Source organism: Schistosoma haematobium, chromosome 4 (genome assembly GCF_000699445.3).
Source record: "Schistosoma haematobium chromosome 4, whole genome shotgun sequence".
Taxonomy (NCBI): Eukaryota; Metazoa; Platyhelminthes; class Trematoda; order Strigeidida; family Schistosomatidae; genus Schistosoma; species Schistosoma haematobium.
This window is the reverse complement of record NC_067199.1, coordinates 22,570,577-22,714,755: the sequence shown is the minus strand read 5'-3', so window position 1 is coordinate 22,714,755 and position 144,179 is coordinate 22,570,577. Positions and strand designations below refer to the sequence as shown.

Here is a 144,179-nt window from a genome sequence, read left to right as displayed (position 1 = left end):
AATATCATGTACTGTTAGATAATGAAATGTAAGGAAAAAAACCTAATCAACAATATGTTTTAAAAGTTCAAACAAATAGGACAGATAAAAATGTTCGGTTGTTTTATTTGTTTTTTTCTTAAAATGAAACATTAATAATTATAAGACTTTTTCATATGTAATTCTTTCATTGAAGTAAAAGAAATAATAAAATAAGGTTTCGGAATAAGATCATCAAAGACATAAATGAGTTCAATGACAGACTACATCTATATATATGTCAGGGCATGCATTAAATTAAGCCATGAATAAACATTTTGGAAGATATATACTGAACAGAAAGAATGATTAAAAATGACTTATGTTCAATGGAAAACTTCTATGAAAAGGAAAAAAATAAACGAACAAACAAACAAGAATATTAGTTAAGATGAAGTATAGGGCAAAATATTTAATGAAAATTAATTTATTCTTTATTTCATAAATAAAAATAAATAGAATAATTATTTGTGTTAAATACTGTGGAAACAAAAATATTTAAATAAACAATTATTTTAGTGATCACACCAGATGGTATGAAATTGTTTTTTTTTTAAATAAAAAAATGGGGGAGGGGGAGCGCGAAATTTAGTTTCCAGTGTGTTGATTTAGATAAGATAATTATAAATGTTCATATGATGTATTTATTCTTAACCTTTAAACAGTGATGATTATTATTATTATTTAATGCCAAACAAATAGATTTGTTTATTTTTCATAAACATTAAATAGGACACAACTCATATTTTGAATAGATTTATAAAGAACATAAATATTTGAGTAATCAAATCATAATTATCAAGAACTTATCAAATATTACATCTTTACGTCGAAAAACTTATGAAGAAATAACTCATAGTGTAGATGATTAGTGTCCGAACAACACTAAATAGTCAACCAATTTATTATTAGAACAATAGTATTATCAGAATATTTATTCCTAACTGGACAATTTAGAGAGTAAATAATAAAATTTCCCAATGTATTCTCATACAATCGTATGAATTCCTAAACACGTTGTTTATTGAACTCACTATTATTGTAGTGAACGAGAGCAACAATTGGAATAATCAAATGTATTTAAGCACAAAATTACAGAATTTCTTAGTAAAATTTGAGAATAATACAGTAAATAATTTATTTGTAAAATGTCAATTAATTGTCTCAAACTTGACTGTTCCTTCGTTTCTCTGCCAATTATTCTCTCCGTTCTTGTTCTCTTCTTTTCGATCTTCTTAATTTTATGCCGCCAGACATTGCATTTTCGATTCATGATACATAATAGTTAGATCATTCGATATCAGTAGCACACACCATATTATAATATTTGACTTACTTTAGATGAGATGTTTTCTAAAACATTTCTTAATGATTATATCGGTAGATCTGTTCATTCAGATTTTACTTAAAGAGTCCAAGAGAAGAAAAGAAACAAAACAAAGTTTTAAGTAATTTTTTAAATTAAGCTGAAAAATTCGTGTTTGAATCTAAATTATACTTAGATTTTGATGTTTAAAGTCTGATTTCCAATGTTTATTTGAGAAACAAATGACATTAGTCTATGAACGAGGACAGTGGTTCAGTTATACAGTAATGACTAAAATGATTTATCTGGTCACAGCATTTTGGTAAGGTTCTTTTAGTCAGGATGTGGTTGCGATGCACATGCCTAACTTTCTTCTATTCGGGCTTGAGACTGACAGTAATTCTAGAAAGGCTCCAGGCAGGATGTTGATAATACTGTCTTTAAATTCGAATACGATTTTGAACAGATAGTCACAACTATGAAACCTTAAATAGCAGATATGAAAAGCGATACACGTAACAATAAACGACATGTTGTAAGTCACATTGAGAACGTTTTCTTTATTTGGGCATATTTAAACCTGGGAAATCATGTGAAAAACAAGTCACTTAAATCTTATTGGTGGTTTTTTTAGGTGTTCACAGGCTAGTAACTTTTAGAAATTTACATTTCTTATATAATCCGCGTATGTGTGTGTTTTTTTAAACTTTTTTTTGTTAGATAAAACTCATTTACTTGTCATTATTTTATTTGGCAGACAAGCAACCATCTATATAGGATCATTCACTTAACCTTCACCACAGATTTGTAGCAGTAAATAAATCCTCAAAGTAAATAGCTTTATAAGTCTTCGATATTGATGCTGACTTCATTATTTCTACTGGACACACTCTAAGTAAATGCATTCGGTCACGCATCTGCACCTTGCTGACGGGTGCCAAGTAGCACGAAACCCGGGTTTAGGGTTTCCTGACGACTACCTCCAACCACCATCTAATCTCAACTGTTACATATGTATATATTCACCAACATACATTTGACTAATATGAATTACCTTGAAACTTTAACAATCATTAATTGTTCAAATATATAACTTAATTAATTATAAAGATATTTTAAATTATTCACAATTAATATAAGCTATTCATCTTTCAAATTATTATCTAATACAAATCAAACTATATTTAATATACAATAAAATAATGAATTAAATCATCAATAATTAATTAAATGAACATATTAATAATTCATATAATTTTATGTTTATATAATAAAGAAAAGAAACTATAGGGATTGTATCAAAATAGTTATATATAAGATTGAAGGCAATTATGATACATTGAAGAAAAAAGAGGAAAAGAAAAGAAATAAATGAAACCTTCTTTGTGATGAAAAAGTAATAAAAGCCTATGTAGGCTTAATTATTGATATTGATAATTATTAGAAAACAACAACAAAATGAATCAAAGAAGTGAATAATAATAATAATAATAATAGAAACAATAACAATAATAATTGTGAAACTCAAAATTTATGAAAATAAAGATAATAAGAAGTAAAATATTGAATCATATCAAATATACTGAAATAAGATAAAGTATTATAATATGTAAAATATAAATTTGAGATAGAATTCAAATTAAAATTTTAGTGGCCCGTGGATCTGACTCCAATTAGATCGTATGAATGTTTGTTATCTCCTATCCTTGTATATAATCATCGAATTGAATCGCGTTAATTAATAACGGAGTTAAATAAGTCAAATAACGAGAATGGACTTTTCAATATATATATTTTGTATATAAAGTGAATGGAATAGAACGAAGTAAAACGACGCGCAGTGGAGATGGCGGGTAAGCCAACACCTATTTAACCAAGCCCTAATCAATATTTATAGTTACACAAAAGTAAGTTACAGCACATGTGGTGAGTAATGGGATAAGAAATGTACACACACCTACGCGCTCATATAAAATAATCAAGACTGATAAGCGAATAATTAACAAGGTCAGAATGAGACTTAAGTAGGATGAATAGATTGAGCTGACCGAAAGCTAGAACAAGATATTATGGGCTTAACATAATAACAGACACTCCAAAATTAGCAGTATAGGAATTTGTGGAAGGATTGTGGTCTAGCTAAGATTGATTCATGAATTCAGTTGTGAAAATTTGAATGAATTTTTAGTTATAGGTTATATTTTATGAGACGTTGATTTTCATTATTTTTGTTTAATTATTATGTATGAAGTTTGAATGATTGAAATTGATGAAAAGGAACTTTTTCTCCAGTGATGAATGTTTTAAGACAAAGTTTTCAACCAAATCTCAACCTAAATTACATCTTTTTTTTAAAAATTTTCTTAGAATTTCAACGTGTATGGTTGCAGTAAAATAGTTCATATAAACGAAACAAATGAATTTCAATGGTCGAATAAGGTCACAGGATAAACAGACATCATTCTCCGTTGCGAAACATTTGATTGAGACTGGTCATAAAGTTGACATCAAGCCAGCATTTCTAGTGTTATACAAAAACCTTCAAGGACATATACTAAGGTTTATTGAAGCCTTGGATATATGCGTTCAAAAACAATTTGTCCTTAGATTTAACCTACCCTGGTAACTCGGATTTCTTATCCACAGTGGTAATCACATTGTTTCTCTGTATTTTAATATTAATTTTCTTCTTTATTACGGCTTACCTTTAATCTGTCTAGTTGACCTTTTTTCATATAAAATGTTCTTAATAAGTATATGTATGATCAGATTGTTCAAAATGTATTACGTAAATATATCACATAATTCTGATAAACTTCATCTTCTCATTGTATTATCGAAATTCATAAAACGAAGTCGTGAATTTTGCTATTTTTTCATGAACTATAGAATGTGTTTATATCAATAAGGAATTAAAAATACATGAAATCTATTTACTTTACGCAATAATAAACCATTTGATTTATTTTCAAGGTATTTTTGTAGTGATCAGTTTATGAAAGAATATTTTGGTAATGTAGTTGGTAACATGTAATCCTCTTATATGTGAAAGAGATCTACACATTGAATCATTTTCAAAATGTTTGATAAACTGTTCAAATTATATCGAATAAGTGAGGTTGAAAAAATACCAGATGTTCTTTTATAAATCCAAAGAATTATGAAAATATCTATTAGGGAAATCAAACTGATTTCTTTTAAATAGGCTTTTGATTATATTCGCATGTTAATTCATAATTAACTTGTGTTAGTTCCTGGTCAGAATGTTTTTTTTAGTAAAGTAATTTAATCTACAAATTTTATTCAAAATCTGGATCTAATACCTGTTATTTGATACCATTTAATAAGCAATAAAGCAATTCTACATAGATTTATGCTTTCTAGGCTCTTGATTATAAACTGTTCCTCATTCCTAAAGTGTATGAATCATTTACCTAATTGGACGTAATTTAAATCATACCGCTTTTCATCAACTTCGATAACATCAATCAAAATGCCTTTCCTGGATGATAAACACACTAGTATGCATCGTAAATGAACATTATAAAAATGAAAGTATATCAGTTCATTTGTTTATCTTTATTAAAGTAATTTTCATAATTATCCCACAATTCAACCATAAATCAAATCAATTACCTTTAAGTTGATTACTTACCAACCAATGAGTAAAAAAACATTTCATACTTTAAATATAAATCTTCCATCAACATGGTTGATAAGTACCTATTTTATTCTTTACATTTTCAACACTAATGATGTAATACTAAAAGATTAATAAATACTTTTTTCCCTTTAAATAACCTACAATTTGCAATTTTTATTTATTTTTAAATAATGGTAAACATATTTGATTCTAGTGAAATGATTCTATTTTTCACTAATATTTATCATAGTTAATATCAACAATTCATTTACTCTATCAATATATATATATAAGTAGTATTGTCCTAAGGCAATTCATCATATTAAGTGAATTAGTAAGGTTGGAACCAACTTAAGAATACATAATAAATGAAAATTAATGTGTTATTATAACTTTTACCAATTTAATAATAATAGTGATAATAGTAGTAATAGTAACGATAATAATAATAATACAAAACTTAATAATGATTTATATGCATACACATTTTATTGGCCTTTGAGAATATTAATTATGAAGATTACAGTAATATTAATAGATATAATCCATTGGAGTTGTTCATAAGAAGTAAAATAAGTGAGTTTATTCTTTCTATAGATTGAAATAGATTAGTTTATTGAGAAAAGACATTTTAAAATGTATTCATTTTTATTCATTCAAATAGAGATGAGATTACTTCAGTGAAAAATATGGTATAATAAGAAAATAACTACTATAAGTAGCAAAAAAAAATGTATATTATAGATCAGATTGAATTCCTTTCTTCACATTATTCAAAGATTGTTGTTGTACTTCTTTTTAAAAAGCTGTTTACGTTTTACAATCTAGTGATTACAATTCACTTGATGTTTCTTTACTTGTATCTTCACATTGTTGTTTAACACTGCAATTGATTAGTCTCTTGTTGGCATATGTACATCCTATACGAATCTTTACTTAAAAAGTTTGTGATTTGAAGCTAAATTGAGGCAATTTGCACAGGATGCACACATACCAACAAGAGACTGATCAATTGCAGTCCTAAATAACAATAGGAAAATACAAGTAATTTAACTATTGAATTCATGAGTCAGCTGAAACTAGACTTGGAAGCACTTGAAAGCCGTTTCATCCCAGTACGAGACTCCTCGGCAGTGCGCATCCACGATCTCGCCCTGCGAGATTGAAACCCAAGACCTATCAGTCTTGAACGCGAACGCTTAACCTCTAGACCACTGAGCTGGTATCCAATGGTGTTAATGTCTAACTTCAACCAATCCGAAACGGCCCTCCAGTGCTTCCAGGTTTTCCATGGTGATATAGCTTCGATTGACTCATGAATTTAACAGTTAAATTACTATATTATCCACAAAACCTCTCGCTGATTATAGATACAAGTAAAACAACACCAAGTGAATTAAAACTTCATCCAATCGCACAAGCAAGTGACTATCAGAACTCAGTGGCTAAATGAATAACGCGATTGCGTTTGGAGCAAACGGTACTGAGATTGAGTTCCAGAGTGAACATCAACTTTGGGATTCAGGTACATCCGGTTGAGGAGTGCTAAATAGGACGAAACGCGCGTACCGGATTCTATTACAGGCCACTTTCTATCTTTATCTGGTGATTTGTTGTTTTTAAGGGAATATTTAGAAAAATATATACATACACTTTTATCAGCGTCTATACTTTAGTGTAATGTATTGGTAGGTAATCGTAATATAAACATAAGTGCAAACTTGAATTGCTTCTAAACGTTTTTGAGTTAGTTTACATCATAAGCACACGTCAATTAGAGAAATATTGTGAATCAGAATGTACTATTTTTTCAATTTTTCAACATTACGTAGCAGCCCGTCTACACAGTATGAAAGATAAGGCTTAAATCTAGTGGTTAGTTAGATGATTTAAATTAATTTGTTCAGATCAATATTTAAAGCACTTAACAAGTGATTAACAGAGCTATCTTCATTTGATTTGAGTAAAAATGTACTGACTTACTAACCACTTTGTTGGTTAGGCCTTTCTTGTGGAAATTAATTTTCAAGTTAATAGGTGGAAAGCTGTTATATAAGCGTGCGATGATTACTGAGCTATACCATAAATTCAACAAATCTTGTAAGTTTGTGAGATTGAACTAGGACTAAGCACTTTAATGTAACTGTGTTTTGCAAGCAACTTGTGGGTGGGATAACATGAGAGATAATTTGAACAGCACAAAATAAAAACCCGGTCACTCTACATGTGGTTTGGGATTGTCAGGGTTTCTCTGAATGAAATTATCGTTTCCAAAAAAATTATTTCATTGAATATAAAAGTTTATTTATTCATGGACTGCAGAATTTACAAGGGTAAAAATAATGAAGAGACGAATACAAGCTCAATACAATTACAATATTTCCAGGCATATAAGAAAATATATACAGCTTATGTATGGAAACTTACGTCACATTAGGCTAGTAATACAAACAATATAAAATAATCGTTAATAAGAAAATTTCAATGAAACGATTACGTATACGTTTATTATTCTGATTTATAGTCACATGTAACATTTGACAGAATGTCGAATGGTATTTAGATATTATTAGGATGTAAAGACCAATTTCGTTGCCTTAATGTTCAACAATTTTTTCTTTAAATCTAACAAACGAGATATGTATTTTTGTAGCCTATTAGTATTAATTATAAAGTGACTTTATACACCATTTCATTAAATTATATTAAAAAAATGAGGCCATTATAACTAATTACGTCAGTCCTAGACAGTTTTCCATATGATTTCAATTTTTCCAAATGTAAATATATTAGAATCTTGAAACTTGAGATATCTGAATGTCCTGATTTTGTTATCTGGTTAGATCATCATTATGCACTATTAAGTATTTCCAAGCTAGAACAAAACATTTGTTCAATGCTTTCTTGTTTTAAATGATTCTTTTACTAGAATTACACCATGATATAAAACTATATATTCAAAGTCCATTTAACCTCATTTCACCATATCCCCTTTTTTCATGAAAAATAACTATTGAATAAAACTCATTTACATAATTTTGCATACTTTATCACTTTTTAATATCTCTCAGAGTAGTGTTATTATATTTCTATAGATGTGGCAATGTTTTTCATCATTTTCGACAATTATAATTAATAAAGTTGAAGCGAACGGTACTGGGTTCGAGTCCTAGAGTGAACATCAACTCTCAGATGGAGGTGCACCTAGCTGACCAGTCCTGGATTCCACTACTAACCACTATCCATCTTTGCTTATAATGCATGTGACTTAATGTAATATCGATGCAATATGCACAATATGCACATGTGCCAATAAGAGACTGATCAATTGCATTTCTAAATATCAATAGAAAGATTCAAGTAAAACAATACCCAATGAATAAAGAAGATTGCTGTTATTGATAGTAATAAAATTCCCAGATTTCTAATTTTTACTGATGAATCAACCATTAAAAAATATTCTGCAATGGAAACAATAATTCATCATATTCTTTTCTATATCACAAAAAAGAAACAACCTAACACAACCAATTAAAATTGTATTACATATGAATAACAATTTCTGTTATATAAGTAAATCATTTAATTAATAACAGTTTATTGATTTTATATATCACACAAAAGATGGTAAATTGAATGAGAATATTATAGATGAACTACAAAGTTCCATCTTCATACATACTTTATTTCTTATTTTACAACGTATTATTCTCTTGAGATATTAAATCATTCCTTGTTTTATTTTATAAAAACTGAACTTGATCAATTTTCAATAACAACAATACATAGTAACAATTGGAAAAAAAATGTTTTTTTTCTTGTTTTAAAGAGGATACAAACAAACAAACAAACAAACTACAAGAAAAAAACAAACGCCACAATATGGTTAATTCAAAATGTTTACCAAGAAAATTTTAAATGAGCACCACTTTTAGTTTTAATAATTAGATATTTCATTTTAGTATATATATACATTGAGATATGCGTGTTTCATATAATTAACTATTGAAAGTTAGCTGTGAAATAGTTCATTTACAATTATGTTGAATAATCAATATAGTTGATATTGAATAACTAGAATTCGTTTTCAAGTTATATACATTGATAAAGAATCTTACAACATGCAATACTTATTATGATTAATTCAAATCTACATACATTTATTACATTGGATTATTTTGTAAATAAAGTAATATATGTTAAATGTTAGATGTAGAATGATGGATCAAAGAAATATCAAACATTTTCGTTCAAAATATTTGATTTAAAATATGATCTTATATAACAAGAAATCATTGGAATATTGATTGAGATCATGGACCGATTGATGTTAGACCACCTTTGGAAACCTGGGAGCACTGGATGGACGTTTCGTCCTATTGTGGGACTCCTCGGAGTTCCAGTGAGAAGCCGTGATTAGTGGAGCTAATCCATATCGGGTAGAGACAGATATCTACCTCAGTTCAATGGAAGATAGTTGCGCGATTTCGTGGATTGGTTGATGTTAGACACTATCACCATTGGATGCCCGCTCAGTGGTCCAGTAGGTAAAGCGTTCGTGCGCGAGACCGAAGGCCCTGGGTTCGAATCCTGTGAGCGGGATCGTGTGTGCGCACTGCTAAGGAGTCCCAAAATAGGACGAAACGACCGTCTAGTGCTTCCAGGTTTCCAAAAGTGGTCTAACATCAATCAGTTCATGATCTCAATCAAAAACTTAATGATCTCCACAACCCCTATACTAGTAATTGGAATATTGATTGTTTTGTTTATATAAACATAAATATTACAATAAGCAAAATAAGTTGATATAGAAACAAAAATACAAAGTATTAAAAAGAATTGAGAACAAAATGCTTAATAGATTATCTTCTATTCAGAGAACTCATTTATTCTTAGTGCATATCTTGAACTAACCTTCTCTTATTATGAAATTAGATATGACTTACTGTTTTTAAGTATTTTGTAATTAGATATTAAATGTCATTTTTATCTATTTAAATAACTAGTGTAAAATTCCAACTCTCCTGGACACTGATATTCAAAAACATTTGTAGATAATTAAGCTAATTTACACTTTATCGTTGTTGAGAACCTATTAATTTATTTTTTAAAAATGGTGAAGATATAAAGTAAAGGTTGCTACAATCCTTTGAATGATGGTTGATAAAGTGTAAAAAATCATAATTTGTTATTTAAAATAAAATTTTATTAAAACTAGGGTATCCAATTATTCGAGAGTGTTCTTCTTTTAGCTCTTAGGAAATAAAGAATTTTTTAATCGATCATATAAGTTATTAAAATATTTGTTTGTTGTGTATACCATTAGTTTAAAGTTTGTTATATTTACTTTCATACTGATTTGTTAAGCAAACTATTTACCTAAAAGAGATTATTTATACTAATGATATTTATAAATTCAACTCGTCAGTAAACAGTATTGTTACATGACATCAAATGATACAAACTACTAGAGTTTCAGGTTTCTGTGAAAATTTTTATATTTGAGATGTTAAGCAGTTATCTTTCAAGACTAACCTTTTTAATAACATTAGATATCAAAATATTTCATAACAAAACAATAGGGAAAAATAATTGAATATTAAGATCCATTTATAGTGAATCGAAATGGGATAGTCAGTGAAAAACGAACTTTTCGATTGAGATCATTAATTGATTGGTGTTAGACCACCACTAAAAACCTAGAGGCACTGGACGGTGGCTTCGTCCTGTTGTAGGACTCTTAAACAGTGCGTACCCTTGATCCCGCTCGCGATATTCGAACCCAGGACCTATCAGTCTCGCGCGCGAACGTTTAACATCTAGACCACTGAGCCGGTGCCCCGAGAGCGGGATCGTGGATGCGCACTGCTGAGGAGTCTTACAACAAGACGAAACGTCTATTCATTGCTTCCACATCTTCAATGGTGGTCTAACATCAAACACTTCATGATCTCAATCAAAAACTTAGTAACCTCCACAACCCAATACTGAGAAATGTTTTGGTCGAAAGAAGCGATTGGTTATACTTTACACCATACAAATTCATCGAATTAGTATTTTGAATATTATCAAAAATAAATTACCTTTTTCAAAAAAAATATTAATCAAAAATGATTACCTATCATGTTTTGCAGGTGAGTATATAAAATTTGATCAACCAATGTAATCACTAAATTGTGTAGTAAAAAACAGTATATGAGTTGTGACCGTCAAGATAATACATCTTTCAAATAAATTTGATTAGAAGAATCTTCAAATCCCACACAACAGTTTTCATTTATTCTTTACAACTAAATATTTAAGTTTTGTAGTGGGCCTAAGTTGTTTTAGTAACCTGATGAACAAAACTCTGTTATTAACATTCTAATGTAGGTTTACCCGTATAGGCAAGTAACAAATTGGTTCTTTATGTGTTTTACTCAAGTAATTTCAAAAATACTGCCTTAACTGTTTGAAATAGGAAGACAAAATAAAATATGTATTCTATGGAATATAAACTTTGGGAATGATGGTTGATTTATATATATGATAATGAATGTAGCGTTTTCTTACATAACATTAAACCACTAAAAGTAGTGTTCATCTACGCAAAATCTAGCTGAAGGATAATCCGAAAGCAAATAAATCAAAATAATTTGTTAAATGTTGTCCTCCACATGGTAGTAAGGATAAAGTGGACAAAGATATTACAAGTAACAAAAGTTTCTATGAACTATGTATGTGTGTAAATAGGTCTTCTTGTACAAAACGGTTTCATTACATACGGTTTACATTAAGAGTTACATCCCTTTGCAGTACTATATTTAATACATATTCACAGTAGATAGAAATAACTTCTATTATATGCTAAAGACAAGAATATAATCAAAGAAAAAAGATATTTTTATTCAGTTCATAAATATAGTGTTGTTAAAAATCTTACCGATTTGTTAAAACATTCAATTACTTACGCTCATCACCCCTCGTGGAGGAGCATAAGCCGCCCAACAGTATTCTCCATCAAACTCTATCCTGGACAATCATTTCCAGTTACGATTCATCCTTATGATGTCTGCTTCCGATTCTCGAAGCAGTCTACTCTTTGGTCTTTCTCTTCACCATTTAGCGCTTGCCTCATGATACAGTTTGGTGAGTTCTGTAATTTATGTTCTATTCATTTTCATAATCTTTTCCTAATTTTCTCTTCAGATGGAATCTGGTTTGTTCTCCCCCACAGTAGGGTCTTGCTGATGATATCCAGTGAACGGACATTGAATATCTTGCATATACCTATGTAGTTGATGTAAAACAAACTCCACTTATAGCATTTGTACTCTACCAAAATGTGTATAACTCTGTGAATTATCTTAAGTGCGAATTGTTGAAATACTTACTTCGAAAAAACATTGACAATTGAGTTACACACAATCTATATCAACAGAAATAAGCATTTATTATGCCTTGATTTACAATTATATCGTTTCCAAAAAAACGTTTTCCTACCAATTCTAAGGAGTTTGAGGACCATAAAACAAATTATGATTTACAAAATTTTCAACTAACAGTCGTCTTTAAGTTTCGCATAAAAAAGCAAACATTTATTCTCTTGTTCGTGACTGAATTGACAGTAAAACAGTTCTGTCACATGCTCCATGTTAAAGTTAACGTTTTATGGATGGAAGTAAAACGAGTAAGCTTGGCTTCAAGCTTAAAATTTGCATTCGGCATTTTAAAAAATGATATTCTTATGGTTCTGTTGTAATACTCGTAATAACAATAAAACTTCATCTAATGTAAACTTTAACTGATACAATCAATTTAATCATTGAATTTTTTTACTTGAAGTGTGCTGTTACAAAACAGCATACCTTTACGAAATCAGTTTTTTTTAGGGCTACCAATAGTTTGTTTTGTCTACTAACCTTACATGAATAACATCCAGTTAGCAGTGGATAAATTTAAATGGGATTCCGGAAATGTCTAATTTTTTCAATAATATACGTAATTTCTAATAAATGTAGACCTAGTAGTTTGAAAATGTGAATACATATAGAAATTTGTTTAAAGTAAGTTTTGCAATTTCTTACAACTCTGTATTGAGACATCAAAACAATCAGTTCTCGGTAAATTTTTGATGTGGTTATCTAATGTTATCTACAATGATATTCAAGATTATACGAGCAAATAGCAACGAAATAATTTGTCTTTTAATACTATAAACATTATGAATAATACCAGTGATGCACAAACATTCATATCTAAACTGTCTAATGTAAATAAATGGACATACATTTACACTGAAATTTTAGTAGACAATATTTGTAGCTTTGTATATAATGAAATAAGTTTTATGTAAAAGTTAATCATGGAAATATTTCTGTTTAAAATGTAAGACATTATTAATATTATTATTATAAATGTAATCCCCTGTAAAATTTAGGTAAATTAGGACTAATGTTTAAAATACACATTAAATGAAATCCATAGTTATTGAAGAAACTAGTCGATTTTACACAAACATAATTGTGAACTTTTATATCTGGTAAACTTAATAACATATTTAGTTTGACTAGTTCATGATCCAACTTTTAAAGTTTTCATTTTAATAAGGCTTAAGACTATTCAAACTACTGTTACTTGAATGTAAATAAAGTCAAATTCTGAGTAATGTATTTCCTGCTTGAAAATAAAAATCACACCGTTTTGATGTACTATGAATAAAGATATTTGAAACTATAATTGAAATAATAATTTTACAAACTTAGAACGGTTTTAGAAAATTTAACGAATCAACAGGTTCAAATCTTCATATTCAAAATTACAAATTGATCTTAACTAGACTGTCAGTGAAAACCAGGAAGCACTGATCAGGTGTTTCATTCTAATGTGGTATATCACAGCAGTACGCATTCATGACCGCACCGTAAAGGGGTAGAACACAATACCATCGGTTCAGTGGGGGAGAGGAAACAATTGACCACTAGGCCATTGAGCTGTTTGCTTCCAAAAATTTATTTTTAGCTACTGATGAATTATAACTTTTAATATTCTGTTATAGCCCAAAGCCGCCAATCAGTAGCAGCAAATTATCGATCGAACCAAGGACGCGTAAAACACGTGCGAGCAGCCTAGAGCCCTGTTTGGTCCTGATTTCCGCCTAGCCCAGCCAGTTAAGTCCAGAACACCAGTCTCAACCTCTGCAATATGAATCATTATATTTCAAACATACTGAGCTTATATACCAATCAAACAGACCACAACGTACCGATAAAATATGAAACAACATTTGCACAAGAATTAGCCAGATGTGGCTGTGAATGAGGGAGGTAGTAATTAATATACCGGGTATAACTCGAGAATGGTAAAACGTATAATAATGATTCACAGGTCAAAATAAAGCTTATAATAAGAAGAACATGAATATACATGAATAGTTTAATTATTTAACAATTGTACGATAAAATATACGTTTATATGTGATATACGTTTAGTTTGGTTCCATAAAAGGATCCCAAAGTTACCATTCATTATGTTTATCGGGACGTAACATATTCTCAAATAGTTATCTTCTAATATGATTCAATAGTTTAATAGAGAGTTCATTGACAAAAGTTTGCTGTTGAAGAATAGTTCACTTGAATCAATTTATAATTCCTAAAATTATCCTAATAACATTATAATCAATATGAATTTAGGCCGTAAATTATTGAACTTTTTTTTTTAACTTTCTTGATATAATAAGAAGAAAACTCATGTTTTATTGATTGAACTGTTTATCATTCCAAGTTATTTGAAGTGAAATAATATTAATAATAATAGTTTTATTCTCAAGAGCAATAATGAGAACAGTACAAATAACATTCATTTTTAAGTAACATATCAATTAGATTGTTTTAATTACCTCTCTATTTTTTTCATCAGTTTGTTTATTTGTTTAAAACTCAATTGAGGAATGAAAAAAAGAAACAAACAAAACAAACATAAATAAACACACAAGAAGAAAAAGGAATAACTAAATTAAAAGAAAATATATAACAAAACAAAACAAAAAAACAACAACAAAAAAAGACAATGTAACTATTACAGGAAATGACTGAAAAAAAACATTGAAGATAATCACTAAGTCTCTCTTTTTTATATAAAATATAATGCAAAGAAGATTAAATTAACTTTACATTTTCAAATATTAGAAATACATTAACATGTAAAAATGAAAACTAACATTGATTCATTGTAACATTTCACATTTGATATACTTTAGAAAAGTTATCATTAAACCCATTATCAATTAATTGAATAATTCATTGATGTGATAAAACATCCAATTTGTACTTTCTATTCATTTTGACAAACATTTTTCAATATAGTTTTATATGTGAAAAGACATAGTAGAATTTATTTATGACTAAAATGATAGTAATACTTGAGATCATGAGTCAATTCAAGTTGGACCACCAAGGAAAAATTTGGAAGCATTGGACGGCCGTTTCGTCCTACTGTGAGGCTCCTCAAAATATAAAAGTCATGAATACATTGAATGGATTATCATTCTATGACAAATATAAGCTATTTTATACATTATTCGTTATGACCAATCTATAATATATCAGAATAATAATAAGAACATAAGTAAAAATACTTCCAAACTAATAATTTACATTTTGTATTTTGTTTCAATAGCATATATTTCACAATATGCCTCAGGAATATCTTGTTACTCTTGCCAACATCATATATATATAATTGTATATGTATTTCGTATTTTACTTTATCTAGGAAATACTGAGTAGTACAGTTCATATAAATTCACTTTATATATAACGTAATCCTCGATTTAAAAAGTTTGCTTTTTCATTGACAGGGATTTTATGAAGAACTACTTACAACTAACTAGGATCGAAAAGATAAATCGTTCATCTTTATGACTTCATGGGAACGTTCATCTGCCATCTGTACAGCATTGATTTCGAGCTAGTTTATATTTGTCAGGTTTATCATCTTTTCATATTCTTAATAACTCAGCGATAATACTTTATTAATCTGGCGTTTTGTAACACAGTTTGAACGTCAAGAAGAACAGTAATATTCTTATGACTTACTAACGAGCTCCAAATAGAAAATAATGTAGACTGAGGACTTCTTTTTAGAGTAAGCCATGCTCGATATAAAGTGTTATCATGTTTCATACACAACATTGTTTAACTCAGTCATAGATTACATTTTTTATGTTTTGACGATTATACTACAGTGATTACAGATTTTTAACTTTAGAGTTTAATAATAGAGCCCTGGAAAATAACTGGTGCAAAAATATTCATTACCGATAGTCTCAAACCATATCTTATATACTAACCATATTTTATGTACTAAACAAATCGACTAAACTACTTGGTAGAGTACTTAGTGATATCTGTTAACTGTTATTTTTTAAGAAAACATTTCGTATTATAATAGTCAGCATGTTATTGTGTAACGCATATAAAACTGTTTTTAAATATGTGAAGCAAAATTTAGAAAATTCTAAAGAAATAGTAACCCTTCCCATTTGTTTTATAATCATAAAATAAGTTTTCCAAACATGATTATTTAGAAATGTTGATTAGATACTTCAAGTCAATAAATCAATCGGTGGTTACAGTCAGTATCATGATAGAAATTCACTAATGCGATCATATGAGTTTATTCACATTTAAAACAGATAATTTCTGATAAGTAACTTGGTGCCATTCAAATTGACATTTCAACTTAAATATTACATGGATCAATTTTAGGTAGATTGTAAGGGTTATATATGTAAATAAAACAAACAATAAACAGAGTGGACAATCTTAGCTTTATTGAAGAAGTAAAGATAATTCATCGAAGACAACTTAATTTTCGATAATATCATCTCCCCAAGCCAAACTATCTATAGCACGTCTCCAATGACATATTTGGTTTATTTTGTAATTAAATGCTTACGACATGTTCATTCAAAAGAACTGGTTTATTTGTGATAGATAACGACTTATGAAGGTAATTTTAAATTGCATTGATAAACTTGTATGTTAAAGAAGGTTCTTTAAGACGTTATGAATTGTTTTTTATTTGCATGTAAATTAACCAGCAACTGTTGAAGCGGTGCGATGAAATTCTTTAAAAAAATGAATAACCAACTCAAAATCGTTGAGTGCATAATTATAAGATGTCCATTTTAATATTTGAAAGTTAACAAAAAGACAGCATACAAAATAGAAGTTCTAACCATTTATAAAAATGTAAACAGTTTTTTAAACCTTTTTTTAATAGTGGAACGTAATGTCATTTCAATAAGTTTATATGTAATCAAAACATTATTCAACTTGGTATATCAATTTTAAATGGTAATAATATATGTAAAATAAAGAAAATTATTTAAATGTAATACTATATTTTAAGAGTTAAACAAATAATCATTTTCAAAACGGGGTTTTGTGAAGATTATAGTAGTCTTTATAGTTGAATTCATGAGTCGACTAAAGCTAGAACACCATGAAAAATCTGTTGTGAGGTAGTGACTCACTGAAAACTATGGTGGGCGGTGGTGAGATTTCGTGAGCTGACTGAGGTTAGACATTAACACTGTTGGATTCGGGCTCTGTGATCTAGAGGTTAGGCATTCGCGCGTGGGACCGATGGTCCTGAGTCCGACGCCCACTAGCGGGATCGTCAATGAGCATTGCTGAAGAGTCTCACACTATATATATATATATATATATATATATATATATATATATATATAACTGGAAGGATTTAAACTAATATCTAGTAGATGTTGCCATTAGAATAGATATTTTTCATAAATAAATTGTATTTTTTTTGTTTTACTTGAAATTTTAAAAAAACCTTCATAGTTTCATGTAATTTTAGCGAATAACAGTATAATTTCATCAAAAAGCATTTAGTGATTATCACTGACGTTGTTACCATGAATTGTTCAGTTTGCTTAGTCAGGTATCTTTTTAAAAAGTGTTCACATGAAAAATATTTATTCCAGTGAAAATCCAATTTTTGAAGGGTTTGTATTTTACTGTAGCTAAACTTTAAGAATGTAAGTAATCATCTTCTATGAGAATATGTACATCCAAAGCGGATCGTCTCTATAATTTCGTATGGTCACAAATGTCTATGAAAATTATTTATCCAACTCTCCATATTCAATAATTCAGCAGATAAAACATTGAAATTTCAAATGAAAGGAATTAGTTTTATATCTCGATATGTATACTAACACTAGAATCTAGATATATTTAGATAAAATGTTCCAAATATGATAATGTACTTATTCAGCATTTCATTCCTTGGCACTATCCAATTATTTAGAAGAAACCAAGTTATCAAATTTTATTAAATTAAACAGGATATTTATTCATTGAAGTGTTATTAAGTTCATTATATTTCACTTCATCACGAACAAATGTGACATTCTAATGATAAATTCGTATCAAAAGTAAATTATATGTTTTATCTATTAATTTTTAGGTCAATGACTTTGAGTTCTAAATTAATAGCTACACTTTATAATAGGAAAAAAAAGACACAACAACCACATTCTACTCAGAAATAAGTTTTTTTTTAAAAAAAAACTGTTTTACTTCATTCTGATAACTAATTACATTCACAAAATCAATACTGACAAGTTTTTTTTTTGGTTAACGATTACCCATTATCAATAGTCAGTTTTCATTGAGTTTAGTAAAGTTCATGGTTTGATTATTTGTCAGCTATGATAAAGCCGTTGATATCAACTATTTATGTTTATATATATTTTAACATATCCTGTAAGTAACCATATTTCAAATGAAATCATTTTAAAACATAAAACATTTTTTATTTGGCTTTTGATCATTTGAATGCATTTTGTTTCCACTTGTGTTGAATAATAAATATTATAGTATTAAATTAATATAATCACTGAGCGGTAGACGGAATCAACTCACAGTAGTTAGCTGAGTTAGAAGTCTATGAATATGATGTAACCAATATGAATTAGGAAAATGAAAACGGTACTGGAGATTAACATAAATGACTGTCGTTGCTCTTCTACATGAATAGAACTAATCCGTGTTGGGTAGAGACAGTTATCTGCCTCAATACAATGGAAGATGGTCACGCAATTTCGTGGATTGGTTGAGATTAGACATTAACACTGTAGCGGTAAATAAATCCCCAAAATAAATAGCCCTGTAAGTTTTCGACATTGGATGCTGACCATATGTTTTAGTGGACTCATTTAGCTGAAGGCGCTCGGTCAGGCATCCGCACCAGATAACGTGTGGTAACACCGTGCTCAACATCAACCGCAATCGCTAGCCAGATTAGATCAGAGAATTCCGATATTTTGGTTATCGCCAAATACACTCTTCCGATCTCCTCGACTCTGTCTTTTGATTTCTCTCGGTGGGTACAAATCATATTAGAAGGTGTTACTGGTAGAAGCGTTGTCAAACACTGAATACCTGTGTCATTCTTCATTGGTGAGACCGACGTGAACTGGTACACCTAATTGCAACTGTGAGTCTGTTCCTTTTTGGGATCTTTTTTATATATCATTGCCTTATTTTTTTCTTTTTTTAAACATTGTGATTTTTTTTGGATATATATATATTTTTCCCCTCGTTCATTATCGTACTTCATACTTCATCATGACTGAACAGACACCCAAAGTACTCAAGCTTAAGACTTTGTCCCCGCCTTCGTTTCAACTGATGCCTTTCTGGCCCGACAACATCGAAGCCTGGTTTTGCTACGCAGAAGCCGACTTTTCCGAGCACGGCGTGATCAACACACGTGCACAATTCCTCGCAGTAGTCAAGGCACTACCGCGCGAATTCAACAGGTACGTAACACCTAGTGTGTTCACTAGTGATGTTTCCGAAACTTACGAAATCTTAAAACGCTCGATTCTTAAACGAGGAGACCTAACCGATCGACAAAGGTTAGATCAACTCTTCAATAACATCGACCTGCAACACGGTTCTGCGACGGACATGTTGCAAAGAATGAGAGAAGTGATAGGCCTAAGAACTTTCGACGAAGGTCTTTTCAAACAACTTTTCTTATCTAAACTTCCTCAACAGGTGCAAGCTGTTCTGGTCTCGTTTCAGAACAACGCCTTAGAAGAGCTAGCTGCATCTGCCGACCGTATTTTAGAAATAACGAAATCGTCTACTACAGAGGTATTTTCAGTCAAAGAAAAGCCTCACACGACTCAGAATGACATAACCGAGTTATGTCATACACTCACACGTTATCTTAATCTTCGTAACGACCGTAATCGCTCACACAGCCCACGTAGAAGCATTTCACGTAAGCGATCTGTCTCTAGACCACGAGAGACGGATAATCCCGACTGGTGCTGGTATCATAACCAGTATGGAAAGTTTTCCAGAAATTGCAGAAAACCCTGCAATTTTCCCAACACGAAACCGAGTGACTCGAAAAACAACTCGGGAAACTTCCAAGCCGGCACGCGTTAACGGCAACCGTAGCCGGCAAACATAGCCGTCTGTTATACGTCACAGATGTGACAACGAGAGTTCGCTACCTCGTTGACACTGGCGCAGAAGTTAGCGTTCTCCCAGCGAATTCCAACGACCGGCTTCGGGAATCGGCTCTAAACTTACAAGCGGCAAACGGAAAACCTATCGCTACGTATGGCAAAACGTACGTTTACCTTAATGTGGGTTTACGCAAACCCATCCACTGGATCTTCGTTGTTGCAGATGTATCTATGCCAATCATTGGTATGGATCTTCTACAACACCATAATCTGATCATCGACACGCGCAAACGGAGGCTAGTAGACGGAAACGCTAATTTATCCGTTTGCGTAACTTCTTTTTCTGGTTGCAGATTATCCCCAGTCACAATTAAGCATAGGATAGACCCACTCTATCAGCCACTACTCGATAAGTACCCTGGGATACAACAAACTCAACCGAAACTACCGTGTGTAACCAGCAACCTTACACATCACATCACGACTACAGGACCACCTGTATTCTCTAAAGCACGACGACTAGCTCCTGAAAAGCTAAGGTTGGCGAAAAACGAATTCGATCACATGATAGACTTAGGAATCATACGACCGTCAAGTAGCCCATATGCATCTCCGTTGCACATGGTCCCTAAAAAGGACAGCAACGATTGGCGTCCAACTGGTGACTATCGGCGATTGAACGCGAAAACCATTCCCGATCGTTACCCGTTGCCTCACATTCACGATTTGACAGCTACCTTGAAAGGTACAACTGTCTTTTCGAAAATCGACTTGGTTAAAGCGTATAACCAAATCCCTATGGCTATTGACGACATACCGAAAACAGCTATCATAACTTCCTTCGGACTCTATGAATTTTTGCGAATGCCTTTCGGTCTAAGAAATGCTGCTCAAACATTCCAAAGATTCATAGACGACGTTTTTCGAGGTCTCAACTTCGTACATGTGTATGTTGATGACTGCCTAATCGCAAGTCCGGACAGAGAATCACATCTCAAGCATCTGGATCTTGTTTTCGAACGATTACAAAAACATAGCATTACTGTAAACGTTCAGAAATGCCAAATCGGGACCGACTCGTTAGACTTCCTAGGACACACTATAGATGCTCAAGGCATTCGACCTCTTAGGACCAAAGTGGCGGCCATTCTGGATTACCCAGAACCGACCAACGTCAAGCAGTTACGAACGTTTAACAGCCTGGTAAGTTTCTATAGACGCTTCATACCGAAATGCGTATTACTTATGAAACCTCTTACCGACCAACTTCGTGGAAATGCGAAATCCATTAATTTGGACGACACCGCACGAAAAGCATTCTCCACAGTTAAGGAACTGATCGCTAAAGCAACAATGCTCACACATCAGGACACCGAAGCACCCATTAGTATCGCAGTAGACGCATCCGACTGGGCGATCGGAGGAGTCTTACAACAATGGGTTAACAACTCCTGGCAACCCTTGGTATTTTTCTCTAGAAGGTTGCTAGACACCGAATCGAGGTACAGCACATTCGGTAGGGAACTCCTACCTATGTATTGTGCTGTACGGCATTTCCAACACTATATCGAAGGCCGTGAATTCACTCTTTTCACGGACCATAAAGCGCTTACTTTCTCGTTAAGCTCTCCTTCTGACAAGTACTCACCACGTGAGTCTCGACAACTGGACTACATTTCGCAGTTTACTTCAGATATTTCACATATTTCTGGAGCAAATAATGTAGTTGCAGACGCCTTATCTCGCATAACTTCCTTGAACAGTTTCCAAGGAATCGACCTTCTTAAACTCGCCGAGCTTCAAAAAGAAGACAGCGATCTTCAGCACGAGTTATCGTCTACAACCCTTAAACTACACATCAAACAGATGGGAACAGGTAAGGAAACCTTACTTTGTGACACATCTACAGGTAGGGATTGCCCAATCGTGCCGAAACATTATCGACGCAATGTCTTCAACACATTGCACAAGCATTCTCATCCAGGTGTTCGTGCAACCATCAAACTTATAGCAGAACAGTTTTGCTGGCCTGGTATGAATAAAGACGTGAGGGAGTGGACACGCTCCTGTGTAAGCTGCCAAAAATCTAAGGTCATCAGACACAATAAATGTCCCTTAGACTCGTTTAAAACTCCCGATGCTCGTTTCGACCATGTTCATCTGGATTTGGTAGGACCTTTACCAGATTCAAATGGATACTCTTATCTTTTAACCTGCGTAGACCGTTTCACTCGATGGCCAGAAGCAGTACCTATCAAGGACATCACTGCTGAAACAGTGGCCCGCACCTTCGTCGAACGATGGGTAGCAAACTTCGGCTGTCCTTCAACCATCACTACAGACCGCGGACGTCAGTTTGAATCTGAACTTTTCCGTCGTCTGACCACACTTTTAGGAACCACTCGCTTCCGAACGACCGCCTACCACCCACAAGCAAACGGGTTGGTAGAACGTTTTCACCGACAACTAAAAGCTTCACTATCAGCTGCAAACGTTTCACAGTGGACCGAAGCTCTTCCACTCGTCTCACTAGGTATCCGCAATGCAGTGAAAGCTGACATCGGATACACTGCGGCTCAACTCCTTTTTGGAAAGACACTTCGACTTCCAGGAGAATTCGTGGATCCTTCGTCCTCTTCAATGAACATGGATCCAACCTCCTACACGAACAGGCTTACAAACGCAGTGCGTTCAGTTACACCTGCTTCCACTCGACCACAATCAACCGGTGTTTTCGTTCAACCTGACTTACGATATAGTACACACGTTTTCATTCGTCGAGACTCGCATCGACGACCGTTCGAATCAGCATACGAAGGACCTTTCAAAGTTCTTCAACGCGAACCGAAGTACTATCTAATCGATAAGAACGGAACCAACGATAGCATCAGCATCGATCGCATCATAGCAGTGTATTTAGAAGGAAATCCTATCTACGTCGATTTTCCTTCGGTACAATCGAATGACACGACTCCACTCATAATTCCTCAACCGACAACCAACACTAGCGATGGTACTCCGAATGTATCTGAAAATAAACTTAAAACGACGCGTTCTGGAAGAAGAGTTAGATTTCCAGAACATTTAAACGACTATTGCACGTAAGGCACTACTAGACATTTAATATTATCTCGATCTTTCTTTTTACGATATATAATATATTTAAAAAAAAAATTTTAATATGCTTATATATTTTTACTTTTATTTCAGAAAAAACAAAAAAAACAAAAATTTTTTTTAAACGAAATTACGTGTAAATCAGTTTATATTCCAATTTTTTGTCGCCGACATTGTGTTTTTACGCACATACAAGTGTATTTCGACATGCACTTACATTTTCTTTTTTCTTTTCCAGGCCGGCTGGAAAAGAACGATGACGTTTATGAGGAACTGAAATTTTCATTGTACATATTTTTTTTACTATGTTGTGCCTCGGTCCTATATAGTAAGGAAAGACGACCAGACGCTGCTAATCCTAGCAAGCTATCAGAAGAGTGTTTACCAACGACAAACTCGTTGGGTTTAAACTTCTGGCTGGCCACGTCTTAGGGTCATCACTAACCCACTAGGGGGAGTGATCGGTAGCGGTAAATAAATCCCCAAAATAAATAGCCCTGTAAGTTTTCGACATTGGATGCTGACCATATGTTTTAGTGGACTCATTTAGCTGAAGGCGCTCGGTCAGGCATCCGCACCAGATAACGTGTGGTAACACCGTGCTCAACATCAACCGCAATCGCTAGCCAGATTAGATCAGAGAATTCCGATATTTTGGTTATCGCCAAATACACTCTTCCGATCTCCTCGACTCTGTCTTTTGATTTCTCTCGGTGGGTACAAATCATATTAGAAGGTGTTACTGGTAGAAGCGTTGTCAAACACTGAATACCTGTGTCATTCTTCAACACCATCAGTGGTCCCGTAGGTTCGAATGCCGCGAGCAGAACCGTGGATGCGCACTGCTGAGGAGTCCCACAATATGAAGAAACGGCTGTTCAGTGCTTCCAGGTTTTCACTGTTGGTTTAAAATCAATCGGTTCATGATCTCAATCAAGTTACACTTGAGTTGACTCTACTGTCTTAATATATATATTATATATAATATTAATCCATTATAAACTGACCAATGAAGTAAATAATGAACTGATTTTTTTTCGTTTTATGCATAAAACCCATTCAACAGATGTTTCCATCACATATGAAACGACAGACGTTTGAAAGTCATTTAAAACTAACAAAGTACTGGTCAAGCTGTTTTATCCACATTTATCATGTGATAAACTTTTCTGCCATAGTATACTTTGCTTTCTACGAAACCCTTAAAATAAACTATAATATTCTGTGCTCATTAATAGCTATCTTCAAGATATCACCTGTACCAATGGCATGTAGAATTGACCTTCCAATAATGATGCATTTGTCTTCCAAAGTGATGAAACTTGGATTGTGCCACAAGCTTTGAATTTGATCGTTTGAATTTTTTAGAGCTCAGTTAAGAAGCCTCAAAGTACAATGAAATAACCATTCACTGATTTCTAGTTTCCAACATTTTTTCAGCCTATATCATTTCATAACGAAAATTACTGCCAACGTACACAAGTCTTTGAAATACCATTTCATTAAATGCTCATTCTTTTCTAAGTTAGTTTACGAATTGTTATAGACTGAGATACCAGTAACCATCATGAAGAACTGAACGATTGTTTTATTCCCGTTTGAGACCCCTCAACAGTGTGCAATCACCAATGGGGTTGGATGAACATCACGTGATCAGTTGAGCTGGTTGTAATGCCTAATACTATGTCAAACTCACATGGGTTATTCTAGCTCCCAGACAGACCGATTTATTCATCCTGTTCATGTCACATTTTGACCATGTTAATCATTAGTCTATTAACCTTGACTGCTTTTATATTAGAGTATATGTGTGCATTGCTTATCCTACTCATCCCATGTCTGTAACTTATTTTTCTCTGAGTATAAATACCGAGTCACATTTAATGAAATAGAGTTGGCTCATACACTTTCTACGCATCGCTCTGTTTTTCATTTTTCCAACGGCATCCTCTGGTTTTCTATGTTTCTGTTCGCTTCGCTCTCTCTACTTCATTTCTTTGGTTGTCTGTCCGAATCAACGAGTATGTGAAATATACGCATTCAAAACTCATTCTCGTATATGGCTGATTTTATTCTGTTATTTTCTAATATGAATTAATTTGATAACTATGCACGAGGGTAGCTGGAATGTGTATTTCGATAACATCATCGTCCGATCTAATTGGAGTCAAATCAAATTGCTACTAAGATGTCCAGTCGTAAATGAATTACCTTTAGTGCAGTCAGTTGAATTCTAGTGGTTTTTTTCCTTAGGACTAGTCGTTGGTACTCACTGGTTTACAGTGTCTCACTAATTGACACCAATGCATAGTAAACGTTAAATTGAACTCAAATTTGTTTCTACAAACCTCTCGGCTAAATTATGTAACCTCCTGTCAATTTCACTATTTCAAGCCTTAATTGAATGTGAACTGTAGAAAGTAAGATATTTTTTATTCTACAGCCAAAGCATAAATCATTGTTCACTTTCTATGTATTTATTTTTTATGAAGAAAAAGGCAGTAAACAAACACTACAAATTGACCTTGAAATGTCACATTAAGACAAACAAGCAAGAAGCATTACAAGAAACAACAAAATATAAGATGGTCAAGTGAATAAATATCATTAGGAAAAAAAAACCACCGATCGATTTAGTAGGCATGATTTATTTGTCATTCTAGCTATCTTGTACTGATGACATTTACTGAATAAACAGTGTTCATGGGTGCGTAGGTGTTTATACATCTATGTAGGTACTTGTATATGTTGATTACTTAAGAAAAGGGAATAAAAACTTTTACTTAATGAATGACTATTTTTATACTTGCCTTTCTCTTCTGTTTCATTGAATAATGTCTTTACGAACGTTGATTATATTCATATTTAATTCCCTTGATAGTTTTGAATAGGGAAAGTTTAAAAAAGATTTATACTACATTTTATATGATTTTTTAACTCAATAACCATCAAATGTTTTTTAAGAATTTTGAAGTTTTATTTAAACACTATGTATTCTAAAGGAAATAAAACAGACGAAATAATATTAAATAACTAATGGTTTAAGCTCGAGTTCAGAGAATAATATTCACCGAAATAGTAAAATATGTTTATATCAAACCTTTGTATACGTAATTGTTAACAAATAAGGTGGGATTATTTTGGTTCGTTTATTAAAATTACTAAAAGATAGCTAATTTCTGATAAGGATTGAGTAGAACAATTGTTAATCCTTGATGTTTCAGAATAGTCATTAGGAATTTGTCCATCTAGATCATTGTCACTTTACGACAATAGTCTTTATTAATGTTTGTGAGGTTCACTCATACTTCTATGGACCACAGAAAGTGTTACATCACAAAAATGGTGTTCGTAATGTGGGATAAATGGAACATAACAAGCAGTGAGATCCACTAGGCACGTTTCGTTTTGTTTAAGACTTGTCAGCTAGATGTTTGTAATACTTTTACGAGAAGAAAAAAGTTTCTTCACTGTTTTTCTTGACAATGTTTTTATAACGTTACTGTTTATTCGTTATTAACCAAAAAATTATCTGTAAAGTTATCATTAACAGATGTAACCACTAAGACAGATCAGCTTTCAGAAATTCTGATCATAAGTGTATATACGTTCTGATTTAAACTCGTTAACTACAATATCAATATTCAAACAACTCAGTAGTCAACGATTACAATAATGTAAAATAGTCAACAAATACAATTAAATGAGATCTTCAATTTTTTTTTCGCATCATTAATTTTTAAACGATTATTTAATTTGATTCATTCAGTCTTCTCTTTTTTATTTATAATGTCATACCTCAATTGTAAATCTTACCCTCTATTATCGTGACGTTCTAAATTATACAAACAATCATTTAATGAATAAAATAACAACATCCTGTTCACCTTGATTAGTGATTGTTTTCGTAAGCATAATGACCTGAATTTTCTTATATTATTCTTTGTGAAGTAAACTAATATTATAATATATATGTTTATACTAGTTAAACATTTGGCGAATTTCTTTATTCATTGTTTAAATGTTCATTTTACCATCTCCAGTATTCGAAATGAAAATCATTAAAATAACCTTCACATAAGTTGGATTTTAATGAAACTTAAGCGAAACATACTGTCTATCTGAAGTTTGTGCTGATGATGTCGTTCAGAAGAAGGATGAAAGCTCCACGACCAAATCATCCAGCTCAGAGAACAAAACTCCACCAACAACATACTGTAATTTTAAATAAGAACTTTCGTCTAAATTTGAACGCATAGTTTGGGCGCCGAGTTAATGTGAGACATTAAAGAGGAAGAATGTATTTGTAAAATCTCAGCGAAAGAATTTAAAGTAAATCCAACGTTTCGCCTGGCAATCTGGTCTAAGCTTTTTCAAGGAAAATATAATCAAACAACAAAATTGCCAGGCGAAACGTTGGATTTACTTCAAATTCTTTCGCTGAGATTTTACAATTACATTATTCCTCTTTAATACTGTAATTTTATTTTGTTTGTTTGGTTACAAAATTTTAATTTAATACGAAAGATTAATAACATCTCACTTATTAATATTGTCAAAGTGAGACTGATCACTAATTTCAATATCATAACTTATTGATAATATCATAAAACAAAAATAATACAACCAACATTTCAGTAATTATGTTTTATATGAAATAACAAATAAAGATCTACACATATAAGCGAACAATTATTTTCAATTAGATCGTCATCAGGCTTTACTCTAATATACATGAATATTTATACGAAAATGTTAAACCAATCAAGGCAATATGGGTCAATAATCACAATGAAATAGAATAGGTCACCACACATAATATGTAAAAATACAAGTTGATAGTAGGAAGATAGGTGTACTGATAGTAGTAAGAATAATAAAATACGATAAAAAAAGTTATATCAATAGTTAAACATTGGAAATAGAAAGTGAAACGTGGGTAAATAGAATTAGAATAGTCAACACAAAATATTACAACCATTACGTAATAAGAAGTGAGTAAATAATTAGATAGTGAAGAATACAAACGAAAAGAGGCGGAACATTACAAACAAATACTGGATGTCAAAATAAGGCTAATGATAACAAAAATAGAATAAAATAAATAAATAATAATAATTAGAACAAAATCGTTAGTTAAGTTATAACTGGCCATGGAAGGGATAGGGAAGTTACGAATTTCTTCTGTACACATAAATTGGGGTTTAACATTTTCGTATAAATATTCCTGTATATAAGAGTAAGGCATGATGACGATCTAATTGAAAACAATTGTTCGCTTATATGTGTTGTTCTAATTTTCACAATGGGAATCTTTAATATTCTAAAATAATGATCTGAAGTTTGATTCATTAACATTCTATTAATTTCTTATTTTTATTCTAATTTGGACCAAATAGATGAGAAATGTCATATGATTTTGAAAAAAAAACGAAAAGTCATTAGTAGTATAAATACTGAAATTAGATATATTCATTATAAAATCTGAGGGTTTCACCAAGTTTAATTAAATCTTTATTATAAATGGAAGCTGAAATTAGTTCGTTTAGCCTATATTATCAACATGTACTTTTGTTGTGGTTCTTCTTTTGTTTTGTTTTTTTAAAATAAAGCAGTTAGAGATTTGTTATCTCTGTTTTTTTCTTCTTTCGTGTAGGTTATTGAATTTATACCAAGGGGATTAATTTAAGTAGAAATTTTGATATATTTGAAAAGCATTGAACCTACTAGTTAATGTGATTTTTAGTTACCTCAAATTAACCTGATTAACTTATATATTTAAATACGTCTGTTTAGAAACTGTCAATAACAGTGAATGGAATCATTTTATAAAGAATTCAAATACAGTTATAAATATAAGTCAATAGATATAAATGAACTTCTCCAACATGACAAGTGATATTTTCCATTTGAAGTAATAAATGTTTTTTGGGATAGAAGAGAAAAGTCATTTCTTTTTTCTTTTGTTTCAAGCAGGTATAACTTTTTCTTATCTATGATTAGGGAACTTGATTATGTTTAAGGTGACTTTTTATGAAAAAGAATATCTTACTCGTAATCCACTAAGTCAAAACATACTTGATGTAGCTCGATAATTCTTCAAGGTCAAAAAATCTTACATACAATCTGTTAGACAGATAAAAGTTATCTTTAAATGTGAACGTCTGTATTTTCAAAGCATGTTAAGTATGAACACTATAATTTTTGTAAAGAAATGAATGGATCAAACGTTTGATACGAATCAAGTCAATCTTTCATTCGAATTTTTGTCATGATGATAACTATTTTAGGCCAGTGTTTAAAAACCTGAATTTATTAACTATCTCTGAACCTTCATATAACGAATAATGACAATAATATCTATTTACTATCTAACTCAAAGTTTTGTCTATTTTCCAATAAATAAATACGTGGCTTAACTATAAAGTTTAGTGTATAAACACTGAATTACTACGATAGTTCAGGAAATTCAATCTAATGAGCAGTTATCAATTGTGTAAATAGTTTTGTTTTGTATCACAATCTGTCCTTATGTTACCAATTGTACTTCTAACGTTTTATGTAAAATTAAAACTACTATTTGAAATGTTAGCAAAGCAGGAAAAAAATGTATTTATTACTAACTGTATTCTGAATACCAAGTGCAGTGTTTTAAGTGTCTAGACGATTTGTGAAAGCCAGAGTCAATTTCACATGAAATCAAGTATCCCAATAAGAATAAGAAAGGGATATACTGACTAATAACTAATATTATTGTATAGCGTGGAAAAAATTTCCCAGTAACATAACTGAAAAAGAAGAATTCATTAGGTATACACAAGAATAGCATCTTCATGGCAATTTTACTCTTTAAAAGAAGTGTATTTAATACTAACCCATATCAATATAAGTGAATACTACAAATTGTGATATATTTGTCTACCAAAACTCTTCTAAAGGTACATAGTCAATAGTACTCTTTGAATTATAAATATCAGGGTCTAGTTTGAATCTTGTAGAAATAATATTTATAAATTGTGTTATGTATATATTTTAATGACTTAGTCAAACAGATACATTCAGAATTTCAGTCACTGGATAGAGAAAGTCTATTATTAGTTATATCCCTACAAAGTTACATCACTCATGAAAGTCAATGGCTAATTTGTTTCACGTTGAAAGTCGTTAGTATTACCCTACTAAAATAAAGTTGTTGTTCAGTGTTCTCTGAAGTTTACTAAATTATTAAGTTATTACCTATTAGTATTAATTATGAATCAAAATTGAACATATTCTAAACCAATAATCCAAATTGAAAACTAAGAGAACATTGTTTTTTTCTCATGACCTTTTCTATTCTAATAATCAATATATATTTGCAAAGAAAAGTCAGTCAGTGGATGATTAATTCAAGTGTCTATTAACATTATTTAATCAATGCAAATTTATTTAGTGTCCCTAAAAGTAATCGAAAGTAGTAATAATAATAATTATAGTACAAAATTTCAAGAAATAAGAATGGTAATTATTGACCAATGGGTGTTTGGTTATAGAAAATAAATTACTCTCATCAATATTTGTTAACAATTAAACCGGGTTAACTGATTAATCTCCAATATTTATCAACTTTTGCTAAATGGTATCGTAAAAGAAATATTTTGACTTTATAAGAAACAAGGTAAAATGTAATAGTAGTTTTATTAATTTGATTATTTTTAAAATAAATCACTGACCATTATGTTACTAACCAAATACTTGAATGATAATCATTATTATTTTTTCTAGTCCCTGGTTCTGATCAAAATCAGTGTGACCACTAACCTGACTGATTAAGCATTATGATCAATTTTATTTGGTGTTTCGTTGTACATCTAAAATTTAATATGAATTGTTGTCAGGTAATTAATGATTTGAAAAGAATTAACTACCACCTAGTAACTGTACGCAAACATCTTCGAAATTTTGTTTGTTTTTAAACAGTAACCAAATTTGATATATATATATATATATATATATATATATATATATATAGAGAGAGAGAGAGAGAGAGAGAGGTAACCACATGTCACCAGGAAGTTCTGGATAGGTATCGTTCTAGTATTAAGCTATTCACCAACACACATTTGTGAACCCATCTCGGATTGAACTCAGGACACGCAGGTCTCATATAGAGTGCTTAGCTTTAAGATTACTTGGTCACTGTATATAGGCACAGGGTTTAATGGAGATCGTTGAAGTTTATGGTTTACATCAATGCTAACTGATAAGACGTCTCATACTAGAAAGAAACAGTTACTCAGTGGTTTCTGATTAACAAAAGTTGTCTAAGTTCAGCCGATGATGTAAACTGTGGAATTTATTTTAATTACCACTAGCTCTTATGATATTCAGGACTGTGTAAGGATTGTAAACAATAATGACCAACGTCTAAGTTTATAATTGGGGAAATCTCCGAATGTGAGTTGATCTATCAACTGACTGTCACCTGGTTAAAATTCAACTAACCAACGCTTCCATCACAATAAGAAACGATCTCCACTGAAAATTAAAAAGATATTCAGATCTACTCTGTTTAGTACTGCAATTAGTAAGAGGTTGAAGTTAACCCATTGTAATCGACACATTTAGTAGAATCCTTTACTATAAAAGTGTGAAGTCTTGTATCTGACCCATAGCAATACCTTGTGAACTAATTATTATTAGCTTTATCCAATATTATACTTTTGGTACAACATAGAATCCTAATCACAAAGTAATGGCGCTATGACAACAACAGTTGTTATAATGCTCTTTGACATTTCAGGTTTATTGAGATCGTTGTAAAGTGTAGATATCGCGTTATTCATATATATTTTTATTGTATAATATTGTATATTACATAAGCTGCGTTGATAACTCAAGTAACTTTTCTTAAGATATAACAGGCCTTTTAGAAGTTTATATGGTTATTCGCTTATGACTGTTATTGATATGCAAACGTGTATAGATTACCAGTTCTCGATAGTTCTACAAAAATCCGTGTTCATATTTTGAGTATATTCAACCATCCTGACTCTAGACATCAGTCAACTTATAGAGTCCACAACGAAAATAATAAGGAGGAGGATTCTATCCATGTGTATAATTATATTTGGAAGCAAACTACATGAAATACGATTCTGAACAACCAGTTATTCAGTCAGTCGTTTACAACGTAGGATCATGCACATATATGCATCGGTCGAAGTTGTCACACCTCATTAGCACAACAAGATGAACATCAAATTTATAGAAGTAGTTACTTCAATGGTAGTAGTGTATATAAAAAAGATTGCATATAAAAATATGACAGAGAAGAATTTGTTCGTAGAAAGAAAGGTACAAAGTAATTTTAATCTGAAGGTGTAAGGGAGGACAAAGAGTGTATAGACCTGCGCCATTGTGATGGATTATGAGTCATGTCACCCAGAGTCTCCAACCGTTGGTTAGGATCGTCACGCAGACCCCAACCAAGTAGTCTGCATCTACCCCATATCGAATACAATACTTTTATGATTTTCAGACATTTCTGGCTTCATTTGTTTTATTGGTATTGATTGAGACTGTCTAATAAGAGTAAGAAGTAACTTTGAACTAAATACTTTTTACGTAGATGATGTCACATTTATAATAAAAATTCTACAAATACATTTGTATACATCTCAAAACTTTTAAAATTATGACGAAAATTATTTTTGTTGCCATAAAGCAGAAATAACATTGTTAAACGTATCATATCCTTAATTCTGTCTGTGCAAATTGCGTATGACAAACAAATCAACACTATTTCTAAATCCTAACATTTGACCTATAATCTAGGAACAAACTTTGACCTGATGGCACCATATATTATGGACAAATTACTCAAGTAACACGTATTCGATTTTTTGTACAATATTTACCTATCATTATGGCAACAGAGAAGTCTCACATTATAGTTGATATCTAACCCTGTCTATAAACATTGTAGGGACTCGTTATAATCTATTTAGTTTTTTAATGTATTAGAGAAGACAACAAATCTGCATGGATTACGACGAACTTATTTGTCAGTTTTTCTTGAGTTACAGGTAGGATAACTTGTAAAAGACGTTAATAGATTTACCAACTGTGTACAATCTGTATATATTTGCAATATTAATTTCTTTTCCATGAATCATTCACATCCAGGTGTTGTATTCTGATTGGCTAAGATTTATATGAAATTTTATCACTGTTGTCTTAAGCCCTTTCCTATATTACACTTTCCCCAATTATTTCATCATATTTTGGACAATTTACTACTAGCCAGAAAAAAAGCGCTAACTTTTGTTTCAAATTTACATGGTAGATATGTCATTCGATTGTATTCAAAGTGTAAATACAATTGTCAAGTTTAAAAATAATTTAATCGGGTTTTTTTAGAATTAATGTTAGTGTGAGAGCTTGAACATTCAGTTCATGATCTTTTTTTACTGAACACTATGAATCGTTAAATTTTTAATTATTAACAAGTGAATACAACTACTTATAAAGAAGGAACGAATTGAGCGAAGGAATTTCTTTTCAGTTAGTTTTTCATCATGGCTCTACACTAATATATATACGTTTTACAATAATAATATAATACTCATCGAGTAGATATGTTACGTAATAATTACATAATGACATTTAAATTAACATTGATTAATTGGAAGAAAGAGAATTATTAATATTCAAAGTGATCAAGAAGTTGCTACGTTGCGTAATGTAAGAAACAAAGAAGGAACAGAATTTTAACGGATGGTCAATAGGATGGTAGTTACGTAAGAATCAAGAGATGAATGTTGAGAATTTATTAAGTTCAAAAGCAACAGAAACAAAATTACAAAAGTTAAAAAAACCCAAGTGGAAGAAGTATGAAAAATAGTTCTTTTGAAGGGAATCTTAAACTGATGGCCAGGGGAGAGAAAGTGGTTGTACGAATCTCTTTTGAATGCAAAGGTCAGGTTTATGAACATGGATTGCGATGGCTTCCGCAATGTGCAAGAGGCGCACTTGTAAACCATGTGGCAAATTAGATGGGATATTGTAGATAACCTTAAAAGCTTTATTCAATTCGACTTGATGACCTGTGTCAACCAAGTGAGAGAGAATAGAACTTTTAATCACTTTTACCTGTCTTTTATTTAACCACGACGGATGATGTTCAGTAATGCGATGACGGACTTGCCGAATTGTACGCCCAATATAACTGGCTCCACAGGAGCAGCTGAAACGATAGATACACATAGATTGTTTTGCTATCTCTCTACTAGTATCCGAACATACATTATTCATTTGTTTTTGTTCTAAAATAAAATATTCAAAATATAAACAAACTGAATTCTCTCCAGTTTTGATCATTATTTCCATTCGACTTCTTAAATAATAATAATGATAAGTAGCTCATCAAAACCAATTTGACTAGACTACATCTTAATCATTTTTAACAATAACAGGTCAAACTTATAATCAGTTTTCCATTAACTAAGTATATTTCTTTAAATGTATCTTAAAATTACTTACCATTGGTCAAATTAATAACAATAAAGCATAGTTGATAAAGTACGATCGACTGATTTCCATATTCTTAAAAATTTTTGCAATTTCATTTGTATTATATAATGAAGAGAATTAAATTTACTGTTATTTATGCCATAACTTTATTTTGCTTATTACATAGATTATATACTACTTAACCTGGTTATTTTACAAGTTTTCTAAAAAGATCTTTTGTTTACTTGGTATTAAGACAATATCGAGGCATACGCACAGTATGCACATATGCCAACAAGAGACTAATCAATTACTGTCCTAAATAACAATGGGAAGATACAAGCCAAACAATACCAAGTGAATTTAAATTCACCCCATTGCACAAGCAAATGGCTATCAGGACTCAGTAGCTGAATGGATAACACGATGGCGTTTGAAGCGAATAGTGCTGGGTTCGAGTCCCAGAGTGGACATCAACTCATGTCAATTTGTTTATTGTAAGCTGAATAACACGATTCTTTCCTTTTTCTTAAAATTTTAAACTAAAATATGTTGAAATAAAGTACAACAGTCATATTGATCAGTTGAACTAGTTTACTTTTGATCTAAGAATTGAGTTGATTGGTGTTTTACTATATTCATAATTAGTAAACAATATTCAGAATTATTGTTTCGTTTAAAAGTAATTGATTAATGTATACTAATGATATTATTAGTGGATTTATTTAGAGAAAATTTGCAAAAATCTTTAATACTGATAAACTTTTATTAGTAATGTGATCGAATTGTATATATTTCTTTTAATAGAAGCATATAGAATGAAAGAATGAACTTAGTTCTTAAACTTAATAACTAATTTAGAATAACTATGATTAGAAATGCATTAAAAATAAACTCATCTCCCATCAGCATTCAAGATATATATATATACCACTAAGTTGATAAACACTGATGTTTTCTTTGCAGAATGTATGGTGGAAGAATCCAAGTAGATGTTTCTTTGTTTACTCTGAATGTATTATTTTCAACGTAGTTGAAGATAATGTAATTTATGAAAAATGAACTCTTGTTATGAGGCTCTATAAACATGTAAATGTGTGACAGATTCGTTTCACATTGCATGGTTATATATATATATATATATATATATATATATATATATATATATATATAGAGAGAGAGAGAGAGAGAGAGAGAGAGATATTTTTTAAAATGAAAAGTACTTACACCATAACCATCCTTAGGATTGGTTCCTGATTTTTTAGTAATATAGAAAAGGTTGACAGAGTTCAACAATACCAAAGTGAGCTAGATATCATTGATGTCATGAGATGATTGTGCTCTATCCTAGATTGTGTGTCAGCCATCTGATTCCAGCTGATTGATTTTATTATGGTGAGCCAACCGTGAGACATAAAGGTTTTGATTTCATTTCTATCTGGAAGTTTTAGTGTATTATTCAGAAGAGTCTCAGACTGAAAAAGTTTTTTAACACAAAATATTTTTGGATATTATTTTATAATGAATTCACAAAGACTCGAGAACTGGATGCTCATTTTTGTCCTGGTTTGAGAATCTTCTTATCATTAGTATTTTGTTGAAACCCACTTTACAGGTTTAATAATATCAATATTTAAGTGTATCGTTGTTTCAAACCGAAAAACCGTGTATAAGTTTGTACATTCGACGGTTTGCCAAGTCTAATGTCTTTGTTATTGTACTCAAATACAAACCAGCTAACCACTGTAAATGACTTTGATTCAGATCACTAATCGATTGATGTTAGACCACCTTTGAAATCCTGGGAGCACTGGACTTCGGCTTAGTGGTCTAAAGGTCAAGCATTCGCGCGCGAGACCGAAGGAAACGGGTTCGCACTGCTGAGGAGACCCGTATCAGGACGAAACGGACTTCCAGTGCTTCCAGATTTTCAATGGTGTTCTAACATCGATTGATTCATGATCTCAATCAAAAACTTAGCAGTCTCCACAACCCCACACTATAGATGTCTAGGATCCAATTGGATTATTTTCTTCTGTTTAAGTCACAATATCAGTCTTCGTTTATAGCTCATACATAACAGAATCCAGAGTATTTCAAGGTTTGTATTAATGGAAAAACAAATGTTTGAGTTCCTCATTTCGAGTAAACTATAAGTGCGCTTTAGTCATTTTCAAATTCTAGCGATTAATAATGCTAAAAAGTACTGATTTTATGTGTTTTTGCATAATTTCCAGACCCTGTATGCATAAAACTCGCGTGACCACTAGTAACTAACTTTGAAATCTAACTCCTGGAGTTCCGATGAGAACTCAACCACATCGGCTGTGAGACAAGTATCCAGCTCAGACAGATAATCGTGAGAGGCTTAGAATTGGTTGAACCTAGACAAGTATACTCTCGCTTGCTAAGTCACTGATCTATACGTGTTACGTATGCCCAACCACCGACTACCCCAACGTGCGATGTTTTCTGGTGTAGGATTAGGTTCGAAGAAAGCTAGGGGCGGCCAGACCAAAACATGGCACAAGTCCATGAAGTCACTGACAAGTGGACTGAGCCATGTTGATAGGTGTAGACTACCTGGTTGGGAACCGCGCGATGATAGCAACCGATGGTTAGAGACCCTTAATGACATGGCTCAAAATCGTTTGCAATGGCGCAGGTGCATACACTCTTTGTGTTCTCCCAAATTCTAATCTTCTGAATTCTTCATGTCCCTTTCTTTTTTCTCTTTACAAATTTATTTCACTGGATTACACTCCTTGAATAACATCTTCAAACCCTAATCTTTTCGATTACTGTTTATACTCTTACTACCTCTGCCACTACGGGATTTGAATCGACCATTGTAACTGTGTGCTAATGTGATATGGCAACTCGAACTGGTGTGCGTACGTACAAAGTTCTACTTTATTATTGACTGACTGATTGACACTGGTCTATACGTTGTGTTTACACGCGAGACTGTAGTGGACTGGTTCAACCCCTGCCCAGTTCATTGGTCTACACTGCTGAGGAGTTTCATACTACAACGAAACAGCTGTGCAGTGCTTCCAGGTTTTTAACGGTTATCTAACTAAGGTCAGTCAGTGATGTGATTATAAGAATTTAACGATCTTTACTAACCTCCATTACCAATATTAAGCAGCGAATAAATTTGTATAACTTATCTAACAATATGAAACACGATGATAAATGTTGTACTGAAAAATCACAAGACATAATATCCAACCACTGATCGTAAATTCATTACAGATTTCACTATAAAACAAACGTAAAAGTTTTCTTGAGAAGAATGATAATAATAAATTCTTGTGGAGTACTACTATCAAGATTTAGTATGATAATTTCAAATAAAATTGAATATTGAGTGGAATGTTCATAGTAATGAAATAATATCATACTTATAATAGAGTAATAAATAAAAAAGAGTTGCTGAAGTTAATTATTCTTTAAAGGGGTGACTGGTCACAAGTTATAAATAGTCAAAAAATCGATGTTCTACAGATTGATTCATTATAAATGTATTATGATTTCTATATATAAAAGTATTGGAATGAATCTAAGTAACTATTCAAATACAAATATAGTAATCGTGAACTTCATAAAATGGGTGTTTACATATAGCTTTAGATAAATTAATATTTTTTTAATGTTTATACATATATACTGATTAATTTACTTCATTGTTCAGGTTACCACAGAAACTCTATGACAACAGCTCGTGTTTTAATTAGGAAAGAAAGAAACGAAGACAGAGGGAAAAGAACAAGATACTATTACAATTTTTCATAATGTTTACTGAAGGTCATTCAATAATAACTAGATTCGTTTATGAAAAAAAAGATACTTATCTTTATATGTAGTTATGTATGATTAAATTGCAATCTGAAAGTTAAATAACACAAAAAATGGAAGAATGAATAGAGTGATTAGCATATGAAATTTTAAAAGTTGGTGTTTTTTTATGATTGTTGATTATTTAAATGTCAAAGAAAGAAGGAAATAAACAAGTTCGTTACGGAAATTACAAATAAATGATATCCATGTAAATAATGTAAATTATTAGTACAAGTTGGTAAATAGCTGAATCTGATTTCCTTTTATGATAAGTTGAAAAAAATGAAAGATGTTTTTCAATTCATTTTTCTTCAGCTTAGAATTAATAAATATTATTAACTAGTTAGTGTATTGCAGATGTGAAAGCGCGGATCGGTAAAGCAAGAGCAGCATATTTACGACTGAAGGACATCTGGAACTCAAACCGGCTGTCAACCAACACCAAGGTCAGGATTTTCAATACAAATGTCAAGACAGTTCTACTGTATGGGGTGGAAACCTGGAGAACTACGAAAGCCATCATCCACAAGATACAGGTGTTTATTAACAGTTGTCTACGTAAAATACTTCGGAGCCGTTGACCGGACACTATTAGCAACAACCTACTGTGAGAAAGAACAAACCAGATCCCAGCGGAGGAAGAAATTAGGAAGAAGCACTGGAAGTGGATAGGACACACATTGAGGAAAGTACCCGACTGTGTCACATGGCAAGCCCTCATATGGAATCCTCAAGGCCGAAGGAGGAGAGGAAGACCAAAGAACACATTACGCTGGGAAATGGAGATAGACATGAGAAAAATGAACAAGAATTGAATGGAACTAGAAAAGAAGGCCCAGGACAGAGTGGGTTGGAGAATGCTTTTCGGCGGCCTATGCTCCATTAGGAGTAACAGGTGTAAGTACGTAAGTAAGTTAGTGTATTACGGTTTAATCCAAACTTTAGGTTGTACAAATAGTTTCAAATGAGTAGTCAGTGTATATTGTGTTATAATGACAGGTTGTTCATAGCGGTCATTTGAAATAAATCTGGAATATAAAAATCAGAAGTAGGTTCTAAGTGAATCCGTGTTCAATCATACGACATTGAGCTGAAGTTTCTTACAAAAATAATAAATTTTGTTTCAGGTAGTTGTTGCATCATCTAATTTTATTCTGTTTATAATTTGCTAAAAATAAAAACTATAGAAGTAATGAGAAATCAGCTTAATAAGACAATACAGATTTATGTACATTACATGACGTGAAATGTTTTGTCACAATGCTGGTGATTCCACTCAGCTGTCCCATTCTATTAAGGTAGATCGTGGTGTTCAAAAGTGCAACTTATTGAATGAAAGCTTAGTGCTTAAATTATTAAACCATTGTTAGATGTCCTGATGAACGGCCTATGCTCCTTCACGAGGAGTAACAGGCGTAAGTAAGTAATTGTTAGATGTCAATCAACACATAACAAACAGTCTGTCGGTAAAATGACAGTTAGTTCATCGGAAACCAACAATCGTTTTACGTAAATAAACATATTATTCGGCTTTCAAATGTAAACGAAAATAATTTTTCTTCAAATGACTGATCGTTTGCCGATTCGGAAGTTTTTTTGTCAAAAATCTTTTCATACAGTTTCTCATAAACGTTGAGGTACTTAATTGATTACCACTCGACAGTGTCTGAAATTTGGATGAAACTGATATTTTCCATGATATTCAAACCCATATTATCCTGTATCATAATCACAGCCATTGCCAGTGACCCATTATATTTGTGAATGGTTGTTTGTTATTATACCGTAGCGATAAGCAACGAACATGGTCAAAGCTTAACATCGCTGGATAGTCAGTAAATTACAGATGAATTTTTCTTCTACTATACATGAAAAAAATAATTTCTAATCACGTTAAGCTTTCGTTATGTAGTCTGTGTATACGTAAATTTGTGCTTCATCATTAACAAACGGATCGTATTAATGTTATCCTTTGATATTATGGTATGTTAAGATCACTTAGTCAGTTTGTGTTCACAGATGCTTTCTTGAATACCACTTATTAATTAACGTAAACTAAAGGATTTTCTAATGGTTTACATTGAAAATTTATCAAACTACTTGACTAAACTTCTAGTTCATAGTATAATGAGAAACAAACATGTGCCCCTACTAGGACACAACATTTTATTCTTTAAATACATATTTATACATAATTATCAACGGACACTGTCTGTATTAATCAAAACCAAACAACATATATGCTTAAAATAATTCATAAGGTATTGAACAATTGTATAATGCTTTCAAGATATTCTGTACTAAAATTAAAAGAAGGTAAAATACAATATCGTTGTATTCTTTTTTATCCATTTCAATAACAATGTAGATAAAATAAGTGACGATGTATGTAATTAAACGTTTTGTTGTGCTCTATTTCATGACTAAGAAATTGTTTCTCAAAAAGACTTTACAGGGTATAAATAAAAGATTTTCAGATGAATTTCCGTTGAAATAAAAAGAATCATATAAAATATCAGTTATGTCTTGAGGATGATACAAGGAGACAAATATAACAATTATTAATTTACTGAAATTTGATTGGCAAAAAAGTGAGAGCAATCTCAAGTAGTAAATAACTTTAAGTATCATTACCAAAATGTACTGGAGATTATTTATGTGAATCGAAAACCATCAATAAAGGTTTATATTTAGGGTTTAAATTAAATAACTAGTCAGTTACTAATGATCAGTGTCATTTTCATATCAACTACATACAAATAGTCACTTTACCTGTTGACTTCGAATTATGAATTTTTATAAGTAGACGATTTTATCATGTAATAAATAATGGCAGATGACCTAGCCTTCCTATCGCATACACACGAACAAATGCAGATAAAGGCAACCAGTGTAGCAGCAGTCTCTGCATCAGTAGGCCTCAACATAAACATGGGGAACACCAAGGTCATCAAATACAACACGGAGAACTGCAATCCAATCCCTCTTGATAGCGAAACTCTGGAAGATGTAGAATCCTTCATATACCTGGGAAGCATCATCGACGAACAAGGAGGTTCAGATGCAGATGTAAAGGCGAGGATTAGTAAAGCAAGGGCTGCATTCCTACAATTGAAGAACATATGGAACTCAAAACAACTTTCAACCAATTTCAAAGTGAGAATCTTCAATACGAACGTCAAGACAGTTCTACTGTATGGAGCTGAAACTTAAAGAAATACCACAACCACCATCAAGAAGGTAAAAGTATTTATAAATAGCTGTCTTCGCAAGATACTCAACATCTATTGGCCGGATACCATCAGCAACAGCCTTCTGTGGGAGAGAACGAACCAGCTTCCAGCTGAAGAAATTAGGAAAAGACGATGGAAATGGATAGGACATACATTACGCAAACCATCAAACTGCATCACGTGACAAGTGCTAACTCGGAATCCTGAAGTGAAGCAGAAAAGAGGAAGGCCAAAGAACACATTACGTCGGGAAATAGCAGATATGGAAAGGATTGCCCAGGACAGGGTTGGGTGGAGAATGCTGGTGAGCGGCCTATGCCCCTTCACGAGGAGTAACAGGCCTAAGTAAGTAATTACACAAATACATATTGATAGATTGACTTCAATAGTTACAGAATGTTCGATACTTGTATCACGTAATATCAGTTAATTTTTCTATAAGAAAAACGGTTCGTTGGTTAGTAAAAACTTATGCAATATTTATTTATTGATAAATAAATCCGGATTCAGTAACTAAATGGATAATGCAACAGCATTCGGAAAGGTACTGAGTTCGAGTCACGGAGTGGATATAAACTCTCGAATCTAGGTACATCTAGACGACGAGTCCCAAATAGAACAAAACGCGCATCCTGGATTACACTGCCAGCCATCATCCATCTCTGTTTATAAATAACTATTAGCTTACATTGTTACTAATAATTATTGGTCACGGTTGTAAAGTAATTTCCGAAATAATTAAATGAATGAACAAACAACTATTTTTATCATTATTTACTGAATAACTTTTTTGACATATAAAAACTACGAAAGTAATCCGATTGTAAATTCTTCAGCAAAAACTAATGGAATCCAGTTCTTTTGTTCATTAATTGTTTTTTGTAGCCCTTCAATTCGACAATTAGATCGTACAAATATGCAATGAACATAAATCACCAACTTCTCTCCGTATACTATCTACACTAAGCCCGTTTGTGTGACAGGAGTAACAAGAGGTCAAATACGAGTTCCGTTGTAAGAATTTATTTCAAGTATTCGTTTATCCAGACAGACATTCAAAATATGAAGCGGAAAAGCGGGGTGGAAGAGAGTGAGCCAACTCGATTTGTTCAAGCGTGACTCAATATTTAGTCAAAAATAGGTTACAGACACGTGATGAGTAGGGTAAGCAGTGCACACACATACGCCTATATAAAAACAGTCAAGTTTAATAGGCAAATGGCTAACAATGTCAAAATGTGACGTGATAGAATGAATAAATCGGTCTGTCTGGGAGCTTGAATAAACCATATGGGCTCAACGTAGGTACCAGATATTATAGTTTTGAAAGGCTTAGAAACGTGAAATACATGGGGGCTTAAGTGCTGTTAGAAGTTAAAGGCGGCCAAGCCAAAACGTGACACCAGTCCTTTAAGTCACTAACTTCTAGAGTGAGACATGTTGGTAGGTGCAGACTACTTGGTTGGGGTCTGAGCGACGATCCTAACCAACGGTTGGAGACTCTGGGTGACATGACTCATAATCCATCACAATGGCGCAGGTCTATACACTCTTTGTCCTCCCTTACACCTTCAGATTAAAATTACTTTGTACCTTTCTTTCTACGAACAAATTCTTCTCTGTCATATTTTTATATGCAATCTTTTTTATATACACTACTACCATTGAAGTAACTACTTCTATAAATTTGATGTTCATCTTGTTGTGCTAATGAGGTGTGACAACTTCGACCGATGCATATATGTGCGTGATCCTATGTTGTAGACGACTGACCGATATGGGCGATATTAAATAACGATGAAGCTAGTGTGCCGTTATGAACTTTCGCATCTATGATCAACGAGATCTTTTGAATGTTTTCAGAAATAGGGACGAAAATTCATCTGACTGTCATGAATTCGCTGTCTTTTTAATTAAATGGGAAATACAAAGTACTGAGACATAACTGATCCAGTCTTTAATATAGTAGATTATTGTAGACTGTTTTAATCCATCAAGGAATAAACAATTCATAGTTCGAATTCGTAATACAATCGTAATTTATGGCTGAAAATCTCAAACGGGATAAACAAATATCGATAAGAATGGTAATCCGTCTGTTTATTTCACGCTACATGATGTTCTTATTCATAGAAGCTATGCTACCGAATTTTGGGTAGCCAGGTTAGTATAATAGTTGTCATATAACCTAGCACAGTAAAATTGTACATAGATAATGAGTTTGTGAAATGATATTGTTTTGATCAATATAATGACCAAAAAGTCGATTGAATAAACATAAAACCATAAGAATAACTGATTATTTAATTAACAAAACAAAAAATATCCACATTTGACAAATATACAAATGAGTTAAGACGGAAATAAAACATATTTAAAACAAAACAGAATAGAATAAAATAACGGTTTTCTTGGATACATCGATAAAAAGCCAGACTATACGAATAATCACAAGAACAACACCAATAAATAATTCAATCATGCTAGTTTAGATTTCCCTTTATCACTGTTAGAACTTGTAACATCAGAAGTAGACTTTGACTGGAAATTATCATCAGTCATTTCACTAAATTCATTGATACGTGATTTGTCTACCGGATAAAGCCTGAAGAGAAACAACAAGTAATTTAGAATGAAAAAATAAATGGTTATATCTAGCAAAAAGTGAATATTTTACCAATAATTTAATAAAATATGGTATTATGTTTATTTTCCTCTTATATTCGACTATTGTTTGTGCAAAAAATTCAATAAAATCACCAATGACTTTACATATCTCACATGACCTTAGATCATTAGAATTAAGAATATCATTTATTACACTTAATATTACAACACTGATCAATGAACGAGATTAATCTGATAAGAGTCTGCTCTAGGGTTATCCACTGAATCTGAAATACTGAAAAGCAGAACTTAGAAAGGGTGCTTTAATACTGATAGGTTGTAACTTGAGGTACTAAACTACTGTTATGAAGGATTGGTTAAGAGAATAAGTGAAATGGTAGATACATGAAGATATAAATACCAATCAAATACTTAGTTAGAGAAGAGAGTTATTCAAATGCAATATACAAATTCACCTCCATTTTTATTGACAAATTAAAATCTTATCTCCCACAATACCTAGTTAATATTGAGTTTCATTATTCGTATTATATATAAAAGATTTTGCTTGTCAAATAACTATCGAATAGAAAAATACCCCAAGAAATCCTAATATGAAACAAGACCCATCACGTCGAATTAAAAACAAATAAATATAAAGCATATTAAACTGACATACCATCGTTGATATAAATAGATTACAAATATTAAATCATCACGTAAACAAGCAATACGATGTGATGTAGGCATTACGATTATGAATGCGAAAAAGTCATCAATAAAAGTATTGAATGCCTGGAAAAAAGTAAAACCATAGAAAATAAAAACTGATAAATTCCGTTTTTAAGAGAAAATTGATGAAAACTAATAAAAATAATAATAATAGTAATAAAAATTTAAAAATTATAGGACATATGAATTAAAAGTATATTCAATCTGAAATCGATTTCAGTTAGAGAACCAGTGAAAACCAGAGAGTACTTGGATAACTGTTTCATTTAAGCTTTATGAATTTGACATCATTTTCTACATTTTATTTCACAAGGTAAGTGAGGGACAACAATGGTTTTAAAAAGCTCACTGAAAGATGACAAGTTTTGTAGGACGTAGCCAATTGATTTTATTTATTTATTGGATTTACTTTCAACACACACTTATGAGAAGATTGGTGATGTTGTTTGAGTACGAAAACCGATTGGAATTGATTGTACGACAAATAAAGTTATATGCTTAAGAAAAATTTTGAAAAAGCAGGAATGATGCTTTTCAATCCTGTGAAAACTGCTACTTTGGAAATTATAGGATCTTTTAAGTTATTAATAATACTTACTTTGTAAGTCATTGCTTTCCATGGTAAATGTGCTACAGATTTTAATCGATAGTTGAGGAAAAGTTGAGGTGTCATTAATAGTAATCCAAAAGCGTAGACACCTACAAAAGGATAATAACGTTTTATTGATAAACAGATGAGAATACTAAATTGTCGACAAAACACCGGAAATAATAATAATGCGCAGAAAATATGATGAAGTGACGCACTACTACGTCAAGTAACTAATTGATTAGAATATGATAATTTCAAATCTGGGACGTGATCGACCTAAAGTGCACTAAATAAACATATCATGAAGTGAATAAAACTGACTTTCACGCTTAAAATTAAACCTTTAAATATGGAGAATTTACAACACAAGTAATATCAGCTTACAGCCTCTGAAGTGTTGATGCCACACTTAACGTAAAAAGTGGGGAGATACTGATTAACTTTACTGCCGTTGTCGGCAGCTTGTTCATGCCTTATTGTGCTAGGATGCCTACATAAAGTCAGAAGTGATTAATAGTGGGAACGACCTCATTTCCTTAGCTCTGGATACCTGATGAATTATGGCTTGAATGTGAAAATATACAGTAAGACCGACCTATTGTTTCAACTTCTATATTGTATGTTCGATAACCGATGAATACAGATCAACATAATCAAACAGGAATTTTAAAAAAAGCCTAAATGTTGATTCTTTGGATCACAAATGCACTCATCTTCATAAATGACTTGTCTAATGTACATTACAACTATTCGAATGTTTACTACCTAATGAGTCTGAAGAATGGCTTGAAAAAAGCAGAATGTTTCGCTCTAATCTCCAGTTCAATAGATTACGGATCTAAAGGATTAATATACATATCTCGAAATCAAAATTAGTTGAAATCTTGTCCAAAAAACAGTAAAATATACTTTCAGGAGTAAGTAAGTAAAATCTCTCCTGACTATGTTTTTCTAAAACGCATTTTCACGCATAAGTTTTATTTTCTTCATTAAACATAACCTTTCTACAATCTCTTTACTATTGCAATTACTATCAAAGAGCCATATACATCAATGAGTTTACAGTTCAGGAAAAATGATAGTATTAGTGATGATAACAGAAGTCGAAGAAATCTCTAGAAATAATCATCTGAATATTTATTAACTCATCACTAATGATAACTTTAAAAAATGGTTACTAAAATCAAGCATAGTACTAAAATACTAAGTTATAAATTTTGATTCAGTGGGCAAAATGAAACTTACCATTAACCATAGTCTCTAAACACCAAGAATACCAGCTAAAAAGAAACGTGTTAAAAGTATAAACGAATATAAGGTTAGCATTCAAAGAAATAAACCATGGAAAAGGTATCAAAAAACGTAAAAAATATTATTTCAACAATATCCACAGATAACTAGATCAAAAGAAACAAATGGATAGGTATTATAACAAATATTTAATATCAGAAGGGGTTTGTGCAGATTTTTAAAAATTTTCACAGATTGAAAATATTTACTAATTACTAAAACCCTATCCATACCGTTTAATGAGAATATAACAAAAAAAGAGATCAACAGTAATTATCAAATTACCTACCTTCGATGTGGTAAATAAAATAAGGAATAAACCGAACCACCAATACAAAGAGGAATCATAATATACATCAGCCAACGCATAAATTGTGCATCTAATTGATCGGTTGCTTCTTCCTCCTTTGATCGTTTACCCCATCGGACACCATGATAAAAACTAATAGAAAATTTAGTCATTCGACCTAACTTCCACAATTCTATCAAAGTAGATATTCCCATTGGAACAGAAACTAGTAGGCTACTTTTCTCTTCCCATAAATGTAGAAATATAATTAAGGAACTGACGAATCTCCACACAACTTCATTTCACCATATGAAAAAACAAAGATAGAGAAATTGTGAACTAAATAGTAGAGAGACAGAAGTTGAATTAAAAAACGTTTTACACTCCATGGTATAGCCAATGGTGACTAAGTGGTCAAAACAGTCAACATTTAATTATTAAGTCGCAGATCCGAACCCCGCTACACCGAATTGAGTTTGAGTTGGATAATAAAGTTGGTATCATTAGCTCTCAGAAAAATTATTGGAATACTTAGACACATAATTAGTGAGTGAGTCCTATCAGTTCACTGTAGCATGGCTCAAACGAACTGTGTCAATGAGCATCATGTTAAATTACGATGGGTGATGTACTCAAAAATAAATCTAGAAAATGAGAATACATTCTGACTACCTTTAATCCGTTAAAAGAACACAAAACATAAACCAAGCGATATAAACGGTTAATCCCATTCAGTAACCAATAGCAGGTTAGTCTTCTGAAAGCCATATATCAGGTTCGAATCCCGCTGGTATTACTCCACCGTAAAAGTCTAAGTAGATGGAGTAAGGTTTGGACCCTTAAACCAATAGTTGAGATTAGAGCCCCTTTAAGAACTAACGCCTCATTCCAAACGAGTAATAGGATAGAAATCAGATAGCACTTATAAGCTGATAATCTACGGATTCCTCTTTCCAACACTACTACCATAGTAATTTGGTGGAGGATAATAATGCTGATATAGTTTCTACTATATTATCGGAAATAATCATACCCTAAGGTAGGAATGCATTAAATGTAGCACATTTTACTTAATTTCCATTTCACCAGTAAGTAGATTTTAGCAATCACGTGCCATGTGCAAAACATATAAAAATAATAAAATTAAAGTGTACTTAGTTCCTGCTGTACCAAAAGGATAAACCCACTAGAAATCTAAATTTATTTGTTATACTACCTCCTACTTGATACTATTTTCTCATATAAATACTACTGCGGTATGTTATCCAGTGTCTCAGAATAAAAAACCATGATCCCTTCGCCTTATTTGTTAATCAAGAATTAATTCACCTTCATATAGACGCGAATCAATTGTCAATGAATAGCGTGACGTTAAATTGTTTTCATAAATTGAGAAAAATCTGGAAGTTGATGTAAATGTATTCTAAAACAGCCTTACAACTTCAACTATAAACCGTTCTTATTATTTCTAGGTAAAAAGGCGAAGGAACTAACAAAATATGTGACAAAAAATACCTGTAGGATCAAAAATATTCTACAGTCTAAATGTAAAATAAGCAACTGGAAAGTTGAAAAAATCAGTCAAAATGTTTTCAGGGGATGAAATTTTACTTAAATTCTTGAGATACTTAAAATAATTAACAGGACATACATATTCTTACTTACTAGTTCGTAAAGAAATTCCAACTGAATTATCTGACCGACGCCAAAACGAAATATCATTTTTAAACGCCAGAAAACTGAACAACAGCTAGAATCATTTAAGGAATACAAAAATTCATTTGAAGGAGCATTTAGTTCACGATTCAAATTATGAAAAGTACACGATAAAAGTGAGATAAAGCAATCTATCATCTCCCACTAGAAGCTCTCGTTTGTTAATCCCATAATCGATTAGAAAGACAAATGACACTGAAACGTCATAATACTGGTAAATAATATTTAGTGGAAAAGACACAGAAAAACCTCGCTTAAAAGTATATAATTCTTTATAAAAGTTTTATAAAAAACGGTAACACTGAATTCTTTGAAAACCTGGAAACTGATAAGAATTAATATGGTTTGCAGATTTATACTACTTCTAAAAAATAAGTAACAAAATAAGAACTTTTTGAATAAACACGAACGAGGATTTACATACTCAACAATAGCATGAGATAAAAACTGATGAAAGAAGAAAGTCAATAGATAAATAGGATATGCGTATAAATGCAGAAATGAAAAAAAGAATAGTGTTTACAGAACAGATCTTCACTGGTAAATTTCGATCAAACTAAAGATCACCCTAGGAATAACACACCTTATTCCACGAACTTATGAACCCAAAAAAGTCAGATGGAGGAATTACCTCTATAAGCATACCTAAAACGAACTAAAAGAATAGAGAAAACAAGCATCACTAACGAATACTAATCGATTTAAACGAGTGATATGACTCCAGTAGTAGTATTCTACTGAACGGTATTAAACAGGTTTGTACATCTTAGTATGCTTTTCAATAACAAATGCCCCATGACCTATATACCAACGGATCCGAGTAAACTTGAATGTAAGCAAGCGAAGGGTAAACGTTTGATCGACAGATCAACGTTCAGGTCTGAACATTGATCATTTTCATCGAGTTCGCAGTTACTAACCTTTAGCCATGCACCCACTGATTAAAGGTAATATTTTAGACATTCAAATAATCCAAGTGATCCGATTGTTTTTGTCATGAGATTCTTATCCTTTTGTATGTATCGAGGCAACTTTCTGAATGAAATTGAGTCCAGCTAACAAACTACTTTATATATCAGTTAATCTAATTGACAAGTGTGGACCACTGACCTTATAAAAAGGCAGAGTTGACTTAGAGCCTGCTATTCTACTTAACCTTGTGAAAATCACACAAAACCGCTTAGATAAATGTTAGGTATCGACGTTCCACTGTCTGGTTGTGGATAATAGCTGACTGGAGCGTAATTGTGAACACACAGATAAGAAGAGAGGCGGTAATAGAATCAATTCGCTCAAATATTAGAAGCTGATGCTATTTTTAAAACAACCTGCTTCGGTTTGGGCGCCCGGGCAATATCACAGCCCTTACACATATCAAATGAGATTTGTGTGGCGCATATGTATTTGGTGCCTCCTTGTACCAATGCCCATGTGTTAAAATAAATAATAATAAATATTTTCAAAACAATGACTTAATTAATTACCGAAATATTATCGTCGAAACAATAAAGCCATTGTTTTAATAAAATGATAATTATAAGTATAGTGAAATCTATGGGAGCCTAACAATCTACACTTTCTAGAGGCTAGTAACTACAATGAACTGAAAGTAGACGAACGAGCTGAACCACTCCTCTATGTGATTAAAACGAACATCATAATAATAAACAATAATCTGCGAGCAACCTAATTTATTAGATTGATTTCAAGAAATACTTTTAGGTTGTATGAATCAGTAGAAGAAAAATGCCAAGAGTAACTGAAGTCACTTGCATTTTAACACCTAACTACGTTACCTAGACCTAAGTTATTCCAAAAATGACTTAGTTTAAATTTTGTGAACAGTCTATATTTCTGTAGGAGTATGAGAATATGGAAACCAACACTTAGATCATAGTTTTGTAAATTATTTAACTATAAATAGTGTGCGATTTTATGATTTTGCTTTCATAACGCTACCAAGTAAAAGAGATTATGCGAACTGAACTTACATGGAAAACAGAAACAAATAATGTGGTCAGCAGAAGGTATAAATTGGTGTCGAGAAAAAAACCACGTATCTCGTCAATCTCCTTTGATTTTATACCTATGAAAATGACAAAGCATTACTTACATTGATGGACATTATTAAAGATATTGGAAGTTTCACATGAGTTATTAAGAATACATCTGAAAACTATCTTACATGTACAGATCGATGGAAAACTGAAAACACTTAAGAAAAACTACGACGTCAGTTCCATTTAGATGCAAAATAATAGTACCAATCATATGACTTTATAAAACATTATATCAGAGCTAACTCGACTGTTTGTCCTTCAATAAAGGGATGTAGAATGAAGGAGACCAAAAGGGCTACTTAATAGTACGATAATGCCAAAAATATATTAGCTAGACACAATAAATCAAGAGAGACCCAAAACGGTGACGTATTAACTCAAGGTGAATGAAAATGTTAACTACATTTTGAAATTCTCGTAACACAACTTGAAAATCTAAATTTGCAAATTCGAATTGTATGCCATTCGACAGTCTAGTACATATTTGTTTTTATAATCTTCTACCATCAGTGTAATGAGTGATGATACTTCCTTTTGCTTTCTTTATAAGTGATGTTTCTGTATTCTTGCAATGAATCGTTTGATTTTTAACTCATTCAGACTTTGTTTCTTTTATTGGAGGATCAGTATATTTTCACATCAGATGAGCGAAACCAGTGTGTTGGTTAAAGCCTCTACACTATCCCTTCATTGTGTTTTTCATTTTAAGAAGATCAGCAACAGAACTGCGGACGTTCCACAGTACAATTTAGAAAAACGAATGGTTGCAGTTTTTGTCTTTTGTTGTTTTCAGATTCAATTGTTTTTAAAATAATTTGTTAAATCTTTGGTTTCTCTTTTTTCAACGGAGAATATTGACTATTAAACTATTATATCCTGTTGCATGTAACCGACAAAAAAGTAACTCTAACAAATGACGGATCTCCAAAACAAAATTACCAACTGACTTATAACGTCGTTGAAAGTTTGGTGATCGGTGTAGTTTCCGCGATATATTATGGCTTAGATGGAACAGGTAACTTGGTTGTTCAGCATTTGGATATACTTGTCGAAATGTTGATAAGGCTGAATATTCTCAATCGGTTATGACAAATGACAAACATAAAGCCAGGCGCAGTTCGTTCAGTTTGTTAAACGTGAGCAAACTTGTACTTTTGTCGCTCATTAGAATATAAAATAATGGAATAGTCGTATTAAATTTCATGGTAAGGAGTATGCACACCTAAGTATACAAGGGTGGTGGTCTTGTATGTTATATCGGGAATACCAGTGAAAAAACTTCACCAACCATTTCAGATTCTGAACTGCAGGAAATGTTAAGAATTTGTCTTTTATCCTGTTTGTCATGTACAAGGAAATTAGCTCTTCCCACAGCCGTCTTACATTCAAACGGTATTTAGTGTACAAACTTGGATTTAGCAAAGACGACTGATGGTGGTTGTTTCACTTAAGCTGGGAATTCAGCTGACACTAAATACGACAAACCGGCAAGTGCCATAGCTACGACTTGATGAGTCGACTGTGTTAATGAAGCTACTCAGCCTTATATTTCACTGGCTACTCTTCTAGCACATGCTTTGTCTTTATCTAGAGCAAAACTATATTCCATCGGCTACTTCGTAGTAACATCAAGGTAATCTGGGTTTGCCCGTACGATATTTCATACCCTTCAAAATCTTTTTATAGTGAAGCAACCTCTCTTTTCTGAAACTGTGACCATCCATTTCCAAGAAGCTGTAATCATTGTTACTTTTTACACCGTCTAACTACACTATGGTGGGGTATGAAAAATTTAACCCTGTATCCTTAAATATGTTTTGCATCACTTCGGAAATCGATGTGGGACTTTTTGATGCTTGGTTTTACCTCACGATATTTGGCTAAATAATATAATAATGGTATTGTCATTAAATTATTAAATCTATCCTTATTGATATACGCCATTCCTCATTCCTCTTACTAGAACAAACCACTTGATTAAGCCAGACTATTTGTTGAGTAAGTCTGGTCTCCATTAGTAGTTTCATACAAAGTAGTGACCTTGACCGAAAGATATGATAATACCTGTGATGATATATGATTTATAACCCAATTTAACTACAATAACTTAGTTATTATCAACCATGTAATTTAACAGTAACTATCACCGACAATAATAAGCTTCTAAATTCTTATCAGCCCATCTATTGCCGTCCTGTGGAAAAATTAGTTATAGCACCTTTCCCATGTCGTCCTTCCGCCGAACCTAACACCTTGTTATGTGAATTTAGCCTCATGAAGCAAACAAATTAAGAGGTGCCATCATAAGTCCTCATTAAACACCAAGTATTGTTCATCTTTTGTGGTACGGGACGGGTAAGACTGTTTGCTGAATGTTAATCAGTGTTTTAAACATGCATCAATATTTGTCCAAAAACTAAGTTAGGTAAGTAGTTCATGATAAACATAATATTTATTAACTGACGTTTATCCTATCAAATAGTATTCTTGATAATATCCTTATTTGTACCAAAATAATATATCACAGACGATCCACTGTTGTTTGGACAAATTATATAGCATTAAGTTCTCTGTAAATTAGACAAGACTGTGTGCAGAGTGAATCAATTTTTGAAGTCCGATTAGGTTATTAGCCTAAATTTTAAGCCTTTTCAGATGTGTTTTGGAGAGATTTAATAGCGTTATTTATGAGTAATAAACTGAAACTAACAAACGAACGAGTAAAACGTGACTGAATGCTTCTCACGTAATTTATTCGATGTTAAAGGAGACCACTTGAGCATACGGGAGTCAACTAGAGTATTTCTGCTTCCATGGTTCTGACATCATTGAGGTACGTGATATCTTCAAGTTATAATTTTGGAAATTTAGGAGAATTGTAAACGACAAGTTGATATCAGTTCTGAAGGTGACTGAATGCAACAGATAACTTTCATTTTTCAAAACACTAGTCTAATTTCTCTTAGCTTTGAGCCTACGCCTCTTTGGACAAGAACTGACGAAACGACACACTTTCGATTGGGAAGTAATGTATTTGGGATATGCAACTAAATTTTAAGAATTATGAAACAACCTACCATAAGAGAGTAACTGATCAGCCACTGCCTCCAACATACACCGCAAACGCAAATGTCCAATCGAAAGTGGCTCAATGGATAGGACCATTTCTAATCGACGATTTTCAGGTGGTTGGTTGACTTCTAACCAATCACTTGAGGCTTGAAAATTGGGGTTAACATATATCACTGGCAAATACCCCTTTGAGCTAAGCTGAATACGCCGAACTATTTCACCAGGCACATTATATCGGCTGAAGGACACTGGGGTTTGAAGAACATATACACGCAGTGTTGATAGCCAAAACGGCGCAAGCAAACCATGATCCTTGTTTGAATTGTTGGGTGATCCCTGCCGAGAAATTCGTACAAACTAATAGCTTAGGATTTATTCAAACTCCGTGTAATATATTTGAAGTACTAAGAACATTACTTCTGGAAGTGAAGCATGAGAATATTTTACATTGCAAGTAAGCGAGATGAACTAGCACAACTTAACGCCTGAATTTTATCGAAACATTGGGTTCTTGAGTAAATTTCCAAGATAAATGCCAAACTTTTAATATGTTGTTGACTGAATTCCAGTTAACAGTATTAATATACCAAGCAGAATCAATAAAAATCAAACGAACTTACATGGCTGGTCATCAAGTTGAAAGCTGTTCGAGTTGCCTCCTTATGAGTCAATAGGCTAAAATCATTGCTCGAAATGATTGAGCCGGTACTCGTCAGCAAGCGTAAGCGAACAGTTGCGATAGAATCGCTAGTCAAAGGTACGTCGACCATGCAGTTATATTTCCTTCAAAAGTGAGTTTAGAACTTGAAAAAGTTACTTTAATAATCGAGTATTGATTTTAAAAGTCTCAGTTGTTGAAATATCTCCAATGAAAACCCCTCCTTTTATAAATTGTAAATGTATCTTCAAGGAAAATATAAATATAAATAAGGAATACCTTGAGTTCGTCGTCTGGCTTCCATCCTGGTGTTATGCATCCTGATGGTCCTTTACAGTTCGAAGGGAAAAATACTTCAAACAACGACCACGACACAAAGCAGAAGTAACCGAGAGAGAAGGCTAACAAAACTTGAGACAACTTGAACATGTGCCAAGAAGCGCTTTGCCTTGAAATGACCTTAGACACCGCAACAACCTGGATCATCTTAACGACATTTGAAAATCAAGTTCTGCCTTCAACCTTAAGGAAGTCGGAGGACCTTTTAGCTGCTTGCATAGCTTGTCAGAATAGCTAAGGATGAGAACACAGGTTGATTTTTACCAAATAATATGTATCCATATTTCTGTAATTGCTCAAGCAACCATCTGAGGCAAGTTATTCCTCAAGACTTCAAGAGGGTTCTAGACGGAATGAAAAAAGACTGTTTTCGAGAAGCTCAACTATTCATTTGAAATCGAAACTGTATTAGTCAGGCGGAAAGTTTTCACATGATAACAAGTTGAAACCTCAAGAAAATTCTGGCTTTTCGCTGCTTGTTAGCAACCTTGGAAGTGTGAGTCGCCTAATAAGTGCCTATTAGAACACACCCAGAGTCCTTAACTTAATCCTTTACAAAATTTTATTGCGTGGTTTATCTCTATTTAGACCACAACAAACTTCTAATCTATAAGTGGATTTAATGATATGTATTGGAAAATGGGTGTAATATTTACGGACTAACTATAAGCACATTCTAATGTCAGAAAAGCTAGATATGGCCTTGATGTACTTTTGTAATATTCAACATCAAATATGGGATTGCATGGAGGTAAGATATTTAACTGTTTCCCTTCTCATAACCCCCGAATCTTGAAATTGAAAAATCACAATTGTTCGCTGGGCTACATCTTCTACCGATTGTATTATCCTTGTCAGAAGTATAAGTTACCGTTGTATTTGCATTATATAATCAAGCGATTGAGTGGAATCTTAAACAGTGATATTCCTGAATAGGCATTTAGGATGCAAATCAAATAACACATACAGCAACGATCATGTTGTATGGCGATAGAATAAATACGACTGTGCTGAATTAACAGAAGCCGTCGTTTGATTTAAAAGTAACGCCTCCCGTTTATTTCAATGGATTTCTGATGACAAAGACACTAGAATCGTAGCCAATTGTATTGGAGTTATGATAGGTTGGAATTGTTATGGATAAAATAAACTACGAATTACGTTAGAGGACTGCTCCGTTTGGAAAAATACGTCCAAATTGTCACGAGTAATTGTTACTCAGGCCCTCTCAAACATTTGTTGGGCAGTAGACTAAGGGAATGACGTCTATAGGAAAACAGACTGGCACAGGTTTATAAGAAAAGTACACTAATAAGCACACATTGAGACACATGGAAACTAATGTGATGAACGAGTTAACTTGGCTCTTACATATGGATATGAAAGTACGGCTCCGTGGATTTTAAATGTTCGTATCAACGATCACGTTTTCCCACCTAACATCTTCTAGATTTAAACTGTGTTCAAACTGTTCAAAAAGTGGAACTTCCTCTCCTCTTTTCAACAACTTTGAACGAACTGAGTAGTGACATACGTTCTGTGTTTAGAGTTCCTCGGGTCGGTTCCATCGCAGAATAGAACGGCGTTGTTACAACGTTGTACATTATTCAGATACACAGTGCTACAGGTCCATCTCTTAGTAACGCATAAGTCATAATTCCTTTGGAACTTATCTAACTTCTTCAAACTGTGAAATGTCAACCGCTTGCCGCCCATCAAGTTAGGCACTCTGATGGCTGCCATCTGTCTCTTAACTCTTTCATCACGTTCAACATCATCAATCTAAAAGAAACAGTTAACTGTTGATCGGCTGGACTAAGGGAGTAGTCGAAGACTGTTAAATCAACAACAATTCACGAGCATGGCGTTAGGTTCTTGAAAAAGTGGAACGGAACAAACGCTTCTTTACCTTTTGCTAATATGACGTCAAAAAACCCAAACGTTGGTGCTGGAATGTGGAACTCACTTTTTTCATACAAAAAGCAATATTGTCTGTCAGAATCACGTCTTAGAAGACTTAAACTATGCAGTACAATACAAATCCACTTTTAAAACAACTGCGCTATACCATCTTCAGGTTCTATCCATGGAATTTCCATTGACTTTGGAAAAATCATCCACATTTCCATCAGTCTGTGGTTTTCTCAAAAATCTGGGGAGAACTATAGATTATAATATGACCCAGGGGAAGAACCCCATATCTACGCCGAAACTCCACAAGATCAAGGGATTACACTTGTGCAGTGGTTTGTAGCATTTGAAGATAAACGGGTGTTTACTTGTTAAGTGGCAATTCATAGGTTAAATACCTATAAACATGTAAGCTAGGTATGGGGGATTCATCGAACAGTCAGCTTCTACTCTCGGTACTGATGTGAGCGACAGAACCTCATGCAACATTATTCATATGTAGATTGTATTGCCTTTTAACTACCATGTTATCTTGTATATTGAATATATTTTTTACATAAGTGATGGTTTCTGAATTTAATTTACCAGTTAACACATATCCATCATGAACTTTTATAAATATTTTATATAAGTCCATAACAGTTGCCGTAATCTCATGAATGTTTCCTGATTATACAAAGTGATGCATAAATACTTCATAGAAAGCTGCTGTTGTACTCAATAAACTTACGTTTAGTCACTAAAATTCTTCATATACCCACAGACACTGAGTTTAGTACCATACTCATAGATTCTATTTGGTTAATGAGCTCCTTACCCACTCACCATCCAGTTGTAACCAGTAATCCCAGGAAGAAAGAAGCGTTACTTACTTCTAAACTAACGAAGCGGTCGAAATCTGTAATCCCTACGTCTGATAAATCACTACTAGACGAAGCCAATCCTTCGGCTTATGAACTCTGCACTGCTCATCTACAAAAATTGCTGTCACCGCCTGACTTTCCATACCAAAACCCCTCCACCTTTTCGGACGGTATGCTGACGGTAAAACTTGTTGATATAAAAGGTACGATACCCACGCGCACTGAAAAGTCAATAAAGTGTATCTGTCAGCATGATCCACTAGGGCCAAAATACAAAGTTTCAAAGGCAGGGAGTATAATATTTTACAGTGTGCACTACAAAATACCGACCACTCTAGTACGGATATCCATCAGTCACAAAACTCACTTGCTAAAATTAGCAGTAAACTTAACTAGTTCGCACACCTCACACATATATGGGTTCCAAATTGTGACAAATACCCCAAACAACTCACTAAATTTGGATGCATCCTAATTGTTTGTAGCTGAAGTAGTAACGAAAAGAGCGACGCCAATGTCATGTAAGAAAACGTAGAGCAATAAAATCGCGTGGTCAACTTACAGCAAATGAACACCGAGAGGTGGCTTGCAATTGTGTAAAGAGTATCAAACATATTCCCCTTGAGCATGATATGGATACATAAAAGACAGATAACTCCGCAGACCTAGATAAGTCTGGAAGTCAGAAATCTTTGATTAGGGTATGGATTCCAACTCACACCAAAAAACATAACGATATTTCTATTTCTAGTCCAGATTTCTCACATAGTAAAGTGCTTGAATGTGAGTCATATGACGACACACAACCAACTGAACATAACTAGGTAAAGCTAGTTCTCCTGAAGGTATGACACAAGATAACCCGAATAAAATTTAATTCATTTCACGAACAGGAGGAAACTCTTCGGTTCTGGCAAAGAAGGGTGAAACAGCAAATCTCACCACATATATAAATATGCTTCAACGCGACTTCTCTATGGCTCTGCCAGAAACAGTTGAAATATTCCCTTTTCTGATATCATATAACTTCAACACATCTAAACAGCAGAACTAGTGGTTAGAACAAGCACAATCGACCTTTGAGCACGCAAACTAATAATGATTACTGAAGTGCATTACGCACTACTCATCCAGTAAAGCCTATGGCTATAAGTAAGTGTAGAAGTGATAGATTTTTTATCCCACACCCCGTCTCAATCGTCAGTGCACTCAGATAAAATTCCACATTCCACGGTGCAGACCGACCAAATACCAATAGCTTCAGAATATAAAAACAGCTATAGCAACTTCTAATTACACATAGCAGGTCCATTTCAGGCTAACACTAATGTAAATAGCCTTAGCCGGAGCTACAAGCTTTACTATCTGGAACATGACACAAATCACGGTACATTGTACAGTCAGCCTACACGATATTTTTTTGAAGCACAGTCCCCAGTGACACCTCTGTCGAGGCATCTAACCGTAGTCGTTTCAATCCATATGCGAAATATAAATTCATCTTTCTCGTACAATTTTAATCAAGCAGCATTCCCACTCCCCCCTTCTGCTTAAACTCTCCGAGCAACTTAACCATCTCATTTATTGTATCTCCTTCTAACACTTAATATCACTCTAGATACCACTGAGGTTTATGCGCCTGTAAATTTCAACATTTGCCTAAGATCCTGTCTTAACATATCCCCAAAACTAAGACGGAAAATTAGATGGAAAAAGTAGTTAAGGCGGTGGTAGTTCAGCATTTACTTACTAGCAAACTAGACTCCAACCCCCAGCATGGGTTTCTGATATCCACGTCATAAATGGTCATTAAATTGCTTGGTTGATTTGACTGTGAAATGAGACAGCGGGTTCTTTGTACCAGCTTTATTCTCAGACTTTTGATAAGGTTTCACACAAAGGCTTTTCATCAAATTGAAGTACTTAGGAATCGATAACCCACAGTATTCATGGTTTGCTTTATTCTTAACAGAACGTAGACTACAGGTAAAGTACAGTGACTCTACCTCGTCACCCAGACAAATAACTAGTGAAACTACTGTGATAGTCAGAATTATTTGAATTATAGTATAAATTAAGAATCCCAAAAATAACGTAATCGGATTAAGAAGTACTAGATAGGCACAAACGAATGTACTGTATTTGGAATTCGAAGCCAAGCATTCAACAAGTACAAAGGTATCATTAGTTCATTTACACACCACATCCGCCACAGCTTAAATAGGAGTATATGTGTTTGTAATCGGTTTTACGTTTTCCTCTTAAGTTCATCCTGAGTCTGTCCGACATTTTATTGGATAAAAACTTTGTAGTATCTAGAATGTGCTCATTAGTATTGGAATTAACAAACGAAGTCGGAACAGACTCACCTGGAATTGTATACAATCAGCATGTCGATTTTATAATGAAATCATTAATATCTAGAATTTGAACACTATCCCCCCCCACGAAATAATGTTGGATCTTTATATCCCCAGGTTATGAATAATGTGGCTTCGTTTAAAACATATTTCTCACATTGATTGGAGTATACATGGGAAGTGAATTTGTGATAAGGATGAACAGCAGTTGATATGAAATCATCCAAATTGTAATCAAGATCCAGCTCATTTAGTACTCAAGCTTTGCACTGAACGAAATTCCCACAATAAACAAATGAATTATGAGGACAAATAATATGTGATAGAACATCAAGATTTGATTCGTCTGTAACAGTTTCTTCAAATTTATTAAGAATATCATTGTAGGGTAAAGGATCATTAGAAAAATTAGCATCTATCAAAACTACATCAGGCTTTCGATCATAATTATGTTCACTCAACATATTTACTTCAGATTTGCAAGGAATTTCATCAGAAATATGTGAATCATTAGGAAAAGTCATACCTGGTACAATAACATGAGAAATCTGATAAGTCGATTGATTAGGAACTGTTGTCTCACAAGAATTCTGAGTTTCATTTAACTCTTAACTGCTATATGGCTCTACACTCTCTTTTGAAATCGTTGATAAAGATAAATGATCATTATGAATACTCGAATCAGTAGAATCAGAATTACAAGACTTAATATTAGTTGCAATAAGATGAACATTAGTATTACAGACTGACTGAATATATCCAATTTCACCACATTTAAAGCACTTAGAATTACGAGATTTACATGAATTAAAAAAGTGGAACTTGCCACAGGACAAACACTGACTAAACTTGTGCCCATTTTCGTGAAATGCATTGCAACTCCTCAATGAACTATCTGCATAACCTTGAGTATGCACTGGGTCGGAATGACGTAGTAATGTAGTGGAATTTTTTAAATCCTCATGAACCATTTTACTAGATCTCCCTTCTTTACCACATTCGAAATTTGTATACTTAACACAGTGTAGCAGTAGATTCTTGAAAGTTGTATAAGAAAGCGAAATTGGCTTTTCCGGCATAGCCAGAGTTCTTAATAAGCTATATGCTTCTTTTCCGATGAATGTGAGAAAATGTGCCACAATATCAACATCCTCATCATCTTCCTTGGTCATAGCCTGGATTTCGAACCTTTCAAAGTAATCTTCAAAAGCTTCAGAAGTTGAATGAATATCTAACTTTTCCATCGCAGGCTCCATCGCGACGCCAATATGATGATCAGGAGTATTTGAATTATAGTGCGAACTAAGAATCCCAAAAATAACGTAATCGGATTAAGAAGTACTAGATAGGCACAAACGAATGTACTGTATTTAGAATTGGAAATCAAGCATTCAACAAGTACAAAGGTATCATTAGTTCATTCAAACGCCACAACTACCCACGGAAGTATATTATATCCAATCTTGTTTCTCATGTATATGGACGGTGTATGTAACATCATTACACTTAGGAGATCATAATTATACGCTGATGACCTCAAAAAAATACGCAGCTTTAAACCTGAAGCTCAAAGTAAAAGCATATCCCAGATTCAAAGTGACTTCAATAACCTAAATTTCTGGAGTTAAAAATGGCAATTACCATTTAACCTCATGTGTGGGACCATGTATTTCGGAAAACATCCCTATCAACTACAACTTAAAGTTGTAGAGTTCGAACACTCAAATCAGTGCACGATCTAGGTATTAATTACACAGGGAGCCTAAAATTTGAAGAACATGCCTCCTTTATTACTTCTGAACCTAAACGGCTAATTGGTTTCATAGTAAAAAAATCTCTTTATGGCAAATTCGGCTAAAAGATAATCCGATATTTTCTACAAGGCAGTATATGGACCCACACTTCTAACCTCCTGCCCATGATCCATGACTCAGTCTACAGACTCAGAAACAGCGCATATACACTACTTACTGTAAAACACTAAAAACCGGTGCGTTGTATGTTTTTTACGATGCAGCATAGTTTGATGTGGAACGGGTTGCCAATACCTATCTGTAACTGTGACACTATCACCAAGTTTGAAAGACTAGTAACCCTGTTACTTGACACCAAAGAGCTTCATCAACCATTCGTATTACTTCCACTCAAAAATGGACTGCCTAATATCTAGAATGATCATGAATATAGTGAACCCCAATGTCATTAATATGGATATAACCAAATGACAGAACTAATGGTTCCTCTTCTCCGATTGCTCATTGATTATTAGTCATGCCTTTATGCTCCTACTCCTCACATTCAGATTCTGAATCTCTTTGATGTTTAAAGTCACATTATTTCCCCCAAGAAGCTACATGTTATATTTTTTATTACAAGCAGACAGATTACTCACCTTACGGATGCTGCTCAGCTGTGGCTGATCGTAAGAAACTCATAATATATTAACGTCCTATGAGTTCCTTGTTATGCTTTTTTCTCGCTTACTTATCTTCTTACTCTGAAATTTCGAAACCATTTGTTTTTTTATATCTTTTGCTCTGCATCTGTTTTATCATCTCTAAACCACATACCATCGAAGTAGTACCTTACAACTTCTACCACTAGTTAACTATATGGCAGTGTGGTATACTAAATGAAAATCAAACTTACAATACGAATTGTTTAGTTGTCTGTATCGTGGAACCGGTCAAGATATCGCATTCCTACAAGGGTTGCAACAGAGCTTACATTCAGGCAATATCCGTACACACAATAAATATAAGACAGCCTAAAATCACAAAAAGGTGGTGCTACTGACCAGCAAACATGGTGGCGGTGAAAAAACCTCAGCCTACCCACGTCTGTAGAGCACAATATTTTGTTTAATCACGGCTGCATATAGTTTAGCGGAATGTAACTAATCAACTGTATTGATACCAATTTCTTATACCAAGTACTTCTGACTCCAGTTTATAAGCTTGAGTTGGTTCCGCTTACTTCCGAGAAATCTTAATAGAAGCAAGAACTAAACAATCACGCTAAATTGGATTCCATTCATGACTCTGCCGAAATAATAATAATAATGAGTTATAATAATTTCGACGAATAATAGTCATTTGTGTACCCAGACACTGTGTTTTACTAAAATTTAGAAATACATATAATCCCAACCTTTCAGCCTTTTGTCCATTCATCGCTTTGGCTTGTTTTCTTTAACCCATTGAAATACACATGGTTAAAGATTGACCTAGTGTAAGAGTATGTCTGAGTAATTTTACCTTAATTATTTCGTAGCAAATGACTAAACCTCACTAGTTCAAATGTTGTTTATTCATCCTCGTCCTTTTCCAAAGATGGTGGGTGGGGCATAGATTACGGAAACCATCAGATTGCATCACGAGGGAAGCGCTAAGTCTAAATCCTGGAGGGAGACGGAAAAGAGGAAAGCCGAAGAACACACTACGTCAGAAATTAAGGGAAGACATCAAAAGGATGAATATCAACTGGGAAGGATTGTCCAGGCCACAGTTGGATAGAGAACGTTGGTGGGCGGCCCATGCTCCTTCACGAGGGATGACAGGCGTAAGTAAACAAGTACAATGAAGACAAGTTTATTAAATGAAAGCCACAATCAGTGTGGGACAAAATCTTCTTGTCGATAAACTTATCGGATTTCACGTCTTTCTACTAGATATAGTTTGTCCTAATAATTCATATATTTTTGATGAAAATCCTTATAAAAATGAGAACAATATGTCAAATGAATCAAATCATGATCGGAAATCTGATGCAATTTTGATAGATACTGATTTTTCTAATGATCAACTAGAAACCTTTACGATGTACACAATCTGTTTAGAACTATTGACCGAGCAGATAATAATATAAGCTGAACTACTAGAATCCAACGGTGTTAATGTCTAACTTCAACCAATCCACGAAGTTGTGCCACCGTACACCATTGTCTTCAGTGAGTTGTTATCTCACAACAGACCTGGTTGAACTCCACTGGTAACGGCTTCTCACTAGAACTCCAGTTACCAGTGGAGTTCAACCAGGTCTGTTGTGCGATAACAACTCACTGAAGACATTGGTGTACGGTGGCGCAACTTCGTGGATTGGTTGAAGTTAGACATTAACACCGTTGGGTGCCGGCTCAGTGGTTTAGTGCTCGCGCGCGAAGCCATTAGGTCCTGGGTTCGAATCCCGTTGGGTGAGGGATCGTGGATACGCAGTGCTGAGGAGTCCCGTACTAGGACAAAACGGCCGTCCAGTGCTTCCAAGTTTTCCATGGTGGTCTAGCTTCAATTGACTCATGATTTCAACCTGTAAAATTTTTAAAACTCTCCACACAACCCATCCTGAACTACTAGATTTGGTAACTATTTAGGAATATAAACTAAATGATAGTGATTAGTCAAGATAAAATTTTCTGAAGAGGATCAATTTAGCCATTTAGCAGGTAAATCTTAAAAGACTTCTAATGTGGGTCGATGTGAAATTCGCACAGTTATAATACTCATTAATAAGGAACGACATTACCTGAACATGGTATTGAAAATAAAGCTGTAAAATAAAAAGGAGCATCTCAGAATAGAAATCATTTTTATTTATTTACAAAAGAATGTATATACAAAATGATATTAATTTCTGATAGAATAAGTAATACACATAAGTACCATTATCTCTACACGAATTCACTATGAAGCAGGCTTCTCACAAACAGCCTGTAGAAAAACACGCTGCACACACAGGTCTTTAGCTGCGTTTCTCGTTTCTTTGTGAACAAAATGAAGGCGATGCACAAACAAACCAGCATTTGAAAATAAATCAGATAGTTCGTCTTTTGTAAAAAAGTAAGACAGTGTTCCATCTTGTCTAACATATGATGGTCGATCAGCAAATAAACGAGAGCCCCTACCAAATCTCAATTGAGCATGATCATATTGACCGTAATCACGAAACAAAAGTCGCCCACCGGGTGCAAGGATGCTGATTAAAAATTTAAAGACATGAAAATAATTCAATGAAATTATCATGATACAGTCAGTAAGCCACAACATAGGACTAGGCACATATATGCATCGGTTTAAGTTGCCATAACTCATTAACAAAACAAGATGAACAAATTTTTAGAAGTAGTTACTTCAATGGTAGTAATATATAAAATAAACATGTATAGGGATATAGTACAGGAAGATATAAAGCAATTTTAATCTCACGGTTTAAGGGAAAACAAAGGGTGTGTAAACGTACACCATTGTGATCGATTTTGAACCATCTAACCCATAATCTCCAACCATTGGTTACGATGGTCACACAGACCCCAACCAAGTAGTCTACATCAACCAAAATGGCTCAGACTAGAAGTTAGTGACTTAAAGCACTGACGCCACGTTTTGGTTTGGCCGCCCCTAACTTTCTACCATCCGTCTCCGACACTAGTCAGCATTGCGCGTCGTGGTAATTGGTGTTCAGACATACGTAGCACGTGGCCTAACCATCTCAGTCGATGAAAATTCACAACCTCATCATTCCTTAATTAACACACTGCGTTTCGCTTTCGTCATGGGTGACGCAAGTTGGCAAAAGCCAAACAAGCTTTTTGAATAGTACAGATTTCGTCAGGCACCAACCCATTAGGGCTGATCAGATTCCCAAGACGAGTGGAGTTGTCTACGCGTTCGACCACTTCACTTCCTATCCTTAGTTCAGGTGTTGACTGAAGCAGGCCATTCCTGAAGCAACAATTTACATTTATAGTGGGAGAAATGCATTCCAAACATTCTGGCATTGTTGCTCAGTGCTACCAAAATACTCTGCATTTTATCAGCGTCTTCACTAAACAGGACTATATCATCTGCGTATTCTAAGTCGATAAGTGGACCTCCTGGTAGGACACCAATGCCCGGAAATTCAGTCGACGAGAGCGCTATTTCCAGTAGCAGGTCTATGATGAAGTTGAACAAAAATGGAAAAAGTGGACAGCCTTGACGGACACCACTTGAGGTTGCAAAAGCAGATGATAGTTCGCCATAAGCTCTGACTCGACTGGTAGTATTCAAATAAAGAGCCTTTATAAGGTTTATTTACTTCTGAGGCACACCTTTCAATGACAGACACTGCCACAAGACCTCTTGGTCTACAGTCAAATGCTGCTTTTAAGTCAAGAAAAACTATCATTGTCGGATGCCGATAAGCATGCCTGTGTTCTAAAACTTGACGAATGGTGAATATGTGGTCGTTGCAGCCACGACCAGGTCTGAAACCAGCCTGATTTTCTCGTGTTTGCAGTCCACGAGTCTTTGTTAGACGCTAATTACTGGCGACAATTATTGAGACTAGTATTTTAGATGCTATAGTAGTCAAACTGATCCCTCTATGGCTATAACAGGATGATTTTGACCCCTTATTATATATTGGGACAATCAGTGATTGCGACCAGTCAGATGGGATATCATGGTACAAGATTTTAAAAATCTTTCGTGCACTCTGATCATGTTTGTGTGTGCGTTCATACAGATGGTTACAATCTAACGGGTTATGATAAAAACAAGTACAAGAAACCTGTGTATTTTAAAATAAACTGTGTGTCACATCATCATACAAAATGTACAATCACTGTAAGAGTTAAGTTCTAAAACGTAACTATCGATTTTAACAATGACGAATGCAGATTTTTTAACAGAGAGTAAAAACATCACGCAAGCCGAACTCATATGAAGAGAATGAATGACTTTATTGACTATCGATGAGGAAAATAAGCATTTCAATAATCGTGGATACTAGGTTAAGTGATATTTAACGACCTGGTTAGGGAAATGTATTATAATTATTAACAATGCTAACCCATTACTGGAACGCGTATAAAAACGAACATTGAAGAAAGTTCTGTTGCGTAAAAATATAGTATAAACTGTCAATTTATATGAAAGTAAACTTAAAATTATAAACACACTAAACAATGTGAAACGGAGTCTCCCATAGAAAATTTCTTGGCAAAACCCATTAAGAAGTGATTTTGTCCCCAGATGCCCTGGTACGGCTGAGGGTAGTGAGAATCAGCTCTCCCTCTTGAAATGCCCTCACATGGTCAAGCGTATACAGCCACTTCTGGGGAAGTCCTTCTCACTGCCTTCTAGTGGCAGGGGTGTTGTTTGCGAAATTGAGAGGACCAAAATCGAATGTCCGGCGCTTTAACCAGGTCGGTGAATATGATGGATTCACCTAGGGGAGTTGGAAAACCCTGATTCCAAACCTATGGTACACATGGGCTCCAGTTTCCTGGGGGAACAAATGGCGTCTGAACCAATTATTGGTCACCGGCTACCATGGGACTGCACCTCCTGTTGTTCCACTGCTTTGTGGATTAGACCTTCAGGTTAAAGGTTCCTTAGGAAAAACATCTGCTTCGGTTTGGACACCCGGGCAGTATCGTAGCCGATACACAATTCAAGTGACTAGTGTGGGGCATATATATTCAGTGCCCTTTGTATCAATATTTATGTATTCAAATAAATAAATAAATAAATAAGTGATTTATTTAAGTGTAGTTTCAAAAACTAACCTTGCAACATTACAAAGACATGTGAGCATTTCTTGTGGGTTTAGTGCAGATAGCACAAAAATTAATGTTACTAGATCAACACCATGTTCAGTATTGTTGAATTCTTGATCACTAACTGAATTCAAAGAGGACAAAGCAGCTTTTAAAGAATAGGGTTTGGTTACATCACAAATAAATGCATTACATTTAACTGGAAGTTCCTTGAGACGCTCATTCAATATGTCCACAGCACGTTGTGAAATATCGCAAGCATATATCCTTGAAATTCCTATTTTTAGAAAAAATAACAAAAGGTTATACTAAATTGAGCATGTTGAATAGATGAAGGTAGATTAACTAAGAAATTGTGAGAATCTTTGACTTTATGTTAATATTTCATACGAGGTAAAAAATTTTATTGGTACCATAGTGAATAAAGTGATATTTTATTACTATATTCTTATAAGAGTCTACTCGTTAGAAAATGTAATATAGTAAATATGACAACTGACGGGATATAAATACTGTATTCACGATAAAATTTGTGTGGATAACCAACATTTATGGCTTGAGCCACTGAATAAAAATCTAATTCCATAAAATTACAAGTAAAAACTAACAATAAGTGCCAAAAATTTATTCGATAATAAAATTGAAACAACTAACACTTGTTTTATTTATACAATATGTACAACTATTTACGTTTAATGTCAGAAGGGGCTTCAAGGGGTATATCCTGGAGTTCTAGTGAGAAGCAGTGACCAGTGGGATTCATCCTGGTGTGTTGTGAGATAGTAACTCACTGATGACAATGGTGGATGTGTGGCTCGATTTCGTGAATTAGTTGAAGTTAGACATTAACACCGTTGGATGCCGGCTCAGTGGTCTAGTAGTTAAGTGCTCACACGCGAGACTGATAAGTCCTGTGTTGGAATCTCGCGAGGCGGGGTTGTGGATACGCACTACTGAGGAGTCCCACAATAGGACGAAACGATCGTTCAGTGCTTCCAGCTTTTCCATCGTGGTCTAGCTTCAATTGACTCATGATCTCAACTATTGATATTTACGTTTAGTCATCAACAATATAACATCCGAAAACAGATGAGAACTCATGATTTAAAAATATGTAAACAATAAAATTTAAATTATATATTCTGAAGATTTAAGTAGAAAACTACCGGGTATAACAGTAATATTTAACACATCTTGATAAAAGTTTATACCTCTTAAAGATATTTATTGAATTTTCGAATAAATTAAACCACAAGTCTTTATAATATAAATGACTTATGCTACTATGCCTGTGTGAATAAATCAAGTAATAATAAAATTAAAATTGTAGAGTGATGCATAACTTGCAACGAGATAACCACCTAGTTAGCAGACCCTTTGCTGATTTTTTACTTCTATGGAATACTTAACCAACGTGTGGTTGGTACTGACTGAAATCCTTAATTCGACGACGCGTAGTGAGAACACAAACTAGCGATATGAATTTATTTTCTAGGTCAAATAAATTCTTATAATTAGTCTGAGTTCTTACTACGCGTCGTCGGATTCGAGGTCTCAGTATGGAGCACAAGTCAGTTAAGCATCCCACAGATATAACACTGACCACTTGATCTAGCAAGCTCTAGCAAAATGTACATCTCCACCCAATAACATGAAAATTACTAACCATATTATTTTACTTGAAGTACAAACTAACCCTTGATCTCCCGACCGAAGCTGCTACCTTGACGCGGTGGTCAGGCTTGCCTATCGTGATGACCCAACCGAGCTATATTGGCTGGAACATATGTTCTTGTAGGTTCTACCATACCAGGCAGGTCGATTGGAGAACGGTAAGACTAAAAGCAGCAACTCAAGGTCTGAGGGCGAAGTCGTACTGCTGACAGTAGAGGGGTGTGACAGCAGTAAGGTGTTTCCCTCAGACAAACAGCATCTGCAGCGATGCTGCCTTCTCACAAAGAGGGGTGGAGTTAGAAAAGGTCGACCCTAAAAATGTCACACCTCACCTTACCTCACGGATTTCCGTCTCCGGCGGTAAGGCCCTTTGAAGAACGGAGCTAACACATTAAAAACCTTCCACGAAAAGGCCGTGCGCAACCGGCCTCAAGCAGTTGTCCCTCGGGCTCTGCGGTCACTCTCCCAGGTCGTTAAGACCAACACTAATCCAATTTCCTTTTCAGATTCCTCAAGAAATACCCTTCCACGGTGTAGGCAGCCGGGAAGTGATATCAGCCCTCATACCCGTAACAGCACACAAGACCAAGTTGGTCACATTCAAATCCTTCCTACACCTCCTAATACCTCTCTTATCTCCATGACTAACCCTCCTCACGTCTCTTTATCACCCAGCACCGCTAGGGCAAACGATTAGAGTACGCGGAACGCTATTCCTGGTCTCCTGAAACCACGCTCTAAACTACACGTAGGGGCTTCTAACGTCCGAACACTGTGCCAAATAGGACAGCAGGCCTCCTTAGCTAGGACTTTAGAATCCCGCGCCATCGATGTGTGCTGCGTCTCTGAAACGCGCATACAAGATCCGAGTAGCGTCATTCACTTGACCTCACCATGCCAAAATAAAGAACCGACTCGGTTTACGCTTCGTGTATCTGGAAGCCCTGATTCTGCTTCCCGTGGCCTCGCCGGCGTAGGTATAGCATTGAGTCCTAGGGCAGAACTAGCTCTCTTAGAGTGGATCCCAGTAGACAGTCGTTTGTGCGCTGTCCGACTGAACGGAACAGTAAGGATCCGAAAAGACAGGGACACTCATCGTTGCCTCTTCGTCGTCTCTGCCTATTCTCCCACTGACTGCAGCTCAGATGATTTAAAAGATGAGTTTTACAGAAAGCTCTCCGACCTTGTCCGAAAAGCTAGGCGCCCGGATGTAGTAATAGTGGCCGGTGACTTTAATGCTCAAGTAGGTAAACTAAGCGATAGGGAAAGACACCTGGGTGGATCTTATAGTGTCGTGGCTCAAAGAACAGATAATGGCGACCGTCTGTTGCAGCTATGCTCAGATAACCGCCTCTTTCTTGCAAATACTAACTTTAGGCATAAGGAAAAACATCTTTTAACATGGCGACCCCTTAATTCGTCCCAACGTTGGACTCAAATAGATCACATCGCTATCAGCCAACGATGGAGGAGCTCGATAGGAGACTGTCGCTCATTCTGCAGCACATGCTTAGATTCAGATCATGCTTTAGCACGAGCGCGTATTTGCCTTCGTCTTACTGGACGTAGGAAAGACGCTGCAAGGAAACCTCTTAGGGTCCTACTTAATGATAGTCAAGCTAAGAGTATATTTCAGGAACAACTAGAAAAACAGTTGAGCAGCCATGTATGTGATGCCCACCCTGAGGCAGCATGGAACGATATCCGAAAAGCTGTGGAAACAGCAGTGATATCTGCCAGTAAGGTAACCCGTAAGGTTAGGGAGCAACGCTGGATCTCAGCAGCATCTATCTCACTGATAGATGCTCGGAAACTCATTCCACTCGGCTCTGAACATAATGAAGAGCGGAGTCAGCTTAAGCACAAGCTGACAAGAAGTCTACGCAATGATCGTGAACAGTGGTGGGTAGCGAAAGAAAGAGAGGTGGAAAAGGCAGCGGCAATAGGTAATAGCAGACAATTGTTCAGACTTGTTAAGGAAACCGGTATTAGGAAACCGACTGTTAGCGAAAAACTCTCAGAGAAAGATGGACATATTATACATTCTCAATCCAGAAGACTGGATCGATGGGCAGAACACTTTAGGGATCAGTTCAACTGGCCTTCAGCCACACTTCGGTTTTCCACCATCTCCGGTCAACCTGAATGGCAAGTTAATGTAGGTCCTCCGTCTCTTTACGAAGTTGAAAAAGCCATAGGAAATCTGAAGCGAGGGAGAGCAGCAGGCCCTGACAGGTTTACTCCTGAGATTTTTAAGGATGGTGGTCCAGTATAAGCAGTGAGATTAACTGAGGTCTTAGGTAGAATTTGGGAACTGGATGTAATCCCATCCGACTGGTCTCAACCACTGATTGTACCAGTCTATAAGAAAGGACAAAAGTCCTCTTGTGACAATCACAGAAGAACCAGTTTGACTAATATATTGTCTAAAATATTAGCTTCAATAATACTTCGACGCCTAACCAAAGCTCGTAAAGGACAGACTAAAGAAAATCAGGCTGGTTTTCGACCTGGACGTGGTTGTATGGACCAGATATTCACACTACGTCAGGTTCTAGAACATAGACACACATTCAGACGCCCCACAATCGTAGTATTTCTCGACTTTAAGGCGGCATTCGACTCTGTTGTTCGTGAGGTTCTATGGCAGTGTTTGTCACTGAAAGGAATACCAAACAAGTACATTAACCTTGTAAAGGCTCTCTACTCGAACACAACTGGTAGAGTGAGAGCTTATGATGAACTGTCATCACAATTGATTACCTCAAGTGGTGTTCGTCAGGGCTGTCCGCTCTCCCCATTCTTGTTCAACTTTGTCGTCGACGTACTTTTAGAGATAACACTCTCTTCGTCTGGATTTCCAGGGGTTGAACTTCTGCCGGGAGGTTCACTTGTTGACTTAGAATATACTGATGACATAGTTTTATTTGGCGAAGACGCTGACAAAAAGCAGAGTCTTTTGACCACTCTAAGCAACAATGCAAGCATGTTCGGGATGCGATTCTACCCCTCGAAATGCAAAATGTTGCTTCAGGATTGGGTTGCATTGACACCCGAACTAATGATAGGGAGTGAAGTAATTGAGCGTGTCGATCGCTTCATTTATCTTGGGAGTCTTATCAGCCCTTGTGGTCTGGTGTGTGACGAAATCTCAGCACGCATACAGAAGGCTCGACTAGCTTTTACCAACTTGCGTCATTTATGGCGTAGGCAAGATATCCGTCTATCAACCAAAGGACGGGTTTACTGCGCAGCAGTTCGTTCCGTCCTACTTTATGGCAGTGAAACATGGCCGGTAAGAGTAGAGGATATTCGTAGGTTACTAGTATTTGATCATAGGTGTCTTCGAAACATTGCTCGTATATCCTGGGACCATCGAGTAAGTAATACAGTTGTTAGGAAACGGGTACTAGGTAAGGATGGCAAATCAATTGATGAAGTAGTGAAACTCCATCAGTTGAGATGGCTGGGACATATGTTACGTATGCCCAACCACCGGTTGCCTCGATGTGAGATGTCTTGTTGTATAGTAGATTGGAAGAAAGCTAGGGGCGGCCAGACCAAAACATGGCACAAGTCCATGAAGTCACTGACAAGTGGACTGAGCCGTGTTGATAAGCGTAGACTACCTGGTTGGGGACCACGAGATGATAGCAACCGATAGTTAGAGACCCTGAATGACATGGCTCAAAATCGTTTGCAACGGCGCAGGTGCATACACTCTTTGTGTTCTCCCAAATTCTAATCTTCTGAATTCTTCATGTCCCTTTCTTTTTTCTCTTTCCAAAATCATTTCACTGCATTATACTCCTTGAATAACATCTTCAAACCCTAATTTTTCTGATTACAGCTTATAATTTTACTACATTTAGCACTACGAGATTTGAATCGACCACTGCATCTCTGTGCTAATGTGGTGTGGCAACTCGAACTGATGTACGTACGTACGAAGTTCTACGTTGTTACTGACTGACTAAATTCTTGATCTCTTTCCACAATATGTATTTTGTAACAAACAACTGTATATGAATGGCATGACGAGAAATGATCGGATAAATAACAATGGTAAAATGGGCCAAGAAATTTCTGTTACAAGATACGGACGGTAGTTATGAACGGTCAATACATCAAATCGTAAATGTTACATTTTAATCCTAGTTCAAAGAGTCGACAACTATGATACTGTCAATAAGATAAACAATCTGATTTCAACTTGTATAATAATAAGAATAAGAGTTGAGAAAAACTAAACCATTGTTATCGATAAACTTTGTAACACAACACTATTGGTAGATGTACCGTTGCAAGTATAACCTAGATGTAAGTTGACAGATTCGACAGAGAAAAATGACATTGTGAAATAAACTTAATGAGAATAGTATCATGCTAAATAAGTTTACTAGCTATAAGAAAATTGTAAGTGCGAAAAAATCATTTGATGAATATGACTGTTGAACCTAAAATTGTTTTGAATTCCGAATGTTTTGTTGGTAGTGGGAGAGATAAGTATTTGATAATTTGCGAAGTTTAATAAACATGTTTTAAATCTGGGAAAAAACAAAGAAAAGTAGACTCTCAATAAAAAGGAGCATCGCCAAGTTCAGAATACAATTATGACCTAATTTACTGGAATAGATTATTTAGAAACAAACAGTAATCCCCGCTTTGATGTCATATGATGTGTAAATTAATGATTACTAACCGTTTGTTTTTGAAACACGACAAGATTCTTCTGATATATTTATACCTGCTTTTGAAATGGAAAGCATGCTTTCAATTAAAGGGACTAGAAAGTTTCCAACACCGCAACCGACTTCAAGAAGAGATCTTGGAGTTCTGTTATGTAAGGATGATAATTCTGTAAACTCGCGTGTTGTCCAATGGCGATCCTTTTAGATTAAAAAAAAACAAAGAAAGTTATTCCCTGACAGTATTGTAAAGGATAAAATACCAACTTAATCATCACGCGAGTAGAATATTGCATTAGGATAAATGAACTGTGGTGCAACAAGCAGTAGCCTACGTAGGAGATTTGGCAATGATTAGTAAAATGAATTCACCTTTCGAAATGACAATGTAAAAGATATTAGCTAAAGAGGCTGTTTAAAACTAGTGATAAAATTCATGAGCGTAGGAAAATTAAAGACCGTATCTAAGATTCGATAGATTTAGATTTCATCTTTGACGATCAGTAAATGATTAAATCAGAAATTGATATTCTGGACTGTTGGTCGATAAGGCAGAAATCTCCTTAGTTTAAACCATTTTATCAACAGTTCGGCACGTCCTTGTGCATTACTGGTATAAAATGAAAGTTTTATAACTTCTTTAGACGACGAGTTGTTTCCATTGAAGCAATTCAAGTGCTGAACTTTTATTCGAATTTTCGTAAAAAACAAGTCTAGCATGAGAATTAATAAATACGACTTACCATATTAATGTGATCATAGTCACTGCTGGAAACAAAGGCACCTAGGTCTACGTTATGGCGAAATTCATTGTTGACTGGTATTTCTTAATCTTCAGTCGTAGGTAACAACCTTGTTCGAACTATGTGGGTGATTTATAGTGCTTAAGGGGCAATGGAAGCAAATTTGTACAATGGGACTAGAATCGCCAAACCACATATCATATGCAGGACTAAATTAACTATCAGGCAGAACTGTTGGTGAATAATCACAAGACTACTCGAAAATCTTGCGAAATCCATTAGCGTCAGCTGCAAAACCGGTGTCTAGGATGTTCTGCAGCATGTTTATTGGATACAATGAGTCAGCAAATAATAATTACCACCCTTTGCAAAAACTTATGCGGTTTACTGTATCATTAAACCGCACTGCGTAGGCAACCAAATGCCTACACGGTAACTGCGTTGCGCACCAGAAATAGCAGTTACACTTCATGGTATTCGTGCGGATAGTATACCGTTCAGTAAAGTCTCGTACTGCAAAGGTATTTCCCCATTGGCTAAAAATTTGCTCAATGTATGTGTGCATCCCATCTTTCGTAAGTTAACAAGAGCGCGGACCTATACGTCTTCATAAGTCAAACATACCATGAGTGTTACGGACAGTAACTATCTTAAAATCCTCGACCACTTGATGATACCTTGTCTGCAACCAGTAGCTACTTCGCAGAAACAAATGAAATGCACAACGTAAAGCAGTACGCTTTAAATTATACATCTTTATAACCCTGTGCGTGGCTTCAACGAAGTTGATGTTAGTCTGCAGAAGTAGTTGAGCACGTAGCTTGAACGCTTGAGTTTGCTTTTCCTTTGTCATCAATAAGTTGTTCTCAAGGAAACAGAAAAAGGTGGAAACTTTCTGTTCAATATACTGACGTACAAATGGAAACTAAAAATGATATCAATGGACTAAATACCTTTGTTACCGTTCAACGTTTTTCGTGTACATTACTTCCAGAAATAATTCAAACGTACTGGTTGACACGTTCTACAGAGACAATAGTCACATAATATCGTCTGCTTATTCACCCCAGAACGTTGAATAAAACAAGAACTCTGCACAAAATACCCTGAGCACTCGGAGAGTTGGTAGATGGAGCATTGCTTGTGACACGGCTGTCGTCAATCGTAAAAGATCCAATAGGCGTGCCAAACAAAACACTATCGCGGAAAAAACCCTAAAAACCTTTTTACTGGATCTGATGCTTTTCTGGCTTTAAATTTTAAGGTTACGTCAATAGCCTTTATGAATTCATTTGATGCTACTGACTGGCATAGTGACATTTGTCACTATGTGATATCATAAAAGTTGGAACTTTTGGGATTGGTTTTCGTCTTGTTATTACTATTATGTATATTTCTATTGCATAATAAGTAAGTGGATTACTAAATCTATATATTTCGCTTATTTTACGCTTTCGTTTAATCCATTAACTATTAGTGAGCTGTATACTATTCCTTTTTTATTGCAAATTGATTATTCACAGACACTTTCGGCTCTTTTATGTATAATTGTGACTTTGCGTTTTATGGTGCGATGCAGTCCAGTATTTTTATATGTAAATCCACTTGCGTTTGAAATATAATAATAATGGAAACTGGTTGCTGACTTTTTGGACTCAATGCAGGGTGTAGAGAAAAGCTTGTGAGTAACGGATTAATAGGAGTTTAGCGGTGTTAGCTCGAGGTCAGCCGTGTTGGTCAGATGTATAATTGATTAAATCTGAGACACTAGGATATAAAATAAATAACAGAAGTGGAATAAACAAAATTAGAACTTTGGTTCGTGAATTTAACACGTGACATTGGTTGGCATCCCAAGACATAAAACAATTAGTACGATATCCGTCAAACGACAAGTTACGTTCTTCTGATCTCATGTGCAAAGGAAATAAGATTGTAATGGACCATCTACGTTATATATATACATATTATCAACGCCAAATTTTATTTTAAACAATCGTATAAATTAAAATGAAAATTATACCAAGTAATAAAAACCTTGAAAAATCGAACACCATTACGCTTGTAGAAGCGATCCCAATTTTTGCCACATTCTTTGAAAAGTTTGGTTCGTTCAAATGAACTAACCAGTGTATCGATTTGTTTAGTGATGGCCTTGTTTATTTTTTCACCTTCAATCATAGGGGGATCATGTTGGTCAGAATTATCATCAGCTGTGAATCGTAGATCAAAGAGTGGAAGTTTTATATACGTAACAAAACAAAATAATGATTTAGTTGAAATATAGAAATGTTAAAATTTTACAGTATCAATTTTTTATAGCCACTTATTAGTTGGTTAGTAAAATGATTTTACTGAATTTAATTAGGACACTGACATAAAGAACCTTTCATACAAATAGGCAGAAACAGAAATAGTATAATTTTAAAGTTCATAAAATTATTTTCAGATTGGGGTTGTGAAGATAATCGAATTTCACTGAAATCATGAATCAATCACTGTTAGACTACCATTGAAAAAGTGTAAGCAATGGACGGTCGTTTCGTCCTAGTATGGGACTGAAAATTAACATGTGCTCTCTACTGACTGGCTTCGAGAGGGAATTCTCAAAGTTCTAGTGAGATGCCGTGACCAGTGGAGTTCAAACGTGTCGGGTGTGAAGCAGTTATCAACGGAAGATAATGGAAAATGGTAGCGCGACAACGTGGATTGGTTGAAGTTAGACATTAACGCCGTTGGATTCCGGCCAAGTGGTCTAGAATTTAAGCGTTCGCTCACGATACCGAAGGTCCTGGGTCGGAACCCCGTGTGCAAGATCGTGGATGTGCACTGCTGGAGTCCCATACTAGGACGAAACAGATATCCAGTGCTTCTAGGTTACCGATGGTGGTCTAACGTTGGTCGGTATTTGATTTCGATGGGATAAAATTATTGTTTGAGGGAGGATGAAGTCACTTGTACTTTTTAGTCCCATGAATCTTAGAGATAAATCATATGGTTGTGCTCTGATGATTGTCTGTTTATTTAGTCTGCCAATATACTTCTAATATTCTCATTTGCTAACTGAACAGGGTATTTTAATTGCAAAATTTTCACATTTATTCAGGATATAGAGATTGCAGAACACTTGGTGAATTGCACAGTTTCTGGGATAGTTATGTGTGATACTGTTGGATCTTACATAATTATCTCCGAAACATAAATCATAACTGCAATTGACACTGTTGAAACATCAGTTAGCGAAGCCTATTATTTTACACACAATGATACTTGGGAATAAGAACCCTAGCAAGAACTTTAGAAATTTTTCAGTGATTATTGATATGAATAAGATGTCAGTTATTATCACAATGTCAGTCATATAAAGACAGAACTTGATAAAACTGTATGTTAATTCAATTCGCCATATTTTACATCATTACAGTGAGATAAAAATAAAAAACAACAGAAATTGTCTCAAACGGATTGATGCAAAGGAATTAGCTGGACTTTTCATTGTATTTGACCACAGATGCCTTAGAAATATTGCTGGCATCTGCTGGGATCACCGGGTAAGTAATGGTGAGCTTAGACTCTGGGTATTAAGGGATGATGGTAAATCAGTTGATGAGGTTGCAAATCTTCATCGAATGAGATGGTTGGGCCACGTGTTACGTATGCCTGAACACCGATTACCACGACGTGCAATGCTATCCGGTATTGGAGATGGTTGGAAGAAAGTTAGGGGCGGCCAAACCAAAACGTGGCATCAGTGCTTGAAGACACTAACTTGTAGTCTGAGCCATGTTGGTAGATGCAGACTACTTGGTTGGGGTCCGCGTGACTATCGTAACCAATGGAGACTCTTGGTGACATGGCTCAGAATCGATTACAATGGCGTCGGCGTATACACTCTTTGTCTTCCCTTAAACTAAGAGATTAAAATCACTTCATATTTTTCTTTTTACGAACCAATTCTTTCTTCTTGTACTATATTTCTATATGCAATCCTTCTCTTATATATTACCACCCGTGACCTAACCACTGCTATGAATCTGGTGTTCATCTTGTTGTGCTGATGCGGTATGTCAACCTGGACCGATGCACATATGTGCCTGGTCCTACGTTGTAGCTGACTGACTGACATTGTACCTAAATATCAAACCGAGCTAGGTTTATGGTTAGCTATCAGCCCAATAAAATTTATGGATAAGCACTGGTTGAAATACGTGACGCCATGAAAATGGCGAGTAAAGACGCCTGCAGCTTCGCTAAACGTCCCACTTATAAGCGCTGTTTCTACAGGCTCCTTACAACTCATTGAAGCACATCTGTCTACTCCGGGTGACCGAGAGTTTGACAATAAACGTAAATTTCTAAGGAATGAAATTGTTCAAAGTTTGAGTAATGACTGAGAGGCCCAGTGGCCAGAGCGTGTTAATGAGTTGGAAGCAGCAGCTGCATCTGGTAACTGATGGCAGCTCTCTCAACTCTTCCAAGCCACTAGGAGCATGAGGTCTGTTGTGAGTGGAACAATATGCAAAGCTGATAGGACGCAGATCAATAATACTTAGTGACATCTTAGACAATGATTAGAGCTTATCGAGGAACAGTTCATGTGGTTTGCTGCCCAGGTGACAGTTGTCAGATTGTCTTGTTCGGTATGGCCGGTGACGACTGACCCACCTGAAGAGGTGGAATTCCACAGGGAACTCTAATTCCTGAAGCGCTATAAATCACGAGGCACAGACTACTTGCCACAAACCATTTTTAAAGAGTGGTGGGGGACTTCTGGTCAGAAAACTGACTGAATTGTTTGGAAAAGTTTGAGAATTAAAATGTTCCAACATCCTGAAATGAAGCGACAGTCGTCGGTATCTTTAAACAGAATTTACGTTATGTATGCAGCATATATCAGGAGACAGATCTACTCCCTGTTGCTTCCAAACTATTGACTTCCATCATGCTTCACATATTGTTCGAAACCCATGAGGAGCAGGCTGGTTTTATTTAGGTCGAGAATGTATTGATTATATCTCTGCTCTCCATCGAACGTTAGAACACCACTATACTTATTCCAAGTCAACAATTGTTATGCTCCTTGAAATTGGGACAGTCTTCGATTCGTTAGACAGGGCTGTTCTCTGTTGAAGAAGGGTGTGCCAGGGAAGCTTACTGAAATATTGAAAGTTCTGTATGCAAACACCTCAGGTAAATTAAGGGCGACACAACCACCTCTTTCAATTGTCCCATTCTAGTGAGGTTAGACAGGGTTGTACAATCTCACCCCTACTCTCCAAGTTTTCCATTGATGACATTCTGGAAATAGCTCTGATTGAAGTATGTGGTGAATGGTGTGAATCCATTACCTGGAGGAAAACTTTTCAACCATGAGTATGAGGATGAAATTGTATTACTGTTTGATGATACTCAGGCTATGTAATCCGAACCTCATCAGTTATCAATGTGTCCGTAGCACTGACAAAGGACAATAACGCTATCACTATTTACTATGTAATTTAGTTTTGCTGAGGATCGAAAACTAACTACGACTTGTACTTAATGAAGCGATTACCATTATTGAGACATTTTAGAAAAAAGGGAACTACAATTCCACTGCCAACACATTCATTATTGCAACGATATGAACAAAATGATGAATTGAAAATAAGAAGTAAATAATATTTAGAAACATTTTAAAAAGGTAATATTATGTTGACTTCAATACTGAGGACGGTCAAAATATTTTTGGTATACTGTAGGAGACAATAAGAAAGTACTTCAGGAATATGAAACATACAAACAAATATCTTCCTTTCTATCGTAAAAAATACATTTTTGTTGAGTTTAATCTTCAAACGGAAGTTTCGAATTAGTTTATCTGAATTGGGCTATTCTAGATAGAATGGTTCGTAAACCACAGCTGTGGTAACAGTAGCGTTATTGCTTGGATCTCGTTGATTTTCTCTGTTTATCACTGGATTCTCAATTTACCTATATTTTATCACCAAACTGCACATGGGTGAACATGTTTCCTACTATTACATAAGCCGTTAATGTCACTTTTCTCAAAAGTAAACAACTGGTCTTCATTGATATACGCATATTTCAGCTAGGTTTATATTAGAAATTATAATAATCTAGGAGACTAAATCATGCAACTACAGATAAGTTTGTCCAATCATTTTATTGGGAATCAGATATAAATAGCACAGGCACTATTGACACAAGTACAAAACGGGGATAAATGCCTTTTACTACATAAAACTACTGATTTATACGAGGTGTGTTTGCCACCTTACACTAGCCATTCATAATGTAAATAGTCTGGATGTATTTGGGATTAATTCACTTCATAATGTTACTGTGAGCTAGACTAAAATTAAAAAACACAAAATACAATACAATGCCACGAAAATATTGAGACTAGTAGTTTCGAATACAATCCAAACTTGATCAACAGAATTCAGTCAGTAATGTGAACTAGACGACATGAAACTGATCACTTTACTAATCGACTAGTATAAAGAATTCAGTTTTACAATATTTTGATAGTACTATAAATAACTTGTAACTGTAACAGAAACACAAACTTAAATATCTACAAGTGTTCGTGAGGCTATAGATAGCCCTTCCTAACTAGTGTGGATTAGAATGCGATCAAGATGGACGGTATTCTATCCATTAACTACAACCATCTAATTCACCATCTCCCAAAATAGGATTAATCTGGTTGCTTTGACAGAGCATAAAGACCATCGGGTGAGAGGAAAACAACCCATCCGGTATACAATTCTAGTGGTATTGTTCACGAGTGAAAATGAAACTATTTAGTTATCCACGAGGGGTAAAGTGGGTAATTAAGTAAGTGAGTGGGGATATTTAAACGTACTTGGTGAATGAGTTTTTGTTGCTTGCTCCGTGAAATCATCTGATGAACTACAACACTCAGAACTATGCAAGTAGAGTTAAAATGAACAGGTAAACAAACCTTGAAGAATCAGCTGAAATCTGTTTATCTAGTTCAGCGTAAATATCAGCATATGATTCTAAAAACAAAAGTAACTGGTTCCGAAATATGTAAACTTACCAGTATTTGAGCTATCTACACGCGTTATTTCATCCAGAAAACGTTCTTGAAAACAGAGAATTTCTTTACTAGTAGAACATTTCGCGTAAGATTGTAACCGTTGGTCATTTAATGTTAAAAATTGATGACCCCAAGAAAACTTATTTAACAGTTCAGTTGCTTGATTGTGTTCACCAAGAATATAAAGACTTGCAGCCAGAGCCTCAACACATGATAATTGAAACGGTTTGCCGTATTTTACTGGATTAGATGCAATCAAAAGTGGAAGTAAACGTCCATGATGAAATTTCAACTAAACGATAGAAAAGGTAATGATAATAGTTAGGAGTATATGAAACAAAAGAAAAATAACTACAGAGCAGAATATAAATAATGGAATTTAGTGAATATTAAGAAAACAATTTAATCAAACTTCTATTCACGGGAAACGAATCGATATCGTTTAGAAATATGAGGGATTAATAAAGTTCGTGTGCGGTTATTGTTTAGCGGTTGAAATAATCATCTTCTAATCAATAAGTTGCAGGTTTGGACTCTGCTTGATCTAAATCAGCATAGATAGTGGGATAGGAACTACATTTCCTACAAAAATAGTATGGTTTGAAGCTACACAACACCATACGTCATGAGTTATAACTAACCTCTTGACACAGCTATTGTTAGCCTTCTTCCAACTTATTCCCATACCAGTCAGCATTTAACGGATACATGGGGGTTCGAGTCAACATAGGCTCATGACCCTATTTAGATGGTTTTCTACGTTTAATATCACTCAGTGATTCCAAAACATGCGAACTTTTTGTGGGCTTTTACTTTCAAGTGCTCGCAAACTACAATTTGTACTTCCAACAATCATATTCCACATCTATAGCCTCTTAGTGGACAAATCTTGCCTGTACTACCTACTTCGGTTTGGGCACCCGGGAAGTATCCTAGCCCTCACAAAAATCGAGTGACTTATGTGGCGCATATCTATTTGGTGCCTCCTTGTACCGTTTGTGTTTAAATAAATAAATAGTACTACAAGTGGCACTACTTGTCATATGTCCGATTAGCTTTTTATACCCATGCAAAGATTTTTTCGAGTTACCAACTAATCGTGGCCAATGAGAATCACAAGGTGAGTGGAATGGATTATGCTCTAGGTAGTCACCCGGTTAGCTGTAGATAAAACGTACATAATCAGATGTCCCTCTTGTTCGGCGTGTTCATAGAATATATTTTGACATTTTTAGTCAATATTTACCAACTAGTGTCTCGAAACTTTTACACACCAGAAGTTACAAACTTCACTAATTCATAAACCAAGTACATGTTTATGCACTTCCCGATTGTCGAAACCCATGCGGATAAGGCGAGCTTTGAGTCAATCATCCGTTATTAACGTACAACCTAGTGTACATCAGTTCAATTTCCCATACTCCACATCAGCACTGCGAGAAAGCCAACAGTATAGGGTACGAATAATTAACGGAACCAAAAGAAGTTTGAGTATCAGAAACAAAGTTCATAAGGAAAAAATGGATGGGTCCTAAAACCTGTTTTATGTTGGTTGAATGCCGTATTTTAACCAAGAAGCAATAAGACCAAGTGTGACCAGAGTATGAAAACACTAACAAAACAAACCGGAGAACGGAATTGAAGTTGTTTAGATTTGCTATGCTAAAACGATGAAATTCACCAATCCCTACTGCATAAACGTTCTGAACAGAAATAAAACGTTTGACAGACGATCAATAGGACAATGGTCTCGATTCAAGTTATTTATCTCGACTTGAGTAATTCATTTCGAAAGGTAGTAAAAAATGGCATACATGTATGATTCATATAACCTTACCTTTTTGAATCCAGTCTGCTCCAATTGAGCCCAAGAGCAATCCACTACAGCAATCCCACCACTATACATCAACTGGCGATCAGTGTCAGGAGATAAGACACAAGTCGCAGTAGGTGTAAGAACAATGCCTCCAAAGCTTTCGTTCAGCCGTAACAACTTTGTAATTCCTAAACGAACTAATTTGCGGCCTGAGCAGCGCTTCGGATCGCACTGTTCAAAGTCCCACATAGCTGTTAGAATTTCTCTGTGTGCTTCTATTCCATAAAATAAATATGGACAAACCTACCGTTACTTAAATTACTTCCACAAACTTGTGTCTCAGCCATACCTCTCTCATACTTTGAGCTTGATGGGTGTTTTCCTTTAGTTTTCATGTCTGAGAACTGAAAATACACATTAAAATCATACTGATGATAGACTTGGGCATTTTTAAATCAGCAAAGACAAAATAACCTAATGACATTGGATTTCAGGATTACTAGATATATAAGGGCACTAACCGTGCATCCGATTTACATCATAGAGGTTTGGTGTTATTTACAACACTAACATATTTCGATAATGCAATGAGAAGACGTAGTTTATCAGAATTATGTGATATATTTGCGCAATACATATTTGGCTGGAGGGCACTTTGTGTTGCTGGACAAGATTTGACTAAAAAAGAGCTCATTAACAAGACAGAAGCTCACATCCAATGCTCGTTCACTTAGTACAAATATATAGTAGATTAAAGTTACACAATATTTTTTCTTGTAGATAAATACACTGAGCTAACGACTTTTATGTGTTATTTCTCGCCTAATGGGGCGAAACTGCTGATCCAGACCATGACACATCATTCAGGAAACAGAAAAAAAAGGAAGTTAGTTGTGTACTAAATATTTGTGAACCGTTTCTCAGAAACCTTAGCGTTATAAATCGGACTACATCTAAAAGTGTGGATTTAGATGTGGCAAAGATACAACCCTAATGCACATCCGTCAAATTAACTAGTTTTAAATTTACAGACGAGTTTTCCTCCACAGAGAAATTTTTGAACGTTACAGCCAACTGCCAACAAGTTTTGAGGTCAACAAATTAGTAGTTAATATTCGATGTGTGGTTTTTGTTTACTTAGGAACTGAAATAAATCAAATAATTATGCAAATACCGTACGCCTATCAGTGGAGTTATCTAAAAGTTAGTGAAATCCTGTTTTTTATAAAAATAATCACAGAAGGAAACGAGACAATGACATTGAGTAGCAGAGATATTTAAAATCACCAATATCGATAGAAAGGTCTACATATCCTAGAAGCTTCGTGCAACTTAGGGATCAGTTTGTCAGTTCACTGACATTGAAAGACCAGAAACAATCATTTTTGGCCTACCAATGTCCTAGACGACTAGATTATATCAAACAATTTGTGAAGTTCCAAAGAAATCAATGAATTACGTGACGACACACTCCATACAGTTAATTTGAGAGGCGAAATTCACACATATGTGGACAATAGCAAAACTAGGTATTAAATGCTCGGTGTGTCGTTGATAATTCGCAGTAAGTCAGATTTGTGTCGTATTTTAATGACTTTTTTTTACCATATCGATGATGACAACGAGAAATCAAAAACAACCCAATTGGCTTGCAAGCAACCAATAAAGGGAAACAAGGGGGAAATAAAAGCGGACGAAAGCGTAAATGAAGGAGAAATGTCGATTTTTTGCCTTTAAGTCTGTCATTGAGGGGAAATGTGGACTTTTCCTCCTTACGTCGTGTATTCGGGAGAAATTTGTAGACAACTATACGTAACGTACTCCGTTTGAATATGCCCCTTCCTTCAAATGTTTCAAGCGGTTGTGGACGGAATAGAAAAAGCCTCCGCTAAACGGGCTTCCGTGTCTAGTAGCAGTGGATCATCATTACCTCCAGGCAGGAACTTAGGTATATTAATGATAATAGAGGAAATTGGTAAATCATGGTAAGATATTATCCTTAGTCCTTAAGAATAGTTTACAAGGCCAGCGAAATGTCTACAAGGTCAAGTTACCTCTTAACGGACTCCCGGGAAGTCGCTTGTACTAGCTCAGCCAGCAGCAAATTCCAGCATTTGATAACTCTAAAAGAAGTAGAAGTTGGGTCTATGGTTCGTTCTGCTGTGTTGTGTCTCCAGTTTATGAGTGATACCCCTTAGGTTTGTGTTGGAGCAAAATATAAGTAGGTGTTTAAGGGGATGTCCAGAAGTGTTAAGGATACTGTAGGCCATCAGTAGGTCGCCTCTAAGACGCCTGTACTTTATTGAGTAGAGGTTTAGCGATTGAAGACGCCCTTCATAAGGCTAGTATTTGATTTCCCGAATTGATTTCGTGGCTCGCCGTTGGGTACGCTCCAGGTTGTCCTTATCCTTTTGGAGTGAGAGAAGAAATACTATGTTTCCATATTCTAAATGGGGACGAATAAAACTGTTGAAGATTATGCGGAAACTTTTACCGTCAAACTGGCCAAAAATGCACGTCAATGTTACTAGTGCTACGTTTGCTCGGAAGGCATCTTTGTCACAGTTAGAGAAAGACTTCAAATCGTAGGGTACCAACACTCTTTGATCTCCTTCAACTTGTGATGTCTATAGAGGGGGGTTGCCTAAGTTGTAACTGTAGTCTGCAACATGTCTCAGACGGACTACTTTACACTTTGAAATGTTAAACGTAAATCCATTATCATCTGCCCGACTTTGAAGTCGAGTCAGATCCTCCTAAGGTGACAGTAAATCCTCTTGGTTGCGTATCTCTCCCCAGACTTTCAAATCATCTGCAAAAAATTAATAGGCCAGACGATATCTGTTGTGGAAGATCGTTTACATAAACCAAGAAAAAGAGAGATCCAATTACTGAACCCTAGTGGACCCCACTAGGATATTCCAAGGCCTGAGAGAGTGAAATTAAAACTGACCATAAAATGTCAATGTTTTAGTGTGGTGTTTGAATGAACTAATGATACCTTTGTACTTGTTGAATGCTTGATTTCCAATTCTAAATACAGTACATTCGTTTGTGCCTATCTAGTACTTCTTAATCCGATTACGTTATTTTTGGGATTCTTAGTTCGCACTATAATTCAAATACTCCTGATCATCATATTGGCGTCGCGATGGAGCCTGCGATGGAAAAGTTAGATATTCATTCAACTTCTGAAGCTTTTGAAGATTACTTTGAAAGGTTCGAAATCCAGGCTATGACCAAGGAAGATGATGAGGATGTTGATATTGTGGCACATTTTCTCACATTCATCGGAAAAGAAGCATATAGCTTATTAAGAACTCTGGCTATGCCGGAAAAGCCAATTTCGCTTTCTTATACAACTTTCAAGAATCTACTGCTACACTGTGTTAAGTATACAAATTTCGAATGTGGTAAAGAAGGGAGATCTAGTAAAATGGTTCATGAGGATTTAAAAAATTCCACTACATTACTACGTCATTCCGACCCAGTGCATACTCAAGGTTATGCAGATAGTTCATTGAGGAGTTGCAATGCATTTCACGAAAATGGGCACAAGTTTAGTCAGTGTTTGTCCTGTGGCAAGTTCCACTTTTTTAATTCATGTAAATCTCGTAATTCTAAGTGCTTTAAATGTGGTGAAATTGGATATATTCAGTCAGTCTGTAATACTAATGTTCATCTTATTGCAACTAATATTAAGTCTTGTAATTCTGATTCTACTGATTCGAGTATTCATAATGATCATTTATCTTTATCAACGATTTCAAAAGAGAGTGTAGAGCCATATAGCAGTTAAGAGTTAAATGAAACTCAGAATTCTTGTGAGACAACAGTTCCTAATCAATCGACTTATCAGATTTCTCATGTTATTGTACCAGGTATGACTTTTCCTAATGATTCACATATTTCTGATGAAATTCCTTGCAAATCTGAAGTAAATATGTTGAGTGAACATAATTATGATCGAAAGCCTGATGTAGTTTTGATAGATGCTAATTTTTCTAATGATCCTTTACCCTGCAATGATATTCTTAATAAATTTGGAGAAACTGTTACAGACGAATCAAATCTTGATGTTCTATCACATATTATTTGTCCTCATAATTCATTTGTTTATTGTGGGAATTTCGTTCAGTGCAAAGCTTGAGTACTAAATGAGCTGGATCTTGATTACAATTTGGATGATTTCATATCAACTGCTGTTCATCCTTATCACAAATTCACTTCCCATGTATACTCCAATCAATGTGAGAAATATGTTTTAAACGAAGCCACATTATTCATAACCTGGGGATATAAAGATCCAACATTATTTCGTGGGGGGATAGTGTTCAAATTCTAGATATTAATGATTTCATTATAAAATCGACATGCTGATTGTATACAATTCCAGGTGAGTCTGTTCCGACTTCGTTTGTTAATTCCAATACTAATGAGCACATTCTAGATACTACAAAGTTTTTATCCAATAAAATGTCGGACAGACTCAGGATGAACTTAAGAGGAAAACGTAAAACCGATTACAAACACATATACTCCTATTTAAGCTGTGGCGGATGTGGTGTGTAAATGAACTAATGATACCTTTGTACTTGTTGAATGCTTGATTTCCAATTCTAAATACAGTACATTCGTTTGTGCCTATCTAGTACTTCTTAATCCGATTACGTTATTTTTGGGATTCTTAGTTCGCACTATAATTCAAATACTCCTGATCATCATATTGGCGTCGCGATGGAGCCTGCGATGGAAAAGTTAGATATTCATTCAACTTCTGAAGCTTTTGAAGATTACTTTGAAAGGTTCGAAATCCAGGCTATGACCAAGGAAGATGATGAGGATGTTGATATTGTGGCACATTTTCTCACATTCATCGGAAAAGAAGCATATAGCTTATTAAGAACTCTGGCTATGCCGGAAAAGCCAATTTCGCTTTCTTATACAACTTTCAAGAATCTACTGCTACACTGTGTTAAGTATACAAATTTCGAATGTGGTAAAGAAGGGAGATCTAGTAAAATGGTTCATGAGGATTTAAAAATTCCACTACATTACTACGTCATTCCGACCCAGTGCATACTCAAGGTTATGCAGATAGTTCATTGAGGAGTTGCAATGCATTTCACGAAAATGGGCACAAGTTTAGTCAGTGTTTGTCCTGTGGCAAGTTCCACTTTTTTAATTCATGTAAATCTCGTAATTCTAAGTGCTTTAAATGTGGTGAAATTGGATATATTCAGTCAGTCTGTAATACTAATGTTCATCTTATTGCAACTAATATTAAGTCTTGTAATTCTGATTCTACTGATTCGAGTATTCATAATGATCATTTATCTTTATCAACGATTTCAAAAGAGAGTGTAGAGCCATATAGCAGTTAAGAGTTAAATGAAACTCAGAATTCTTGTGAGACAACAGTTCCTAATCAATCGACTTATCAGATTTCTCATGTTATTGTACCAGGTATGACTTTTCCTAATGATTCACATATTTCTGATGAAATTCCTTGCAAATCTGAAGTAAATATGTTGAGTGAACATAATTATGATCGAAAGCCTGATGTAGTTTTGATAGATGCTAATTTTTCTAATGATCCTTTACCCTGCAATGATATTCTTAATAAATTTGGAGAAACTGTTACAGACGAATCAAATCTTGATGTTCTATCACATATTATTTGTCCTCATAATTCATTTGTTTATTGTGGGAATTTCGTTCAGTGCAAAGCTTGAGTACTAAATGAGCTGGATCTTGATTACAATTTGGATGATTTCATATCAACTGCTGTTCATCCTTATCACAAATTCACTTCCCATGTATACTCCAATCAATGTGAGAAATATGTTTTAAACGAAGCCACATTATTCATAACCTGGGGATATAAAGATCCAACATTATTTCGTGGGGGGATAGTGTTCAAATTCTAGATATTAATGATTTCATTATAAAATCGACATGCTGATTGTATACAATTCCAGGTGAGTCTGTTCCGACTTCGTTTGTTAATTCCAATACTAATGAGCACATTCTAGATACTACAAAGTTTTTATCCAATAAAATGTCGGACAGACTCAGGATGAACTTAAGAGGAAAACGTAAAACCGATTACAAACACATATACTCCTATTTAAGCTGTGGCGGATGTGGTGTGTAAATGAACTAATGATACCTTTGTACTTGTTGAATGCTTGATTTCCAATTCTAAATACAGTACATTCGTTTGTGCCTATCTAGTACTTCTTAATCCGATTACGTTATTTTTGGGATTCTTAGTTCGCACTATAATTCAAATACTCCTGATCATCATATTGGCGTCGCGATGGAGCCTGCGATGGAAAAGTTAGATATTCATTCAACTTCTGAAGCTTTTGAAGATTACTTTGAAAGGTTCGAAATCCAGGCTATGACCAAGGAAGATGATGAGGATGTTGATATTGTGGCACATTTTCTCACATTCATCGGAAAAGAAGCATATAGCTTATTAAGAACTCTGGCTATGCCGGAAAAGCCAATTTCGCTTTCTTATACAACTTTCAAGAATCTACTGCTACACTGTGTTAAGTATACAAATTTCGAATGTGGTAAAGAAGGGAGATCTAGTAAAATGGTTCATGAGGATTTAAAAATTCCACTACATTACTACGTCATTCCGACCCAGTGCATACTCAAGGTTATGCAGATAGTTCATTGAGGAGTTGCAATGCATTTCACGAAAATGGGCACAAGTTTAGTCAGTGTTTGTCCTGTGGCAAGTTCCACTTTTTAATTCATGTAAATCTCGTAATTCTAAGTGCTTTAAATGTGGTGAAATTGGATATATTCAGTCAGTCTGTAATACTAATGTTCATCTTATTGCAACTAATATTAAGTCTTGTAATTCTGATTCTACTGATTCGAGTATTCATAATGATCATTTATCTTTATCAACGATTTCAAAAGAGAGTGTAGAGCCATATAGCAGTTAAGAGTTAAATGAAACTCAGAATTCTTGTGAGACAACAGTTCCTAATCAATCGACTTATCAGATTTCTCATGTTATTGTACCAGGTATGACTTTTCCTAATGATTCACATATTTCTGATGAAATTCCTTGCAAATCTGAAGTAAATATGTTGAGTGAACATAATTATGATCGAAAGCCTGATGTAGTTTTGATAGATGCTAATTTTTCTAATGATCCTTTACCCTGCAATGATATTCTTAATAAATTTGGAGAAACTGTTACAGACGAATCAAATCTTGATGTTCTATCACATATTATTTGTCCTCATAATTCATTTGTTTATTGTGGGAATTTCGTTCAGTGCAAAGCTTGAGTACTAAATGAGCTGGATCTTGATTACAATTTGGATGATTTCATATCAACTGCTGTTCATCCTTATCACAAATTCACTTCCCATGTATACTCCAATCAATGTGAGAAATATGTTTTAAACGAAGCCACATTATTCATAACCTGGGGATATAAAGATCCAACATTATTTCGTGGGGGGATAGTGTTCAAATTCTAGATATTAATGATTTCATTATAAAATCGACATGCTGATTGTATACAATTCCAGGTGAGTCTGTTCCGACTTCGTTTGTTAATTCCAATACTAATGAGCACATTCTAGATACTACAAAGTTTTTATCCAATAAAATGTCGGACAGACTCAGGATGAACTTAAGAGGAAAACGTAAAACCGATTACAAACACATATACTCCTATTTAAGCTGTGGCGGATGTGGTGTGTAAATGAACTAATGATACCTTTGTACTTGTTGAATGCTTGATTTCCAATTCTAAATACAGTACATTCGTTTGTGCCTATCTAGTACTTCTTAATCCGATTACGTTATTTTTGGGATTCTTAGTTCGCACTATAATTCAAATACTCCTGATCATCATATTGGCGTCGCGATGGAGCCTGCGATGGAAAAGTTAGATATTCATTCAACTTCTGAAGCTTTTGAAGATTACTTTGAAAGGTTCGAAATCCAGGCTATGACCAAGGAAGATGATGAGGATGTTGATATTGTGGCACATTTTCTCACATTCATCGGAAAAGAAGCATATAGCTTATTAAGAACTCTGGCTATGCCGGAAAAGCCAATTTCGCTTTCTTATACAACTTTCAAGAATCTACTGCTACACTGTGTTAAGTATACAAATTTCGAATGTGGTAAAGAAGGGAGATCTAGTAAAATGGTTCATGAGGATTTAAAAATTCCACTACATTACTACGTCATTCCGACCCAGTGCATACTCAAGGTTATGCAGATAGTTCATTGAGGAGTTGCAATGCATTTCACGAAAATGGGCACAAGTTTAGTCAGTGTTTGTCCTGTGGCAAGTTCCACTTTTTTAATTCATGTAAATCTCGTAATTCTAAGTGCTTTAAATGTGGTGAAATTGGATATATTCAGTCAGTCTGTAATACTAATGTTCATCTTATTGCAACTAATATTAAGTCTTGTAATTCTGATTCTACTGATTCGAGTATTCATAATGATCATTTATCTTTATCAACGATTTCAAAAGAGAGTGTAGAGCCATATAGCAGTTAAGAGTTAAATGAAACTCAGAATTCTTGTGAGACAACAGTTCCTAATCAATCGACTTATCAGATTTCTCATGTTATTGTACCAGGTATGACTTTTCCTAATGATTCACATATTTCTGATGAAATTCCTTGCAAATCTGAAGTAAATATGTTGAGTGAACATAATTATGATCGAAAGCCTGATGTAGTTTTGATAGATGCTAATTTTTCTAATGATCCTTTACCCTGCAATGATATTCTTAATAAATTTGGAGAAACTGTTACAGACGAATCAAATCTTGATGTTCTATCACATATTATTTGTCCTCATAATTCATTTGTTTATTGTGGGAATTTCGTTCAGTGCAAAGCTTGAGTACTAAATGAGCTGGATCTTGATTACAATTTGGATGATTTCATATCAACTGCTGTTCATCCTTATCACAAATTCACTTCCCATGTATACTCCAATCAATGTGAGAAATATGTTTTAAACGAAGCCACATTATTCATAACCTGGGGATATAAAGATCCAACATTATTTCGTGGGGGGATAGTGTTCAAATTCTAGATATTAATGATTTCATTATAAAATCGACATGCTGATTGTATACAATTCCAGGTGAGTCTGTTCCGACTTCGTTTGTTAATTCCAATACTAATGAGCACATTCTAGATACTACAAAGTTTTTATCCAATAAAATGTCGGACAGACTCAGGATGAACTTAAGAGGAAAACGTAAAACCGATTACAAACACATATACTCCTATTTAAGCTGTGGCGGATGTGGTGTGTAAATGAACTAATGATACCTTTGTACTTGTTGAATGCTTGATTTCCAATTCTAAATACAGTACATTCGTTTGTGCCTATCTAGTACTTCTTAATCCGATTACGTTATTTTTGGGATTCTTAGTTCGCACTATAATTCAAATACTCCTGATCATCATATTGGCGTCGCGATGGAGCCTGCGATGGAAAAGTTAGATATTCATTCAACTTCTGAAGCTTTTGAAGATTACTTTGAAAGGTTCGAAATCCAGGCTATGACCAAGGAAGATGATGAGGATGTTGATATTGTGGCACATTTTCTCACATTCATCGGAAAAGAAGCATATAGCTTATTAAGAACTCTGGCTATGCCGGAAAAGCCAATTTCGCTTTCTTATACAACTTTCAAGAATCTACTGCTACACTGTGTTAAGTATACAAATTTCGAATGTGGTAAAGAAGGGAGATCTAGTAAAATGGTTCATGAGGATTTAAAAATTCCACTACATTACTACGTCATTCCGACCCAGTGCATACTCAAGGTTATGCAGATAGTTCATTGAGGAGTTGCAATGCATTTCACGAAAATGGGCACAAGTTTAGTCAGTGTTTGTCCTGTGGCAAGTTCCACTTTTTTAATTCATGTAAATCTCGTAATTCTAAGTGCTTTAAATGTGGTGAAATTGGATATATTCAGTCAGTCTGTAATACTAATGTTCATCTTATTGCAACTAATATTAAGTCTTGTAATTCTGATTCTACTGATTCGAGTATTCATAATGATCATTTATCTTTATCAACGATTTCAAAAGAGAGTGTAGAGCCATATAGCAGTTAAGAGTTAAATGAAACTCAGAATTCTTGTGAGACAACAGTTCCTAATCAATCGACTTATCAGATTTCTCATGTTATTGTACCAGGTATGACTTTTCCTAATGATTCACATATTTCTGATGAAATTCCTTGCAAATCTGAAGTAAATATGTTGAGTGAACATAATTATGATCGAAAGCCTGATGTAGTTTTGATAGATGCTAATTTTTCTAATGATCCTTTACCCTGCAATGATATTCTTAATAAATTTGGAGAAACTGTTACAGACGAATCAAATCTTGATGTTCTATCACATATTATTTGTCCTCATAATTCATTTGTTTATTGTGGGAATTTCGTTCAGTGCAAAGCTTGAGTACTAAATGAGCTGGATCTTGATTACAATTTGGATGATTTCATATCAACTGCTGTTCATCCTTATCACAAATTCACTTCCCATGTATACTCCAATCAATGTGAGAAATATGTTTTAAACGAAGCCACATTATTCATAACCTGGGGATATAAAGATCCAACATTATTTCGTGGGGGGATAGTGTTCAAATTCTAGATATTAATGATTTCATTATAAAATCGACATGCTGATTGTATACAATTCCAGGTGAGTCTGTTCCGACTTCGTTTGTTAATTCCAATACTAATGAGCACATTCTAGATACTACAAAGTTTTTATCCAATAAAATGTCGGACAGACTCAGGATGAACTTAAGAGGAAAACGTAAAACCGATTACAAACACATATACTCCTATTTAAGCTGTGGCGGATGTGGTGTGTAAATGAACTAATGATACCTTTGTACTTGTTGAATGCTTGATTTCCAATTCTAAATACAGTACATTCGTTTGTGCCTATCTAGTACTTCTTAATCCGATTACGTTATTTTTGGGATTCTTAGTTCGCACTATAATTCAAATACTCCTGATCATCATATTGGCGTCGCGATGGAGCCTGCGATGGAAAAGTTAGATATTCATTCAACTTCTGAAGCTTTTGAAGATTACTTTGAAAGGTTCGAAATCCAGGCTATGACCAAGGAAGATGATGAGGATGTTGATATTGTGGCACATTTTCTCACATTCATCGGAAAAGAAGCATATAGCTTATTAAGAACTCTGGCTATGCCGGAAAAGCCAATTTCGCTTTCTTATACAACTTTCAAGAATCTACTGCTACACTGTGTTAAGTATACAAATTTCGAATGTGGTAAAGAAGGGAGATCTAGTAAAATGGTTCATGAGGATTTAAAAAATTCCACTACATTACTACGTCATTCCGACCCAGTGCATACTCAAGGTTATGCAGATAGTTCATTGAGGAGTTGCAATGCATTTCACGAAAATGGGCACAAGTTTAGTCAGTGTTTGTCCTGTGGCAAGTTCCACTTTTTTAATTCATGTAAATCTCGTAATTCTAAGTGCTTTAAATGTGGTGAAATTGGATATATTCAGTCAGTCTGTAATACTAATGTTCATCTTATTGCAACTAATATTAAGTCTTGTAATTCTGATTCTACTGATTCGAGTATTCATAATGATCATTTATCTTTATCAACGATTTCAAAAGAGAGTGTAGAGCCATATAGCAGTTAAGAGCTAAATGAAACTCAGAATTCTTGCGAAACAACATCTTATTGATAAGACATATATGGTTGACCCTATCAAAATCTTTTGAGGAGTCGTGGTAAATGATGTCAACCTTGCCCTTGAGATCAAGGATGAGTGTCTATCTGTCCACCGCAGTCAGCAGGTCGGTTATACAAGAATGACCTCACCTGAAACCGTGATATTGGGTGAAAAGAAGTTTAAGGATAATAGATAGTCGTGTATACTGTCTTATATCAGGGACTACATAATTGTTGAAGGGCCAACGGTCGGCAGCTTGAAGGTTCGCCACGTCGACCTCTTTTGAAAATTGGTGAGATGTGAGCTAGCTTCCAAATTTCCTGTAGTTTGCCTCGGCTTAGCGAGTGCGAGAACATGACGCTGAGCGGTGTTGCCAGGATTGAAGCTGCTTCCCTTAGTACAGCACGATGAACCAAAACCGGGCCAGGAGAAGTGTCCTTTCTTAGGTGCTGCAGTTTCTGGCACACCAGGTCAACGCTCACGTTGAAATGTCCAAGAGTATTATTCAGCCAAAAGGTTGGCGGCATCACTATCGTTATTGGTCGGGCCATTAGGACCTAGCAGTTGGGAAACTCCAGTTTTGGCTTGTCGAAGAGAGGATGCATAACAGAATAAGCTTTTCGGATTGGAGACAAATTTATCGATAAGCTTTATTTGGTACTGAAGCCTGAATTTTCTTACTGCCTTTGTGCATATGTTCCTGATATGCTTGTATTGTCTGTACGCGTCGTTGTTATCAGTTCGTTTGTATTTTGCCCGACAGTGCCTATTACGGCTTAGCAAACAAAGAGTGCGGTTCTTGATGACTGTAGGTTGCTTATCGATTTTGATGACCGTTTGAGGCACAGACTGTTTTGTAACACATAAGAGCGTGTGCAGTAAAAAGTCCTAATGAGCATCCACATCACGTTGAGGGTGAACATCCCAATCCACCTGTTGTAGACAGTCCTGTAAAGCTGACACACCGTTGGAAATTTCAGCACCTGTTGTCGATGGGATGTCTTAGCTCACTTTTTCTGATAGAACTAAAGGCTATGCCGGCGTGATCGCTTCTCCTCGGGGGAGCCAGGATTGAGAGATTGCCAATTAGGTATTTATCGTTTGTAAATACCCAGTCTAAGCGCTACAGCGTCTGGCTGTTTATCCAACGAGTTGCCGACTTCACATTTTCGAATAATTCCAGATCCTCAATGAGGTTGAAGAACCGAGCTTCTGCTGAGTTTTCACCTCCAATATATATATGTTCCACGAAAATGACTTTAAAAAGATTGAAGTCCTCTAGAATCAGGGTATGAGTTATTCCAAGATGGGTAGAGTGGTAAGATCCTTCCAGCTTACGATTGTCGTACCCGATGTCAGCAGTGCCCTTCCTGTAGATGACCCCAACTAGACACCTCGAGATGGTAGTAAATCTTACTGAGCACTATACAGATTCCTGTACTTATATTTCCACAAACATATACAAAATAATGTATGATGTCCGTAAGTTGTAAAGAGAGGATCAACAAGATATTGATGCATCTAATGTCGAAACCCTGTCTGGGCATCAGAGATGATAACCGGATTCTGAATTATTTCTGAGATCTTATTGCGGACTCACCGAGCAGCATTAGAAGTATCCTGCGGATGTGTACAAGTGTCCTGCCGAGGTTCATCAGCAGTGGGGCTAACTAGCATCTCGGAGTGAAAACCAATCTGCTAAGATATGTTGAACTTTGGTTGTGTACTTGTGATTTTTATACTTTAGATTTGTATATCAATGTAGATGGACTTTCTCTTTCAAGGAACTCCAGCCAATATTTATGACATGCATTAGGACGGACTGCACCCTAAAGTTTAGTGGCGTGTTCATGATAGGGATCTATGGAGGGAATACTAAGCTGGCGGAATTCAACGAAATTTCTGCGGACACCATTTCTGAAATAAAAGAAATGACTAGCGTGAGTCTGCTTAGTGCTACGTTTAATAAATACATAGCTATACCCATGTGGTTCACCTGCTCGTTCTGATTTTAGATACACAGTTAATCAAATGGAAAGACAGGTTGTGACGGGCTTATTGTAGTTGGGAGACGGCTTGACGGGAAGATGACTTTTCCGGATGGTGAATATACGTTAAGAAATGACGATAGCTTTCGTCGTCTGACTCAATCTATTCACTATCAAGACCATTCCATTTTAAAAGTGCTTCCAATTTATATGATCTCAACTTTCTCATTAGATCCAATTCACATGGTGTACTTAGGTATCATAAAGAAACTAGCAGTTCTATGGATAGAATTTGCACACAAACGACTACGAAACATGAATACATGTGTAACTGCGGATATGAATAAGTTAATATCTAGTTACATGGCAAGCATGCCCTCCGACTTTCAGTGTAAATGCCGTACATTAGACTTGGTATCAGTATGGAAAGCTTCGGAGTGTCGATCACTTCTTCTATATTTAGGCTCCGTAATTCTGAAACAAACTTCGTCGTAAACTTTGTGCCCTAGTTTTAAACGTTTACCGTTTTCAATTTATTTGCTAGCACATCCAAAATTACATAATAGCGTTACAGAAGCTGTCGGAATGGGTTTGAGGAATATGAACGGTATTATGGGTCTGAAAACTTAGTTTAAAATGTCCATTTTACATCACCTTCCTGAGGATTTTCGTGCACATGGACCTTTAGATAGATTTTCAGCCTTCCCTTTCGAGTCTTATGTTAGACAAATTAAGAAATCAGTGCATAGCGGCTATGTTGTTAAGAAACAAGCGGCCCAGTGTTATGCGGAAAAATGTCTTTCTGTGATAGGTTTCAAGCGAGAGTTTCGATTAATAGTGTCCCAATAACCGGTAAGGTTGAATCATACAAACAAGTAATTATAACAATACAAAAAGAACTTCATTTCAGCTGGATAATGTTGTACCGGTACTCGGAAAGCCTGGTTCAGTCATTGATGTAGGAGAGAGTGAATTAGTGGAATTTAGCTCGTTCACAGACCCACGCAATTACTTCGAAGGCCCCTTCCCTTCTAATAACGTAGAGATATTTAAGTGCTCAGTATTTAGTCATGGACATAGTGGTGTTGTGTTTGTTCTTGACCTTAGGCCTGAGTGCCGCAACACCTTCAGTGAGGAACAACTACCAAAGATCTGTAATGAGAAGCATTCCGTCCGATATAACTTCATCGCCTAACGGAAGGACATGAGACAGCGTGTAAAGTATCAACCGATAGTATGTAAAAATCTCTCACTTCGGATGTGATATTTAATTCATTTTACTCTTATTTGGCCTACTGATCTGCAACAATTATCTGGTTTGTGGAGATAACTTCATCCCTAATTATCAGAAAATTCGCGCGCCATACATTCGGAAGAAAAATAGATTTGTAGGTTAGTTCATAAGTTCTGAGCTTGAAGTACAATGCGGTGTGAGTTTTGTTTGCGAAAGGTTATAAGAATTTAAAGTTTATAGAATCATCATGATGACGTGTGAAGATAAAGCTTAGCATTAAGTTTCTGTTTCAGGTTAAAAAGTTTAGATAAGGCGCATAACACGAGACTGATTAGGTGTCGTTTTCCAAACAAACATCTATTCGAAGTTGTGAGCTCTACCCAGGTGCTGGAAAGAGCAACAAAATACTCAACGATCAGAAAAATATCATCCTTACTCCGATAACCAATATGATACAGATAGAAATCAGAAGGCAACAGGGACAAAGGACCTATTCTTCGGTGCTAAATCCACTCATTTCAATAACTCATGCAAGATATCGCCCCTCGCGTTTACATACTTCCTGGTTCGTTCACAGTTAAGAAAAGAATATCCAACAGTGGCAACAGTATTAATTATTGTCATTTTTGGCTTGCACATATAGTTAATTACCGTCATTCTTGAACAAATATTACGGCGTGCAAACGATTGCAGTTTGTAATAATTCCCTTATTTCGGTTTCTGCAGAAAGTGTAAAGTAGATTATATTCTTTACTAGTCTCACAACTGTACCCAACCGTAACATCAGCTGTATAATCGTCTTCGTGGTTTGTACTCCGAACTATATTTCCAGTAGAACATATAGAACAGAAGACTTCACTAATTGGCGGCCTACAACATGGCATTTGTTGGCTGTTGGCTTTCCTACTTCAACTTGTTGTGATCGTGGCTAGGTCTAACAAGAGCTTCTCGATGTGTTCATTTATGCCTTTCCAGTTATCTTCTTTCTGCTACTTAAAATTTATTAGTCCAACCGTAGCCTTTACGTGTTTTCTGCTCTTTGGATTAATCTATTTCAATAGTGTCACGTTTGATGTGTGTTCTCATCACTCTTCTTCCATCATTCAGTCGTTTCTACATTTCTTACATAAATTTCTTAAAAGTATCATTTGCTTATTTGTATTTGTCCCTAGCTTGATACTGTTACATGCTACTTTAGTTAGAATTGGTGTTTTTTCTCACACTTGACATAAATTCACTGTCATATACTAAACATGAGAGTCTAGTCACAACAAGATCTGCGTCGATTTTCATGTCCACTAGACTTTTATTATCATTCCTCATAATAAGTGAATAAGTATTCAGGAAGATGAGACCTCAGAAGTATCAGAAGTGAATAATTTACTGTATTTATTACCTCAGAAGTTAGCCATTCAGTAACGAACCTCGATGTAGAAAATGCTTGTACCACACAGGTCTCCGTCCAGCCATTCTATCCCACCACTAGCTGGCTAGTTGTTTTTCCTTAAGTTGGTTTCACCAAGTCTTTAGTGTAATCCAATCTGAAACCACCAGGTTACCAGGATACGAGAACTATTACAATCTGCCAGCACTTGTTTATAAGGGCAGTGGAAACTCTTAGATGCAGATTTAAAATCTCACCTGAGTACCAGAACTGCTGGCTCACAGAATTTGGCAGCCTTATGTTTTTGATGCAGAGTATTCAGTCTTATGTTTATCTTTTCTTATCATATATTTTCCCGAATTTTGCCTATTTGCATTTTATTCACTTACGAATATGTGTCCACCTGTAGGTCTAGTCTGGTATAGGTACATTTATCTTTGCTACTATAATTATAGACCAAATTCTAAAATTGTAGTTGTTATTCTGTGACTACCTAATCTATAAAATCTTAGGTGAAAGACACATCACTGCTTAAACTGACTTGTCGTACTGTGACAATCAGCTGTGTAATTTCTGACCTGCTTCAAGTATTACATGGCAAGTGTAGACCTCAGTAATTATATGTCCAACTTCAAAAGTCATGCGGTTACGAACCAATAGAACAACGCGTCTCCTTATTTATTTGTCGTTCTATACCTTTGGTTTTTTAAATGCCGTCATCAATCAGTTCTTGAACCTGAAGGCCAAGTGGATTCACACACCATATTCTACACTGTCAATACAACACATAGCTCAATACTTCGCCGATAATTTGTTTGTTAACTAACAGGGTTGGAATGCATTATCCCTGGTCACTTCGATCCTCAACTTCTTTATATCTATTTTGCTACTGATCGTTGAGATAAGATTATTCTAGTCAACTGATTATACTGGATTACCTGGAATAACAAAGCAGCTCCCATCATAGAGTTATATACACGTAAAGTATAGTATTCAGATCGGCTTACAGGCACAATAAAGCTTATGAAAGGCAATCATCGTAATTTGATTCTAACCATATGAAGAAATCAATTAATTAAGAATAGAGTAAAACAGCCGAAAGAAAGCATTCTCCACAGTGAAGAACGGTATTACTAAGCCAATTATATTTACACAACATGACAATAAAACACGCATTAGTAAAACATAAACCCATTACACGTAGAAATCGGAGTAGTAGTGGAATTGGTCCCTAAACACATGTTTCTCAAAGCTGGGCATATAATTGATGAGAAAACTGACATTCAATATGTGTCACTTGGAGGAGATTGACAATGGTTAACTCAGGAACAATTGATCAGTATGTCATAGTTCGGTTATGAGGGCACAGTCTTTTTTTTACCACTTGTTCTTCGTATAAAACAAATTAATTTATCCCTAGCCCAAATATGTTCTCCGGATCTTACAGATTAGACAATCACAACAAGACAAATCCACAATCTTCGGACTAGGTAGTAGTACTAATACAGGAGTAGAAAATAATTCAATGGAGTCTTGCAACAATGAATAAGAGAAACAATTCTCAAAATGTTTTTTAGATACTGAATCTAAGTACGGAAATCATTATTTTGTATTGTGCCATGAAGTACATTCAACACTGTGGAAGGCTGATGATTCGTACTTTGGAACTAATTAAAGCGACGCGTTGGGGCTGAGGACAGACTTCCTCCGTGAATTCCTTCATTGTGTACCAAATCGCTATACCCTTGATAAGAAAGTAAAATACGTTAACGTCAATACTAACCGATTGAAGACCGGATAGCCCATCTCTCTCGACTCTATCTTCTGACAATGAAACGGCACAACTCAACGAATAAGATTCAACGCATGACAGGGAACAGTCAATGAAGGACTTCGCACTGTGGAAGAACTCTAAAGTTTCAGAAATACTTGCATGTAAGACATTATCTGAGATGATTACTTTTCGTGTCGTTTTTATTGTTCTATAGCTAACTGACTGCATTCTCAATTTCTATTGCTTTAAAAGTGAAAATAATTTTTAAAACATCCTTATATGAGTATAGTGTTTACTGGCATCCTTATCACTCTAGTACCAACTCCAGAAGATATTCTTGAGTTCACATTCAGAACGAACTTTGGGAGAAATGCCTGATAATTGGAAATACCGAAGTGAATCCCCAGGTATACTTAGGGATGAAGCTTTGCACATATCGGCCACAAACGAAGATGATCTACGTCGAATGATTCGGGGCCTACTCGAAAGTGACGGGAATGACATGACCAATCAGCTAACCTCAAAGTCATACCTAACGGTTAGTACCTAATGCTGATTATTCTCTCTTCGTATCCAAGTACTATGACAACTTTGGTGACCGTATCACACAAACGATGTTATCATGGAAATGTTTCAAAAAGAAAATGCACAAGGATCAGAGCTCAACCGTAATCATGTGAACCAGATCAACGCGTGCAACTAACTAATGCTCATTGGCCGTCCTTTGGCTATGCAGAGGTCTGTGGGCTGTTTAGTATTCAGTGACCCGACATCCGAATGATTTGGCTAGGGTATAGTGACACTTATCTGACCCTACATATAGCTTTATTGGAATCAGAAAAGCATGCTATAGTAATTTTCAGGTTTTTCCCTCATTTCTTGTTTCATAAATATAGATTGCTACCTGAAGGCATTGAAGATGTACTCATACCAGACACGTAAGCTCTAAGATGAAAGCTCCTTTCACTCCATTTGCAACTTCATTTTATCCAGTAGTTCATGAATCCATGAAATTATTTTACGTGAAAACTCAATGCTTTATTCAAGGGTGAGCGAAACTCATGCAAATATTTAGAAAAATTTGAGTTCCTGCCTGGCAATTTGTTAAAAGACATGTATAAATAAAGACAGAGACTTGAGGGTATCAGTGAATTATCAATACTCTACAAGTAAGCTCAGCATGTCTTATGTATCCAACTTACAACTATTCACATTACTCATCTTTCAGAATTCATTACCCAACCAACCTGATTAGTTTACTGATTCTAAAATTCGCATAATGGTAGCTGTTTGACAGAATCGTATACCTGCAATAGATACTAAGCAATTTTGTTAGTATCAATACCATAATTATAAATGCTAAGATTCGAGTGCGCACGTATTCAAAACGTTCATTTTGTAGTTATCATTCACTGATATAAACCATACTTGATTTTATTTTCAGCTTTCTCAAATCATTTGGCTTAGTGTTTTTCATACTATTTCACTTCTTCTGTCTTTACTTCATATACTGAATCGGTTTTATACAGTCATTTCATTACCCTGACTGTAAATAAATAATTATCAGTCAGAAAAAATCATCCAACTCTTATTATGGATTTCGAAACCATCGCAAGTCAGATTATCAACCGGAGGAGGTCATCAAAGCCAAAGCCGTGGCAGAGGTTGAAATCGAAATTTGCAATAAGAGGTTTTGAAAAATCTAAATCTTCATATGATTTCGTTATGTCTGGAAACTTCTCTAATTTACCACGAATGAACAGCAAATCTGTTCGTATCTTCATCAGCTCGACGTTCTCTGGTAGGAACAATAAAATTTTACCCTTTACGTTATGAAAGACTTAAACTTAGAGAGAAATGTATTGATGAAGTACATATATCCAAAACTCAAAGTTTACTGCCGTGAGAAGTATGGTTTTGATTTTTACGTGAGTTTGTTTATGAGCTGTAAATGTATTTTTGATAAGTAAAACCTTAGTGTCTGGATAATTTGGTAGTGCATGATAGGAGAGAGTAAATACATCACATAAGCTCAGATTATGAGGACAAAGAAGAAATGGTTTTCATATATCACCTCTCCTTATTATTTATGGGTTGATCGCCTGTCGACTTTTTAAAGATTTTTTACCTTTTGCCTATTTTCTAGGTGGTTTTTTACTCATGCTTCTGAATGTTTATTACCGAAATGTACGATATCAATTTATATACTCACTAGGAATTCTCTCCACATCTTGTCGGTAACGAGCAAAATATACCCAGTATCCTAATAATAGACTGATTATACAAACTTTAGGCAAATTGCACATTCGTAATATATAACTTCAGTGTTTATTCTGAATTCACAGGGCATATTTTTGAGGTGTTAGTCTCAAGTTCACGTCTTTTGAGTTAATGTACCCAAAACCAGAACTATTAATCCAAGAAAGTGAATATAAATCCTTGTGAAACTTTTTTGCCTCCAATAATATACACAAGGACATTTTGAACTGTCAGTTTGATCTCTCATTCAGTTATAATAATTAGGCAATATATTAGTAATATCCTAGTTAGTTGAATATTGAATTATTGACGTTTCATAACTTAGTGTAGGTCAATTCCCCAGAGCATAACTAACCAAATTGAGATTATCAAGTCAAATCTTCGGCATTGTCACTTACAATCTGACCTTTGTTTTAATTCTTTTGCAGGCTATCGACATGCGCTGGGGTGTGCCAAATGTTACTCAGCTAGATCACCTTGGTCCAAAAACATGCTATGATGAAGTTGAACATTGCAAGTTTCTTTCAATCGGTCCAACTTTTATCGTGAGTTAAATTATAGAAAAACAAACATATCAAAACCCTTTAGACTGTACTTGGTCAGCGCTATGGAGAATATGAGATTCCATTTACGATCAACTCATATGAGATGGAACTTCTAAAAGACTGGTCAAAAAAGATTCAAGGAGTATCTCCTAAGTGTTTTGAAGCGTTTGAAGAATGGTATTTGTGTGACAAAAATGATATAAATCAGGCTTACCATTTAAAGCCAATAGTGGAAGCATTTCAACTGGTAAGGGGACATTTTTTCATCAAAACATTGAAATACGTTAAATGGTATCATAGCTGATGTGTTTCGCCGAGATGTAGAAAAATGATAAAGTTATACGGCTTAACAAAACTTGTTGTAATCAAAAATTGACAAAAATCTGTCCATGATTTTTTAAGGTACCTCAGTATTGTATTTTACCGTTGTATAATGGAAAATACGACTTCATATACGTAGAAGTAATGTAGCTTGTTAATATCAATTTCTGTGCCAACAAATACCGGAAATATTTGGTAGCTGGATGTTACCATTATGTTAACTTTTCAGACAATGGTTTAACTTTCGTGCGCTCTAGTAGATTTGAACATGCTTGGAAGAGAAGTCCCCATTATAAGTTTTACTGAAAAAACTGTAAAATTGTGACCTAAATTAAGATGATATACCGACAAGACTAGCTTTGCAGTCATGTACGTACATAAGTATTACATAAATAAAAGTCATCCTACGTTCGCGATATATACTAAAATGAGATTATTCCGTTGGATTGGAATAGAATATCTAATTCTAGCATTTTAATCAGTATTTGGAGTCAGGTCTTTAAATAAGGACGTAGTAAATCTCATTACTGGTGGGAGTAAAATAAAACCTTCATTTTTCATAGTTATTAATGATGAGTTTAGAATTATAAGGAAGTAAAACAAGTGCGTTACAACTAAAAACATTTAATTTAACATAAAGAAGTGTTCTAAGTATATGATTTTATAATTTATATTATGATAAGCTTCTTTAATAATTAAATTTAAAAATTTTTGCATGGCTTTTGTTTTACTCAATACAATATACAATTTTTTTATTGCCCAGGGAGATAATCGATTTGTAGAGGATGCAAAACAACGGTGGTATGATGATCGTAAAGCTATGCATCTTGGTATTAATAAAATAATTCCAGTGTTGACCGAACAGGGGTTGATATCAAGTCAAGAGGCAATAAAATACTCTCTTTCAGGTACAATTAACTTTTTCATCGTAGTGATTTTGTTTACACATCCTCCACATCTGTTGGCTGCGCAACATTTATGTTAGTGAAGACCAAATTTCTAGTGCATTAATGCTGAAACTCAAAAAACTTATTTTTGTAATAAATTTTTGTCCTTTTCTGGTGGCACTTGACCAGGTTTTAATCAGTTTCAAATGCATCAAATAAACTGTTAGAGTCTTGAATGTTCATTTGTTACTGATATGCAAAATCAAAACGTTTGTTGAGAGATTTATTCTACTAGTATGTTCCGTAATGAAAAGTTAAAACAACAATAATTGCGTCCCTCAACTTAAAATTGGTCTTACTGGAGAGAAATCTGGTAGAGTTTAGATGATTGCAATTAATAAATGGATTTTCAGTTTCTAGGGACTACCCTTAGATTGAAAAGTTCAAATTTTGCACTTGTATGTTTTATATCCCTTTTTGATTTAACCTTTGAGGACTTTGATTTCATAAAACACGTCATTTTTACGAAATATATAAATGGTCATTCACTTTCCAACTTTTATAAGTGATTGCTTTCAACATGGTCGTAAATACATCAAAGTTTTTCTCTCTCTTAACTGTACTGTTTCTTATAATTCGAAAATAAAAAGCTAAACAAGATATGGCACACTTATTAGGCAGAATACTAGAATTTAAGACGTAAGCTACTGAAATGTTTCCTATTGACAACACATATGTACAACCACTGCTGCATCAAAATATGCAAAGCCTTATGAAGTTCAAAAGAAAGTTTCAGTTATACTCAATCAAACTTCAAATATTCCATTAGTATAGTTAGAATCTTTCTTTTTCATTTGTTTGTTCATTTATTTGACTTGTATATGCTCAAACATTTGAAAATATGGAAATGATCAAGGAATTTATGTTGAAAATGCAAAATGAAAGCGTTTTCTTTGTTTATGTATGTCACCTATATTCTTCAATCAGCTAATGCGATTATCTGACGAAGCCAGTTGTAGTAGTTTGTAACACATGCTATTTATCAAGTTTTAGTGCCTAGTTACTTGTGTAATTGTATGTAAAACCATTTGCTTTGCTTTTCGTTATTCAGTTACCGAACATGAAATAATACTGGGTATACTTAATGCAGATGATTCAGATAAGCGAAAATGCGCAGCATTTACAAGGACTATCAAAGAAATTGATGAAGTTTTGCAAAGTAAACAAGCAAACAAGTAACTATGACTTTACTGATGTAAAAATATTTTTCTAAGATAGCTTTTATCATGACATAATATCAACCAAATATCTATCCGAATTCAGATAGCACTCAACAGCTATTTTGTATCTGCAAAACGTCTGCAATAGTTTACGTCGAAAACTTTATCAAACGGCAAATTTTCTGGTACTATGATGAGTAAGACATCAGTCGACCAATAACTTAAAATTTAATGGTCCTCATTTTTAGCTTTTGCAAACTACTTATGGACTGTGAATGTAATTCTTTGTCCAGGAATATTTTTCCTTACTCACCACTTAGTTAATTCGACAATTCCTGGCTACCTGCTAAAAATAAGTAAAACAGATTTGAACAATGTGAAATGTGCCATAAGTACATATCGGTTGGAGTTTTTAAAACTTATATTGGTTGAACAAGGAGAAATTAACAAAAAATAATATAAGAGGACATAATAACGCCAACAATAATTTAAATCCAAACAAAGGGAAAAAATGGTTAAACGACAAAAGCAGAATCAGATGGGAAAAAGTAGATAATATTAGTATCTTTAAGACACAAAATAAACTCATATGCTCCAATGATACTGATTGTGAGTCATGTTACCACAGAATGTGGTTATGTGTCTGAATCAAATTAAGAAGCCGTAGTTTACCTAATCAAATCAGATTAGCAATCGGTGTATTAATACACTAATGCTGTATCTGGATATAGGCAATATTTATATTCTTTCAGCGTATTCATGTATCAATCTGTCTGTCAAATTTAGATAAACAGTGACTGAACCTATTTAGCATAAATCTCAATTGATGAATATGTTCAACATTATCAATAACTTCAATAAGTTGAAAGAATATTATACTCACAGCCTGAACATCCTTTCAAAAACAACCACATATCTGAGGATTAAATGTTTTTTGTTTAAAGAGAATGAATAATATCAGTGGTGGAATACAAAACATACTTAAAAAGAGAATAAACACTGACTTAAGCCTGTAGAGGTCCATCTACAGATAGTTCACTGATTTAATGTAGACCATTTTTCAGTTTTATGATTTTAGAATATCTCATTAGTTTGATGATAACCTTCATGAAATACTACTATCCGACATTTTCTTTGTTTTCTTTCGATAGATTTCTAGACATGAATCACAATGGAACGTTAGACGAAACGCGTTTTGAACAGATAAACTGTTTAAGAAATATTACTTTAGCTGCTGTTTTAAAAGAGAACAATATCCGCAATTATGAAATACCATGGTCAGCGATCGAAAATGATGGTTTAGAACGTTAGTTTGTCAAAAGATTAGCAAATCATTCCTTTGGTTCATCATTTACGGCTTTAATTTCTGTACACCTTCTTATGAGAATTACAACTTCATGTTGAGATAACCGGTGGGATAGAATGAAGTGTTATTTTATAACATGTCCGGTATACTGTTACTAGATAACGAATGAAAAATAAAGATAATTCAAAAAAGAAAATTTGAAGGAAGTTGAATAATGACTTCAAAGATCAGTGAAATTTAGCAAAACGATTTTAGTTTATGGATGTGAAGTAGAAAAGTTAAGTGTCCACTTGACAAATATGAAAAAGGAAAGAAAACTTGAAGACAATAGTGACAAGTTAATAATTATAAGAAATTAAAAGCTAGTAATTACAATCGACTATTAGGCGTGAAAAACTAACAGAGTTAGGTTAACAGTTTAAATTTAATGTTTATATGCATAGAATTCAAGCTTGAACCGAGGAAATGTTAATCATCACAATAATGGTAATTTTTATTTGTACCATAAATGAAACGTTTTGTTTGACCATATAGTGATTTTGAAAGGTGATTTTGCTTGAACTTTATGGACAGAATTGACATAATGTTCCAAAAGCCGAACCACTGATTGACTCACATTTTCCTTTTAATGCCCAGATAGGGTAATAGGCTGACTAGGTGAAGATATTTGGTAATGGGATACGTGATTATTCCAAGAACAGTGAAAATAATTTTTAAAAACACAGTGAACAAGTTTTTTAGAAGGAAACTATTACTTTACCAAAGATTTATTTGATTCAACTTGTATGGTAGTCTACACTACATTGATTTAATACGTACTCAGAAACTTATGCTATTCATATACTACTTGGAAAAAGTACACATTTTTATTTCACGTTTTTAAGCGTGAGGTGTATTTCATATATTTTGTTTGAGGTTAGAATACTATTATAATAAAGAATAAGAAGCGCCCGACTATTAGTTGACAATACATAGACATTTTATTCCATAATCAGTGTCATTTTGGACTAAAATTACACGGCTAATAATCAAAAAAGTGATCAAAGGAAACAAATACTGAATATTCGTTCGATACTCCAAAATGACTATATTATATTTTTTTACATCTATATGAGTATTACGAGTTAATATACTGTAGTATCGAGGATGGTATGGGTTTCAAGATATGATCATGGTGTAAGGAAAAACTCTAGTGGTTTTAATCCTTAATCTGAGCAGTATGACAAGATTTATTTTAGGCTTAAGAAACAAGCACAACAAGAAATAGAGAAAATGAATTTCAGTCCTGGCTAATACATTCCAATAGTTTTGAAATTTTGATCAGAGTATTAAGAAATTAAAGTGATCCCTCTTTAACATGTATTATCTACCAAGTTATCCAAAAATCTGATGTATATAGCAATACAAAACTGCGTAACTTCCTCACTATAGAATCCTCTAGCTAGAATACAGTATTTAGCATATTTTACTACTAGTAACTTAAACCTATATTGTGATTTATTTCACACTAAAGATGTTTGTTTTATCTATTTCAATCATAAATCAATTACTTATTATGCTGCATAATGCTTGTTACTCATATTTGTCTCAGTAAAAATTAGTATTCTCTAAAGTGTTCATTTATCATGTTTGCATACGTTACCCACCGGTTAGTCATTGTTACTTATATCAAGTTTATAATTTTCTTTCTTAAATGTTTTTCTAGAACGGTTAGAATTAGATTCTATGTAGAAAATCTTATCGACTGTGCTTTCTATCTGTGTACTTAGTTTCCTTTTATCCCACCGTACTTTACAATTCTAAGAAAAATTTAGTCATTTTTAATTATACTTTTCATAAAGAACCGAATCTAACTAAACAACCACTGAAAACGAGAGAACGCTAAAACAACTGTTTCATTCTAGTATTTGACACCTCATATTCTCGTTTAAATTGTTTGTAGCTTGAAATGTAATGAAAGTCCCTTTAAGATTTTTAAAATCCTTTAAATATGTAAAAGAGAATTACAATAGTTTGTTTCTTAATTTTATTAGAAATGTTTTGTATTTATATTTCAGGCACGTTATATCTACGAAAATTTGGTATGGATTTTGAGAGTAAAACAATTTCACTCATTGATAAAGCAGTTTCAGAAATGTCAAATTTTGAAAATGATGACTTGTATGTGGAGGTTTTGCAACATTTAAATCATTGTAATGAATTTGTTCAAGAATTTCATGGTCGTAGTGATGTATTAGAAGTTGTAAAACGATATATTCAGGGCGATTCCTTAGGTATGGTAAAGGTATATTTGTATTATGTCATCCTTTTGATTTGGCTAAAATCAGTCTAAATGTTTTTATATGGAGATGTGTTAAGTAGAACTGATATATTATTGCACTATGATATCTTAATTAAAAATCTTTCTTTACAAATAAGTTCGAGATTAGGCTTACAATGTATTGGTATTTAATCCACTTTTGTGTGATCATTTACTCTTAAGAGAGGTCATTATAACAGTCAGTATATTTTAATCATAATATTTAGTGCAAACACTCATTTGACGACTGCAGATTTCATTAACACTATTGGTGTTATTCAAATACCCAATATATAATTTGATATTAGAAAGTATCAGTCAATAAATGAACCTCAAACTGCTTATCAACATTTACACCAAGGTATATTCCCCATTTTTTAACTTTAGGGGATGTAACTTCATTTATTCGGTCACTGATTTCTATCATCTAGAAAGTTTTAAGCAAGTAACATACATTTTCTTAGTATATTTTAGATTTGAAATCGGTGAATTTGTGGCTTAATTTGTCAACGAAAGAAAAGGGAGTTCAGCACAAAAACTTTCAATTTGACGATATCATTTAATTATGCTGTATAATTGTATTTAAAATGATTTAATAAATAGATGAGTTTATGAAATTATAGTTAGAAATTAAATCATAAAGTGTTCAGAGATTTAAGGTAGTAATGGATGCGTTGCTTAGTGATCTAGAGCTGAATAAGGAAAGGGTAGATAAAAATAATTTGCGAGCCAGGAATAGGAGAGATGATTGTCCACTTGATAAGTATGAAGAAGAAATGAAAACTATACAGATGATAATAACACTTGAATAATAACCATGAAAAATTGTAGTAGGATAAAAATAACTGGTTAACAATCAAAGAAGTAAACTGTAGAGACGAAAAGACAAAAACTATGCTCGAAGCGGTGTTAGGGTCACTCAATGATTAGAGATTACACTTATTGCTTCACACACAGAGTTCATACTTGAAATGGTGAATCGCTAAAGCTTCAGCCGTGCATAAGTTTTTGACTTAGCATCCATTATATCATGCTCGTTTGACTTTATAAATGACTTTGATGGAAGATTTCTGTGAGGCAATGTACCCAGAGTTTAGATGTTACTTTATTGAGGTGCCAGCTGTTTTGTTTTCCCCTTTTAAAGGCTACCTCAAGTAATGTTGTGAGATGTATTAAGAAAGTGTGTGCCTTGTGGCGTCGATGTAACTGGCTCCATAAGGGTAAGTAGACTTACGAGTGAGCACTGACTTGGCCAAAAGAAGGCTTTTATCTTCGACACATCTATTAATGATAGGCCGGGTGGAGGGGATATTACACAGTTTAAAGGCATAATATACTCTTCTTAAATATTTCAAAATTTCTGCTTCAGTATCCCTTTTAAACTTAATTTTCATGAAGATAGTTATCTTTTGAACTATAGGTGCTCTTTCAGGTTATAGTTTTGCTTTCAAGTTTCTTTCAGTAATCCAGGACAGATAGAAATTTACGATAGGTATTTGGCTGGGTTGCAATAGTTGATTGTTTATCGTGTCTTTAGAGTATACTCTTCGATCCCTCGAGGATAATAAGTGAATTGGAAATCTCTTTCTGCTTAGTAGAACCCAACTTTGAAAATTCAGCTAGTAACCATTCTATGTTGGTTTTCTGCATATGGATCTTTATAATGAACCATCTGGTATTCTTTTTAATTGAACTTCAAGGAAGTAACATTTCGAATTCACCTCTGTTTTGGGTGTAAATTTAATCGAAAGATGAAAATTACTGCCTTTATCCAGGCAGACGTTGAGGTCAATAATTACTTCAAAGATGATAAATGTGTCGTCCATTTATCTTTTGTATAAATGAAAGCTGTTGACTGTTATTTCTCATCGCTACTTAATTATCTTAACATTTTACCTTACATTACATTAAGTAGATGAATAATTATTGTAGATCTATACAATATTTACAGCCACCTCAGCTTTTTCACTTCTACAGTGTCTAATTGTAGAGTTGTTAAAGCGGCCTGTTCAAACGTTGAATCTACTTACTTTATAAATGCAATCAACGTTAATGGTTTGAGCTGAATATATATGAATGCTATTTGTGTATGTTCACCCACTATTGAAAAGGATTTACGATTTATTGAGATGCTAAATACTGGAAAACTGAAACAGAGAACTTGCAGCCGTTGACAAATTTTCCTAATTATCTGGTGGAGGACATTTTTAGCAACGGATGAGAATTTTGAAAGATAAATGACAAAGTCGTGAAGGTTTGTTGTGCTTCTGAACAACACCAACACATACTTCAGTGACTTTTGTCAAAATATGTGCTGATCTTGTATAGAAAGATAAATCGCAGTTTGTTTTCACTACCTATATCCAGCCACGGAATTGCCGACTACTTCACATGATACGATTTGAGGGTTCTGATAGTTAAAATGTTCATCAGTCATAAAGTGTGGCTTTAAGTCAATTACTAGTCTATGTTTGATTTGTGAGTTATGCACTTAGTGTTAACAATGCGCATGTCAACAGCTAAGGAATATTTATGTACTTTTGGTTTTAATATGTAGAAAGAGGCCAATACTGCTGTAATAAATGGGAGTTGTAACAATTACACATATTCGTAATTCAAATTCGAGATTGTCTAATCTATTTTATAGAAATGAATAATGTCTACATAGATGGATACTACTATTCAACACCTTGCATTTAAGTTCGTTTTCGCAGTCCACTGTACTCTTCTATATGATTAGTTTTTGGAAAAAAATAATCTCCAGCTTAATTGATTATGGACTGTATATTCCTAAATGTAGTAAAAGATCAGTTAAGCTTTCAAAAGTAATTAGTCTTAAATTGACTGTGGGTTAGTAAATGTTTCTGTTAATGCAAAAAATAACACCACATTACAATAATATTGTTATTTACTCAATTTTTAATCCTTTCACCTTTCCATATTTCAGATCCTTTTGTAATATATGGTCAGTCCGGTAGTGGGAAAACATCTGTAATGGCTAAACTTGCAGTAACAGCAAGAGATTGGATAAATGAAATCAGTAATTCCATAAAGCATACTAACAGCTTTAATCAATTCCGTATTCGATCAAAACATGCCAAAAACAACAAAACGAACCTGGAAGAAAAAGAATCAAATTCAAATCTTGTACCAAATAATTCTGTATTATCTAATCCTATCGATTCAGTCATTGTAATAATACGTTTTTTAGGGACAAGTCCAGGTACCTCAACATTACGTCAAACATTGAAATATACTTGCAGACAACTTGTTGCAAATATTAATAGCATTGGAAGTATGAGTAATTCAGAAACATTTACATTTATTGATCCGGAAGTTATTCGAGCACAAGATGATTTTCAGGTAGGAATATATAGTCTGTTGTTCTGAATATAACAATGTAATTATTATGAACCTATCAAAATATTGTTGTTATGTGGAATTCACAGTTCACACGAGATCACAAGAACAAACAAGAAGACGAATAAAAACTAGCCTAATTCAAACACTGAAAGAGAATGGGTGATCAAATAGCTCATAAACTCATCAATTCATATATTTCTAATGAGTAAATTTTCATCTTATTGGATCACATAAGTTTCAATCTTAAATTGACCAATAGATCATTAATTTTCTTACATAATCGTATTCCAGATGACAATACAAAAATCATTAAGATTTGCTTGACGAAACAATCCTTGCTAAACGGTTTTATCAGTCAAGAGGAATAAGGTAATATATAGTGAGGTGTATACTTACTAAAACGCCAACAGTCGACGGCACTTTTTAATGCTATAATTAACTGTTCAAGCTATATTTATTAAATCTTTCACACAGAAAACAGATTTAAATGAAAAGTATGGGGTATATATAAATGGAGTATAACTATAACTAAGTAAGAACGAAGATTAGTGCAGAATAGTATGAATTTATTTTATTTCGTTAGGTTCTCATCAGCTGCTTACAACCTAAAATATTTGAAAGTCAATGTTATTACAGATATTGACATACTTATACATTAGAGGGTAAGCTCCTGTTTCTATATGATTTAACTTCATTATTGATAGATTATGTATAAGTATGTCAATGTCTGTAATAATGTTGATTTTCAAACATTTTAGGCTGCAAGCAGCTGATGAGAACCTAACGAAATAAAATAAACTTATATTATTCTGCACTAATCTTCGTTCTTGCTCTCTTTAAGATAATAAAGGGAATTATGTGTATGAAATATGACTAAGTAGATATCACAAAAGATTTTTTAAGAAGACAGCTTTGTTAAAAAGTAGTTTCTTCGTTATATTTACTTGGAAGGTATGAAACCATACTGTTTTTTCGCGATAGCCTACTTCCTGTTAAAAAATTTATCATTTAAACAACTATTGTAAAACTATCAGTGAATGCATATTGTATAATGCTCTATTTTTCAGTCTATTCTTAATACATTTTACGATCTATTAATTCAACTTTCAAATATGCAAAGACATGTATTAATTTTCTTTGATGCCATTGATCAACTTGAGCCTTCGGATGGTGCATATTTTCTTGGTTGGATACGAGTTCCTTTGCCAAGATATGTCAAATTAATCATTTCAACATTACCAGATATTGGAGGAATATTAGATAATTTTCGATCAAATTTTCTGTCTCATAATCCTTCATCTTCTTTGCCTATACATCTACAAAATTCAAATGATTTAGAAAACAATGTTCCAGATTCTTTACCTTATCCAAATTTCATTGAAGTTGAAGTACTTGACGATAGTATGTGTGAACAATTATTAAAAACAAGATTAGCTTCTAATGGAAGGTGTTTACAACCATTTCAATGGAAATTAGTTAAAAGAGCACTGTCACATTGTCATTTAACATTATTTATTGTTCTTGTAGAACGCGTAGTAAGTTAGACCTTGTTAACTTGTGTTATTAATAATATAATTACTAGGTTTTGATATACATTTTAATTCTTATTAAGATGCATTCATTTGTAAAAATATATAAGGAATTAGAAAAATATTGTCTGGTCGGTTAAACTTAATGTAAAGCGAACCCATTTCAAGTTGATTTTTACTGAATGAAACTAAATCAGAAGTTGAATCCATCACAAAGTTTTAAATTGATGTTAGGGAAGTGTTATCGGTTGTTGAAATTCATCAACTTCATAAAAGATTAATTGTTCATACTTCATGAAATAAAACATAGAATTATTGTAAAATTTTTATAAAATTCGGTTGTTCAACATTCTGTGGTGATCTGTTTCATTGACTAATTATAGTGTTAACTGTCTACTTTGTGTATTCTAATCTGAAAGAAACTGGAATTAATTTTACAATGCAAAAATGATTATTTTTCTAAATTTCGAATTTACTTCATTTAGTAAAATTCATTAACTAGATCTGTTCTATCACCGTGTTATTTACTAATTATCATAACACAAATTTTTAACAAAACATCAATCATTATAAGAGTCAGATATGATGACCTCGAGCATAAAACAAATGGGAAGTTTCGAGTAAACAATACAAAGTGAATTTATAGAAAAGTATGGATCTGAAAATACGAAATTCTGTGAAAAGATCTTTTTTCAACGAATGGTTTATCAAATATGAATGACAAACAAATATGATGTTATAAAATGGTTTTAATGTTAGGTCGTATAGTGTAAATAGTAACAATAGACGGTTATGTAACTTTTACAGGAACCGTGAGCGAAATCATGGGAATATAAGAAATAATCAGAGAGGGCAGACATTTTCGAATGCAAAATCGAAGCAATGAAAATAATAATAAAAAGATAGGGTAAAGTTAAAGACAAACATAAGACGTACTTCTTTTGTACACAAATCCCAGATTTTATTTTGTGGATAGCAAGGGCTTCTATTGTTTTAAGGAGCTGAATATGTAAAATTCTTGGTAGATTTAAATGAATTACATAAATAATCTTGAAGTCAATATTCAAATTAATTGGGTGATTATATTCTATTAAATGTTCAAGGACAAAACTGATTAGTTTCCCCTCTATGAAAGATATATGTTTGCCAAGCCATAAGTCCATTAATTCCAAAAAACTTCCTTTATTACTTTATTTTAGGTAAGTCAATGGAAATCATGGCATCAACCTGATTATATTTTAAAAAATACAGATGATCAAATTAATGCGAATACACCTTGTACAGAAGAAGAAGTTGAATTAGCAGTTAAACAATGGCCTAATTTAGAACTAGCTTTAACAGTTAGAGGAGCGATTGTACAATTCTTTGAATCATTAGAACATACACATGGTAAATTATTGGTAAGACGAATCGATTTCAAATCATTTCATACCTTTCTTCATAATATCTGAATAATAATATATTTTTTTAGATAATTCTTTAGTATCTTAGTAACTATTAGTTGTTCTTACATCATTTATTGTTGATTTGCAATGAAACATAATTTGTTAAATTCACTTGGTATTGTTTACTTGAATCGTCTTATTGATGTTTAGGACTTCAATTGATCAGTCTCTTATTGGCATACGTGCATACTGTGTAAGTGGCTATCAGGACTCAGTAGCTAAGTGCATAACGCTATGGCATTTGAAGCGGACGGTTCTGGGTTCGTGTCCCAAGTGAACATCAACTCTGAGATGCTGGCACATCTAGTTGACGAGTCTTAAATAGGACAAAACTCACGTCCTGGATTCCAATGCTAGCCACTATCCGTCTTTACTTATGATAATTTGTTAAGATTTTATTAGACTATTTCATATGTAATTTAAACATTAGTATCACGGTATGGTTATGTAACACATAGTTATGTTATCACCCTCTACAGCGCACAAGATATTAGCGAATTTAAAAACAAACGTACTCCCACGTCAAACTATTTGATTCATTTTAATTAATTTTAATCATGATCTGATATATGACTGAACGATGTATTTTTTAAATTCATCTAAACAAGTTTGAAAACTATTAAAATATGTGATCTGATATGCAGTAAACCGATTAACATTATGAGCGATGACATGAACATACAATCAGCATACATTTGTTCATGAGCAGCTTTGTATAGAAATTTAAAAAAGTTGATTGATACCAAAATTAAATTTCGTGCGGATTGGCAAAGCAAGAGTAGCATATTTGCAAACGAAGAACATCTGGAACTCAAAACAACGGTCAACTAACACCAAAGTCAGAATTCCCAGTACAAATGTCAAGACAGATCTACTGTATGGGGCTTAAACTTGGAGAACTACGAAAGCTATCATCCAGAAGATACAAGTGTTTATTAACATTTGTCTACGCAAAATAATTTGGATCCGTTGACTAGACGTTATCAGCAACAACCTACTGTAGGAGAAAACAAACCAAATTCCATCGAAGAAAGAAACCAGGGAGAAGCGCTGGAAGTGAATAGGACACACATTAAGGAAAGCACCCGATTGTGTCAGAAGGCAAAGCCTCACCCGGAACCCTCAATTCCAAAAGAGAAGAGGAAGACCAAATAACACATTGCGCCGAGAAGTGGAGACAGACATGAGATGAATAAACAACAATTGGATAGAACTAGAAAGGAAGGCCCGGGATAGAGTGGGTTAGAGAATGCTGGTCGGCGGCCTATGCTCCACTGAGAGTAACAGGTGTAAGTAAGTAAGTAAAAACAACGTTCAAGTTAAGAAGGCGATGACGAAATTGTCCTGTATTGTTCATTTTTTAATTTAAGCTTTGAACAATTATTCTGTCTTAAATAAATGAATTCAGTGGTGGTAAATATTCACTTCTTAGAAATAAAAAGTAATTAGTCCATTTTGGAAATTTGGATAGTATGATAAGAAGACGAAGATTATCAGAACAACATAGTTCTGATAATCTTCGTCTTCTTATCACACTACCGGAATTCTTAGGAATATTTAATGCTTTTAACGAATTTCGTTGTTTCTTATGTTTTGACTTTGCATATTGTGTAACCTTATCACACAGACTTCTCACGCAATATCCTATATCACAGCTTCACGTCGTGGTTTAAGTGAGGCAGAAATTGTGGATTTGTTGTCTCTCGACGATGAAGTTCTTCGAGATGTTTTTGAACATCATTTGCCACCACAAGTTCGAGCCCCTCCATTTGTCTGGACAAGACTTCGAAACGCACTGGGATCAAATTTAGCTGAACGTGAGGCTGATGGAATAGTAGTTTTATTTTGGTGGGTTCATCATTGTTATTTTGCAATGATCTGTCAGTATTTTAGTTTGTAAACAAGAAATTTCCAGTATCAACGTATATTTAAAAGATTTTTATGGGTGTAAAGGATTTAAAAAGCCTTTGTGCCAAAGTGTATGCTAACTTTTAAATGGTAGGCTTTATATACCCATAAGTACTTGACAATCATATCATGAGATACCATAATTTACTTCATCGAGAACCTTAACTAATTGAATGTATGAAACGACTATTTATACCTTTGTTAAAAAAAAATTATCCCTGAATGCTAACTTCGTACACTTGATAGTTTTGAACCTGTTTTTTAATCCTCAGTAAAACGGAAAAGAAAATAAGAGAAATAGCAAACAATCATAGGCTTATACTGACATGTGAAATCTTCGCGTATCCTAACATTAATTCTTGAAAGGAGATTTATATCGTCTATCATTTGAAAATGACCTAGACATTTATACTAAGACATTCAACTTATCTCTGTAGATCATGAAATCCTGCAACAATGTCTGTTGTTCGTTACATCAGAATGTCTAATGAATTCATCCGACTATTCCATCAAATATCCCATATGATTCTTGGACAATATGAAGAACATTCAAGTCAACAACGACTGAGTCTTGGTGTCCTTCGATTGAACCAAAGTTAGTAGCGAACGCTTTATCCCCACTTTTTTCCAGAGGTATAAATCTCTCAAGAAACACAATGCTTTTAGGTCAAGGTTTACTAAAACTCATCAATTTTTACCTATGAACACATCTTCACTTCACTAATAAAATACACTAGCTGATGAAAGGAACACCAATGGGATCAATAACATCATGACTCATTGTAAAAACGAAATCATGTGTAGAAACCAACAAACAGATCGCCTTAGCATGCATGAATCATATACAGAAAATTATATAAATATTGTGGTCTCTTGGCATACATATAGCGTATACATCAGAGAAATTGCTTCAATCAGTCATATCCAAACCGGAGGATGAAATGATGAAAGAAAAGAGCCAAACGTTATCTACAAAATAAACTCTAATAGCGAGAAACGATATATCGGACAAAGTAAATATCCTCCTCTTCGTCTACGTGAATACCAACAAGCTATCAAATGTCACAATATGATTTGTGATACTCTGAGTTTGCCAGCTGAAAGGGTCTTTGTATCACAAAATCAAATTAATTTCACATTTTGTGACAAGTTAAAAGTTCTAGTGAGAAGTTGGAACCTGTGTAAACAAGCAAGTCTTGAGTGAGACATTTTTCTATCAGTGGTATTCAAGGAGAACTTTTTCATATTACAACTATTTTCAGTTGAAAAAAAGGACTATGGATCTCAAATCAGTCGTATAACTATTGCGTATTTATTTTCAGACTTAATGCTCTTCAGTTCAACCCCATGTATGTTTGGCAGTATGTATTGGTGAGTGCCAAGCTATGTAGAAATAGTTGTCGAATGTTAACTAGTTTTCAGTAGTTTCCTAACTAATGACAGTTAATGATAAAAACTATTTTTAAATTTTAATAGAATCTCTTCAGCCCCCTCCCCACACAGACAGAAGTTAATTGTTCTTTTCATGGTACTAAATAAGTAGGCACATCAGTGAAGATAAAATCATTTTACTCTTGATATTCTTACTATTAAGACCCAAGATTTTAATCCTAGTTCCTTAACTTTATAATTTAGTCTTCTTTATGCTTATTTTATACTTACTGTAATAATATTGCTCTTCCTGCTCACACAGAAATATTTCTACACAATTAACCAGGAAAAATTAAAAGCTTATGTATGGTGTTCTCATGCTTAAATCACAACAAATAAGTACTAATAATGTTGGTTAGTAGTTAGGGCAATAATATAAAGGATTTACTGGTGATAATATTTACTCTTTAAACTGATGTGAAAGAGTGATGAATAAAAAAATAGTCACTGAACGCAGTAATAAGATTATCTTCTTATTTCTTTATTACATTAATGAATTATTCATTTTAAACAAAGCTTATTAAGTTCAGAATACTTTCGATCATTTATTTTAAATATTCAATGAAGAGAAAGGTTAAAGGCTACGATAGGGATATTTCGAGATTATAGATCACTTCATAATGACCAATGTCAATCTTTTCAGTCCTTTATAGCTGAAAGGATTCTATTCGTTAGTTGTATGGCTTAGAATTTGACATATGTGCATCGGTTCAAGTTGGTACATGACATTACCATGGGGACATGAAACTATCAAGCCAAATCCCAGAACAGTGGAAGAGACTAGATAAAGAGAGCAGAAAAATATCAAAAATGACTTTTGGACTTAGGGTTTCATGAATGACGAGGAGTGGATGTATCTGTACCATTGCGGTCGATTTTGTGCTGTCATCCAAAATTTCCAACCACTGGTTAGGATAATCATGCAAACCCTAACCAGATAGTCTCCACCTACCTACATGGCTCAGTCCGGCTGTCGGCTCCCATAGGCCAAGAGATACTCCACTACATTATTTAAAACTCACAGTACTAGGTTGAATTCACCTTATGTTGAAACCTATCAGTGAACAAAATCGGATTTTCATTGTAAAAATTCATCGAATTTCTATCATATGCATCAACAAAAGTGTATATTGGGGTTCTACTACTATTTTTTGGAAGTATTGATTAATAATTCCTGAAAATAAGGCCCAGTAATTTGCTTACTATCTAAAGAGTGAATATATGTAAATTAAATTGTCAATCCAGAATTACTTTGATTCAAGTCACTTTGATAAACCTTCTACATAGTTTCCTTCCAAAAAACTAACTAGATAGTTTTAGTATTGACATTTGGGTTGTCTGAGAAACTCTGAATAGTGATGTATTTGTGTTATCAATTTAAACAAAAACACACGGAAACATTGTTTATTTTTATCTCAGTATTTCGAGTTGATTCTATTGTATGGAGGACTAGTTGGTTAAACCACATTTATTATTACTGAAATATATACTTGGAACGTTTAATTTTATTTAATTAAATACAATTATCTATGAAAGACATGTTATTTTCCATTTAGGTATCACCGTCAGTTTATTGAAGCAGCACAAGACTGTTATCTATCTGACATTAATCATAGACGAAAAATCCATTCAAACATTGCAGACTACTTTTTGGGTAAATGGGCAGGAGTGAAAAAGACATTTTATTATCCGAAGTATCTTGCAGCTAAATTGGTAAGTTTTTGAGTTATTTATCCATGGGTGTATATCTTAATAATGTTTAAAAATATATATAATCTCTATGAGTATATAAGTTCTAAATGTGTAGAACATTTGAACTACTCGACCACAGTTATTTAGATAATTGTATTGCAGTAAAATATTATACGCAGTTCATTTGTTTCAATGAATACACATAGCGATAAAAATTAAGGTCAATTTGGATGTTCGTTACTATTTTACTGAAGGCTCAAATAACTCAATGTATAGTTTCGGGTTGCTGGTCCCAACAGGTTGGCTTGGGATTTTTGGAGGTTGTGTGCTTATATAACTTTTCAACTGTTTTGCCGATAAGACCTTAAAAACACGAACATATGTCAACAGTTTCCTAGTAGTTTGCTCATACTTCTGGTCCACATGTTTTCCAGTCATGCATTTACTGCTATGAATGTTTCTTCTATATATATGACTTAATTAATTAATTACGTGCGACCACCGAGTTCACTTACGCGCATTCATAAAAATTTTAAAACCTGCAGAGAACCTAATCACAGAGTAATTCAAAAAGCCTCCACAGTAGTTGATATATTATCTTACTCTGTCCTTTGGAGAAATGACACAATTCATTGTGCAATGAAAAGAGATTTCATGGGACCATGACTGATCATACATACTTGTGGATGGATATGAGCGCCTTCCAGAAACTGTTTAGGAACTTTCTATATATTTTTTGAATATTCACAAGCTATATGGATAAGAGTTTAGCTTCAGCGTTATATATTTGGTACAGATAATTCTTTACTTTAATCAAACATTCGGTAATAAACAAAGCACTTGTGATTATTCCCCATTATTTTTGACTGGCATGTCTCTATAAATCTTTAAATATTTAGTAAAGCAGTAAGTTAGCAAGTTGTTTGTTAAATGTTTTTAATACTAATGATAACAAAGGCTATTTGATCTTAGGAATTCCATCAAGATTTTTCGTTCAGTATTGATCGTTATCTAAATAGTAACCTGTAGCATTTATTTATTAAATTAGAAGTCTGAAGAGACGATACCTGTTTATCATTTTTGTTAGGAATGCTCGCTTAATTTGACAAAATACTTTATTTTTGAAATGCCCAGAGTGATAACTTACCCATTTGAGCCCTCCTCAAATTTAGGGCCTGTTAGAATTCAGAAAACGTAGACACATGGTAATAAAAGAAGACGAGATAGCAAATCTTCGACTTGACAACGAAACTTCCTCTTTGCATTAAATCCATAACTTCGTGTAGTCATTCAAAATGCCTATATTGTAATTTCTAATGATATCCATTAGTCCTGACACACCCGATCAATGTCCAAGGACACATAATCGAATAAATGTAGACACTTTATGTCACTTATCTTTAATGACTACTCTCGACAGTTATGTAAAATAGGGAGGACTCCTGAGATGTCTAGTTGCATTAATAGGTATCTGTTTATTTCCCCCACTATCTCCAACACATATAAGTAAATAAATATGTAAAACACGAAGTTCAGCAAAGGGATCTCTTTTCAACGAATTTATCATCAAGTACAATCGTATATGTATGAAATTTTTTTGTACTTATTCACCAAATCTACTGTTATTATTCGTATTACGTAATCTAGTATTATAATCTTTCTATTACGTCATGGTTAATTGTGTTCACATTTCCTCACGGAATTAGTACTTTTACAAAAAAAAACAAAGAAAATTTTCATATATGTACGATTGTACAGCTTCATATTAAATTCGTTGAAAAGAGATCCCTTCGCTGAACTTCGTGTTTTAATTTTAATGTTTAAATAGGAATTATCTGTCAAAGAAATATGTTTTTGTATGATTATGGTTTTGCCCTAAGTTGTAGTTCTTCATTAGGACCAGCTTCAATTGAAAATGAAGTAGTTTTCAATGCTTTAGGATAATTAGTCAGTAACTCTAATATCTACACATGATGTATATTTCTATATGAATAAATAATTGGTTAGTGTACTAGAGATTGAAACTATTTTTCCTAGTATCGGTTTAACCCTTCACCATTTGAATCATCCTAGACAAGCAATTTTCTAAATTCTAGCTGAATATCAAGACATTCGTACCTAAACAAGCTTAATATAATAACTAGGAATCTACTATAAAAGCTGAACATATTTTTTTAATTTACATATTTCTTGAAACTAACCACTCAAACTGTTATATCCGATTGTGATTTTCTTATCCCTTGAATTGAAGTTACTTAAGTAAATGTTATTAGAAAATTCCTACATAATAAATGTACGATTGTTTCGTGCTCGTTACTTCTGACCTATCCTTCAATCAATATTCTCCTACACTGAAAACTGCTTTTATACTTTATTCAAAAGAAAATGAATAATTGAGTTCTGAAACAAATTGTATTACATTAGTAAATTAAATAAGTATAACTTGTTTATGTGGAAACAGATTTTTATGATCTAGTAAGATTTAATACGTTAGAGGTATATGAAAAGAATTATCTTAATCAATCTGTACGAATAAAAAACAATCGTGTAAATTATTTATCAAGTAAATGGTCCATTTACACGGTTTTTAGCTACATTTTTAGTTTATGAGAGTTAATAATACTACTTGGTTCAAAAAACTAAAATAGACGAAGCGACCTATGAATCTATAATCACTCAGCTGTAAGTTGAGATTTTCAACAGATATTCTACTTCATTCTTAAATGACTACTCAATATTTAATTAATACCATTATCAAGAAATTGTTAATTTTGATTTTATATTTTAAATTGTTGAGGCATAATTTTATTTTGGTGAAGAATGAAGGGCTACTATTGTCATATTACATAATTTTTGTTGTTTGGGATTATTTCTTTTATTTCAGAAACTTCCACCGTCTAGTAATGAAGATAGAATGGTGCCACCACAACCATATGTATTCGAGGAATCTCAAATAAGTGGCAAGAAGAAACTGCTCTTAAATTTAAGAAAATTAAATGAGCTGCCATGGCATTTATGTCATTCAGGTCGATTTGAAGAATTTTACTCAGAGATAATGTTTAATTATGAATTTTTATACAACAAATTACGTGGTACCTCTAGGTAAGAACTATTCTATTTTATAATTAATGGGTTTTATAGGGGTTAGCTCAAGTTTAAATTGATTTTCGTCAGGAGATGATACGGACCGAGTAATTATTGAGGAAAGTAAAGTATTGGAAAGTTGTCCCGTTCCGGTTTGAGACTCATCAATTGTGCCTTCAGACAGTCTTGGCATGAAATGAATACAAAACCTTCAAGTCCTATTGCTCGTGTCCGTATAAATTTAATTGCTTATCATTGAAAAAGAAGTACTTAACTATTATTACAGTCAATTTTTCTTAAATTCATTTTCGAAAATAATCTTTTATGAGTTTAAATAAATTGTAATTATTATTTTTGCTACTAAATGAATTGTCATAAATTTGTATTTTTTTTAAAAAATAGGTCTCAATTACTCATGGATCTACAACTTCCAATAGAAGCATATCGTATATTACAAATTGAACAACTTCTTTCTTCATGCACTCAACTAGGTCGACTGTCTACAAATGATATTCGGGCCAAGCTAGGTGGATTGAATTCTGCACTATTCACCAATCACTCATCACTACTACCTGCGTCTGATACAACAACCAATGCTAATAACCTTTCTGCAGTTTATAATACCGACATGCAGTCACCGGCTTATTTAAGACCTCCTCCACCAGAAGCTTTCAAAGTATACAATTGTATACGTATTGCTGCTCTAAGTTTAGACTATCAACCATCTAGTTTACCTATTGATATTTTAGGACGTCTAACAAAAATTTATCAACCACCATCATATTTACATCGTACGCGCAGGCGTTTATCAACATTTACCTCTTCAGGATCTCGTCGTAGTGTGTCTATGTTGAATTCAAAACGTGAATTAATTCATAGACGTCGAGTGGCTGAAACAGAAAAACCTGTAAATATTTACAGAGATTTATTAGAAAAACTCTTAGTTCAATCAAGATATCTTGGTTGCAAACAATGCGCTTTATTACCACGTACAACATGTTTTGATTCAGGCAGTGGTTTATTACATACAACCTTTGATATTGGACTAGGTATTGGACGTTTAATGTCTAATAATTTAATTTTAGCAGTTGCTTTAAATGGTAAATCAGTTAGTTGGTATGATTTAGATGGTAACTTGGTAAAAACTATAAGTCTACCTGAAGTCAATTTATTTTCAATGAAATTTTTATTAGCTTCACATGGTGCTCCAGATCCTATATCAATATGTGCATTACTAGTCAATAAATCACCAGAACTTAATAATACTAATCGTCATTCTGAAGATATAAAATATAAAGATAATCGTTTAATTTCAGTTGCAAAAATTGATTATTTCTCTGGTCGTGTAACAACTTTATCTATATTAGATGAACAATGGTCTGATATATTTAGTATGCCTTCACTTATATTATTAACGAATCAATGGATTGGATCATTAGTTGATACAACATTTTATTTAGGTTATTTACCAAAAAAACAAATGATTATTAATGGTTATACAATTGAAAGTCATTCATTTTATCATTCAAATGTATTAAATATTATTAGTTTTACTTTAACTGATTTTGGTGCATTTTTAATTGATATAAAAGAACATAGTGTAGTATTTATATCTAATCCAAATGATTTAACTATTCATAGTACAATTAAATTACAATCAAATAGTATTATATGTTTTTGTTATACAATTCATCATGAATGTGAATTAAAATTTTATGAAATGAATCAAATTAAAAATGACAATTTAAATGATGATAATAATAATAAGAATACATCTTTTTTAAATGGTATCAATGGTATCAATTTTCATGGACTTATTATCTATGAAAGTTATTTAAAGAATACAATTAGTTTACAAATAGTTCAAGTGAATCGATTTTTTAATTGTTCAACACATTTAAGTTATACAGATCATTTAATTGTATATTTATTTAATACACGTCGTAAAACTGCTGAAGATTTTGGTATTATATGGGATCAAAGATATGAAACTTGTATTCATTTACAATTACCATTTAATGTTCAACAAGATAATTTAAGTAATGATGAAGTGAATTTAACAAAAGAAATGTTAAAGTAAGTAATTATTATTTAAATTAATTTTGATGATTATAAATAATTGGTAGTTTTGATGGAGTTTTGTTCTCTGAGCTGGATGGTTTAGAGAACAAAAGTCCATCAAAATCATCCACCTGAGCTACAAATCTTCTGTACCATCTCATAATTGGTAATTAATTCAATAGGCAAAAAAATTTCAGTAGTACTTAAACATTAAAAAGGAAGAATGTATTTATCAGTCAGTCAGCTACAACGTAAGACCAGGTACATATATGCATCGGTCCAAGTTGCCATACCTCATTAGTAAAGCAAGATGAACACCGGATTCATAGAATTAGTTAATTCAATGGTGGTAATATATAAAAGAAAGATTGCATATAAGGATTTAGTACAGCAAGAAAGAATTAGTACGTAGAAAGATATGAAGCTATTTTAATCTCATAGTTTAAGGGAAGACAGAGAGTGTATACACCTACGCCATTGTGATGGATTCTGAGCCATGTCACCAAGAGTCTCCAATCATTGGTTACGATAGTCACGCGGACCCCAACCAAGTTGTCTACATCTACCAACATGGTTCAGACCAGAAGTTAGTGACTTCAAGCACTGATCTAACGTTTTGGTTTGGCCTCCCCTAACATTCCTCCAGCCGTCTCCGACACTAGTCAGCATTACACGTCGTGGTAAACGGTGTTTAGGCATACGTAACACGTGGCCCAACCATCTCATTCGATGAAGATTTGCAACCTCATCAACTGATTTACCATCATCCCTTAATACCCAGAGTCTAACCTCACTATTACTTACCCGGTGGTCTCAGCAGGTGCGAGCTATATTCCCAAGGCATCTGTAGTCAAATACTAGTAGCTTACGAGTATTTGTAAAATCTCAACGAAAGAATTTGAAGCAAACCCAGCGTTTCACTTTGCAATCTGGTTCAAACCTTTTCAAGGAAATATAATCAAACATCAAAATTATGGAGTATAAATAGGTACATGGTTCACTTTATACTGAATAGGTCATCCAATCAATGTTAACAATGTTTAAAGTAGGTATTTGCATTAGTGTATAAGAGATATGTTGTGAAACGAAAAGTGTTATGATAACCGATTGTGTATATATGTAAGTAAGAACAAATTTCATTCCCTATATGTTGTTCTCTGTGGTCGGTGTATTTTAAGAAACTATAATTTTATAATTTTGATAAATGATATGAATCAAAAATGTCACAGAATACATAAAATGAAAATAAATAAACAAGGGAAGTTTTGTAACCGAATGTTTGTGTTGTTTTAATATTCCAGTTAATTGTTTGACATATTCAGATAAGATAACTGATTAGAACCATTGAATGCAATTTCTGTTATTTAGATGATACGAGACAGATAAAATTGAATAAGAACTTCAGGTTTACTTATTAATCATTAGTTGCCATGGGAAATCTAATTGTGTAGGGCTTCGGCTGTTAGTTTTTTCTTTGTAAAAATTAAAGCATTTCGATAATTTTGATGTTTGATTATATTTCCTTGAAAAAGCTTGGACCAGATTGCCAGGCAAAACGTTGGATCTACTTCAAATTCATTCGCTGAGATTTTACAAATACATTCTTCCTCTTTAATGTCTAAAATCAACTCGGCGCCCAAATACAATGAAACTATTCGATCAAATTTAGACGAAAATTTCTATTTATTTAATACTTTAACATTGTTAAAATCGTAATATTACCTCAGAGAGTTGACAAGGTAATAAAAAAAGAAAATGATTTTCACAGACAGAGTCAACTTTATTAATTTAATGTATCTAAACAATATAGCAAAGATTTGTGTAAAGTTAAGAGATTGAATAGTATATTGTCATAATCTATCATATGTAAAATAGTATTCTGGAATATTTATGGTAGCAAAGACCCAACACTGGAGCGAAAAAGTATATTTCTTATTCTATTATATTCGAACTCTTCGTGTTCAAATCTATCCTGACCTATTTTCTTTTGTCTATAATCGTTGTGAGATGAAATTTATAAATTAGTCATTGAAATAAGAATATAATCAACTACAATGATTGAAATTTTTCAATTTACGTTTTCAGTAAGCAGATGAATTTTATCATGTAAGTCTCATAATCTAAAATTTAGAGTATTGACAGGTGACGATATTTTCAGGGAGTCATTAAGTATTGATTAAAGTAGAATGGAGGTCAAGGTCTGATGATCCTTATATAGGGTAGAGGGTCAGAAATAAAAGCAATAACCTCGACTTTTATCGATGACCTTGGATAACTTTTAACCACGTGCCAGATACCTATATTCATTTTAATTTCATACTATGTACTTTTGAAAGATGAGGTCATCAGGCTTTTACACTAATGTTCAAATGAATGATCTGTCTAGGTCAGGTGACCCAGACTGAGGACAGTTTGAATACTAGTTTGGTTAGGAATTTCTTGATTCTGGTGCTGTATTTGTCATAGTTACCGTATTCTTCCATTGTTTTTTATGTATGAAACAAAATGCCGAGTTTTTGATTGATTTAAATAATTAGATGTTTAATTTCCTACTGTCCTAATGATGATAATACAAATTAGAACAATCGATGAAAAGAGAACAGCATTGTTTCCAGTTATGTTCTAATTTACACGGGAATTTTTAATATTTTAAAATCAGATGGGGATTTCAAAAAATTCATATTAGTTAGGTCACAGTAAACTCTTCTCTTAGGTAAAAAAAAAGCGCATTTGTTTTAAAGGCTGTTTCTCTATCTTTGACCTAACAGAAGAGACTTTCGTACTTGGCGATTTGAGTTAAAGCTTAAACCATAGGTATTGTGTTGTATATTAAACTTGAAATTTCAATTACAGTTGATAACGCACATCTATTAATTTTATCAAAATAGTTTTCTCAGGACCTCATTATGTAATACTGTTATATCAGAAAACATAATATAAAATCACCGTCGCTGATTGCTAAATTTGTTAACTCATGGGATGTTTAGATTCAAGCTCTTTTGTTGAATTTCCATTTAATGATATCAAAAACTAGTAAATTACTCCGAATTACTCACATCTATCTCCAAACAACGTGATTAAAAGACATTAAAATCCAACTAGTGTTTCCTCATATTTTTCATTGTCTAGTCTAATAACGTCTCTTACTTCTGTGTTTTGTTTAACCTAAAGTAAATTTCTTCGTATTCCAAACTACCGATCAATTTCAACTCACGATGATTGTAGTATGTAATTAAACAAAAAATTCAAAGTGATTTCATCACTAGTTGTTCCTTTTGCGTAAGTTTTTTTAAAATAGAAGATTCATTACTTTATCCCCCTTACATGAGCTGGGATTTTCTTACATTTCAGTTACACATCTTCATTCGGTAAAGGTGTTTCAGCTATATTTAGTTATGAGAATGATCTTCTGTTCACTACTGGAAGAGAATGTTTTCTACTAGTTTGGAGCACTATGACTGGGCATATATTAAAAATTATAGCACAAGGTTGTGCAGAAGGCATTCTTTCAGGTTTGTCAGCACCTAGTCTGGACACAGACCTTGGAATGACCACAACAACCTCAATAAAAGGAACAACGAATTCATCGATGGCTGGTTCTGTACTTGTGATATGTCATTTCCCAGATACAACCACACCACAATACAGTGAATCACCTGACCAAGCAATGTTTATCATGTGCAAAATATTCAATGTCAAGTCTTTGCGTAAACCAGATAAACAATTAGCCGTATTGGGTAGTCAACTTTTTTATGCAGACGATAGTCAGAATACAAATCTGAATATTGAAGAAATCGCAACTGGTGGTCCGTTGGTTTATTGGTCAGCTAATATGTCTATCGAATATGTTTATGAAGATTGTTTATCAACGCTTGTTTTGGTCACTCAAAGAAAAGAAGAACGAAATAATGTGGACAACTTAATATTATATGACCTAGATGAAGATTCTACTAATCCAATCTATTCCTGGTCTGATAATGAAGTCAACGCAAAATCAATAGATACCTTTTTAACAACACAACAACTTGTAGACTGGGCTACTACTACAACTGATATAAAGAGTATGGGTACTGGTGATAAATGCCTTAGTTATACTCATGATATTTCAGTTTTTCTTCATAAAACAGCTACAAAAATTAATACATTAACAATATTTAATCAAAATCAGCTGTTAGATAGTTACACTTATCTAGATCCTATTCATATGAAAGATTATCTACCTAATCTTTATGTGCCTACATCTAACGGTTTTATTAGTAGTTTTGGTTTAATTCAATCTAAGTATGGAATGCTAACATTGATAAAACCATCATTCGATGACGAAGCACCTTCGTTATTAGTTAAAGTTTTAATATCTTCCGTTGATATGCACAATAACATGTACGAATTTAAAAGTTTATGGGGTGAACAACCTCGAGAGATCAATTTAATTCAAGCTTACCAGTTAACCAAAACAGCTGGTAAAATTCTATTAGATAAACGTGATTTACAGATAATTTCTTTGAATCTATTAACATACCGACCGAGTTATCCTTACCATATAATTATTGGTTTGAATGAATCACATAAAACATTATATCCTGTGACTCGTTGTGATGGGAGAACAGTTGTTTGGTTAGGTGTTATTGTGATTGTAGACCTCGGGTATCCACATGAAGATGGATGTATGGATAAGAATATCGATAATTACCCACAGGTATTACACACAATTCTACTTGATTATGGTCCGAATTTAATATTATTCCCAGATGGTATGACGGCCATTAATTATCGATTAAACATGTATAATATTGTAACTGGAAATCGAAAATATGGATCAGAAACTAATGAGATTGATAAATTTCTACAGAAAATGAATTCTGGTCATTTCAATTTGTCAACTGAAAGCGTTAATGATAATGATGAGACAATTAACTTTTTGAATACTGAACAAGCCTTTGGAGATCTGGTAACAGATAAACAACTTGGAAATATTATTGTCAGTAAATCATCAAATGAAGAGAATATATTTATCCAGTCGATTGTGTTAGCGTCAGATGGAAAGTTACTGATTGGTAAAAGACATCATCCTGAACAGAGAATTCATTTAGATCTGGCTGGCGAATCATCCTCTGAGAGTTACGATTCCGATGATTCAGAAACTGATTATGGTGCATCACCAGCTAGATGTTTGGTCGCTTATGAAATATCAACAGCACAAACAGAAGTATCATCACCATTGTCGTCCTTACCAAAAGGCGTAATAAGCGATATACAGTTGAATCCTGTAACAGAATACATGTTTGAAAATGAGCCATATATGCTATGGTTATCTAGAGATACGAAAACATTGATTGCAGTCACACCAAATGAATACCTTAGGGGATTTGATTTGGGTCTACATCAAGATGGAGAATATAATCTAGGGTTATTGGAGTCTGTGAACACGGAAGACCAAATATATGGTAAGCAAAATTGAAGTTCTGTGCAATATTTCTTTTGAAGATGATTTTCAGCTTCTTAAAATGACATCATTTGGGAAAGTATTGGAAACTATTTGGAACCAAGTAGGTATTTTATTCTAGTTTGGATTCTTCAATGGTACTAACATGAAACCTTTAGGTTCCACAGTGAGCATGGTACCTCCAAGTCACCGAGTAGTATTTAATTCGATAGTTTGAAATTCCAACTTCAGTCGATTTTTAATATAACATGATTGGTATCCAATGCTCTCTGGTTTTACGTTGATTCTTCGCTTGACATTGGTTTGTGACGAATCCCTACAAAACCCATCACTTAATAATTTCACATCCTTCTTGTACATTACTTATTCACTACAGTTATAATAACTAGATATTAGCGTTTTGGTTATAAAAATCATATATAACGATCTCCGAATGAATTTCACTATTATAATATTTGTTAAGTTAAAATATATCAATAACAGTTTACCAAAGAGAAATACGTTTCATAATCTATATATCTAGTCATAATGAAAGTGATAACCATTTGTTCGCAACATTTTTCTCATAATCAATGAAGACTTCATACTAGCAGTATAAATGGTAACATGACTTATTAAGTTGTCGTGTCAAAAACCGACTGTCACATCATGGTATTCATATCATAAAGACATTGTTTCCTGATTATCTGCATTACACATAGAACCTTCAAGACAAACTGGATTTGGGATTAAAAAAATGAAAGTTTAAATATACATTGTGACTGAGATGAAATTTATGTATAGTTTAAAATTCTATTAAGCATATTAAACACTTCATATAATATGAAGATATCAAGATAACACAAAAATAACGCTTAAATAAAGACCATGTTTATTCAAAGTTACGCTAATTTTGAATTCTTTAGTAAATTCATAAGATCTTTTCTTATATTTATTTAATTATAATCCGTTTTAAACATAATCCTGATTAGAAAAGTTATTCTATAACTCGATTGAAAAGCATAATAATCCTTTGTGAACTAATATTCTCTGTTCTAGTTTATCTACCCTTATTCTTATACCTTAGACTAAATACCTGAGGACTACTAATAGATTTCATGGTACTTCATATCCTATTTTTGGCATGTTTAGTATGTCTGTATCCAAATGGCTGAGTATGTTGACGCCGTAACTCATAATGCATTATCCACTGAACTTAATAACAGAGTTAAAAAAATAATGATGCCCATCTCTTGTACAGTGGGTATCAACTGTTATTATTTACCGGAATACACTCCCTGTCTTCCCTTAAACTAGGAGATTAAAATCACTTCATACCTTTCTTTCTACTAACTACTTCTTTCTTCCTGTACTGTATCTTTATATGCAATCTTTCTCCTATATATTACCACCTTTGACCTAACCACTCCTATGAATCCGGTGTTCATCTTGCTTTACTAATGAGGTATGGCAACCTGGACCGATGCATATATGTACCTGGTCCTACGTTGTAGCTGACTGACTGACTGATTTACCGGAATCGAAAACCTGTTATTTTCTCACAATATCTTTCTTTAGCTTTCATACCTCAAACACCAAATGATGTATTTTTTTACATGATCCTTCTTATTGATCTTTCTTGTGATGTTTATCGTTTTATGAATAGAGCAAATTGATGAAGAGGTAGACTGGATAGATGGTTCACTTGATAAACTGACTGAAGATGAGAAGAAGATGAAAATGTTGGATTATTTTGAAGAATCGGGTTTAAGTAAGTTCCTGGGTTAATCTTTTAAAAAAAAAGCACTACTGGTAGTTTAAATGTTGTATGATGTGTGCACTGTAAGCACTGTTTAAATAATAAGAGACATCATTGAATTAAGATGACCTCAAACAGTTTCTATACCTTTATCAGAAAGTGTCAAGTCCTTATTCTTAGGTCTTTGCAGCCCTGATTACTAGATAATTTTCTCACTATGAATGTGCTCTGATATTCTGTCTTAATAATAGCGATATAATAACTTTCTGTCCTTTCAATAACCCCTCTTTTATGTTTTAAATTATCAACTTGTATTTATATAACCTTCCTTAGTATTATAAAGATGCCTTGGTAAGTATATGTGGTCAGATTTTTCAAAACATTTTCCACATATACACCACACTTCCTGAATGCTTTCGATAAGCTTTCTAAATGTATATTTAATTCAACTATTTGCGAGATTATGATTTCGTACTATGAAATGATGTATTGAAAGGTTGATTCCCTGTTAAATAGAGTGATTTTGGCTTCTCGATATTTGGATTTGTTACATTCATTAAAGCATATATAAATCGTAACGATGAAGAATGTACAGGTATAATTGGTTCCTTATCTTAAGGATTACTAATTAAATTAAAAGATTTATTCAACAATTCAGTGTCATATACTTGATCTCTCCTACAATTGTTGCTTTAACTGTTAGTGCGTGCCTTGTTTGAGTTGATCATTTTTTGATTGTAATGCATCAGTAACGGTTGGAGTCTAGGTAGCATCACTAAAAATTGGTCTCAGTTGATGGAGTACATTTATATTTTATCTTCATCATATTATTCCCTGAATTTTTGTGTTGTTCTCATGTTTTCTCTCTGCAAGCTCATTTCTCCATTGTTGTTATTATTTTTCCCATTTTTGATTTCATTCTTTCTAACTCTCTTCATCCCTGTTCCTCCTGGAAAATCTTCCTACTGCATCAGAAACAAATTCGAAATAGTTCCTCGATTATTTATATCTATTAGTTTGAGTAATATTTTCTTTGCTGTTGATTTAGTCCAAGATCAATTTTTTATAGAATATCAATAATGGAACTGGAGCTAATAGTTTCGAACTGATTAGTCAAAATCTACCGTACTCATCAAAAGACCTGATGGTTCTGAGTTTCAGTCCGTAAGGAGTTGTATTATACAGCATTGAATTTTTTAAACTAGGACTAAATAGCTGTCCAGTTTAACCGATTTTCACTTGTTTAATCTCATTCTCATTATCTTCAACCAAAGGTTATATTAAGAATTCTTTATCATACGAAACATATTATATTGAGTAAAGTCATTAATAATAATAATGATAATAATACATTTAATTCTTGGTTATACTTTTATCCACAGATGAATAGATCTTCAAATGTTTGTATATGTTTATTTAAATACTATCCTCTCTTAAAAGTATTTCAATAAACATATTCAACTGTTGTTGTTTTTTTCTTTTTAAATTGTGTACAGCTGAAATGATGAAGAAGGCCATGTTTGATGTTGTGGATAAAAGACCAATTGATCCAATATCATATATTGCTAAAAGTCTTTTAAAACAGCATCATTCACAAGACAATTAATTAATAGCTACAATATAATCAAAAAAATAATCTAGTTTTCTTTTATTTTTTTAATTTTCTGAATTTACTTTTTATATAGTCTCAATGTTTTTTATGTTCATCATAAAAATTATATTGACTTTTTAACACAGTATTATATTATCTTATTATCATATGAATATACTTTACTCGAATAATGTATTACTTAATGGATATTTACACAAATTATTTACGGATTATTTATAAAGTTTATATAAAATGTGCATTGTTAATTGATTGTTTCATTTTACTAGCCTCTGAGTTTATGGTAAATACATCAATATTCATAGGTGAACACGGGATCTTCATTGGTGTAGGACTGAATTTTTAATAAATTAAGTCAATAAAGTTTTCATGTCTATATACTTAAAGAATTGAAAGGAGATCAGTTTATGAATCATTATAGTTTTGTGTATGCTAGGGATAAGTTATTGCTTTGTTGCTTGCCATCAAACTAGTTTATAACAAAGTAAGTTTGTTACCGGTCAAATCGACGTTGTTAAAATTCTAGTCTAGTATTTTTAAGATAAGGATGAATTTATCGACATCACCTTCTGATAAGGTTAAATTATCAGACGGATATTTTTTAATACATATCCTGATGACCGTATTTTGCTCTTATTCCGTTAAAAATTCTTTGTCTTTTAAAACTATCACATATCATTTTCAACAGTTCATACAGAATCACTTATTTTCTAAATAATCTCTCTTTAGTGCTAGGTTGTATAAAGGGTACTTCTGACTCCGACTATAATTAATCCTGATTAAATTCGTATATAAATGGGTTTATTTCTAGCGTAGGATATGCAAATACCAAACATGAGGTTATATTTTGACTGACTTATTTCAAGCAAACGAGCTTGCCATATCAAGCGTATATCAGAAAAACCAGTAAAAGGGAGAGATTGAATCAAGATTAAATAGATTTACAACCAATTAAAAAAATTACAAAAGTCAGCAACATATGTGTACGTATTCAAACGCGGATGGGAATACATATTGCTGATTAACTATCCAAGTTAATGTTAAGTAATTTGTGTGATAACAATGACACATTTATTTGATACAATATCCTTAAGTTCTAATGAGTATGTAGACCAAGAACTGTTTTGCTAAGAGACCGACATCATATTACTTTATCTAATTTCATCATAAATGTATTCTTCATACTTTGCTTCGTATATGTCTTTGAAAAGGAATACGTGAATGAAATATTGACAATTTGAATTTAGACCAAGATCGTTTATAGATATAGGTTTTATCTAACTACTTACATCCCTACAGTTACATAGATCAAGTTTATCCTCTACTATAGTTGCAATATACAGTTTGAAGGAAGTGAACCTAGTTTCTCCTGGAACACTTATCCGTTGCTTAGAACCATAAGCTACATACTTACACCTGTTACTCCTCGTGGACGAGAGGAGGCCGCCTACCAGAATTCTTGTGGAGTTTGTATGAACTAATGACTCCTTTATACTTGTTGAATGCTTGATATCGGATTCCTAATACATTACATTTGTTTGTGTTTATCTTGTACTTCTTGATCCAATTGCGTTATTTCTGGGATTCTTAGTTCGTACTACAATTCATGAATGATTGACAGTTTTTCCCTGTCTTCTAGTTACTGTTCGGTATGTTATTTATGTCTTCTTTTTCCCTGTTTAGCAGACTATATTAATTGTTTGTTTTGTATCTTAACTGTGTTAATTTACGTTTTGGAAATAGACAAAGTTTATCAAGCCAAATAGCTTACTTGTTCTGACGTTAGCTAAGTTAAGACTATGCTTTACAGTCTAGAGAATAGTTTAGAATCGAATCTGTAGGAAATTACTTCTTACAAGTTAATACGTCTTCTAATCTAGGGTTCGTTTGCCGGGCCCTTGGGACTGAGTGAGCCATCATACACGATGTTTTCAAATTTGGATTTGACCCGGGAGTACTGGATACCCGATTGAGTAAAGATATGAACAGAAATCTTCCACACATGTTTGACAAGGCTCACTTTTGAACGGATTCTGAGATAGTTCTGTACTATGTGAGGAATACAGAGCTGGTATTCCACCTTTGTGGCTATTCGTCTCGTAGTTATTCGTATGATAACTTCTGTGGGCCAGTAGGGGTATCATGGAACGAATGAAAATCCTAATGACTGGACTTCACGAACTATACGAAACTGATTAGATTTAATAACCTGAATTGAAGCTCTTTCATTCTTAAGGAATGGAGAGTTTGTAAAACTACCGAAGCCTATTTAGGAAAAGCCCAAGAAGAATATTGAGTTTAAAAGAGCTCACATACTCAACACAAGCATAGCAAAACATTACTTCCATCCAATTACATTTTACTGCTTGAATTAGATAAAGCTGAACAAACCAGTTGCATGGCTCAGGAGATATGTGGCCTTTATAACCATCAGGTTCTACCATCACCAAGGCAAGATCTTAAGTGTAAGCTGTCTGACATTTGATGAGTCAGATGTGGCTTACTAGTCTGAGTGCTGAAGGAGTATGGGGAGGCCAAGAATGGTTTGTCTTATGGAAGGTGCCGATTGTATGCTAGCTTTGCAGGCGTACTGTTGTAAGTCCTGTGCTGCCTAATGACATAAAGACATTAGCTAGGAGAGTCATAACTGAATGTATCCAGAGATTCCTTCACATAGCTGGGGGGATTTTAGTGGCATTTCGTTGACTCATGTCTACAACCTTGGACTGCATTCACTTCCTACCAAGAAATCGTATTGCATGCAACACTAGACAATTATGCTAAACAGGAGTTCGCCCCTGGCTCTACAAAGTTTTAACAATGAAAAGAAGTTATAATAATTTTGACAAAAACGTCAGTTCGTATTCGAACACTGTATTTTCCTTACTAAACTTTAAGAATACACATATTACCCAAACTTTCAGTCCTCCTACACTAAATCCATTTGTACAATCCTTTATTCATTCAACGCCATACTGTGGCTTGATCACTTTACAATGATGAAATATACTAGTTTAGAAACGGACCTAATAAACGAGAGTGAATCTAAGTGGTCATGCCTTAACTGTTCCATCACAAATGACTCAAGTTCACTAGTCATGAATACTGCCTGTCCTGCTTCTTGCCCACACTTTTTCCCCTCTTTTTCGGCATCTTCGTGGTACACCACCGAAAACACCTGTAGAGCATCTGACTTTGCCTTGCACCTCCGGAATTTATCTTGAATCACCATATGGTGATTCGATATCGAATAAACTTTGGTGTCCAAACTGAAGTTTGGTTCTATTGTCCATTTGGTTTCGCAAGTTGCTTTAGATCGACGTAAAATGCTTCAATAACGGAAGAGAGCAAAAACCTGGACGTGACATAAAGGAATTAAGGTATGACTGTACATCAAACAGATGGGGACGGGTTAGGAAAATTCACCATGTGACACATACACAAGTAGGGATCGCTCAATCGTGCCAAAACATTGTCGACGCAACGTCTTCAATGCGTTGCACAAGCCTGACCCAGGTGTTCGAGCGACCATAAGGCTCGTCGTAGAATGATTTTGTTGATCTAGAATGAATAAAGATGTGGGGGCACGTTCCTTTGTAGGCTGCCGGAAATCTAAGATGATTGGACACATAGAATGCCCTTTACGCTCGTCCAAGCCTCCCGACGCTTGTTTTGATCATGTTCATCTGCATTTAGTAGGACCCTTTCCAGATTCAAATAGATACTCTTACCTTTTAACGTGTGTAGACCGTTTCATACGATGACCAGTAGTAGTACTCATGAAGGATACTACTGATAAACTAATGGCTCGCATCTCCGTCGAACAATGTGTAGTAAACTTCGGCTACTCTTCAACTACCACCACAGACTATTAAGGACCGCTTAGATCTAAAAGTTCCTACTATCTTACTAAACTGCAAGCAATCACACGATTCCGATCAACCATATATCACACACAAGCAACTGGCTGGTAGAACGATTTCACCGACAGTTGAAAGCTTCCATCTCAGCTTCGAAGGTTTCACAGTGGATTGATGCTCTCAGTATTCACAACGCAATGCAGACCGTTTTCTGACTCACCGCAGTACAGCGCGCATAGTAAACGACACCTCGGCTTCCTGGAGAATTCGTGGATCTTCTGTCTTCTTTGATGAATGTAAATCTACAAAAATAGGCTTACAAGCGTTGTGCGTTCAGTTAAGCCTGTTTCAACTCTATCGTAATTAACTGATATTTTCGTTTAACCTGAATCAAGGTACAGTACACATGTTTTTGCATACGACTGACTCTTCAAAGTCCTTCATCGTACATCTAAGTACTATATCATCAATAAGAACGAAAATCACGATAAAATCAGCATTGATATTGGCATTATTGTGCCATAAAACCAGAAACAAAGAGTGTTTTCATAACTTTTTCATTTTTGTATGTATGTTGTTTATTTTATCGAGAAAGTAACCTCGGATAGTTAATCGTGCGAAAACTGTTCTTACACTATCACATGTGAACAAACGCATGTATGCGAAAGTTTTTCATTCTTTGCCCATTTTGTACTTACGCATGTACGAGTGTATTTCGGCATGCGACTACGATTTCTTTTTTTCATTTTCAGTACGAGTGGAAAAGATGAAAAAACCGACGAAGTTACGGGGAATAGAGATTTTCATTGCTCATTTTTTGATTGCTATATCGTATAACATAGCCTCTTCTATTAGGGAAAATCGATCAGATTCTGCTGAACGTAGCAGACTATCAGAAGAGTGTGTACTAACGACAAACCCTTTGGGTTTACGCTTCTGGCTGGCCGGGTCTTAGAGCCACCACTGCGGTAAATAAATCCCAGTAATAAATAGTTCCATAAGTTTTCGACATTTATGCTGACTTCATTAGTTTTACTGGACGCACCTAGATGAAGGCTCTCTGTCACTCATCAGCACCAGATCACGAATGGGTACGATGTGCCACGCAACCTTCTAAAATGCTGGCCAGCTTAGACCAAATACTTTTCGACTTACCGATAGCACTCCAAATATAACTTCCTGGCACGTGGTTTGACTGAGTTGGTACATCTCGATTATAAAAGGTGTTACTGGTCAAGGTGTTGTTAAGATCTAAATACCCGTGTCATCTTTGAATTTTATTAATTTTTATACTCCGCACACACTTACACGTCTAGCTATCCTATACATACGTTACATTATATTATCTTTAGGCTATTTGGGTTTGACTGTCTAATATAATATGATATATATCTGAAAAAGCACGTACAAACCATATTCAAAGGCTCGGTCAATAACTCATAATATCAGTTTGTATATACGGTGCTGCTTAAGAAAGGTTGTTAAATATACAAAACCAACGTATATTAAAGGGCGGTACGTTTGTGAAGATGTCCTGGAGACTTGACTAATAGACTTATGTGTTAGTAATGTACGATGAGTGCAGTTCTATGATCTGTCTCAAAGATGGCACAAGCTTACGTTGTGAACTTGGAACAATCACTGCAGCTTCAAACCCAACATCGTTTCGTTAGAATTCTGGTTCTGCCAAGTATTTATGAAGTATAACTATTTAAGTAGTTTACAGTAGTTACAAGAGACACATAAACTGTCCGTGACTTTGAGAAACGCGTACGTTAAATTTGTTTCAAGATTTTTTCAAACGTTAGAAACTTCATAACTGTGCATTGAGAACGTTATCCTGAAGAAACAGGGAAAGATGTGGCAGCATGGCATTTGGATACAAACTTTATGCAGTGCCACAAGGTTTGTAGCGAAAAAGACAAGATAAGGTAAATCAGTGGATGAAACTCATGCTAGCTACTGTTACTAGAAAAAAATGGGTCCAAGTGATGGAACGAAAGTCGAAGTTAAAATCAGCAAGGCTGTTTGTTAGAATCGGAAGTGCATCAAAAGAGGGTAAAGTGTTGCTAAATTGCCCCAATATTTTCCAATACACATACCACCGTCTCTATGACTATACATTTAGGTTTACGACTTCGGCCACCACATCGATTGTCGAAGAAGTTTAACATAGCTGAGACCATATGCAATAACAAGGTCACGGCACTAAAACATTATCGCGCTGCACCAATGCCAGAACTTAACTAAAACATTGTTCATATCAGAAAAGTTTTGTGGAGATTGTAGTAATTTCAGTAGTTGAGATCATGAGTCAATTGAAGCTAGACCACGATGGAAAACCTGGAAGCACTCGACGGCCATTTTGTCCTATTTTGGGACTCCTCAGCGGTGCGTATCCACGATCCCCCCTCACGAGATTAGAACCCAGGACCTATCAGTCTCGTGCGCGAGCGCTTAACCACTAGACCACTGAGCTGGCATCCAACGGTGTTAATGTCTAACTTCAACTAATCCACGAACTTGAGTGACATACCCACCATTGTCTTCAGTGAGCTTCTATCTCACACCAAACCTGGTTGAACTACCCTGGTCACTGCTTCTTACTAGAAATCCAGGAAATACCTCTTGAAGTCAGTCACTATCGAGCAAATGTTGATCCATATCAGAAGGGTTTTGTAACTAGTATAGTCATTTCAATGGTCCAGTGCTGCAGGTTTGTCATGGTGGTCTAGCTTCAATTGATTCATGATCTCAACCACTGAAATATAGCATTGTTTTTTTATATACAAGTGCTCAAAATAGTAACTCAGCAGTGCACCTTTAAACTTGACGCTAAGTTAAAAGATATTTTCATATCATTTTTTATATAACGAAGGAAGTTGAATCTGTTAATGTTACACAAACCATTTTTATTTTCCTTCACTTTCGGATCATTCAATCAGGACATAGTTTGGACCATCAAAAAGTATTAAGCATATAAATCAACATAACATAGTTCCTACTACTAGTACTACTACTACTACTAATAATAATAATAATAATGATAATAATAATATATTTCTGCATGTGCAGGTATACGCCATTTTTACAAGCATGATCTATAAATTGCAACATTTGTTGGTTCACAAAATGCTTCGCAACTTATTAAGTTTATAGTTGCTATAAAGTATACTCGTAGGGCGCTTGCTGTAAACCTTGACCTTGAGGAGACACGTACGCCAAGTTTGTTCCAGACGTCAGAAGTTTCATAGCTGTGCCCTCAGAGCAAATTTCTGAAGAAGAAAAAGAAAGAGAAACAGAAGAGCAGAAAGGCACTTAGATATGAACGCCAAACGTTGCTTAACATTGTGTAGTAGAAAGGACAGAGGTATAATAAATTAGAATAAATCCATATTATATCTTGTTAGAGTGAAATGAAGTCAGAGGCTCAATATTAGAGAATGTAGTAATAAAGAACAATGAGTTATGTCGTTTAACAAGCTGGAGTAAGCTCACATAGAGGAAGGGAAGTCAAGTTTGGCACAAGGAAAGCGGTTTATTAGAAGGGAGTGTGCATATAGAGGGTGAAGTGTTAAGAACACTAATGACCATAGCTTTTACTGTCTAATTTTTTCTTTCTTTTCTTTTTTTGTCCATGCGATGCTAGCCACACAATCTTAGTGTAAAAGTCCTAGTTAGCATGTTATAGGTTATCTCAGTAGAATAGCTAATCCAGCATAAAATTGTAAACATGAGTCTGAGTGGTGAGCGTAGGAAGACAATCTATATCACAGACTGATTGACTTATTCTCAATCTTAAAGAGCCTGATACATAAAACAGTTTTCTGCCCCCACAAACACGGGTGAATTGAAATCATCGCCCTCACCATCA

General features: G+C 34.0%; 3 protein-coding genes across 5 annotated transcripts; 1 reads left to right on the top strand and 2 right to left on the bottom strand.

The window, feature by feature from the left end:
• Positions 1 to 44,447: 44,447 nt before the first annotated feature.
• On the bottom strand, positions 44,448 to 55,623 carry CLPTM1L_1 (Cleft lip and palate associated transmembrane protein 1; the record flags this gene model as incomplete). Of its 2 annotated transcripts, XM_035729821.2 has the most annotated exons (11): positions 44,448 to 44,757; positions 45,439 to 45,554; positions 46,090 to 46,190; positions 47,329 to 47,363; positions 47,663 to 47,957; positions 49,328 to 49,412; positions 51,370 to 51,464; positions 54,516 to 54,846; positions 55,131 to 55,293; positions 55,328 to 55,413; positions 55,448 to 55,597. In XM_035729821.2, 11 exons carry the CDS (start codon positions 55,595 to 55,597, stop codon positions 44,631 to 44,633), a joined length of 1,584 nt encoding a protein of 527 aa, XP_035585306.1. In that variant the 3' UTR covers positions 44,448 to 44,630. The 2 variants fall into 2 exon arrangements, with proteins under 2 accessions (XP_035585306.1, XP_051066537.1); XM_051215990.1 differs by having other exon boundaries at positions 55,131 to 55,623.
• A 9,187-nt stretch (positions 55,624 to 64,810) lies between these two features.
• TSR3_1 (ribosome biogenesis protein tsr3) lies at positions 64,811 to 86,018 on the bottom strand. 2 transcript variants are annotated; one of them, XM_035729820.2, is made up of 10 exons: positions 85,945 to 86,018; positions 84,476 to 84,572; positions 84,190 to 84,443; positions 82,353 to 82,644; positions 82,254 to 82,311; positions 82,155 to 82,216; positions 77,321 to 77,496; positions 74,555 to 74,741; positions 68,188 to 68,455; positions 64,811 to 65,612 (listed from the first exon to the last, which is right to left on the bottom strand). In XM_035729820.2, exons 2-10 carry the CDS (start codon positions 84,561 to 84,563, stop codon positions 65,321 to 65,323), a joined length of 1,677 nt encoding a protein of 558 aa, XP_035585305.1. In that variant the 5' UTR covers positions 84,564 to 84,572; positions 85,945 to 86,018; the 3' UTR covers positions 64,811 to 65,320. The 2 variants fall into 2 exon arrangements, with proteins under 2 accessions (XP_035585305.1, XP_051066536.1); XM_051215989.1 differs by lacking the exons at positions 64,811 to 65,612; positions 68,188 to 68,455 and having other exon boundaries at positions 73,730 to 82,216; positions 84,190 to 84,440; positions 85,990 to 86,018.
• Positions 86,019 to 103,898: 17,880 nt separating this feature from the next.
• On the top strand, positions 103,899 to 136,548 carry NWD1 (NACHT domain- and WD repeat-containing protein 1; the record flags this gene model as incomplete). Its single annotated transcript, XM_051219335.1, has 20 exons — positions 103,899 to 104,106; positions 104,145 to 104,233; positions 104,993 to 105,109; positions 105,153 to 105,356; positions 106,194 to 106,338; positions 107,429 to 107,552; positions 108,689 to 108,843; positions 110,901 to 111,116; positions 114,090 to 114,505; positions 115,573 to 116,040; positions 117,234 to 117,434; positions 119,107 to 119,327; positions 122,375 to 122,531; positions 125,395 to 125,612; positions 125,997 to 127,670; positions 131,007 to 133,099; positions 134,744 to 134,848; positions 135,180 to 135,187; positions 136,111 to 136,275; positions 136,522 to 136,548. 20 exons carry the CDS (start codon positions 103,899 to 103,901, stop codon positions 136,546 to 136,548), a joined length of 7,011 nt encoding a protein of 2,336 aa, XP_051066535.1.
• Positions 136,549 to 144,179: the final 7,631 nt, after the last annotated feature.

Excerpts from the sequence above, each read along its gene's own strand:
- TSR3_1 (XM_035729820.2), bottom strand. The coding sequence starts at position 84,563 with ATGAAAACTAAAGGAAAACACCCATCAAGCTCAAAGTATGAGAGAGGT. Across the intron at positions 82,217-82,253 it reads ATTTCAGCTGATTCTTCAAG|TTCTGAGTGTTGTAGTTCAT; the intron begins GTTTGTTTACCT and ends CTACTTGCATAG. Across the intron at positions 68,456-74,554 it reads TCGTGTTTCAAAAACAAACG|GAATTTCAAGGATATATGCT; the intron begins GTTAGTAATCAT and ends TTCTAAAAATAG.